The sequence below is a fragment of the Mauremys reevesii genome, linkage group 20, assembly GCF_016161935.1.
Source record: "Mauremys reevesii isolate NIE-2019 linkage group 20, ASM1616193v1, whole genome shotgun sequence".
Lineage (NCBI taxonomy): Eukaryota > Metazoa > Chordata > Testudines > Geoemydidae > Mauremys > Mauremys reevesii.
In genome coordinates, this window is record NC_052642.1 from 849,371 (window position 1) to 991,346 (window position 141,976).

Consider the following 141,976-nt stretch of genomic DNA (forward strand, 5'->3'; position numbering starts at 1 on the left):
AAGGAAAATTTAACCATCCCCCCTCCTTTCCCCCACCAATTCCTGGTGAGTCAAGATCCAATCCCCCAAGGAAAAAAATCAATCAGGTTCTTAAAAATAAGACACTTAAAGAAAAGAAAGGTAAAGAAAACCCTCTGGGAGACAGTATACAAGCTGATCTCACAGACAGCTCAAAACACAGAGGATGTTCCCCTGGGCAAAACAGTTACACAAAAAATACCCAATTTGATTATTCCCTAATGCCCAAGACAAGTTACAAAGAAAATAAACATCAACCTATTTATTCCCTTCACTAGTCCTCACTACTTGATAATAAGAGGCTGATTTCTGGAGCTTTCCCACTCTGGTCAAAACTGAAACTTCCTTCCTTCCTTCTGAAACATCTTATCCCCCCACTAGTTCCTCTGATCAGGTGTCAGCTAGGCTAGGTGAACTTCTTAACCCTTTACAGGTAAGAGGCATTAACCCTTAACTGTCTGTTTATGACAAGTCCAGAAACTGTTTTCCGCAGAGCCCTGTCCTTAGCAAGACATAGAGATGTTTCAGTGGCAACTGTTCTTAGTCACCCAATAGCACTTGTGTCTATGGTCCTCCTCCATGCTGATGGAACAGTTAGAACAGACAAAGCTGAATTAGGGCATCAGCTAGAAGCTCAAGCTGAAAAGGGTCCATGAGCTAAGAGTAGGGTGACCAGATGTCTCGATTTTATAGGGACAGTCCCGATCTTTGGGTCTTTTTCTTATATAGGCTCTTATTACCCCCCCACCACAATCCTGATTTTTCACATTTGCTGTCTGGTCACCCTAGCTGACAACACCTCTCCTGCCCCTGCTCCTGAGGGCATGTTGCCTTCTGCTGGAAAGGAGCTAGTCTCAGCCCATCGCATACCTGGAAGCACCCTGCTTCCCTGTGTAACAGAGTCACAGGAATCTGCACCCACCTCAGTGGTTTCTGAGATCTCCTGCCCCTTCTCTGGGTTCTCCTCTGGGACACGTTGCTCCATGCTCCCTAGAGCTGGTTTTGCCTCTAGTTTAACTGCGACCTGCTGGCAGCTAACAACCTGGACAGTTCTCCTTTCCTGATGTGGTGTTGCCTCCAGCTGCAGTGCAGGAGTTGGTCTCAACCACCCTCCCACCTGGAAGCATGTGGCTTCCCCCCTGCTGCAGAAGAATCAAGGAGACTCTCTCCCATTCTCTCAGCTGTTCCTGAGACCTGACCCTTTCCCTCAGGGGTCCCAGCATAAAACTCCCTCCTGCTCCAGGCAAATACTTTAACCTGAGCTACATGGAAAAAATCATTACCAAGGAGCAGGTGGAATGGGAGGTGTTCCATTACCCCCCCCCCCAGTCAAAACACTTTCCAAACCTTTCCACACCACATGGATTCTAGCTAGTGGTACAAGGAATCGGCTTTCGCCCACCCCTATCGTCTCTGCCATTTGGCCAGGTAGCATATTGGCCTTTGGAACTACTCTGCTTAACCAGAGATCTGGGCACCTGTATCCCTCTGCCCCAAGTATTCCCTGCCATTAGTTTTGACAACCTTAACATTCTCCATATCTGGTTCTGCAAAGGCGAATCTCACAAAACCAGTATGACAGGTTTCAATTGCTTGGGGGGCGGGGGCAGGTTGTGTGTTGAGGACAGGAGAACTAACATGAGCTATTGTTTGCCTACTTCCTCCTAGCACAGGGCATTTATTCCTCAGGTGATCAATAGAACCTGTCAGGGTTCCCTCCCCACTCTGAGGTACAGATGTGGGGACACACATGAAAGACCCCTCTAAGCTTATTTTTACCAGCTCAGGTTAACACTTCTCCAAGGCACAAATCCTTTCCTTGTCCTTGGACGGTATTGCTGCCACCACCAAGTGATTTAGACAATTCAGGAAAAGGGTCACTTGGGAGTCCCTTGTTCTCCAAAATATTCTCCCAAGCCTCTTCACCTCCTTTCCTGGGGAGGCTTGAGACTAATGTGAGTACCGACCAGACCCTTTGTCTCTAGGACACTGAAAATCAAACAGGTTCTTAAAGGAAGAACTTTATTTAAAGGAAAAAAAGTAAACAAATCACACCTGCAAAATCAGGATGGAAGGTAATTTTACAGGGTAATAAGATTTAAAACACAGGATTCCCCTCTAGGCTCAACTTCAAAGTTACAAAACAGGACTAAACCTCCCTCTTGGCATAGGGAAAATTCACAAGCTCAAACAAGAGATAAACACATGTCCTTGCCCTTACTTACAAGGTCTGTAATTTTAGATGTATATTTAAGGTGTGTTTTTAAGAGATGTTTTACCTGCCTGGTCTCTCTCTCCATCCAGAGAGGGAACAACAAAGAGCACAAACAAAACCTCCTCCCTCCCCGCCGCCCCCCCCCCCAGATGTGAAAGTATCTTCTTTCCTTATTGGTCCTTTTGGTCAGGTGCCAACTAGGTTATTTGAATTTCTTAACCCCCTCAGTACATCTGGCCAGGAGGGATTCCATGCTACTGCACACACAAAGGCTGTCACCCTTTAACAGCACCTTTGGGGCTCTTCTGCTTTTACAGGAGATTTGGGATGAGGGCTAGAGGAACATTTTTGGGTAAGAGAATGTTTAGGCTCCCAGCCCCTTTCCCAGGGGCAAAATGGGATCCTCCCTTCCCACCAGTTTTAAACCCCTCTTTCTGTGGCCTGCCCTCAACAGACGCCTGGTTCTGTTAAAAGGCATCAGCTAAAAAAAGCCACCTCATCCACAAACTTTACATCTTTGTCCCATAGACACTGCTGTACATCAGCCTTACATATGCTTGGGAAATGCTCTTGAGCAACAAGATCCAACATTCCCTTAAAAATTACCAACTCTTTATCCCTTACCCATTTTCCCAACAAATCTTTCATTTTGTTTACATATTCTCCATTACTCATACCAATATCCCTCTTAAGATTCCTAAATTTAACTCTATATGTTTCAAGGGGTAATCTGAAAACTTAGTGTCTTTAAATTTACCTTCAATAGGCATTCCATTGAATACTTTTCGAGCTTTACCAGTTAATTTTGCAATCAGGGTAGGAACTCTCTTGTCAGGGATTTCATGTATTACAGCCTTTCGAAGGTAGTCAGATATTCAGCAATATCATCGTCCTCACTGTATGCAGGACATAAAAGTGTTCCCACTTGTGGATTTTTGGAGTGATGGGAGTCGTTGGGGTCGGGGGTTCTGGTTCTGCTTCTCTAGCAGGTCCAATTGGTATTTTGCTCTCTTTTTCTTCTCTCTCCAGTTCCTTCAGTTGCAGTAATCTCTGGTGCTCCCGTTCCTTTTCTGCAATTTACAGCCTAAAAAGCTCCAACTTCACAATCACTTCACTGCTTTCATTCATTTTCCTACTTTTCTGTCCTGTAGACGGGTCGGACTCACCCCTGTGGCGCCTCCTGCTGGTGACTCCGGGAATTAGCTCTGTTCCAGCACAGAGCGCCCTCTGCAGGCTGGTGATCCGCCTGTCCTCTGGCCCCCGTGTCCCTCCCTGGACCCTGGTGCCCTCTTACATGGGGTGCTGCCCCTGGCAGTAACCCCTTTCTCTCTGGGTCTCCCCTCCTTGGGGAACCCCCACCCAATATCCCCACCTTGCCTCAGTATTGGCTACTGCCAGTCATTGTCTAGCCCCACACTCTGGGGCAGACTGCAGTATCAGCCCACTCATCACAGGCATGGAGGGTTTGGACCTGCTGCTTTGGCCTACCCGTGGGCTGCCCTCTGCAACCCCCAGTACCAGTTGGCCCTTCGCTAGGCCGCAGCCTGGGGCTTTCTAGGCTGGAGCTCCCCAGCCCTGCTTCACCCTAGGTACCTTGCCTATAGCCCCTGCAGCCAGGCCCTTCTTCCTCTTCAGGCAGAGGAAGATTGTCTGCTTCTGGCTTCGCTGGCCTTTTATAGGGGCCAGCTGTCGCTCAGTTTGGGGCGTGGCCTCACCTGCAGCCACTTCCTCAATCAACCCAGCCTTGAAAGCAGCCGCTCTCAAGCCCTGCCAGGCTGCTTTTAAACCCCTCACAGCAGGAGCAGGGTTTCACCCTGCTACATGTCCCTACTTCCCTTTCCTGAAATAAGCAAACAGAAAATAAGAAAAACTATGACCTCCTCCTCCTGACTGTTCTTAGCCACTACACTTAAAACTCACTTAAAATCACAAATATCAGTGTTTAAAGTGTGAACTTCGCTTTGAGTAACAAGCTGTACGTACACCCTGCTCGCTGCACCACTGTGATGTTACCCTCTGGTGTTATCCGGACCGGTGAGCTGCTGGGTCACCCCAATCCTTGACTCTGGGAGCCAGCCTTACCCTGCGCTGCAGTGAGAACCCCCACTCCTGGGCTGTTCACGCACAGCCTCTGGCGTGTAAGCTGCTCCCAGTTACTTGCAAGTAAATGACACTAGCCAATATCTTTGGTCCCAGACACAACCCTAGGAACCTCCATCTTGCAGGGTCCAGTTATGCCCACTGGATGCTGCAAGCTTATGAGTTCGTCAATTTAACAAAGAAATTGATATGTACCAGGCTTCTTATCCCAAGGGGAGCCTCTGCCACACTTCAAACCAAACATACTGCTTCAGGTAGAACAAACAGATTTATTAACTATAAAGATGGATCTTAAGTGATTATAAGTCAAAGCCTAAGAAGTCTGAGTGGTTACCAAAGGAAAATAAAATATAAGCACAGTCTAAACTCTCAACCCTATTAGACTGGGAAGCAACTAGATTAAGCAGTTTTTCTCACCCCACTGGATATTGCAGTCCTTAATATACAGGTTTGTTCCTTAAACTTCGGCCAATCTCCTGTGTTGGAGCCTTGTCTTTTTTCTCAGTGTCCTGGTTGCTTGCAGTAGAAGTGGGGGCAGAAGGGCCTTGTATGTGTCCACTCTGTCTGTTTTATACCCTCAGTCCATGTGCTTGTAGAACATGAGTCCAGGCATGTCTGGGGGCACTGCTGAGTCCCCAGGCAAGGTTGAGCAATTCCTCTGGTGAGGCCTCATGCAGGTGAGTCATTGCATTGTAGCTCTCTTGCTGGACATGGCTGTAGTTGGGCTGTTTCACACCACGCCTGGGTATTGTTACTTTCCTTGCTGTTGCCTCTGGGGAGCTAATATCTGGCTGATTCCTCCAATTTACAGCATGTTTTAGTGATAACCATACAACACAATTCCCATAACTTAATATGCATTAAATGATACACATCTATGGATAGAGAAATGACTTTCAGCAGATTGTAACCTTTCCCCTGATACCTTAACAAGGCCTGCTTTATACGCAAGATCCCAATTATATGAAAATGAGGAATATGGGGGTTATAGCATTCTCCCCCCAAGGTACAGAATGTCAGTCACCCAACGCTATTACATTTCAATACCTGTACAAATTTATTATTCAATTTTGTTTGCCCTTTAAATTGCTTTTGTGATGCTTAGTGGTCACAAAGAAATCCAACAGAGTCATTAAACTAACAGAAACAAATGCAAATGTCTATCAAATGCAGCTCCTCTCCATTCCCTCTCCCCCAGGAGAAAGCTGTATGCATAGCATGTGCGTGTGTGAGTTAGTTAGTGAGCTGTGCGTTGTTCTTTGGGACGATGAAGTCGAAGAAATGGGTCTTGCATTTGAGCTGCATTGGAGCAACAGCTGTACACATTTCTAGGTCTTGTGAGAGTTCAACAGTCTGGGGCAATCCCCTAAGGCGGCCTGTCTCCTACATGGACAAGCTTCACCTCTGACAGACAGTTCCATTGCTCCTGAGGAGTGGCACTGATGAGCCCCTTCTAACTTCCTCACACAAAACCAATCCTCCATTTGGCACAAAATCTCTCTCACTGTGGCTCAAGCTTGAGGTGCAGTTTATTAGTAGTCTTCCTTCTCTCAGTTCTCCTCCCCAGGCAGCTAATTCGCAGCACGGAGCCCCACTAACCCCCCCACCCCCCGCAGACAAAGTAAAAGGCACCAGCCACTCAGCTCTGTAACTCTCCATTCAACTCTGTACAGAAACAACACAAGGCAACCACAAGGGGAGGTCAGGCTGTCAGTAAACTCTTTTATTACAACTCATTCAGTTATTAAAAACCCACCACACAGCATTAGGCTCCCTGACCTGGAGAAGTCTGCACATACCCAGTTCCCAGAGAAGTTTAATCCTTCTTGGCATAGATACTGTCCAGCGCATTCTGGGCATCTGTGATCTGCTGCTGCAGTCTCTCTCTAGTAGCCTCACTAGTAGTTTTTTTCAGCATGCCTTTCATTTCTTCCACAACAGCCCGATAACCTGCCGTGTTATGGAACACCCTGATGGCCCGGTCCCCACACGACACAAGGTAGCGACTGTTAATGTCAAAGGCCAAGTCCGTGATGTACTCTCCATGGACGTTGACAAAGTGCTCCTCCTTCTCCCCCCTCCGGGTGTTGTACACAGTGATGCTGGTGCTGCTAGAGACGGCCAGCACACGAGCATCAGGGGACAGGGCAATGCGACAAGGCTCCATCACTTCACATTTCCCTGTCAGGAGCAGATAAGGATCCTGTTGCTTCTTGTATTCTACATCTGTGTCCCACAGCTTCCATGTGCCATCCTTCGAAACGGTCACCATCCTATGGCAGGAGAGAGCACACACGTTACAGCTGCAAAGAGACTAAGCAGCACCATTTCTCTCTCCACCCTCACAAACCACAGCCCCTGTTATGGACCAGAAAGAAGGAACAACTCTCTTGAACAGTGCAGACTGCAAGTAGACAGCAGCTGACCCCATTATCTTGGGAGAGGGGAAGGTTAGTGCTCATAAAAAAAATTCCCTTAAAACATGAGCATATGGGCCTGTCACCAATTGGGTCAAAAATGAAGGAACAGGAAATCTCAAATGTTAAACGAGAGTCTTCATTCTCCATCCAAGTGGGGAAGAATGGCTATGTACAAGTATCAGAGGGGTAGCCGTGTTAGTCTGGATCTGTAAAAGCAGCAAAGAATCCTGTGGCACCTTATAGACTAACAGACGTTTTGCAGCATGAGCTTTCGTGGGTGAATACCCACTTCGTCGGATGCAAGTGGTGGAAATGTCCAGGGGCAGGTTTATATATGCAAGCAAGAAGCAAGCTAGAGATAACGAGGTTAGTTCAATCAGGGAGGATGAGGCCCTGTTCTAGCAGTTGAGTGAAAACCAAGGGAGGAGAAACTGGTTCTGTAATTGGCAAGCCATTCACAGTCTTTGTTTAATCCTGAGCTGATGGTGTCAAATTTGCAGATGAACTGGAGCTCAGCAGTTTCTCTTTGAAGTCTGGTCCTTAAGTTTTTTTGCTGCAGGATGGCCACCTTAAGATCTGCTATTGTGTGGCCACGGAGGTTGAAGTGTTCTCCTACAGGTTTTTGTATATTGCTATTCCTAATATCTGATTTGTGTCCATTTATCCTTTTCCTTAGAGACTGTCCAGTTTGGCCGATGTACATAGCAGAGGGGCATTGCTGGCATATGATGGCATATATTACATTGGTGGACGTGCAGGTGAATGAACCGGTGATGGTGTGGCTGATCTGGTTAGGTCCTGTGATGGTGTCGCTGGTGTCTACTTGCAGTGCCATATTCCTCATTTTCATATAATCATGATCTTGCATATGAAGGTTTGGCAACCTCGATGCCAACTCTGCCCACATATCTACACCAGCGACACCATCACAGGACCTAACCAGATCAGCCACACCATCACCGGTTCATTCACCTGCACGTCCACCAATGTAATATATGCCATCATATGCCAGCAATGCCCCTCTGCTATGTACATCGGCCAAACTGGACAGTCTCTAAGGAAACGGATAAATGGACACAAATCAGATATTAGGAATGGCAATATACAAAAACCTGTAGGAGAACACTTCAACCTCCCTGGCCACACAATAGCAGATCTTAAGGTGGCCATCCTGCAGCAAAAAAACTTCAGGACCAGACTTCAAAGAGAAACTGCTGAGCTCCAGTTCATCTGCAAATTTGACACCATCAGCTCAGGATTAAACAAAGACTGTGAATGGCTTGCCAACTACAGAACCAGTTTCTCCTCTCTTGGTTTTCACTCAACTGCTAGAACAGGGCCTCATCCTCCCTGATTGAACTAACCTCGTTATCTCTAGTTTGCTTCTTGCTTGCATATATAAACCTGCCCCTGGAAATTTCCACCACTTGCATCTGAAGAAGTGGGTATTCACCCACGAAAGCTCATGCTGCAAAACGTCTGTTAGTCTATAAAGTGCCACAGGATTCTTTGCTGTATGTACAAAGGTTAGCGCAATCTGTCTGGAGTGGGAGAGGAAGAAGTGGGACCCTGCCTGGCACAGTCTCCATGCTGGCTCAGAGATTTGCTGCTATGGATTCCTTTTCCCAAGCTTCCTGTTGGTCAGGATGGACACTTTTGGGGCACCCTGCTGGGAAAGGGGAGTCCATACAGGCTTACTGCTCCTATACATTAGAAGGGGCCAGCTAACAAGCCACAAAGGCATGGGATACTGATATTTTTCAGGGTAGCTCCTTACCGTCTGGAGTCATTGGAGAAGGAGAAGGAGTACACGCCAGCAGAATGGCCCTTCAGCTCAAAGGCCCTGGTCACCTCCCGGAAGTCTCCTCCCTTGCCAAAGCACACCTCCCATACCTTCACATCAGGGGTGAAACCACACGATGCTACAAATCTGGGGAGGAGGGAGGGAGAGAATGTGTGTTCATCAGTTATGCCAGCCCAGTCACTAAGCATCTCCCAGGCCTGTGACAGCACCAGCATGATTCCATTTTTGGATCCCTCCTAAACAAACTGAAGGAATAAAACGCAACCAGCTGGGGGTGCCAAAAAATGAGTGTGTATAAGAAAGCATTCAGGGTGCTGGCTGATCCTGTGTGGAGATGTGAATCACAGCTTGGGTCACACGGAAAACTATTTCACCTGCCACCAAGAAGTCACTGCAGTGACAGGTGAATGGCAATCCCAAGGGGTCAGTATGGGACAGGACGATGCAGAGTGACCACTCCAAATAAAGGAAATCCTGGCATTGCATGTTTTTAGCCCAGCGAAAGGGGAGCCCAAACACCTGCCCTCAGGGGTCAGATCCTCTAGTGCCTAAGCTTGGAGCCTGATGAGCTCATGGTCTCAGTGGTGAGAGATCATTACAGAGTGATCTTGGTTAATGGACAATGTCCACTATGAAAATCACATTTCCATCAGAAGATTTAGTAAAAGTAACCCCTACAATTTTCTTAAACTTGGAAAAAAACAGCAACACTTCTGCACCTCTGACAGCATAAGTCTAGTCAGTCGCAGATCTGATGACGTACGCTCTTTCCCAGACTTCAAGAGTGCGGTTAGCAGTAACAGCAGCAGCAATGCTGAAAGGGAACAGGCAGCAAGCAGGTGTAGAAAGGGAAGGAGAGATGAGCCAGAACATGCCTGGTGGTACCACTTTTAGACCTGCCCAAAGGCCCTTCTAAACAAGCAGGGGAACATAACCGTCCATAACTTCTCAAAGGTTTTTAGGGGTAGCATGTACTGTTTAAAAGTGGATCTACTGAAAATTTAAAAATCAATCAACTGCAAACAATTCAAGTTGATGATGCCCCTTTGGGGAAGGAGTGAGGCTCCTAGCCTGTTATATTTCTTGTGTCCCTCACGCTCCCCGATCGGAGCAGATGGCATCCTGATCCCCCATCCCATTGGCAGCAGTCTTGTGTTCCTCACCGCCCACAAGGAGATACAGCTGCAAAGGCGTTGTTCATCTGGTTAGTATTGATGTTGGCCAGGACTTCACCTTTCAGGTCCCAGATCAGGATGGTTGTGTCGCTGGAAGCTGTCATGATGAACTTCCCTAGGGAATGAAGGACAAAGATTAGTAGTCTCCCAAGTCTAGTGTTAAGTCTAGCCACACAGAAGAACATGCTAGCAGCCAAGCAGTCTTATCACTCAAGCTTCCTATGGGCTGTCCCACCCACCACCAGGAGAGGAATGTCTAGTCTAGAAAGCGATCCATTCCCAGACATCAGGGAGGGGAAGGAAAAAGCAAAAGAACTCCCCAATTCTGAGAGCTGTGGGGTAGGGGAGAGATCCACTCTGAGCTCCCCTCTTCCTGGATGCAATGGCAGAGAGAGGCACAAGGCTGGCAAATGCTCACTGAGAGCAGTTTCAGCTGCCCTTGGACCCAAACTCTCCCCTCTGAGCAGGATCCCCGTACTTGACTGGCTTAACATTTTTTGGAGGCGGGGCAGGAGTTGTAAAGAACAGGGCAGGAACTAAAGGTCCCAAATACTTCTGTCCCTGGGCATGCTCCTTTTTGTAACTAAGCAGACCATGGGCTTTCTGCGTTCAGCCAGACAAAGCTTTCCCATAGTGCACAGAATATGCCAACCAGATTCTACACGCTTCAGTGACATAAGGCTTTAAGTGTGTCCGCGAAGATCACTTGCAAGAAGGCTCAGTCCCTGAGTCTGCACTGATGCCGAGTCCCTTTAGTTTCCACAGGGTGCACCAGGCTAGAAAGGATTGACTTTGAAATAAGACAGTTACCTTTTTCCATAACTAGTGTTCTTAGAGATGTGTTGCTCATGTCCATTCAACTTAGGTGTGTGTGCTCACCATATGCACCGGTGCCGCAAGTTTTTCCCTCGGCAATATCCGTGGGGGACTGGTTCTGGCGCCCCCTGGAATGACGCGCACATGTCACAGTATATAGGGCGCCACCAGCCCACTCCACCTTCAGTTCCTTCTTGCTGGAAGCTGACAGTGGGGAAGGACGGCGGGTCATTGAATGGACATGAGCAACACATCTCGAAGAACACCAGTTATGGAAAAAGGTAACTTTTCTTCTTTGAGTGATTGCTGTTAGGATACAGATATTCAGGCCTGTCTGCAAAGGCCTATACTTTAAGAATTTAGGTATATTCTTATCACTTAGCTAGTTATAGAGGTATAAAAGAAAGAATCAAAAAAATCACTGTGTCTGTGTGATGGCCTTCTCTTACTGTGACAGTCTGAGGCCTGGTTCTTCAGCTAAGCAGCAGAGGCCAGCCATAAACTGGGAAATGTATGGTCACATCCTCATATTCCAAACTAGTCGCATTGAAATAAGGCGCTATTGGGCTGTTAGGAATACAACCCTGTCCTGATATTCCTGTCACCTCCAGAGAAAGGGAAGAGCCTAGAAGACGTAAAAGGAAACTCAGTTTGATAGCATCCTGTCTGGCAAGAACTCACTTATCAATAGCTGGGGATGTGAAATCCTCATTTGTGTTGTTCTATCACTGTAGTCTCCACTTCCCTATTGTTTGTCTGTATAATCTCTGTCTGGTTCTGTAATTGTTTCTGTCTGCTGTATAATTAATTCTGTTGGGTGTAAACCTATTAAGGTGGTGGGATATAATTGGTTAAATAACCATGTTACAATATGTTAGGATTGGTTAGTTAAATTTCAGTAAAATGATTGGTTAAAGTATAGCTAAGCAGAACTCAAGTTTTACTATATAGTCTGCAATCAGTCAGGAAGTAAGGGGGGGAAAATGGGAACAGGGACTGGGGATGGGGGAATTGGGATCATGTTTTGCTAAAGGGGGGAATGGGAACGGGGGATGGGAACAGGAACAGGGACACAGGCAAGGCTCTGTGGTGTCAGAGCTGGGAAGGAAACTGGAATCATGCTTGCTGGAAGTTCACCCCAATAAACATCAAATTGTTTTCACCTTCGGACTTTGGGTATTGTTGCTCTCTGTTCATGCGAGAAGGACCAGGGAAGTGAGAGGGTGAAGGAATAAGCCTCCTAACAATTGCTCACATCCATTCAACTTAGGTGACTCCAAGCAGTATCCCTGGAGGCGGGTAAGGAGTTCACAGACATGTAGATTGCAACACAGCTCTGCCAAACCCAGCATCACTATTGGCCTGCTGCGTGATGGCACAGTGGGCCATGAACATGTGTACCAGGGACCACATCACGGCTTTACAGATGTCCTGGATTGGAACATGTGCCAGGAAGACCACTGAGGATGCCTGTGCTGTAGTCGAGTGGGCTCTGAATATCGGCAGCAGCAGAGCCCCTGCCAGCTCGTAACAAGTCCTTATGCAAGAGGTAATCCAGGTAGAAATCCTCTGAATGGACACTGGGAGGCCCTTCATCCTATCAGCTGTAGAGATGAAAAGCTGAGTCAACCTACGGAAACGCTTTGTCCGATCTAGGTAGGAAGTCAGGGCCCTTCTTATGTCCAAAGCACTGAAGCGCCTATCTTCACTAGTATCATGGGGCTTAGGGCAGAAGGTCGGAAGGAAGATGTCCTGGCACATGTGGAGAGAAAACACTACCCTGGGAAGGAAGGCTGGGTGGGGCCAGAGTTGGAGCTTGTCCTTACAGAAGGCCACATACGGCAGTTCTGAGGTCAGGGCATGCAGCTCAGAAACTGACCTCGCCGACGTCACCAGGAAAGCTATCTTCCACGATAGGTGAGACAAGGGAGCACAAGGCCACCCTCAGCAAATTTGCAGATTACACTAAACTGGGAGGAGTGGTAGATACGCTGGAGGGTAGGGATAGGATACAGAGGTGCCTAGACAAATTAGAGGATTGGGCCAAAAGAAATCTGATGAGGTTCAACAATGACAAGTGCAGAGTCCTGCACTTAGGACAGAAGAATCCCATGCACTGCTACAGACTAGGGATTGAATGGCTGGGCAGCAGTTCTGCAGAAAAGGACATAGGGGTTACGGTGGACGAGAAGCTGGATATGAGTCAACAGTGTGCCCTTGTTGCCAAGAAGGCTAACGGCATTTTGAGCTGTATAAGTAGATTGAGGAATGTGATCGTTCCCCTCTGTTCAACATTGGTGAGGCCTCATCTGCAGTACCGTGTCCAGTTTTGGGCCCCACACTACAAGAAGGATGTGGAAAAATTGGAGAGAGTCCAGCGGAGGGCAACAAAAATGATTAGGGGGCTGGAGCACATGATTTATGAGGAGAGGCTCAGGGAACTGGGATTGTTTAGTCTGCAGAAGAGAAGGATGAGGGGGGATTTGATAGCTGCTTTCAACTACCTGAAAGGGGGTTCCAAAGAGGATGGATCTAGACTGTTCTCAGTGGTAGCAGATGACAGAACAAGAAGCAATGGTCTCAAGTTGCAGTGGGGGAGGTTTAGGTTGGATATTAGGAAAAACTTTTTCACTCAGAGTGGTGAAGCACTGGAATGGGTTCCCTAGGGAGGTGGTGGAATCTCCTTCCTTAGAGGTTTTTAAGGTTAGGCTTGACAAAGCCCTGGCTGGGATGATTTAGTTGGGTTTGGTCCTGCTTTGAGCAGGGGGTTGGACTAGATACCTCTTGAGGTCCCTTCCAGCCCTGAGATTCTATGATGTGAGGTCGGGGTGCAACTGTGGTCCTGTGACAGCAGGTCTGGTCGGTCCAGCAGGGGCCACAGGAGGACCGCTGCCAAGCTCAGTGTGCCAAACCAATGTTGGCATGACCACATTGGGGCAATCATAACTTGGGCCCTCTCTCTTGACTTTTGCCAGGACTCCGCTGACGAGTGGGATCGGAGGGAACGTGTACATCAGGCTTCCCACCCAGGATAGGAGGAAGGCATCAGAAAGGGAGATCCCCACCTCTGGAAGATCGCGCAGGCTCTCTCTGGGTGGAGCGCCCACTCGTGGTGAGAGGAGAAGTCCCTGCTTAGGTGATCCACTAACGTGTTCTTGACTCCCAGGAGGTGACACGCTTCTAGACGGATTCCGTGGTTGACGCAGAAGTCCCAAGGATGGAGTGCCTCTTGGCATAGGACAGAGGATCAAGCGTCCCCCGTGTGTTGATATAGAACATTGAGGCTGTGCTGCCTGTGAAGACTCTGACCAACAGGTGAGGAAGGAAGATTGTGCACGCCCTGCGGACCATCCTGAGCTCTTTGACATTTATGTGCAACGTCATCTGTTCTGGGGACCACATACCCTGAGTCTGGAGATCGCTAAGGTGTGCCCCCGAACCGAGATCCAAGGCATCCGAGACCAACTTGACCGAGTGGGGAGTGCTGTTGAAGGGGACTCCTTCCAGGACATTCCTGGGGTTGGACAACCATGGGACTGAGGTGAGTATCATTGCGGGAATGGTGACAAACTTTTCCAGGTGGTACCTGGACTGGGAGTAGACACTTGCCAGCCATTGCTGCAGGGGTCGCATCCAGAGCCTGGCATGGTGCACAACATATGTGCATGCCGCCATGTGACCAAGGAGGTGCAGGCAAACCCTGGCTGAAACGCAGAGACTTCTGTAATGAGGTACGCTAATGCCCTGAACCTCGCCAGCAGCAGGAACGCTCTGGGGGAGGCTGAGTCGAGTACTGCTCTGATGAACTGTATCCTCTGTACCAGAACTAATGTGGATTTTGTGTTGTTCACCAACAGCCGAGGCAATGGCATGTGCCCACAGCACCACAACGTCCCCTTGGACCTGGAGTTGCCCTTGAGAAGCCAGTTGTCAAGATGCATGGGAAACAAGCAGGGAGAACTGGAAGTCCTGGCACAGTCAAGGAACTATGATGTGACTGGAATAACAGAGACTTGGTGGGATAACTCACATGATTGGAGTACTGTCATGGATGGATATAAACTGTTCAGGAAGGACAGGCAGGGCAGAAAAGGTGGGGGAGTTGCATTGTATGTAAGAGAGCAGTATGACTGCTCAGAGCTCCGGTATGAAACTGCAGAAAAATCTGAGAGTCTCTGGATTAAGTTTAGAAGTGTGAGCAACAAGGGAGATGTCGTGGTGGGAGTCTGTTATACACCACCAGACCAGGGGGATGAAGTGGACGAGGCTTTCTTCCGGCAACTAGCAGAAGTTACTAGATCGTAGGCCCTGGTTCTCATGGGAGACTTTAATCACCCTGATTACACGGGGGAAGCTTGAGCCTCAGTCCTATGCCAAGAGGCACTCCATCCTTGGGACTTCTGCGTCAACCACGGAATCCGTCTAGAAGCGTGTCACCTGCTGGGAGTCAAGAACACATTAGTGGATCACCTAAGCAGGGACTTCTCCTCTCACCACGAGTGGGCGCTCCACCCAGAGAGAGCCTGCGCGATCTTCCAGAGGTGGGGATCTCCCTTTCCGATGCCTTCCTCCTATCCTGGGAGAGCAATACAACGGTGCACAGACAATCCAGGAAGTTTTTGGAAAGTGTAGGGGACAATTTCCTGGTCCAAGTTCTGAAGGAACCAACTAGGGGCAGAGCTCTTCTTGACCTGCTGCACAAACAGAGAAAAGTTAGTAGGGGAAACAAAAGTGGATGGGAACCTGGGAGGCAGTGACCATGAGATGGTCGAATTCAGGATCCTGACACAAGGAAGAAAGGAGAGCAGCAGAATACAGACCCTGGACTTCAGAAAAGCAGACTTCGACTCCCTCAGGGAGCTGATGGGCAGGATCCCCTGGGAGAACAACATGAGGGGGAAAGGAGTCCAGGAGAGCTGGCTGTATTTTAAAGAATCCTTATTGAGGTTGCAGGAAAAAAACATCCCAATGTGTAGGAAGAATAGTAAATATGGCAGGCGACCAGCTTGGCTTAACAGTGAAATCCTTACTGATCTTAAACGCAAAAGAGAAGCTTCCACTTCTTGTAAGATTGGACAAATGACCAGGGAGGAGTATAAAAATATTGCTCAGGCATGAAGGAGTGAAATCAGGAAGGCCAAATCACACTTGGAGTTGCAACTAGCAAGAGATGTTAAGAGTAACAAGAAGGGTTTCTTCAGGTATGTTAGCAACAAGAAGAAAGTCAAGAAAAGTGTGGGCCCCTTACTGAATGAGGGAGGCAACCTAGTGACAGAGGATATGGAAAAAGCTAATGTACTCAATGATTTTTTGGCCTCTGTCTTCACAAACAAGGTCAGCTCCCAGGCTGCTGTACTGGGCAGCGCAGTAGGGGGAGAAGGTGACCAGCCCTTTGTGGAGAAAGAAGTGGTTCGGGACTATTTAGAAAAACTGGACGAGCACAAGTCCACGGGGCTGGACGCGCTGCATCCAAGGGTGCTAAAGGAGTTGGCGGATGTGATTGCAGAGCCATTGGCCATTATCTTTGAAAATTCATGGCCAACGGGGGAGGTCCCGGATGACTGGAAAAAGGCTACTGTAGTGCCCATCTTTAAAAAAGGGAAGGAGGAGGATCCGGGGAACTACAGGCCAGTCAGCCTCACCTCAGTCCCTGGAAAAAGTCATGGAGTAGGTCAAGGAATCAATTCTGAAGCACTTAGAGGAGAGGAAAGTGATCAGGAACAGTCAGCATGGATTCACCAAGGGCAAGTCATGCCTGACTAACCTAGTTATCTCCTCATAGAAGGCAATTGAGTCTGTGGATAAGGGGAAAGCAGTGGATGTGTTATTCCTTGACTTTAGCAAAGCTTTTGATACAGTCTCCCACAGTATTCTTGCCAGCAAGTTAAAGAAGTATAGGCTGGATGATTGGACTATAAGGTGGATAGAAAGCTGGCTAGATCGGGCTCAACGGCTTGTGATCAACGGCTCCATGTCTAGTTGGCAGCCGGTTTCAAATGGAGTGCCCCAAGGGTCGGTGCTGGGGCCGGTTTTGTTCAATATCTTCATTAATGATTTGGAGGATGGTGTGGACTGCACCCTCAGCAAGTTTGCAGATGACACTAAACTTGGAGGAGTGGTAGATACGGTGGAGGGTAGGGATAGGATACAAAGGGACCTAGACAAATTAGAGGACTGGGCCAAAAGAAACCTGATGAGGTTCAGCAAGGACAAGTGCAGAGTCCTGCACTTAGGATGGAAGAATCCCATGCACTGCTACAGACTAGGGACCGAATGGGGTAGGAAGCAGTTCTGCAGAAAAGGACCTAGGGGTGACAGTGGACGAGAAACTGGATATGAGTCAACAGTGTGCCCTTGTTGCCAAGAAGTCTAACGGCATTTTGGGCTGTATAAGTAGGGGCATTGCCAGCAGATCGAGGGATGTGATCATTCCTCTCTATTCGACATTGGTGAGGCCTCATCTGGAGTACTGTGTCCAGTTTTGGGCCCCACACTACAAGAAGGATGTGGAAAACTTGGAAAGAGTCCAGCGGAGGGCAACAAAAATGATTAGGGGGCTGGAGCACATAATTTATGAGGAGAGGCTGAGGGAACAGGGATTGTTTAGTCTGCAGAAGAGAAGGATGAGGGGGGATTTGATAGCTGCTTTCAACTACCTGAAAGGGGGTTCCAAAGAGGATGGATCTAGACTGTTCTCAGTGGTACCTGATGACAGAACAAGGAGTAATGGTCTCAAGTTGCAGTGGGGGAGGCTTAGGTTGAATATTAGGAAAAACTTTTTCACTCAGAGAGTAGTGAAGCACTGGAATGGGTTACCAAGGGAGGTGGTGGAATCTCCTTCCTTAGAGGTTTTTAAGGTCAGGCTCGACAAAGCCCTGGCTGGGATGATTTAGTTGGGGACTGGGTCCTGCTCTGAGCAGGGGAGTGGACTAGATACCTCCTGAGGTCCCTTCCAACCCTGATATTCTATGATTCTATGTGGTTGATCTGGATACCCCAATGTCTGAGGTAAGCTGCCACCACTGGCATCACTTGGTAAATACCTGCGGTGCTGTCACTAGGCCAAACAGAAGGACCACGAACGGATAGTGGTTGGGATCTACCATGAACTGGAGAAAGTGTCTGTGTCCCTCGAAGATGGCGATATGGAAGTATGCATCTTTCAGATCGAGAGTGGCGTACCAGTCTCCCAGATCCAGGGATGGGGATGACGGAGGCCAGGGAGATCATGCGGAACTTCAGTTTTGCTAAGTAGTTGTTCAAGCCCCACAGGTCTAGTATGGGCCACAGACCACTCTTGGCCTTGGAGATTAAAAGGTATTTGGAATAGAACTCCTTGTTCCTGTACTCCACAGGAACTACCTCCACCACACCCAGCTGCAGTAGACCCTCTGCCTCCTGCGTGAGAAGACTCATGAGAAGGGTCCCTGAAGAGGGTCAGGGACGGAGGGTAACTGAAGGGTGCAACCCTGTGCCACCGTATTGAGGACCCATTGGTCCGATGTTATAGACATCCATGCAAGGAGGAAGGAAGAAAACAGAGGGGAGGAAGGATCTGGGGGAACAGGCCGGTAGGTCGTCCTCAGACATGCCCTCAAAATGGGCGCTTGCCCATCTGCTTACTGCAGGTCGAGCCTGACTGTGATGTAGACAAGGGTTGGTGGCCAGGGTGCCTCTTGTAACCCCTGGATTTTTTATGGGGAGGCTCCTGGCGAGGGTGGCTCTCCTGGCTCTGAGGCTGCTGCGGCTTAAACCGCTTGTGGGCAGGTCCAGGGACGTAAAGGCCCAGTGTTTTCAGGGTCGTGTGGGAATCTTTCCGGCCATGGAGTTTACTGTCTGTTCTGCGAACAGGGTGTGTCCATCAAAAGGGAGGTCTTGCATTGACTGCTAAGCCTCCGAGGAAAGACCAGAGAGGAGCAGCCAAGAAGCCCTGAACAATGAGATGGCCAATGCCATGGTACAGGTGGCGGTGTCCAATGCTGCTTGGAGAGTTGCTCTGGCCACAGTCAAGCCCTAATCCAGGATCACCCAGAACTTCTTCCTTGAGGCCTCAGGAAGGGCGCTCTTGAACTTGGTCATGGCCTGCCACATATTAAAATCATAGCGGCCTAGAGGGCCTGATGGATGGCCACCTGCAACTGTAAAACAAAAACTTTACGCCCAAACGAGTCTAGTCTCCTTGAGTCTTTATTCTTAGGGGTAGCCCCCGGTTGACTCTCTCTCTCCCTGTAGTTGACTGCCTCTGCCACTAAGGAATTGGGAGCAGGGTGGGTATAAAGGTGCTCGTGACCCCTGGTTGGCACAAAAGTACTTGTGCTCTGCCCTCTTGGAGATCGGAGGCAAGGAGGAGAGGGTTTGCCAGAGGGCATTTGTATTTTTTGCGACCCCTGGATGTAGGAGCGAAGCTTCCCTGGCCAGGGCTATGGAACAGAAAATATCAAAGAGGATGTCTGCAGGTTCCTCTAACTTCTCTGCCTGGAGGCTCAAGTTGGCGGCGACCCTCTTTAACAGCTCCTGATGCATCATAGCATCATCCTGGGGAACCACTGGAGGGGGCCCCACTATAGCCTCGTCTGACAACGATGAGGAGGAAGCCAGTACCAAGGGTCCTCCGCAACAAGAGGTGGTCCAGCAGCTTGCTCACCCACTTCCTCCTGTGCCTTTGGGGTGCCTGCAGCCGAGGCCTCTTGAACTAGAGGGGAACAGGGGACGGAGGTAGCCGGTCTCTCCAAAATTCTCGATACCAAGTGGGCAGCCTGGGGGGGCCGAGTGAACTCCCATGAGTTCCATGGATACCACTGTGCTGGCCACACAGTCGGAGGCCACAGGGCCGGCTGTGGTGCTGCCAATGTAGTCTGCACCGTAGGTATTGGAGCTTGTCCTGCAGCTAGGGAACCTTGCTCCAAACCTGAGCTAGAGCCCTGTTGGGAATATTTTGCTAGCTTGGCGGCTGGTAGTGTGGGAAGCTAAGATGTTTAGGTTTTCAGGAGGTAGTGTGGGAAGCCTGAGATGTTTAGGTTTTCAGGTTGGGTTAATTAGGTTGTGAGTTTTGTTATGAGAAGTTGGCCTTGGCTAGCTTCTCTCTAGCAGGCAATAATAGGATAATAAATTAGAAGGTTGTCTAGGATGGTTTTACCCTATGAAGTTATAGCAGTGCTTGTGTGTATTTTGTTAACCAATTAGCAACTGCTTGCTTGCCTGCTTCAAGAGTATAAAGATGTATGCTGGAGAGAAATAAATGACTCTGCTACCAATCAAACTGACTGTTGAGCTTTGTCCAGGTCCGTCTGCGATGCAACAGAGCCCGAGCGGTCGCACCCTGCAACCAAGATGGGGCTGAGAGGTACCAGCCATCCCTCCCGGAGTTGGATCTGGCTTACTTCGACGAGCGCCTGGATCGGAGCTTCGGCAACTGGCGGCACTCGGTGGATCCGCGATGGCCCTGGGCTGGCAATCTACGCCTCACGCTTGATGAGCAGTACCGGGAACCAGAGCGGGCTTGGCGTTGTCAAGATGCAGCTGCATGCTGTGATGCTGCCCTGGAGGATCGGTAACGCTCTGGAGAATGGTACCATCAGTCCCTCAACCTGTCCCTGGAGCAGTACCAGTGCTGCAGAGATTCTGGGCGCCGACTCAAACTCCTGCTGGTGGACGCATGCCTCCAGAGGTCTGCACTTGGTCATTGGCGAGCCGCCCCTTGAGTCTCTCCGCCCTCGTCCAAGGTCCAGAGGCCAGATGGGGCTGGAAGCTTCTGCCAATCATGGTCAGAAGCGTGTCGGCTGTGATAGGGTGACCGTTCGCGGGATGTCTCCTACGATGGGGAGTGTTGCTGTAGAGGTGGAGACTGTGGTGGTCCAAACGTGGGTTTACCCTGTGACTGGGACCCCACAGGGGCCAAAGTGGGCAGCACTGGGAGGGACAATCTCTTGCACCACTTGCAGGGCCTCTGGTGTGGATGGCACATGGAGCTGACAAGGACCTCCGTTGCTATCCAGGGTAGCCAGCGGGGAGCAGGCTGGGGTACACCGCTCGACCTGAGCTGGGGCCTGAGATCCCGAAAGAGGTAAAGAGGTGCCCGAGACAGGGCCTTGATCCACCCCGACTTGTCCTTTCCCTTGCGGGAAGCTGGAGACCTTCTTCGCTGGAGCCACATAAGGGGACTGGTGCTGGCTCACAGACGGTACTGGCGGGGCACTGCACACCGAGGTCACGGTGCTTGGTGCTGAATCAGAGCACTGCTCCAGCATCGGGGTAAGGGCAGACTCCATAAGGAGCGCTTTCAAGCGAACGTCATGCTCCTTCTTCATCCTGGGCTTGAAGGACTTGCAGATTCTGCATTTATCACTAATGTGACCTTTGCCCAAGGACCGTAAACAACTGTTATGTAGATCGCTAATGGGCATGGGCCTTTTACAGCGATCACAGGGCTTAAAGCCTGGGGAACGGGGCATGCCCCATCCCGAGGCGAAGTCCCGTTCGGGACCTACTAAGTCTCTAACTAACAAATAGGGAAACTAAAACTAGAGGGTAACTACATACAATAATGTACAAGAGGTAAATGGGTTCGAACAAACGAGAAGCAACAGCGCTAGCTGAAGCAGCAACAGTTCTATGCACCGTCACTGGCAGCAAGAAGGAACTGAGAGTGGAGGGGGCTGGCGGCGCCCTATATGCTGTGGCATATGTGCGCCACTCCAGGGGGTGCCAGAGCCAGTCCCCTACAGATACAGGCAAGTCTCATCTTACGCGGGGGTTCCGTTAGGGCATAAAGCGAAAACTGCGTATACTCAAAATTACATCCCCAAGCCCTTTAAATCCCGCCTGCAGCTCTGGCGGCCGGGCCAGGGCAGCATTTAAAGGCCTTCTCTGGAGCTGCGGGCAGGAGCTGGGAGCCCCCTGGGTGATTTAAAAGCCTTGAGACTCCCAGCCACAGCTGGTGCCCCAGGACCTTTAAATCTTGAGGCCACGCCCCACCCCACCTCCGGCCCTACAGCGTGAAGCTGAAATTGTGCACGTTAAATGTGCGTAAGTTGCGACAGACCTGTACTGCTGAGGGAAAAATTTACGGCACCTGTGCATGTGGCGAGCACACACACCTAAGTTGAATGGACATGAGCAATCACTCGAAGAAGCAGCCAATGTACAGGATGCCAGTCTGAATTCTGAGCACTGCCTGGGACGTCACAGCTTCTTGGGCCTGGCACTTCTCAGAATCCATTGTCAGAGTTGGAGTCTACAGAGGTGGCAGGATAACGATGCAGTTAAAAGACCTGACTCCCCACAAGAAACTCACTCTGACAGGTGCAAGTAATAAAATTGAAGGGACGCTGCCCACTTAAAAGTCATGGATAAAGAAACTGATTTGGTTACAACCCATGCTACTAATGCACTGCAGATTGCTGCTGATGCCATTTACTTTGTATATTTCTTTCAGCTTGGACACAATGAATGTTTCCCATTTGTTCAGAGACAAAAGGTGGGTGACGTAATCGCTTTTATTGGACCAACTTCTGTTGGTGAGAGAAATAAACCTTTGAGTTTACACATAGCTCGTCTTCAGGTCTGGGAAACTTACTTAGGCCGGGTCTACACTTAGAACGCTGCATCAGCGCAGCTGCACCACTGTAGCACTTAAGATGCTCCTACACCATAGTTAAACCACCTCCCCGAGAGGAGGTAGCAGCTCTCCCATTGACATAGCACTTTCTACATGGAGGGTTAAGGTCAGTGTAACTATGTTGCTCGGGGTGTGGATTTTTCACACCCCCCCCCCGAACAACTTAGTTATACTGACATAGCTCTGTAGTGTAGACCTGGCCTCAGAGTGTGTCAGATAAATACATGGTGGAACAAATTGTTTAGGGTTAAGTAGGTATTTAACCCAAGGGACCATTCAAGGTGAAGTGGCCCATTCCCACCCTTCCTTTCCTCCCTGTGATTGGAGGGGTGTTAAGAGCAGTTGGGGGTGGGGGGAAAGGTTTGTTAGTGGGTTGGTTATAGATTGTTATAAGCAGCCATAAATCCAGTCTCTATTCAGTCCATGATTCCTAGTGTCTAGCAGAGTTATGATTTTAAGCTCACATTTTGAAAGTGTTGTGTTGGTTTCCTTTGAGGATGAGGACTGATAGGTGAGACAGAGTGACTGCTTTGTGAAAAGTGTTCACCCATTGGTGAGAGGGTGTTTTTGTCTGTTACCATTTTCCCATGTGAGTTTATTCGAGAGCACATTGATAGTCTACTTTCACTCACATAGTTGCTATTGGGGCACTTAGTGCACGGGGTGAGGTACACCATGCGTTGTGGTAGGCATGTATAGGACCATGGATCTTGAAAGGTGTGTTGTGGAGGGTTGTTGATTGCTGTAGCAGTGGAGATAGGTCTGCAGGTTTTGCATCTATTGTTCTGGCAGGGTCTGGTGCTGCTCTGTGTTGGGAGTCCCCTGGGCTGTGGGGAGCTTGCATCTGCTGATGAGCTTGGAGATAGGTTATCTGAAGGCTAGAGGAGTGAGTTCAGGAAAGATTTCTTTCAGGATGGGGTCCCCATCGAGTATGGGTTGTAGTTGTTTGAGAATACCCCACACGGATTCCAGTTTGGGGTGGTAGATGACAACTAGGGGTATGTGGTCAGAAGGGGGTTTATTTCTGTATTGAAGCAGGTTCTCTCAGAGTATTTGGGTGGCCTGTTCCATGATGCAATCTATTTCAATGGTGGAGTGTCCTTGTTTGGTGAAGGCAGTTTTGTCTGTGTTAAGGTGTTGGGAGCATTTTCTGTAGTATCTGAGTACCTGGCTGTAGATAACAGACAACTTCACCTTGAATGGTCCCTTGAAATATATGCTAACTACTTATGCTATTGTATTTAGCTCAGACACTCTGGGTATGGCTACACAGCAATGTAAGCCTAAGCCCCCTTGCATCCGCACACCAATTGTTAATCTACAGCTCAAACCTAGGGTCCCAGGACCCTACAGGTCTAGAGGGTCTCTGAGCCTTATTGCTTTCCTGTGTGTACATGGCCCCAGAGGTCCTCCGGATATAGCCCAGAGTTCCTTGGGGCAACTTCCTTAGTCCTCTTCATGCCATTGCACTCTATTCCAGCAGAAGCCACACCTGCCTCTGCAACTCAGATCAGTGTTAACCCATTGTCTGCTGAACAAGCACACTATCAGAGCACCTGCAGGGTTTTCAATGCAAAGAAGCTTTTTGCAAAGAAAGCTGTTCCCTGGTGTCAAACAAACAGATCAGGGTTAAGGTCTCTTTTACCTGGAAAGGGTTAACAAGCTCAGTAACCTGAGAAACACCTGACCAGAGGACCAATCAAGGGACAGGATAATTTCAAATCTCTGTGGAGGGAAGCCTTTGTCTGTGTTCCTTGTTTGCTCTGTGTTCTCTCTTTGGATCTAAGAGAGGCCAGACATGTCTCCAAGTTCTCCTGGAGTAGTTCCTACTATCCAATAGTGAGTATTAATTAGAAAGGCAAATTAATCTTATAATTTGATTTCTACATTTGCAATTGTGTGTTTGCTGAAGGAAATTCTTTATTTCTGTTTGCTGTTACTCTGATTATTCTGAGGAGGAGGGAGGGGAAGTCTCTTCAGTTTTTATAAGTTAGACCCTGTATTTTGCATCCTGGTAATACAGAAATAGTGTACTTTTTTTCTTTCTTTAATAAAATCTTTTCTTTTTTTAAAACTTAACTAATTTCTTCCCTTGTTTGGATTTTCAGGGGAGGGGGGAAAAGTAAATCCCTCTTTGTTTGATTCAAGAAGTTTGAATCAAGGTATCTCTCTCCAGGACTAGGGAAGGGGAGGGGAGCAGGCTGGAGAGAGGAAGGAGGGGGGAGGGGAACTGGCTGTTTCTCTCTCTCTCTGGTGAGATTCAAGGGGTTTGAATCTGGGTTCCCCAGGGGAAGCTTGGGGGACAGGCAGTGTGTCAGACACTTAGAAAACTGACTGGTGGCAGCGAGAACCAGATCTAAACTAGAATTTTAGTTTAGAGGAGTCCATGCAGGTCCCCATCTTGTGAACCCAAAAGCTCCAAGTGGGGGAGAAACCTATGACACCTGGTCAGAAGAACACAGCCAGATTTTGATGCATGCTCCCCAGGCGCCCTGCATACATACCCGCCCCCCCTGGGGGGGGGGGGGGAAAGCAGAGAGCGAAGCAGGGACTAAGCAGCTGCCCAGCAGTGACTGGATGCAGCAGGGCTCCCGGCTCAGCGGGAGTGGGGGGAAGAGACCCCAACACCCTGGCTCACTGTGCATGTGGTGAATAGGAGCCAGCCCAAAAACCTCCCTGCAGCCTCCTGTGGCGGTGGCTCCAGCTTCTCTTTGCCGCTGCACAGAGCTTGCTCGGATCAGGGAGCAAAGCTGACCAGTGGGAGATGCCGCCCAGCTGCCAAGGTATTGGGGGTCATCCCTCCCCCAGCATGCTCCCCCTTCCTGCAGGGCAGCTGCTTCGTTCTGCCTTGCTCCTGGGTCCCCCTACCCTCCCTGGGGCTGTGTCCAAGGGCACCCCGGCAGTGTACCCTGTGAGGGCGGTGAGTGGGAGCCAGTCCCAACACTTCTCCACAGCCTCCCAGGAATCCCTTATCCCTACCTCCTGGGGTGTGGCAGGGATAAGGGAACCCCATGGGGTGCTGGAGCACACTGCACCCCAAACCTTGGGGAAGCTCTTCACCTCTCTGGCAGCAGAGAGGTGAAACCTACATTTTATGTCAAACTTGAAGACAGACAAAAATAAATAAAAAGCCAACCAACCAAAAACAATTTCACTAGAGATCCCATTTTAAAAATTAAGAATAGCAACGTTTCATTTTAATAGTTTGACAGCCCTGGAGATTGATGTGCTAATTATCCTCAGACAGGTGCACACGGGCATTTTCCTGCCAATGTGACTCAACCTAGAGCTGGAGAGCCCAGTTCTCAGGTTAGATAGTAGCTCAGTATAAAGCCTTCTCGAACTGCAGTCATTCTACTGAGACAGCCACCAAAGGAGCTAATTATGCAGTTATGTGCTCCTTATGGCACCAGAGTCCCATCAATAGCACCTCACAGTTAGGAAACAGGATGGACAGTAGAGTTTTCCCACAGTGAAACATTCATAGGGCTAGAGTGACGCTAGCCACTCTGGGATAGGGTTACTTTGACTTGGGTCTGTGCACTGCACAGCCCTCGGTTTGAACGTAGGACAGAAAATCCCTAGTTTAGGGTTAAAATGCAGTGTAGATGCTCAATCCCAGAGTTCTCTGATACAGGTCAGCTGACTCACGTCCCACTAACTCTAGGCTTACATTGCTGTGTAGACATACCCTCTAAGCGTCCCAGATTTGAAGCAGAACTCTGTATAGGCTTGAAAGCGTGTCTCTCTCACCAACAGAAATTGGCCAATGAAAGATATTACCTCACCCACCCTGTCTCTCTAATATCCTGGGACTGACACAGCTACAACATCCCATTTGTTCAGTCAGGTTTGTCCTCAGGTTCTCAGCTGCAATATTTGGGATTCCAACATCACAGCCAAGTGTGTTAAAAACTAACATTTCTCCACAACTCTTAAAAAAATAAATCCAATGAAAATACTCATTTCACTTCGGAGTCACACACAGGTCAACAGTGTCCCTTGAAATGCTAGGGCTCCTACAAACAATGTGACCTCTCTTGCAGCCACAACTCTGAGCAGGGTCACAGGACATTCAGAGGTAAATCTTAATCCATCAGGACCTGTGTGTATACAGTACAGCAGCTGAGGTCCCACCATTGGGAACAATGTTTTGTTACATGGATCCCAGAAGCTCTCGGTGAGCACCCCCTTCCTCATCCTATCAACCTGCACTTGGAGAGATTCTTACCAGTTAAAAACACGTGTGTGTCAGAACACAGCGTGTACAGTGTTAGAGACCAGACCTCTTTGCAAGCAGAATCTCTGAAGAGTCAAGAAGGGAGAACATATGCACTGGGAAGTGAATTTGAATGTTCCCGGCACTTACAGGAAGAATATATCTACTTAACACATGAGACGTGGAGACAAGTGTTAACTGACTTCTCCAAGGTCACTCAGTCAGTTACTGAGTTGGAATTGGATCCGAAGTGTAACCAATACTCAAACCAGCAGCTGTTGCTCTTCAGAAAGTACAAGGCAGATGGCTCACAAGCCCAGACGAAAGGGGGCAGCCCTGTCTCTGTACCTGTCTCGGCAATTCCGATGTTGATGATGGGGGCTTTGTGCTTCTTTGGGAAGTCCTCAGGGGCTGCAGTGAAAGTGAAGTTGCCATCCTCCTTCTTGGTCATTTTAAAGACACGAATGGTCTCTCCGTTTGCCAGCCAGGTGATGAAGGCTCTGAAGGAAGGAAGGACAGTCATTTCCTGTAGCCAACATAATGAACAAACCACTGCAGAATGTCACAGACCACATGTAGGTGTACTCATCTCACACTAAGCTTATTTTTGTGCACCTAGCTAGATTGCAAGGGATAAAGCTGGGTGACTAGAGGCAACCAATCCAGGAATGTGATTAGAGCTTTCCTAGCCTGTCTCCCATTTGCAATGGTCTGAGTGTAGCTCTTTGTATGGAATTTAGTGCTGGTGAGAAGTTCCAGATGGCAGCTCTGATGACTGAATCCTCCATTTGTCCCCAGAGTAGGTAGAACATGGGCAGCAGCAGGGCAAGCTTCCCCATCACAACAGCTCTGACCCAGAGATGCCTCCTCTCAGACACAGTCAAATAGGCTCCATAGCTCCTACTCCCTTTGTGAGAATGCCAAGTGTGACACCTAATGCCCATTTTGATGGTGTTTTTTGGTGATGCAGGCACCTGCCCACTAGGTATTACACCAAGACTCCCAGCTCATTCCATACAGGTCAGAGTCAGAGGTAAACTTGTGATCCCTACAATCTGGGCTGGATTCAAACCAATAAGGCAGAGGGTTACAGCTACATGTAATCAGGCACAACCTAGGAGAGATGGCTGGGATCATTACTGCAGTTAAGGGGTTTGGCCAGTTTTTATATTTAAAGACCACAGCTTATCATGCAGACCAATATTCTCTGTTTCCTTGGGAAGAGAGATGGGAATACATCTCATGTCTATTGTCTCGCACTTTGATTGTAAACCCCTTGAGGCAGAGACTGTCTTTTTGTGGTTTGTACTGCGCCCAGCACAATGGGGGCTGGGTCCATGGCTGGGGCTCCTAGGAGCTACATTAATACAAGTCATAAAACAAAGACTCCAGGATCATTTGCACTTTGCGTGATGTAAACCTGCTGAGAAACAGCTGCAGCTCTGCTCACAGCACTGGCCTGAAAGCCTGGGAAGTGCTGCAGCTCGACGGCCCGCACAGTTAACCTCCCACCTCAAATCCATTTTTCTGTTGCCAGACCCAGATAGTCGGGAGAGGGAGAAAGAAGCTGAAGTTAGAGCCTAGCTCCTGGGACATTGGGAGCCTGCAGGAGTAGGAACAGGCCAATTCTGAACTCACTAAACCTTGTGAAAAGAGGAACTAATTTTCAGGTGAGGGAATTTACTTGTTCAGATCAGCAAGGATCTAATAAATCTTCAGGGGCAGAGTGTGCTGGACAAGATCCTGCTCCCCCACTTAGGCCTTTGTAATAAGAAGGGCTATCCTGTCAAGCTAGGAAAAGAAAATCCTTCCTTTGTAAGTCTCCTGCTTTGATTTCCCAGCCCCACCCACAGCAGTCACTTCTCACCTGGAATCTGGGCTGAAGCAGACCAGTGTGGCATGGTCCAGTTCCACATTGGCTCGCATGCAGCGGTGCTCACGCTCCAGGAAGTCTTTGGTGCTCCAGATCCGGACAGTGCGGTCATCAGCGCAGGACACCAAGTACTTGCCATTGCTACTGAAGTCGAGGCAGGTTACGCTCCCACTGTGACCCTGCAGAAAACCAACATGATCAGCACCAGCTTTCTGTGTGATGAATGGAACAGGTAATCTGCCTGTTCCATCCCAGGGCTCCAAGGCCTGCTGAAGGGACTACTGCCCACAGCTGAGACACAGAGAGAAAAACCATGTACATGAATCCCATCTGCTTCAAGAGCAAAAACTCACAGGACAAAGACCCCCTTCCCATCCAAACATAGCAATGACCATCCCTAGGTCCTCACACCCATTCTCCTTCCCCCTGCTCTTCTGCTGTTCCAGGGCAAACCTTTCACAGCTGATTCTCCAGGGCACTGGGCAAGTAAATCAAAGGGAATGGACACAGGATTATGTGTGAAGAATGAGGTGGGCTACAATAGGAAGAATTATAATAATTCCTAGCACTTACACAACGCTAGATCTCAGAGCACTTCCAAAAGGAGTTCGGGCTAATTATCCCCATTTTACAGATGGGGAAACTTAGGCACAAGGAAGTCAAAGGTCACTAAGCAGGCCAGTGTCAGAGCTGGAAACTGAACCCAGGTCTCCTGAGTCCCAATCCAGTGCCCTCTCAACTAGGCTATATTGCCTCCCCAAAATACCACCAAGCTACTATATAGCATTTTTTCATATCATGTCATGCTACCCCTTGCCTGTGTGACTGCCTACAGCACCTTCCTGCAGCTTGATTTCAGGAGGCAGCTACTGACAAAAGGAGAGACATACCCATCATTAAGGAACTCTCAGCATTTCAGTGGGGACCGAAGCAGCAGAGAAAAGCCCAGCAGAGGAATGCAGAGGCACTGAGCTCTGTGAGGAGCTGCAGCAATCACAGACTGGGATGGGGACAGGGACGTGACAAGAAGTGTTCGTTTTCCAAGTTCCAAGGAGCTGCTCAGGGGTCGCAGACATTAAACGAAGCAGTCCCAAAGAGGGCACATCCAGGAACGGGCAGGGAACTTGTGCCTCATGCTTGAATGGCAGATCTCTCAGCAGGTGTGTGCAGATGCATGGAAGTCTGTTGGTACCTGTCCCCATGCATAACAGTAGGTCAATGTCCGTTGCCAGGCAAAAAAACAGGTGCTGATGCTCACCAACTGATATGCCAGTTACCTTGAGAGCAGCAGCTAGGAGTGGATGTGTGAAGTTGTGTTGCTGGGGCTTATCCTTGCGGCTTCGTTGGTGCTGCTTCTGTCTCTTTAGTCCCGACGTCTGTCTTACTGCTTCCCCATTTACTTTCTGGTCTAGAAAAAAACAGGAGGAGGGAGAGGCATCAAGGTGATTTCCTGACATCTGTCTCTCATTAGGAAACAAAGAGACAGACAAATTGCGTAAACCAGAGCCCCCATGCACAGTGGGACACATGAATGAGTTATGAAGCACCTCAGATGCTAAGGCATTCCCTAGAACAGGGGTCTCCAAACTACGGCCCGCAGGCCGGATCTGGCCTCGGGCTTCCATTTGTCCAGCCCTCCAACCAACAGGGGAGAAGAGAACAGCTGAGTAGGCACCCCAAGCAGGCAGGGGGAGGGGCTGCCGGCAGCAGCTCACGCAGGGTGGCAGCACAGCTGAGCTGTGCAGAGGGTTGAGTGCCTCTGGGAGCCAGTGCCCTCCCAAAAGGGGAGACAACTTAGGGGTGAGCCATTGCTGCAGCCGAGCAGGTGCAAGGAGAAGCAAATAGGCAGGCGGCTGCTGCTGAGTAGGCACCCTGAGCAGGCAGGGGGAGGGACTGCCGGCAGCAGCTCGGGGGGAGGGGGAGGTAGCTCAGCTGAGCTGTGCAGAGGGGTGAGTGCCCCCAGGAGCCAGTGTCATAAGAACATAAGAACATAACATAAGAACATAAGAAAGGCCGTACCGGGTCAGACCAAAGGTCCATCAGTGAACCTAACAGGCAATGATCAAATGATCTCTCTCCTGCCATCCATCTCCATCCTCTGACGAACAGAGGCTAGGCCATTTATGGACTTAGCCACCATGAATTTATCTTTAAACATTGTTATAGTCATTTGTTTTAAACCTGCTGCCTATTAATTTAGTTCTTGTATTATGAATAAGTAAATAACTTTTCCTTATCCACTTTCTCAACATCACTCATGATTTTATATACCTCCAAACTGAAGAGTCCTAGCCTCTTTAATCTTTCCTCATATGGGACCTTCTCTAAACCCCTAATCATTTTAGTTGCTCTTTTCTGAACCTTTTCTAGTGCTAGAATATCTTTTAATATATTCTCAGTCTTATTCTCTATCCCCTTTTAATGATTCCTAACATCCTGTTTGCTTTTAGCCCCCATCATGTTGTATGTATAGTTGGGGTTATTTTTTCCAATGTGCATCCAATGTGTCCCCCCAGAAGGGGAGCCAACTTAGGGCAGAGTTGCTGCTGCAGTCGAGCAGGCACGGACTCCTGCCTTAGAGTAAAAATACAAGCCAGATGCTTAATTACATCTCCAATAAATGGAGTAATGAAGATGGAAATTAACAATTTCATAATGGTTAAATTTTAACTACAACACTAATACAAATACTGTTTGGTTTTATGATACAAATGTGAGTTTTTAGAAATAAAAGAAAGTGAAATGATTTTTAATGTATTGACAAATATTTTGTGTGATTTCACAGTACCTGCATCGATTAACTTTTATACCTGATTTAAAATTTAATACAACACTTTAATATAACACTTACACAGTAGAGTAGTGGGGTTTTTTTAAAACGATTTTGCATATATTTGCATATATTTAATTTCTTTCACAGTCGCTTCAGCCCATGAAACCCCTTCAAAAAACTAATATGGCCCTCGTCTCAAAGTTCGGAGACCCCTGCCCTAGAGAGCCTGCTCCCTCCTCTTTGCTAAAAGATTCCCACCTGACAGATAGACAGCCCCTAAAAAGATTGTGGAAGCCAATTAATAATTAACAAGGATTTGAAGGGATCTTAAATGTATGTTAGTTAAGTTAGCATGAGTTGGCTAGCTGTGACCCTAATGATGTAAGATTTGTAGAAGCAAGAGAATGTAAGACAGAGTGAACTGTGTGAAAGTTATTACGACCTTGCAATGTGCAGTCTTGTTTTTTTCTAGTAGTAAGACAAATAAGATAGCAAAGAAGCTTATGTATAAACAAATGCAAATGTTTTCTTTTTACTGTCTCCAGGATTGCTAGCTATTGTCTGTAACAAAGGTATAAATGCTTGTAGTGATTGTTTACTAATTGAGAGAGACCTGTCCGGGACAAGGGGCAACCCTGTTTCCTAGGACACTCTCTCCCTCTATTGTAATTACTAGAGAAAGAATAAAGTATTTGATTTTGCTACACCCAAACAGAAAGCGAGAACTGAGTTTTCTTCGACAAGATATTCTCATGGTAAAGCAAAATAAATCAGTTGTTCCTGGGAAGGGTGTGGGAAATTAATTGCCCCCTTAACTTTCCCTGACTTGTCTAGGTATGAAAGCTTGTACATAACATAAGGAGCAATTGCTTGCACCACTTATTGTTAGAAACATAAAACTGAAAATTATTCTCACTAATTAACATACCATGCTATGATATGCTGGAGTTAGGGTTGAGAGTTTTTACCAGTAATTTACAGGTGCAAAGTTGTAGAAAAACACTGTAGTTTAATGACAAAAATCACCACTAGGAACTCAGCCTAGATTCCCCTTCCCATGCTGACAGTATTCCACTAGTCATCTGCACTCATATCCCTGTCCTTCTCCACATGTGGTATGGAAAAAAAAGGCTCTTGGATTTCTACTTGAAGCAAAAATATGACTAAACGAGTCTACTGGTCTCTTTTTATCCTGGACACTAAGGCAGACCAGCTCTTGCCCTAAGCAACAAGAGCAGAGTGTATTTACTGAAGAAAAGAACACAAAACAGGATTATAATGATGTTAGCAAATTAAACATACACCACTATTCCTAAGAGTTCCTATTCCTAAATTCCTAAGAAATGATTTAACTCAGGTTTGCCTGGTACATTATCCTGCTCCACAAGCAGTGACTGAAGCTACATCAAGGTGACATACTGCATTCCCGATTATGAGGACTGACATTAATATTCAATAGCTTCTGGGGCCCAGACCCCAGAAACAGATAGAAGGCTTCTCTCCAGAAGGAAGAAAGCACTCACACCCAGGCCAGCAAATCTGGATCTTCCTACAGGCGGGTCATGACACTCAGGCCCAGCCACCATCAGTTCCTGGCAAACGTTTACTCTTTTAAGCAAAAGAATTTGGCTAGCACCAGCAAAACTACAGATTCCCACCAGAGCAAGAATGCATTTTTAGGGACCCCAGGAAAGGTAGTGTCCTATATTAAGAGTGCAATCAGGAGAGGGCAGAGCTACAGTGTAAGGTGGTGTCTCAGAGGACTAAAACCTCTGCATGTGATGCCCTTTTGCTATGAGGCTTGTTAATTTAGTGGGTTTTGGCCTTCTCTACACTTAGAAGTTTTGCTGTTTTAACTATAGGCAAAGCAGCAAACCCCGTAATGTGGATGCAGCTACACTGGCAGTTAGTGGTATAACTCATTCAGGTTTGGCAAAGCACAATATACCAATATATCGGCATCTACACTAGCGCTTTTATCAGCATAACTACACTGGTTAAAAAACTCACAAAACAGCATGCTTTGGTCTGAATGCTGCTGTTACCAATCAGGTGGACAACAGAAAGTGATTTTTGAGTTCTGTTCATCAAAATCTGCTGTCCATTGTAGAACAGTGGTTTTCAAACTGTGGGTCACGACCCAGTACTAGGTCAGAGCAGCTCTGATCAGCACTGCCGACCAGGCTGTTAAAAGTCCTGCGGCAGTGCTGCCTGGCTAAGGCAGGCTAGTCTCTAACTGTTCCGATGCTGTGCTGCGCACAAACGGCCAGCGGGCCTGGCTCCTAGGCGGGGAGGACACAGGGCTCTGCATGCTGCCCCCACCCTCAGCACCAGCTCTGCACTCCCACTGGCCGGGAGCTGGGGGCGCAGTGCCTGCAGAACAGAGCCACGAGGGACCATTTGTATGCCTCTGCTTGTGAGCCAGACCTGCTGCTGGATGCTTATGGAGCATAGTGAGGTCCGCAGTGCCAGAATAGGGGGGATGCTGCTGACTGGGAGCTGCCGGAGGTAAGCCTGTGCCCCAACCCCCTGCCCCAGCCCAGAGCCCTCATCAAACCCAGAGCCCCTCCCTGCACCCCAAGGCCAAAGCCCACACCCCCAGCCGAGCCTGACCTGCTCCCACACCCCAACCCCCTGCCCCAGCACAGAGCCCCCTCCCACATCCTGAGCCTTCATTCCCAGCCCCACGCCACAGCCCTCAAAACAACCCTCTGCCCCAGCCCTAAGCCTCTCCCACACCCCAAACCACTCATCCTCAGCTCTGTTGGGTCACAGGCCTCAACAATTTTCTTAACTGGGTCGCCAAAAAAAGAGTTTGACCAACAGGGGTGTTCTAGAGAGCTTGCCTGAGCTGGAGCCCAGGCTCGTTTCACAGAGGAGGGTGATTTCGGGACTAGGGGTACGCAGGCAGGCAGAACCTGGGGAGAAGGAAGGCACTGGGGCTGAGGCACAGAATTAGGGGGTCGGAAGCTCTAGTGTCCCAATCCTGGATGACCAGAAGAGCCCGTGTCCCTGGCTCGCCCTGCCGGATGTCTGGGAGGCGCTGAGAGGAGCTAGCGCCCTGGCTTTAATCCCTGCGGCTCCCAGGCGGCCTTCGCCTCGCCGCCCCCCTCTGGCTCTGCTCCGGAGCCGGGCGATCCCAGTCACGTTTCCCGGGCCGGTGCTGAGCAAACCGGGCCCGCACCCACCCGGGGTCGCCCGGGTCCGCTGGCTCCCTCGGCAGCGCCTGGTGCGGGCCGCTCTCGCAGGACGGACCCAGCCTGGCTGGGCATGGAGCCGCGCGCGGGCTCCCGGCCTCGCCGCCCGCTGAGGGGCCGCGTCCCGCGGGGCCCGATCGAGGGCGGCCCCGGCCCCGCTTACCGGCCGGCTCCCCGGTGCCCGGCTCCCGCGGCGAGCCCCGCCCCAGCCCCGCCAGCAGCAGCAGGACCAGGGCGCCCAGGAACAGCGAGACCCCGATCAGCGCCGCCGCCTCCATCTCACCGCCGCCGCCACGTCAGCGCGCGGGGCCGAGCACGGCGCCGCAGTCACGCGCACGCTGAGACCACGCCGGCGGTATTACGAGTCAATGACCAGGAAGCGACCCGCGCACGCGCACTACTCGCATAGTCCTGGAAGAGGCGTGTCATCATCAGGAATCGTCTTTACGCATGCGCAGAAAGGCTTCTCTTGGATGAGCCGCCCATCCTGACAAGTCCTTGCAAAGCGACCCCTGCACAATCCCCTGTGCGCATGCGCTCTGGAGGCAATGAGTAGACGCTTGTGCGGGACGAAGTTTGGAGACGTGGATTCGGATCCCAGCTCCGCCGCAGACTTCTGTGTGACCCTGGTTGGGCCTGTCCCCTATCTGCACCGACGGGGAAGGATGTCGCGTGGTTCTTGGCAGCAGTGCCCTGCGCCCTTCGCTCCCCCTCCTGCACAGCACCCTCCCCCGGAGGCTGGTTCCATTAGCCTTGTTTAGCAGATGGGGAAACTGAGGCACAAAATGATGACATGACTAGCCACCAAGCCAGGAACAGAACCCAGCACCCCTGTGTGCCAGACCAGTGTCACCGTGGGCCACCAGAGCCACTCTACTGCCTGCTGTTTTCTAGTTTCATGCCCTTCCCTCTGCACACAGAGACAGTGGTAAAAACTGCAGCCCCACTGTGACATTGCACTCCTCCATATGTTTTATGGAAATATGTTTATAAATGTGAATATCATGTAACTGGAATATGCTTTATGCAAAAGGTCTCTTGTAAGGTATCATTACAAAGCTTATAATCTACTGAGTGTGATCATTCTATTTGTATGAAGGTATCATTCTTGTATCTAAAACTAGAAATATGAAGTATTACTCTGTAGTCCTATTGTAAGTATGCAAAGTGTGGGCCATTAATGTGGCTTAGGATCTTGATGGCTCCCATTGACTAGGACAATTGGTTGTGAATGGGTTTATTTACCTGCAAGCCTTCCTGTGTACTTGACATGAATAATGAAGAATGGGGTCTTAGTGACATGTGACTGTTGCATGATACTGGAATCCATCTTAAACCTGGTACTTTTCCATTTAGAAGGAGGGGTGGGGACCCAGAGAGACCAAGGATCCCCACCTTGCATAGGTGCCGACTCAGTGGGATGGAGAATCCGTGGAGAAAAATTAGTGGGTGCTCTGCACCCACCAGCAGCCAAGCACCCCACCCCTCCTCACCTCCTCCTCCGGCTCTTCCCCTGAGCACGCCGCATCCCTGCTCCTCCACCGCCCTCCCAGTGCTTGCCGCTGCCAAACAGCTGTAGCAAGCTCTGGGAGGGAGAGGGAGGAGTGGGAACGCGGCGCACTCAGGGGAGGAGGTGGGGCCGGGGCAGGAATTTGAGGGAGTCGGAATAGGGGCAGGGAGGGGGTGGAGTTGGGGCAGAGACTTTGGGGAAGGGGTTGGAATGGGGGTGGGAGGAGGCAGGGTAGGGGTGGAGGCAGGGTCTATGCCGCCTTATGCCAAAGCTATAAAAGGGGTGGAGCAGGACAAAGCGGTCCCAGTCATGAAAAAGCCCCTGCTTTTCACCTAAGATGCCTGCTGGAACTAGCAAGGAATTACCAGGGGAAAGGATTGGGCCCAGACTAGGAAGGAGACTAGTCTGTGAAAGAAGCTTATTGGAATATCTCTGAGGGTGAGATGTACCTGTATTCAGTGTCTTAATATATTAGGCTTAGATTTGTATAGTTTTGCTTTATTTTGCTTGGTGACTTACTTTTTTTTGTCTGTTATCACTTGAAACCACTTAAATCCTACTTTTACACTTAATAAATAACTTTTGTTTATTAACAAACCCAGTGTATTTGATTAACACCTGGGGAAGCAAACAATTGTGAATTTCGCTCTATCAGTGTTATAGAGGGCAGACAATTCATGGGTTTACCCTGTATAAGCTTTATACAGAGTAAAATAGATTTGGGCTTTGGATCCCATTGGGAACTGGGTGTCTGGGTGCTGAAGATACGTAACCTGCTGAGTGGTTTTCAATTAAAGCCTTTAGCTTTGGGGGCATGGTTCAGACCTGGGTCTGTGTTGCAGCAGGCTAGTGTGTCTGGCTCAACAAAGCAGGGTTCTGGAGTCCCAAGCCATCAGGGAAAACGGGCTCAGAGGTAATTTCAGCATGTCAGGTAACAGTCCCAAGGGGGTCTCTGTGACTGAGCCCGTCACACCCACCCCGGACTGTTCCCAGGAGACACCAACCCTGTAGGCAGCAGTGCCAAGCAAGGGGAGCTCTGGGGGCTCCAGCAGGGAGGTGGTGAGTGTGGGAATGAGGCACAGTCCAGGAGGAAGGGTGCAGGAGTGCGTCACTACTGGCAGAGATGGCTCTGCTCTGGTGAGTGGCTTCCCCATCCTACTGCCCCACGTGTGGCCTGCGTCCATGGCTCCTCCCCTCCCAGAACTACTACTATTATTCTTCCCTGTAGTTGGACTGTCTCCTTTTTTTGTGATTCCTTCACACCTTACATAATACAGGAGCATTTCCACCGCTTCTTACACAGATTGTGGCTCCAGCTCTTGGATCAGCAGGTCGTAAGCAGGCACAGCAGCTGGAGACACCTGCATAGTCATAAGCACCTGAAATCTGCCTGGGGCTGGTACAGGTTACTATGCACTGCTCCTTTGCAAACCATCTATTCACAGTATGTTCCGCTTGGAGTATTACAGAGCCCAGGGAAAGGAGGAATCCTTTGGTGTGGGCTTTTGGCAGCAGGAGCCCCTGTTGCTCAGTTCTGTGTATTTTTCCAGAGGCAGCAACAGGGTGAGAAATGCTGAAAAACTTAAATACACCATCAAAATGGGAAGGAACAAAGTCTCTTTATCACAAAGGATCTGCCATTGCTTACAGAGCCAGGTCATGCAGCATGGGATTTAGGAACAGGACATTCCTTTGGCAACATGACATCAAACAACATTCATGGGAAAACTTCTGCATTCTAGAACATCCTAAAACTAAAAGACAGAGAACATTTGCTTGGGAAACACTCATAAAGAGGAAATCCAGCAGCTGCCTTTGAGCTACTATTCCAAACATGAGAGACAAGAAGCTACGTTGCTCACATTACAGAAAAAGGAGCAAAAGGGCAACAAAATGCAGCAGGAGACAACTGAGCAGCCCAATTATTCAGCTGAGCACAGCAACAATATGAACAGGAGATTTCTGTTGATTTGTACCATATTCTCCACTCCAGAAGCCAGCTTCTGAGTTCAAATTTGACCGAAAGGGAGGTGGGGATTCCACCAGAGATGTGACCAGAACAACCACTGCTTAGAATTTAACACCCACCAGCCAGAGTAACCACTCAGACCTAGTGTGGACATGGGAGCTATTAACAATGGGCTGGAGACTAAAGCAAACACACAAAGAGTGGATAGAGTTGGTTATCCAGAGTCTAGGCCCTCGCATACTGAACGGAAGCAGCCATATTTGTGAAGATAAGGCTTGGGCAGTGAGAGATGCTGACCTTCTCATGGGGCATCTTCCATGGAACCACAAAGCGCTTCATGCACTAGCCTCATTGTTTGCAACTCTCCAGGGGCACTTCCATCCCTAGGACAGGTGGGGGATTAGGCACTAGCATCTTGTTGCTGAGATGGGCTTTTCTGCAGCTCTTGTGGTCTCCCTGTCCCTTGGTCTCTGGGGATGCAGTACCAGGTTCCATTGCTTGCTTCAGAAGATAAGGCTTTAGGGAGACTGAAGGCCCAAATCCTTCTCCTCAGGAGCAGCTGAGTGATTCCCTCCCCTGGTCAGTGGCTGCTGCCTCTAGAGCTGAGCAGTGAGTTGGGGAGGGCGCTCTCCTCTCAGTGGGCACCCTGGACTCCTCTGAGCCCCTTGGGGCCATGCTCTCACTGATCATCATCATAACTTGTCCCTCCAAAACTGCAGCCAAGACCTGGTGTTCTCACTGATCTCAATAATTCCTTGGGAGTACAGGATGATTGCCAGGGCACTGCATCAGCCAATGTTCACCTAAGCTCTCCATGTTCACATTTAGGGTCATCTCTCAGCTTCCACTTAGAATAGAATAATAGAATATCAGGATTGGAAGGGACCTCAGGAGCTCATCTAGTCCCACCCCCTGCTTAAAGCAGGACCAATCCCCAGACAGATTACTGCCCCAGATCCCTAAATGGCCCCCTCAACAACCCTGGATTTAGCAGGCCAATGCTCAAACCACTGAGCTATCCCTCCCTCCTAAAGTCACCAACCTTTGCCACTCTGCCTCTTGTTCAAGTTAGAGTATACCAGTGTTTTAATTTGAGGTCAGCACCTGGAGGGAGTCCTTGTGAAGAAACCAGGTTCTCCAAGACCGTCGGCATTTCCCACCATTGTGTTACTCTGTAGCCTTGCACGATGCTATTTTCAGGTAAGGAATTTTCTGAGGCAAAGCTCTTCTGGACATCAGCAACTTGAACGTGTCCATGCAGCAGGTGTCCTGGATCATGCACTGATTTTGTCTCTCCTTTTGCTGACGGCCTCCTACCGCATGGATAGGGGAGGCAGTATGGTGACAGCGGGACTGAGACTGCAATAGGAGACTCTTGCTGGTGAAGGTGAGTGGTTGTTTTGCAGAAATGGAGCATCTTACCAGGTGTGACGGGCCCCTCCCTTGTAACTAGGAGGAATTGTTGCTGGGGTCTGTCCCCATCACTGCCTGGGTGGCCTGCTCGGGTACACATGCTGGGTCGGTCAGAATAGAGGTGGAAGTGCTCAGCTGGCGGAGAGAGCTCAGGACAGCTGGGGAGACAAAACCAAATGAAATGAGTCGGTGTCCTCTGCTGATAGGCTCTGAGCTGCTTCAGGCAGCCTGTCAGCTTAGGCTGGCATAGGGCATAGGGACCGCCGTGCCCAGCCATCTAACCCATACCCCAGCTCTCACACTGGCCTGGGCCAGCTGTTGCACAGGAAGATCCCTGTTAATAGGCAGCTATGGCATAACCCTCCCCAGGGGAGGTGTTCTCCTAACCCCTGGCAGGACTTAAATCCTGTCCCATGTACCCATGGCTCTTCTCATTATCTGCACCTTTGTCCAATCCCCTATTGAATCCTGCTAAGTTTCGCCTTGGGGAGCTCATGTGGACGGGACTTTCACAGGCTAATTGTGTGATGTGAAAAGCACTGCTCCTCCCTCTGGGTTTGCAATGTGCAGCCTTTCCCTTTGCCCACAGTATGAGACTGGGAAACCATCAATGTCTCTTGCTGCAGCTGCAGACCAGGAGACTGTACATCCAACAAGCCAGTCCTCCCCTCCCCATCCTTCCAGTCCTGACCTTGCTCCTGGAATCACATCCCAGTTTAGTGGGTCCCTGCCCCTGAACCTCATCTAGTGTAGAGATTGGACCTCCCTCTGGCCAAGCTCAGGAGCAGGAGAACCAGGGCCGAATGGAGCTAGGAAGCGAATCCCTTGCTGACCCCAAGGCAGGGGGGAAGAGCATTGCCAGAGCAGCTTTGGGCAGCCCCAGAGCTGGCCCTGAGAGTGCTACTCCCCTGAGACAGCATCCCCCAATGTGAGCACAGCCCCCTCACATGCCCCCATCACAGTGCAGTTCTCCTGATCACGGCACTGAGACGAATATTCCCCCCACCCTTTTTTTTTTTCTTTTACAAATACCCTTGCTGAGTGCAGACATAGCAGAGGAATTGCCCCCATACTTTCCTGTGTTTTTGTTTTATAGGCAGGCCAGCTTTTAATGGCTTCTATATTTTAAGGGTTTAGGGGAAATTATTCCATTGTTTAGTTATTACATTTATGGGGTGGTGCACCTCAGCAATTAATTTCGCAACTGATCTTTGATTATCAGCAGGTAAGTATGCCCAGTGGTCTGTGATGGGATGGGATCTGAGTTACTACAGAGAATTCTTTCCTGGGTGCTGGCTGGTGAGTCTTGCCCATAAGCTCAGGGTTTAACTGATCACCATATTTAGGGTCGGGAAGGAATTTTCCTCCAGGGCAGATTGGCAGAGGCCCTGGAGGTTTTTCGCCTTCCTCTGCAGCATGGGGCACAGGTCACTTGCTGGAGGATTCTCTGCAGCTTGAGGTCTTCAAACCACAATTTGAGGACTTCAATAACTCAGACATAGGTTAGGGGTTTGTTATAGAAGTGGATGGGTGGGATTCTGTGGCCTGCGTTGTGCAGGAGGTCAGACTAGATGATCATAATGGTCCCTTCTGACCTTAAAGTCTGTGAGTCTATGAGACCTCCCACCCAGCTCAGGCGCGAACAGCAGGGGCTGCAAGCAAATGGCAGGCAGGGCCAGCCCCCGTCTTCTCCAGGGCAGGCAAGGGCTGAAGCGGGACTACGTACTAGGCCGAAGTGCTGGGAGGGAGCAATACTGGTCCAGCCAGGCTAGTGACGTCTCGCTGAGGCTGTCCATGCTGGCTGTGGAGACCATGCCATTGAAGGATTCAAACAGAGGCCGGATGATGATGCTGAACTGATGCGAACAGAGCAGTTAAGGACTCCCCATCACAAGGCAGAACTGATTGACCAGCCCCCATGTCCCTCCCTCTGCTGCTGCCCCTTTCCTGCTGGCTCCTGGCACTTGGGGAGCGACACAGCAGGCTGCAGAGTTAGTGCCACCCCGCGTGGTGCCAGACCAGGCCATGGCTCACCTGCGGGGCAGGAGCATGAGCTCTAAGCCCACAGCATCTTGCTGGGAACAAGAACAGGTGTCCTGAGGCCAACACTGGGTTTGGGGGGGGACTACAGGGGATGTGGCTACCAGGAGTGTGGGGGGTGTCAGGTGATACCCTGTACCCCATGTTCACCACTTTTGTTCTGATATATTTTGTACAAAGCATGCCTTACGAAGTATCATTTGAAAACTCATGATCTACTGAATATTGCTGTCCTGTTAACTGGTGTATCATTATTGTGTAGGGAGTCATGAGATTTTGCTATTTGTTTGTTACTGAAACATGATTTTGAGTCTGGGGAATGCCCATAGACTAGGTCCTTAGCAGGGGCGGCTCTAGACACCAGCGCGCCAAGCAGGCGCTTGGGGCGGCCGTTTCCCGGGGGGGCGGCATTTGGCTCCGGTTGAGCTCCCGCCGGCATGCCTGCGGCAGGTCCACCGGAGCCTGGGATGAGCGGACCTGCCGCAGGCATGACTGCGGCGGGTCCCGTCTTCCCGCGGCTCCGGTTGAGCTCCCGCAGGCATGGCTGCGGCGGGTCCCGTCTTCCCGCGGCTCCGGTTGAGCTCCCGCAGGCATGACTGCGGCGGGTCCCGTCTTCCCGCGGCTCCGGTTGAGCTCCCGCAGGCATGCCGGCGGGAGCTCAACCGAGCCGCTGGAGACGGGACCGGAAGACAGGAAGGAAGGCGCAGCGCTCCGCGCTGCTTGGGGCAGCTGGATTTCTAGAGCCGCCCCTGGTCCTTAGAAATAACAAAAGGACTGTAAACAAAGGCCTTGCATGTCATCCCTGAAGATGTTTCAAACATCAAGAACACAGATGGTGTCAGCAAGAAATGTAAAAAATTCACCTGAAAGGGGCTTTGAATCTCATGCACACCACAGAGTGATGGTCTGAACCGCAGCCGGGGGTGGGTGTGCCTCACAGAGAGGAGGGTATAAAGAGTATAAGAGACAATGGCTTCCCCGTTACCTTTCTTCTCCCACCTCCATACATGGAAGCAAGATGGTTTGAAAGACCGAGATGTATCATTGAACTGTGGGAGGGGTCATAGGTGCTGACTCCATGGGTGCTCTGGGGTAGGAGCAGCCATGGAAAAAAAAAAGATGGGTGCTGAGCACCCCCCGGCAGCCCCCCTACAAGAACCTCCCCACCCCACTACAGCTCAGCTGTTTTGTGGTGTCAGACTCAGGAGGTGCTGGGGGGAGGAGTGAGGTGCAGCAGGCTCAGGGGAGGGGGGGGAAATTGGGTGGGGCCTGGGCAGATTAGAAACTCAGCACCTATGGGAGGGGTTATATATGGCGAGAAACCTCTCATAGAGCTGGAAAGGACCCTGAAAGATCATTGAGTGCAGCCCCCTGCCTTCACGAGACAGGACCAAGTACTGATTTTTTACCCAGATCCCTAAGTGGCCCCCTCAAGAATTGAACTTATAACCCTGGGTGTAGCAGGCCAATGCTCAAACCACTGAGCGATCCCTCGCCACATCCCAGGCTGAGTAGACACAGCCTGTGAAATGTATTGCAATTTATGGTGAGACAACCGGTTTTGCTTTTAGAACTATTAGCAAGGCCAGGTTAATGCAGGGGCTTTAGGGGCTGCAGCACAGGGCCACGGGCTAAGGGGGGCCCTGCATGCCTGCAGGCTGGATGTGTCCTGATGCTTCTTTTCATCTGGCCAGCGGCAAGTCTCCGCACCGGCTGGAGCCGTGAGCACCAGCTTGTCAATATGCCCCTGTGGCCCCTAGGCGAGGGGCATTCAGGGAATCTCTGCTGTGCGTGCTGCCCCCGCCCCCAGCACCAGCTCCACAGCTCCCATTGACCTGGTACCGCAGCCAATGGGAGCTGCAGGGGCGGCACCTGTGGGCACGGGCAGTGTGCACTGTGCAGAGTGGCCTGGCCCCTCTGTCTAGGGGCTGGACATGCTGGCCACCTCGGGGAGCAGAGCAGCGCGGAGCCAGGGCAGGCAGGGATCCTGCCTTAGCCCTGCTGCGCCGCTGACCAGGAGCCACCTGAGGTAAGCACCTCCTGGCCGGAGCCTGCATCCCGCACCCCCTCCTGCAGCACAACCCCCTACCCCAGCCCAGAGCCCCTGCCTGCACCCAAACTCCCTCCCAGAACCTGCACCCTGAACCTCCTGCTGCACCCCAACCCCCTGTCCCATCCCTGGCCCCACTCCAGAGCCCCCCCCCCCGGAGCTACATCTCCTCCTGCATCCCAATCCCCTGCCCCAGGCCTGAGCCCACTCCCTCACTCTAAACCCCCAGGGGCCCCACAAAATCTAATAGCCCCAGCCGGGCCCACAGGAGAGTTAATCTGGCCCTGACTATTAGCCTTGGTAAAGTGTAGGAATTAGCTTGCGATTTTATCACTTTATTTCCTTTTGTAATCAATTCTGCTTTTATGCTTTTATCACTTAAAATCACTTACAATCTCTCTTTCCCTAGTTAATAAACTTATTTTAATATTTTGTCCAAGACAGTGTGTTTTGACTGAAGTGTCTGGGGAATCTCTACTCAGGTTAACAAAGGCTGTGGCATGATCATTTCCTTTGATGAAATGATGTACTAATTAATGAGCTTACACTAGTCAAGGGGGTCTTAAGCAGTGTGAGATGCACATTTCTGAGGTGCAAGGCTGGGGCTGGGGGATTTGCAGGTGTCACCCTGTATACAGTTAATGAGTGGCTGTGGGAGCATTCGTGTAACTTTGCTGAGTGTGCCTTCACATGCTATTGGCTGTGTGAGTAGACCCTGCAGGGGCTGCTTTTCACTAGCAGAGCAGTGTAAGAGACACCCTAGGCTGGAGCAGTAAGGGGACACTGCTGTTCAAAACTCAAGCTTGGACCCTGGTCCCTGAGGGCTGCAGAGGGGATCTGGAGACTAGCCTAGGGGAGCGGACTTCAAAGTCTTGAAAACTTCCAGCTGGCTCCAGGGAACAGGCTGATACCTGTGTGTGGGGTGCGTGAGCAGGGCATAGAAGCCATGGACTCAGAGCCATTTCCCAGCAGCCAGGCTCTAGCAGGCACGGGTGTCTCCCCTCGAGAGGTGACAGAAGAGGGGAGGGGCTGTGAGGTGTCTGCCTCCAGGAGGCTGTCACCATAGTAACATCTTTGACCCTCCTCAGCACCCCAAGAAGCTGCAGGGACCCCACATGTTTGGGCAGGGAACAATGGGGTGGGGCGCCCAGCTCCAAGGATACAACCCAGAACTTCCAGTTTTGCAGCGTGCAGGAGCGGACGTACTCGTCAAACATATCACGCATCTGGTCGAAGCGCTGGCGGGTGATGGGCACTCCTGTGGCGGGCAGCTGCTGCTGGCACAGGCTGCAGAGGCACAAGAAGATGGCATCTGCCTCGGTTGGCAGGCACACACACGGAGAGATTGGCACTGGGGAGAACAGTCAATGTCCCACCCTCAGGCCCAGCTCTCCAGCCGCCTTCACCCCCCAGCCTTGTCCAGGAGGGATGCTGCAGCAGGGAGTGATGGACTGGCACCATGCCCTAAGCATGGCCGAGCTGCTCACCAGCAATTAGCGATTCCATGGCTGATGGTCACCTGAGGAAAGCCTCACTTCTGAGACGAGTCAGCAAGAGATGGTGGTGGACAGCAACCCCATCCCTGGGGCCGCGAACAGCTCCTGCCCACCTCCCCATGCACTCTCTCCCGCTGAGGGCTGCCCCATACTAATGGCCATGCCAGGCTCTCTAAGAGGTGCCAGGCTCCTGGTGCCACCCTCCACCTCATGGGGGAGGAGACTGCCGGGGGCGGGCTATTGCTTGCATCCGGGTGAAGCTAGCTGGGGCCCACCCACTGCTCCCCATCCTGTAGCTGCCTGTGCACAGCGTTCTGCTCTCATCCTGCCCCTGGTACCTGGGGCCCACTGGGGCCCACAGGGTCCCTCAGGAGGGTGATCCTTCCCAAGACCCCTGTGTGTGGGCTCCAGGTTCTGCCCCGCTCTGGAGGGGCTGGCTCCCAGGGCTGTAGCAGAGGCAGCCCCAGCCTCCCAGCATGACTATGTGGGGCATTTACAATCGAACTGGAGCAACTGAATTGTGGAGAGAGGAGCTGGGGCTGTATGGGGAACTGTGCCCAGATGGGCTAATCCTCCCTCCCTCCCCCCGCCATTGGCACCATGGCAGTTTGGGCACTTCAGGGAAAGGGGCAGTGTGCCTCGGCTCCATTAATAATAACCCTGCATTGCTGGGCCACTCTCCATCTCCGGGTCCCAAAATGCATTATAATCATAGTGGGAAACCTCCTCCCACATGACTGATGTGCTGCCACTTCTGGGGTGGAACACAGCAGCTGCTGATAGCACACACTGCACAGCAACGCTGCACCGCCAGCCTCATGGGAAGGGCCCCCTTTTAGATGTGACGTCTCATTCAGCAGACAGCAGCCCAGTGCCCGTTTGCATCATGCTGGGGGATTAAGTTCAACACTGACAAGGGAAGAGTGCCCCCTACTGAGTGGTCACCCTTTGCAGCACATTCCCTGTCTTCTCCCCTCCTCTCCCTGCTTTTCCCCTCCCCAGCATGGCTCCCCACCCCTCTCCACCCTTCCCGTCCCCTGGCATGGCTCCCCTCCCCTCTCCCCCCATCCTACTTGATGGTTGCATTGAGCTTCTCGATCTGCTCCCGCAGCCGCTGCGCCTCGTCCTGCAGGGCGGCCCTCTCCTGCTGCAACTTGCAGATGTACTCTGCTGTCTTCTGCAGTGTGGTGGCCTTGCTGACCTGAGGGGCCAGATTTGGGGGCTGAGTGACGCTGATCTCCTGCGGCTGTCCCTCATCTCCCTCCCACCTCTCTTCCTCCCAGGAGGAAAGAGCTCCACAGCAGAGGGCTGGGCCTATCACGGTTTTTGGGAGACACGGCCTCCCCCAGGTGCCCCTACAGGGGCTCCAAGACATAGATGGTTGGTCAGCACAGAATGCCCCATTCCACAACAGGAGACCAAGGGACAGTCTGTAGCTGGCGAAGGGCTGAGGGGAGCGGTTGGCTGGGGGCCTAGAGCCACAGGGGCACCCAGGACTGATGCAGCCCAAACCTGGCACTCCCTCTCCTAGCTCTGGGGACTCTCTGGGGGGGCTGGGCACCACGGATAGGAGAGGTTTGGTACTTTGGGCACTGGGTGTCCCCTGGAGAGCTGCCAGTCCTGCCCTCAGAGCCTGCTTTGGGGTTCACTACCCTTTCACTCACCTTGATGCTGGGCTGGGCACTCAGAGTGCTCACCAGCCCGTGCAGAGTGTCAAAGCCCAGCTTGATGTTGAAGCGTCTCTTCTGCTCAGCGGAGATGTGTGTGATGCGGCGGCTCTCTGTCTGCAGGGCAGGGGCAGAGTCAGGCACCGCAAGGGGTGGGGGGGATACCCCCAGCATCCCCCGCCTGAACCAAGGCCGGGACAGACCCATCAACATTGCAACGGGGGGAGCAGGTGCAATGCAATGGGAACACAAAGGGAGGGAAGTGGGCAGTCTGGAGCCCTGGAGGGGCGGGGAGGAGAGGGGCTGTGCCTGTCGGTGGGCAGAGAGGAGACAGTCTCCCTGGGAGCCCTGGATTGTTCCGTACCTTGCTGGACTCCGGCCTACCCCGGCTGGGGGTGGAGTGATGCAGCGAGATCCCGGCAGTCAGCACCCCAACCGGCACCGGGGAGACCTGTCCAGGCTTCAGCCAGTCACTGGCTGGAAGATAAAACAAGACTCTTTGGGTGGGGCTGAGTGGGCAGCACCTACTGGTTCCAGGACCTGCCCCAGTGCAGGAGCTGGGACTGGGGGCATGACTGCCTAGGCTGGGTCCTGCGAGCCTCCCGCCCGGGCAGGCTCAGTCCTAATGGCTCAGGGTCCTGTCCCACTGCGCCACAGAGACAGAGGGACAGATGCCCTGGAGCAGACCAAGAGCCCCATTGATGCAGCAACCCAGAACTGACTGGCCAATGCCAGGGGCTTCAGGAAAAGGGGTTACCTCCCCATAATGCACCACACTGAGCAAGGTGGAACTGCGGCGGGGGGGGGGCAGCATTGCTTCCTGACCATGCAGTGATAGAGCAGCCTGTACCCTGAAGCAAGGGGATGATGGCCCTTGACACTGATCCCAGACATTGTCCCTGCCAATCCTAGCCTCACTCAGGTCACAGTCTAATCACTGCTGAATCTCACTAAGTTATGTGCCTCCATAATGTCCTGCAGCAGTGAGTCCCACAGATTATACACTGCATCCAAAGAACGGAGTCACTCTAGCTATTCTATGGTGCCTCCTGGGTTCACCACGAGTCCCTGTGTTCACATATTGGGGGTGTGTGTGTGAATTCATTCCTCTCTCCATACCTCTGTCAAAGCTCCCTGTGCTCCTTTCTGATCCCAACAGGCCTTGTCTTTGACATGCTAACAGCATCGTATCCGTCAGTAGTGCTTTCCATCAGAGGAACCACAATGCTTTTACCGACTCTTCTCAATCCCACCAGGAGGCAGGCATGAGCTATTCTCATTAGGCAGGTTAAGTGATTCGCCCAAGTTCACAGAGCAGGTCAGTAGCAGAGCCGGGAGAGACACTATAAGCTGACACTAACTAGTAGTGGTGACCCTAGTACTTTTCATTGCCCCTTTCTGTTCTCGCTGCAATGGGTGACCTGATGTGGGTACAGAATCCCAGTGGGAAGATCCCCACCAATTTCAGAGCTGCTCAAAAAATGCCAGTAATGTTCCCTGAGAAATTTTGAACTTTTTTAGGTGGGTTTTTTTTTTTCAAAAACTTCCAGCAAAAAATGTGGATTTTCAAAGAAAACCTGAAACAACCTGCTCCTGCCCTGAGGGGTTTAAAAGCAGCCCTGCAGAGGGCTGCAGATCTAAAAGCCTGGGCTGATTGGGGGAAAGTAGGCTCAGCTGGGGCCATGCCCCACTCAGGCCCAGCTGGCCCCTATAAGAGGTTGTGAGCCAGAGGCCCAGGCAGGCTCCCTCTGCCTGTAGAGAGAGAAGGGCCTGGCTGCAGGGAGCGAGACACAAGGTACCTGAGTGGAGCAGGGCTGGGGAAAGGCAGAGGAGCTGGGGAGCTCTAGCCGGGAAAGCCCCAGGCTGCCATCTAGCATTGGGCTAATAGGTACTGGGGGTTGCAGAGGGCAGCCCAGGGGTAGGCCAAGGCAGCAGGTCCAAACCCTCCTTGCCAGTGATGAGAGGCTGATACTGCAGTCTGCCCCAGGGCGCGGGGGCTAGATGATGACTGGCAGTAGCCTGATACTGAGGCAAGGTGGGGATAGTGTGTGGGGGTTTCCCAGGGAGGGGAGACCCTGAGAGAAAGGGGTTACTGCCAGGGGGCAGCATCCCAGCTAACAGGGGTCCTGGGAGAGACATGGGGGTCAGAGGACAGGTGGGTCACTGGCCTGCAGAGGGTGCTCTGGAGCTGGAATGAGCTAATTCCCAGAACAGACCAGCAGGAGGTGCTGCAGGGGTGAATCTGCATGTCTACACAACCCAAAAAGGCTTGTTTACCTGAATTTTTTAAAAAACAACAACACTTTTTTGGTTTTTGAAAACTAAACATTGAATTACTTTTTCCAAAAACCAAACATTTTAACCCAAGTTGATATTTTTACTGAAAGAATTGTGATTTCTTTTTTTTCCACTGTAAAAGCAGAACATTTCAAGCAGAATGAAGAGTTACTGCGAACATTTTCCATTTGGTAAAAGGCACATTTTTTGCAGAAAAAACATTGAGAAAAAGACTCCAACCAGCTGCCTTGGGTTGCCCTGTTGGCAACCAACCCTCCAACATTTGGCACCAGTTCCCCCGGAACTGCCCACTGTCCCTGCATGCAGCTGCCCATCAGGACCCTGGCAGCTAAGTCAAGCTGATTCAAGTTGTCTGCATCGTTCTGCCCACTCCAGGACAGCAGTGCGGCAGCAGGGCTGGCTCTGGTGTCGTGTCCCTGGTGTGGCTCCATGTCCTCGCTTTTCTGGATCTCTTTTCTCACCCGCCTGCCTAGCCTCTACTAACCCCAATCGCTCTGTATTGTCAACACCTACCCATCCATCTCTTGCATTAATAAACAGAACTGAGGGGTGGGGTGGATCTTCAAGAGGATCTCAGGGGGAAGCACCAGCAGCCTGCTCGGCTCTGGCGATATGGAGTGGGGGAGCCTTCTCCAGGTGGATTTCCCCCACTGAAAGGCTGTTGAGCCTGCATCACCTGCAGGGGTGTTTGTTCTCTCTGGTAATCAAAGAGGAGGTGTCAGAGACGCTGCCCCGCTCACCACAGGCCGATGGAGGGGAAAGCTGCTCCGTCTTGGGGACAAGCAGGGATCCCGGCTGTACCACAGCCAGTGTGATGGGGACAGACTGCGAAGGGCTGGAGCCAGGAGACAGCCCCGGACTCAGCTGGGCCATGCGGGGCAGGAAGCTAGAGGGGACTTCAGCAAGGCCCCCTGCCTGCAAAGAGAGAAGCCAGAGAGAAGGAGTTTGCACGTTAGGCTCCCCAGCTCAAAGTCTCAGACCCGTGACCCAAGAGGCCAAGGGCAAGAAGGGGCCAGGGCCTTTCCCCAGCCAGCACACAGGAGACAGTCACTGAAGTACCTACAGCAGTTTGACTCTAGTAGACGAGGAGAGCTGGTCACTGCCCGCGAGGCTCACAGTCAAACTACACCTAAGGGGACGGCAAGAAGGGAGGGCCCCCAATTCCTCACAAGGTTACAGCAACATGGCATGAGCCCTGGGGCTCCTAGAGACTGGACAGACCCTCTCATGTGAGACGGCCCCCCCTTGGCGGCCAAGGGACCGTTTGCCAGCCCTGAGCCAGGCATGGGGGGAAAAGGGATTTTCTTTAACCTCAGGAAATGCTCTCCACTTGGAAATACAGGGCATAAAATATCATCCTGACTGTCCCCCAAGCTCTGCTGATACCCCTTGCTCCTGCCCTGGTACACCCCCCTGTTTGTCCAGTCCCCAGTGCCCCCTTGCTCCTCCGATGCCCTTTGCTCCTGCCCTGATACACCCCCTGTTTGTCCGTCCCCAGTGCCCCCTTGCTCCTCCGATGCCCTTTGCTCCTGCCCTGGTACACCCCTGTTTGTCCAGTCCCCAGTGCCCCCTTGCTCCTCCGATGCCCTTTGCTCCTGCCCTGACCCATCCCCTGCTCATCCAGACCCAATTTCCCCACGCTCCACCAATGCCCCTCGCTCCTGCCCTGATGGTGTCACCAGGCACTTTGGTTTCCTCGACCATGGAATCCTGTTGCGAGAAGAAGGGCTGATGAGCAGAGATGGGATCCACCTGTCTTGGAAGGGGAAGAGTGTCTTCAGACACAGACTGGCTAAGCTAGTGAGGGGGCTTTAAACTAGGTCCAAAGGGGTAGCAGACAAAAGCCCACAGGTAAGTCTAGAACAGGGGTTGGCAACCTTTCAGAAGCAGTGTGCTGAGTCTTCATTTATTCACTCTAATTTAAGGTTTCATGTGCCAGTAATTCATTTTAACGTTTTTAGAAGGTCTCTGACTATAAATCTATAATATATAACTAAACTATTGTTGTATGTAAAGTAAATAAGGTTTTTTTAATGTTTAAGAAGCTTCATTTAAAATTAAATTAAAATGCAGAGCCCCCTGGACCGGTGGCCAGGACCCGGGCAGTGTGAGTGCCACTGAAAATCAGCTCGCGTGCCGCAGGTTGCCTACCCCTGGTCTAGAATACGGAGACTTGGGTGAAGGATCTGAATCTGGGGGGAACATGGAAAATCACAGCATGGACAAAGGAGAAACCAGAGGAATATAGAGGAGAAATGTAATAAATATCTCCGATGTCTGTATACTAATGCAAGAAGTATGGGGAATAAATAGGAAGAACTAGAAATACCAGTGAATAATCATAAATAGAACAGAACTGGCATCACAGAAACTTGGTGGGATCGTTCGCATGACTGGAATACTGGTACAGAAAGGTACAGCTTGTTCAGGAAGGCCAGGCAGGGGAGGAGGAGTTGCCTTGTATGTCAAAGATATCTACACTTGCACTGAGACAACAGTGGGAGGCAGACCTGTTGAAAGTCCCTGATAAAGGGTAAAAAACAAGGGTGATGTCATGGTAGGGGGTCTATTATGGAGCACCTCACCTGGAAGAAGAGGTGGATGAGAATGTTTGTTTGTTTTTTACACAACTAACAAAATCCAAAGCACAGAACTTGGTGATGATGGGGGACTTCAACTACTCAGACATCTGTTGGAAAAATAACACAGCAGAGCACAGATTATCCAACAAGTTCTTGGGATGCATTGGAGACAACTTTTTATTACAGAAGGTGGAGAAAGCGACTAGGGGAGAGGCTCTTCTGGATTTGATTCTGACAAACAGGGAGGAACTAGCTGAGAATCTGAAGGTGGAAGGCAGCTTGGGTGAAGGTGACCATGAAATGACGGAGTTTGTGGTTCTAAGGAATGGGAAGAGGGAAAACCACAGAATAAAGACCATGGACTTTGTGAAGGCAGAGACTTTACCAGACTCAGAGAACTGGTAGGTTAGATCCCATGGGAAGCCAGTTTAAGGAAAAAAAGAGTTCAGGAGAGTTGGCAATTTTTCAAAAGGACATCATTAAGGGCACAAGAGCCAACTATTCCACTGCGTAGGAAAGGTAGGAAATATAAGAGGCCACCCTGGCTTAACCAGGAGATCTTCAATGACCTGAAACTCAAAATAGTGTCATACAAGAAGTGGAAACTAGGTAAAATTACAAAGGATGAATATAAACAAACACCACAAGCATGTAGGGACAAAATTAGAAAGGTAAACGTACAAAATAAGATTAAACTAGCTAGGGATATAAAGGGTAACAGGAAAGTATTTTACAAACACATGAGAAGCAAGAGGAAGACCAGATGAAGGGTAGGCCCATTATTAAATCAGGAGGGAAAGACAATAACAGAAAATGCAGCATTGGCTGAAGTGTTAAATGCCTTTTTTATTTCAGTTTTCACCAAAAAAGTTAGCAATGATTGGACAACTAACATAGAGAACATTAGTGTAAATGGGGCAGCATCTGAGGCTAAAATAGGAAAAGAACAAGTTAAGAATTACTCAGACAAGTTAGAGGTCTTCAAACTTGATGAAATACATCCTAGAATACTCAAAGAACTGACTGAAGAGATCTTTGAGCCATTAACAATTATATTTGAGAACTCATGGAGGATGGGAGAGATCCCAGAGGACAGGAAAGGGCAAATATAGTATGTCTATAAAAAGGGGAATAAACTGACTGATCTGTGATTTCCTTAACTTCTGTACCCGGATAGATAATGGAGTAATACTCAAACAATCAATTTGTTAAGCACCTAGAAGATAATAAGATGATAAGCAACAGTCAACATGGATTTGTCAAGAACAAATCGTGTCAAACCAATATAATATCCTTCTTTGACATGGTAACAAGACTTGTGGATGAGGGAAACAATAGATGTGGTATATCTTGACTTTAGTAAGGCTTCTGATACTGTCTTACATGACCTCATAAATAAACTAGGGAATTACAACCTAGATGAATCTACTATATGGTGGGTGCACAACTGGCTCCAAAACTGCACACAGAGAGTGGTTATCAATGGCTCACAATCGAGCTGGAAAGGCATATCGAGTGGGGTCCCGCAAGGATCTGTCCTGGTTCCAATTCTATTCAATATCTTCACAAATGATTTAAATAATGGCATAGAGAGTACACTTATAAAGTTTGCAAATGATACTAAGCTGGGAGGGATTGCAAGTGCTTTGGAGGGTAGGATTATAATTCAAAATGATCTGGACAAACTGGAGAAATGGTCTAAAGTAAAGAGGAGGAAATTCAGTAAGGACAAATGCAAAGTGCTCCACTTAGGAAGGAATAAACAACTGCACAAATACAAAATGGGAAATGACTGCCTAGGAAGGAGTTCTCAGAAAAGGATCTGGAGGTTATCGTGGATCACAAACTGAATGTGGGTCAACGATGTAACACTGTTGCAAAAAAAGCGAACATTCAGTTGTGCTGTATTAACTGGAGTGTTGTAAGCAAGATACAAGAAATAATTTTTTCACTCTACTCTGCATTGATTAGTCCTCAACTGAAGTATTGTTCCAGTTCTGAGCACCATACTTTAGAAAAGATGTAGACAAACTGGAGAAAGCCCAGAGAAGAGCAACAAAAATGAATAAAGGTCTAGAAAACATGACCTATGAGGGAAGATTGAAAAAACTGGGTCTGTTTAGTATGGAGAAGAGAAGACTGGGGGGGATATGATGAAACAAGGTGGGTGAGGTAATATCTGTTATGGGACCAACTTCTGTTGGTGAGAGAGACAAGCTTTTGAGCCACACAGAGCTCTTCTTCAGGTCTGGGAATGGGGGACATGATAACAGTCTTCAGGTACATAAAAGGTTGTTATAAGCTGGAGGCTTAAGTTGTTCTCCTTAGCCACTGAAGAAAGGACAAGAAGCAATAGGATTAAATTGCAGCAAGTGAGGTTTAGGTTGGACACTAGGAAAAACTTCCTGACTGTCAGTGGTTAAGCACTGGAACAAATTACCTAGGGAGGTTGTGGAATCTCCATTGCTGGAGCTTTTAAGAGCAGGTTAGACAAACACCTGTCAGGGATGGTCTAGACAACCCCCCTCAGTGCAGGGGACAGACTAGACGATGTCTCAGGGTGCCTTCATGCCCTACATTTCTGTGATCTATGATCTGATGTACCCTGTTAGTCCAGCCCCAATGCCCCCAAGCTCCACCAATGCTCCTTGCTTGTGCCCTGACCCACCCACTGCTTGTCCAGCCCCAATGCCCCCCAGCTCCACCAGTACTCCTCATTCCTGCCCTGAGACACCCCCTTCTTGTCCAGCCCCAATGGCCCCCAGCTGCACCAGTTCCCCTCGCTCCTGCCCTGAGAAACCCCCTGCGTGTCCAGCCCCAATGCCCCCCAGCTTCACCAGTGCCCCTCGCTCCTGCCCTGAGACACCCCCTGCTGGTCCAGCTCTGCCTGTTGTTAGGACTGAGGCACCCACAGAAGCGACCGGTGATCTCACTGCCATGCCCTGCCCACTGCTGCTTGCCAGAGCCCATGTCTGAACCCAGCATGCGGCGGTGAAAGGTCGATGCCCTCGGCTGCCCTGCAGAGGGTGTTGCTCTTACCGGGGAGGCTGGCGACGTGGGGATGAGAGTGGTACTGGGAGTGGACGGAGGGTCCAGGGCCAGCTCTGGTTTAGCTGCAAGACAGAAGGCAGCAGAAGGTGAGGACACAGCATGAGAGGAGAGTCAGACTGGGGCTCCACAACATCCCCTCCCACCACAGTGAGTGGCCAGCACAGGGAAGCCTTGCAGGCAGATGCGGACTTACTACTGCTGCCGCCTCCTGGTTCTCAGGGCAGAGGGTCCAGGCCCAACAGCCCCAGGGAGGTGCTGCAGGGGCTGGCCAAGCCTGGGGACTAGGGTGGGGCTAGAATGAAGGTTCCAGCCTTTGTTTCTTTGCAAATCAAGCCAAACAGGGACTGGACAGGGGGCTGAGTGCTGACACTCCACAGCTGATCTGGACTGTGCTGACCTACTCACAGGGACTCCTGGGACCAGGGTACCTGGTGTTACAGAGACAGAGATACAGGCCAGGAAACCGCAGCGTTTGTCAGTAGGATGAGGCACAGCATCCAGGCAGGGCCAGCTTTAGGCCTATTCCACCAATTCCCCCAAATCGGGCCCCGCGCCCAGTGAGAATCCCTTCCCTGGCTAGAGGCGCCTTTTTAATTTTTACTCACCTGGCGGCGCTTCAGGTCTTCGGTGGCACTTTGGCGGCGGGTCCTTCGCTTGCTCTGGGTCTTCGGCGGCACTTCGGCGGCAGGTCCTTCAGTGCCGCCGAAGACCTGGAGCAAGTGAAGGACCCGCTGCCAAAGTCTCGAAGTACTGCCCGGTGAGTACAAGCCCCACGTGTTTTTTTACATGTGTTTTTTTTTTTTAAGTCATCCCTGCCAGGGCCCCATCAAAACTGTTCTAATTGGGCCCCGTACTTCCTAAAGCCGGTCCTGCATCCAGGCAAAGCAGGGCTGGCGAGAGGTTTGACGTGATCACCAAATGTTGCATTGTGTGATCCCTCCCCATGCTGGCACAGAGCTTGTCATGTGCTCACATTGACACTGGCTGCAGACCCCAAGGCTCAGCATGGAGCTGGTAGCAGCTTTAAAAAAAACAAAAGGAAGTATTTCTTCACACAGATTACCAGTGCGTGGAACTCTTTGCCAGAGGATGTTGTGAAGGTCAAAACTATAACAGGGTTCAAAAAAGAACTAGATCAGTTCATGGAGGAACAGGACTGCTAGCAGGGACTTTCACAAAGGAGTTTGGAAGGGGAGTGGGAAGGGGGCAAAGTTCACTTGCCGTTCTTTAAAACCTGTAAACTAAACTATATTCAAAACGCCTTGATTTAAACAAAACCCTTTCATTAACTTAGGTAGCTGCAGGAGACAATGCAGGCAGAAGCCCAGCAGCAGGGTGGGGGCTATCCAGTTTATTGCGCTGAGTGCAGCATGTATGATTACCTGCCCTGTGGGCGGGTGGCGTATGTGTGCAGTCGGTGCAAGGAGCTCCTGGCCCTCAGGGACCGCGTACGGGCTTTGGAGGCCAGGGTGGCGGAACTGGAGGAGCTAAGGAAGGCAGAGAAGTATGTTGATGAGGCTTTCCGGGACACTGTAGAATTGTCCCACCTCCAGTCAGACAGCCCCTGTGCTGTTGAGGAAGATGAAAGGCCCAGGGAAGGAGAGCAGTCAATGGGAGCAGAAGGAAACCTTCCCATAGTTGGGACCCTCCTTCCAGATGGTGTTAGGGCAGGGGTTGGCAACCTTTCAGAAGTGCTGTGCTGAGTCTTCATTTATTCACTCTAATTTAAGGTTTCGAGTGCCGGTGATACATTTTAATGTTTTTAGGTCTCTTTCTAGAAGTCTATATTATATAACTAAACTATTGTAAGTAAAGTAAACAAGATTTTCAAAATGTTTAAGAAGTGTCATTTAAAATTAAATTAAAATGCTGATCTTACGCCGCCAGCCTGCTCAGCTCGCTGCCAGCCTGGGGTTCTGTTCACCTAGGCTGGCAGTGGGCTGAGCAGGGCCTGCGGCCAGGACCCCAGACCTGGGGGCAGGGGCGGTTTCAGGGGGCAGGGCAGAGGACTGGGGAGGGGTTCAGGGCAGAAGGCTGGGGTGGGGGTTCAGGGATCAGGGCAGAGGGCTGGGACGTGTGGGGGATGTACGGCAGACGGCTGGGTGGGTGGTGACACGGGTCCGGGCCGCGGGCTGGGGGTGTGGGGGGGTGCAGGGCAGAAGTCTGTGGGGGTTCAAGGGTCAGGGCAGAGGGCTGGGAGTGTGGGAGGTGCAGGTCAGAAGGCTGAGTGTGTGGGGTCAGGGCAGAGGGCTGGGGCTGTGGGGTGCAGGGCAGAGGGCTGGGTGTGTGTTGGGGTGGGGTTCAGGGCTGGGGTGGGGGGATGCAGGGCAGAAGGCTGTGGGGTTCAAGGGTCAGAGCAGAGGGCTGGGGGTATGGGGGCTGCAGGGCAGAAGGCTGAGTGTGTGTGTGGGGGGTTCAGGGCAGAGGGCTGGCGGGTGTGGGGGTGCAGGGCAGAAGTCTGTGGGGGGGTTCAAGGGTCAGGGCAGAGGGCTGGGAGTGTGGGAGGGTGCAGGTCAGAAGGCTGAGTGTGTGGGGGGGTCAGGGCAGAGGGCTGGGGCTGTGGGGGTGCAGGGCAGAGGGCTGGGTGTGTGTTTGGGTGGGGTTCAGGGCTGGGGGTGGGGATGCAGGGCAGAAGGCTGTGTGGGGGGTTCAAGGGTCAGAGCAGAGGGCTGGGGGTATGGGAGGTGCAGGGCAGAAGGCTGAGTGTGTGGGGGGGTTCAGGGCAGAGGGCTGGTGGATGTGGGGGGTGCAGGGCAGAAGGCTGAGTGTGTGTGGGGGGGGTTCAGGGCAGAGGGCTGGCGGGTGTGGGGGGTGCAGGGCAGAAGGCTGAGTGTGGGGGTTCAAGGTTCAGGGCAAAGGGCTGGGGGTATGGGAGGTGCAGGGCAGAAGGCTGAGTGTGTGGGAGGGTTCAAGGGTCAGGGCAGAGGGCTGAGTGTGTGGGGGGGTCAGGGCAGAGGGCTGGGGGTATGGGGGGTGCAGGGCAGAATGTTGAGTGTGTGGGGTGGGGGGGTCAGGGCAGGGGGCTGGAAGGGATATGCCTGTTCCACCCCCTTCCCCAAGGCCCCGTCCCTGCCTCTCTCTGTCTCCTCTACGGAGCTGTGTACACGCTGCCACTCTTCCCCTTCCCTCTCCCTCTCACTAGGGCCATCAGCTGATCGGCGCAGGGAAGAAGAGGGGGCGGGGCAGGAAAGCACCACACTGGGGGAAGAAGCGGGGGAGGGGGAAGCTTGGCTGCTGCAGAACCAAGCTTCTGCCTCCTGCCCCGCCAAAAGAGAGCGGTGGCCAGGGGGGCTGAGTGGGGCTGGGGGCCGGGACCGCAGCAGGCAGCTGCATGCCGCTCAAAATCGGCTCGCATGCCGTAGGTTGCCGACCCCTGTGTTAGGGTATCCTCTCACACTGAGGTTACCTCTCCGAGGGAGGGAACTCCAGTCACTAGGAAAAGGCAGGTGTTAGTAATGGGAGCGTCAATCATTAGAAACATAGATAGCTGGGTTTGTGATGACCGGGAGAACCGTATGGTGACTTGCCTGCTTGGTGCGAAGGTTGCGGATCTCTTGAGGTATCTAAATAGACTTATGTGTAGTGCTGGGGAGAAGCCAGTGGTCATGATACAGGTAGGTACCAATGACATAGGGAAGGGTAGGAGAGATGTCCTGGAAGCCAAATTTAGGCTGCTAGGGAAGAGACTGAAATCCAGGACCTCTATGGTGGCATTCTCAGAAATGTTCCCAGTTCCACGCGCAGGGCCAGGTAGGCAGGCAGAGCTTCAGAGTCTCAATGCGTGGATGAGATGATGGTGTAGAGAGGAGGGGTTTAGATTCATTAGGAACCAGGGAAACTTTTGGGATGGGGGGAGCCTATACAGGAGAGATGGGCTCCACCTAAACCAAAGTAGCAAAGAATCCTGTGGCACCCTATAGACTAACACACGTTTTGGAGCATGAGCTTTCGTGGGTGAATACCCACTTCGTCGGATGCAAGTAGTGGAAATTTCCAGGGGCAGGTATATATATGCAAGCAAGAAGCAGGCTAGAGATAACGAGGTTAGTTCAATCAGGGAGGATGAGGTCCTGTTCTAGCAGTTGAGGTGTGAAAACCAAGGGAGGAGAAACTGGTTCTGTAGTGGGCAAGCCATTCACAGTCTTTGTTTAATCCTGAGCTGATGGTGTCAAATTTGCAGATGAACTGAAGCTCAGCAGTTTCTGCAAATTTGACACCATCAGCTCAGGATTAAACAAAGACTGTGAATGGCTTGCCAACTACAGAACCAGTTTCTCCTCCCTTGGTTTTCACACCTCAACTACTAGAACAGGGCCTCATCCTCCCTGATTGAACTAACCTCGTTATCTCTAGCTTGCTTCTTGCTTGCATATATATACACCTGCCCCTGGAAATTTCCACTACTTGCATCCGACGAAGTGGGTATTCACCCATGAAAGCTCATGCTCCAAAATGTCTGTTAGTCTATAAGGTGCCACAGGATTCTTTGCTGCCTTTACAGATCCAGACTAACAAGGCTACCCTTCTGATACTAAACCAAAGTGGAACCAGACTGCTGGCACTTAACATTAAAAAGGTTGCAGAGCAGTTTTTAAACTAGGACATGGGGGAAAGCCGACTGCTGCAGAGGAGCACATGGATCGGACAGAGACTTCTCTTAGAGGAGAGTCTATTGATCGAGATTCTCTAGGTTTTAGTCAGGAGGAGAGGATGGAAGAGGATAATGTAAGGGCCAGATCAGACAAGAAACATTCAAATAAAAAAGAATCGGACACATCAGAAAAGGGCAGACAAATAAACAGTGACAAGTTTTTAAAGTACTTGTACATAAATGCTAGAAATCTAAATAATAAGATGGGTGAACTAGAGTGCCTCATGTTAAAGGAGGATATTGACATAATAGGCATCACAGAAACCTGGTGGACTGAGGACAATCAGTGGGACACAATCATTCCGGGGTACAAAATATATTGGAAGGACAGAACAGGTCGTGCGGGGGGAAGTGGCACTATCTGTGAAAGAAAATGTAGAATCAAATGAAGTAAAAATCTTAAGTGAATCTACATGTTCCATAGAATCTCTATGGATAGTAATTTCATGCTTTAATAAAAATATAACATTAGGGATCTATTATCGACCACCTGACCAGGACAGTGATACTGATGATGAAATGCTAAGGGAAATTAGAGAGGCTATCAAAATTAAGAACTCAATAATAGTGAGGGATTTCAATTATCCCCATATTGACTGGGAACATGTCACCTCAGGACGAAATGCAGAGACAAAATTTCTCGATACTTTAAAAGACTGCTTCTTGGAGCAGCTGGTACAGGAACCCACAAGCGGAGAGGCAACTCTCGATTTAGTCCTGAGTGGAGCGCAGGATCTGGTCCAAGAGGTAACTATAACAGGACCGCTTGGAAATAGTGACCATATTATAATAACATTTAATATCCCTGTGGTGGGAAGAACATCTCAACAGCCCAATACTGTGGCATTTAATTTCAGAAAGGGGAACTATGCAAAAATGAGGGGGTTAGTTAAACAGAAATTAAAAGGTACAGTGACTAAAGTGAAATCCCTGCAAGCTGCATGGGCGCTTCTCAAAGACACCATAATAGAGGCCCAACTTAAATATATACCCCAAATTAAAAAACACAGTAAAAGAACTAAAAAAGAGCCACTGTGGCTTAACAACAATGTAAAAGAAGCAGTGAGAGATAAAAAGGCATCTTTTAAAAAGTGGAAGTCAGATCCTAGTGAGGTAAATAGAAAGGAGCATAAACACTGCCAATTAAATGTAAAAATGTAATAAGAAAAGCCAAAGAGGAGTTTGAAGAACGGCTATCCAAAAACTCCAAAGGTAATAACAAAATGTTTTTTAGGTACATCAGAAGCAGGAAGCCTGCTAAACAACCAGTGGGGCCCCTGGACGATCGAGATACAAAAGGAGCACTTAAAGATGATAAAGTCATTGCGGAGAAACTAAATGGATTCTTTGCTTCAGCCTTCATGGCTGAGGATGTTAGGGAGATTCCCAAACCTGAGCTGGCTTTTGTAGGTGACAAATCTGAGGAATTGTCACAGATTGAGGTGTCACTAGAGGAGGTTTTGGAATTAATTGATAAACTTAACAGTAACAAGTCACCGGGACCAGATGGCATTCACCCAAGAGTTCTGAGAGCTCAAATGTGAAGCTGAGGAACTATTAACTATGGTTTGTAACCTGTCCTTTAAATCGGCTTCTGTACCCAATGATTGGAAGATAGTGAATGTAACTCCAATATTTAAAAAAGGCTTTAGAGGTGATCCTGGCAATTACAGATCGGTAAATCTAATGTCAGTTACGGGCTAATTAGTTGAAACAATAGTAAGGAATAAAATTGTCAGACACATAGAAGAACATAAATTGCTGGGCAAAAGTCAACATGGTTTCTGTGAAGGGAAATCGTGTCTTACTAATCTGAGTTCTTTGAAGAGGTCAACAAACATGTGGAAAAGGGGGATCCAGTGGACATAGTGTACTTAGATTTCCAGAAAGCTTTTGACAAGGTCCCTCACCAAAGTCTCTTATGTAAATTAAGTTGTCATGGGATAAAAGGGAAGGTCCTTTCATGAATTGAGAACTGGTTAAAAGACAGGGAACAAAGGGTAGGAATAAATGATAAATTCTCAGAATGGAGAGGGGTAACTAGTGGTGTTCCCCAAGGGTCAGTCCTAGGACCAATCCTATTCAACTTATTCATAAATGATCTGGAGAAAGGGGTAAATAGTGAGGTGGCAAAGTTTGCAGACAATACTAAACTGCTCAAGATAGTTAAGACCAAAGCAGACTGTGAAGAACTTCAAAAAGATCTCACAAAACTAAGTGATTGGGCAACAAAATGGCAAATGAAATTTAATGTGGATAAATGTAAAGTAATGCACATTGGAAAAAAATAACCCCAACTATACATACAATATGATGGGGACTAATTTAGCTACAACGAATCAGGAAAAAGATCTTAGTGTCATCATGGATAGTTCTCTGAAGACGTGCACGCAGTGTGCAGAGGCGGTCAAAAAAGCAAACAAGATGTTAGGAATCATTAAAAAGGGGATAGAGAATAAGATGGAGAATATCTTATTGCCCTTATATAAATCCATGGTACGCCCACATCTTGAATACTGTGTACAGATGTGGTCTCCTCATCTCAAAAAAGATACACTGGCATTAGAAAAGGTTCAGAGAAGGGCAACTAAAATGATTAGGGGTTTGGAACGGGTCCCATATGAGGAGAGATTAAAGAGGCTAGGACTTTTCAGCTTGGAAAAGAGGAGACTAAAGGGGGATATGATAGAGGTATATAAAATCATGAGTGATGTGGAGAAAGTAAGTAAGGAAAAGTTATTTACTTGTTCCCATAATACATGAACTAGGGGCCACCAAATGAAATTAATGGGCAGCAGGTTTAAAACAAATAAAAGGAAGTTCTTCTTCACACAGCGCACAGTCAACTTGTGGAACTCCTTACCTGAGGAGGTTGTGAAGGCTAGGACTATAACAGCGTTTAAAAGAGAACTGGATAAATTCATGGAGGTTAAGTCTCTTAATGGCTATTAGCCAGGATGGGTAAGGAATGGTGTCCCTAGCCTCTGTTTGTCAGAGGGTGGAGATGGATGGCAGGAGAGAGATCACTTGATCATTGCCTGTTAGGTTCACTCCCTCTGGGGCACCTGACATTGGCCACTGTCGGTAGACAGGATACTGGGCTAGATAGACCTTTGGTCTGACCCAGTATGGCCATTCTTATGTTCTTATGTCCATCAATGGCTACTAGCCAGGATGGGCAGAGATGGTGTCTCTAGCCTCTGTTTGCCAGAAGCTGGCAATGGGCGACGGGATGCATCACTTGATGGTGACCTGTTCTGTTCATTCCCTCTGGGGCACCTGGCATTGGCCACTGTTGGAAGACAGGACACTGGGCTATATGGAGCTTTGGTCTGACCCAGTATGGTCACTCTTATGTTCTTATGAATGTCTGGCCCAGACTGTGCCTGCTGAGGTACTGCAGCCATTGAGTTCCTCCTCTCTTCCAGGTACCCGGCCTGGGGCAGGGCAGCTCCTCCCATACTGCTCAGCATGCAGGTCCCCTGGCTCTCCCAAGAGGGCGGTCACTATCATGGGCTCTGGGGGCAGGGCACTGCACTGGGAGGTGAACGATCCCAGGGGGTAAAACAGCAGCGCTAATCAATCTCCCAATCTGTGTGACTAGCATTGGCCCCAGGGTTCAGATCCTGCCCCACAGCCGGGCACTCACAGCACCCTGTGGACAACTGCACCCATCCTGCCCTCACCAGGGTCGCCAACGGCCTCCTCCCAGCCGAGGCGGAGTCACCACGGCCCTTTGCCCTTCTGGGGCTCCCTGCAGCCTCAGATACAGGTGCTGTGATCACCTGGCCTCTCCTGCCTGCTGAGACACCGCTGCCCTGTTAGCACCTTGCGCCCTTGGCCAGCGGTTCAAGGCTCTCACTCCCAGTGCCTCCTGCAGGCAGCGATTCCCAAACTCAAGCTCCCACGTGACTCCTCCTACAGCTCGGCCACCATCTCAGACTCATTTCTCTGCACTCCTCCTCCTCCGCCAGGCCTCCTGTTCCCACCTCCCCACCAGCTCTCTCCTGCTCTAGATGCTTCTTCCGCATCATGGCAGCCTGTGGATCAGCAGGCGAGGGAAAGAGCATCGCTGGCATGAAGAGAGGAGGCTAGGTGCCTGCAGCAACGCAGTGCTATGGAGCATAGCGTGGCAGGAGAGTGGCATTGAATGAGATGAGTATTGATCCTAAAGAGGGGGCACTACCAGCCCATGCCCAGATATCAGCTCCCTTTCCCCTCTCTAGAACGCAGTCAGCCCATCTGCCACCATCCTCCGGCCCAACAGCCTGGTACCAGCTTCCCGCTCCAGCTGAATGAACTCAGCTGAATGAAGTCAGCTGAAGTCAGCGGAGGAGGAGGGGGCAGTCAGATGCCCTCAGCCAATGGCAAACAGCAACCCCCCCCAAAGCAATTCCCCACCCTGTTACCTGCAGTCAGGAGCTGTGTCAGGCAGGGGTTGGGCACAGCCACGCGAGGGGGCACAGGGAGTCCCATGGGTCTCTTTGTCTTGGGGCTGGCTGGCTTCACCATTGGGCTGCTGCCCCCAGACGGCAACTGCTCTTTGGGGGTGGCAAACCTGGGGCCGCTCAGCATCACTGGGGGCAGGGGCTGGGCACTGGACAGAGCAGGGTATGCTGTTGGCAGAAGGTCCGTGCTGTAGCTCAAGCCTGGTGCATGCTGGGTAAAGCATGGCGTGGAGAGTGAAGAGCCACTAATGGAGCTGGAGTAATGGAATTTGGATCTCGGTGCTGAAGCCGGTGGGTACAGGGGGTCCTGGCCCAGCAGGAAGGCTCCTCGGGGGGCTGCTGGGGTGCAGTAGGAAGGGCCGAAGGGCTCCATGCTGAGACTCTTGCTGGGGAGCCCATAATGGAGCGGGGGCTTGTGCTTGAGGTCAGAGCACAGACCGCTGCGGGGGTCCACGGGCCGCGGGGCTGGCTGGAAATCAGGGCGGAGGAAGGAGCCAGGCAGGCTGAGCCGGGAGGAGCAGTTGCTGCTAGACTGAAAGAGACAGAGGCAGATTACAGAGCGTTTGCCCCTGGACTGCTGGATTGGACCAGGACTGAGAGGGTCAGGGATAACAGACAGCAGGGGAGACGGGGACAGAGCCCGCTGCGCAGCAGCACAGGGGCCTGGCACCATTGCCTCGGTGAAGCAAACACAGAGGGCAGAGCAATCGCAGGGCCAGAGAGAAGCAGACCAGGACGTGATCCCTGCCTGGAGACCTGCTCACCTGTAGGTGGCCATTGGGTGGGATTGAGGCATCAACGTAGCTGGCAGGCAGGGCTCTGGAGGCCATCAGTGGGTCTGCGTGGCTGGCAGGTGGGGCACTGCTGCTGCTATATAGGGTGTCAGCCATGGGCGTGAAGCAGGGCTGCTCTTGGTAGCTCAGATGCATTTGTGAAGGCAGTGGGCGGTGGCCAGTGAAGAGATCTGCAAGGCAAAGCAGAGACATGGTGACCCCCAGCTCCCGAGGCAGCCCAAGCTCATGCTAGCCAGCCCCCTGGGCAGGTACAGGATTTGCCCTCACAGCACAGTCCCAGCCAGAGTACTGGGCCACCCGGGCTGACAGCCTGCCTCCCGCAGCAGCCCACCCTGGTGCAGAGAAAATGTACCATGAGCCTAGGCAGTGCCCCCTGCAGGGCAGTTCACCCCTGCACCCCAGCAAGGGGCCACAGGAGGGCCCCGCCCTGCTGCAGGCGGTGGCTCCCCTGTGGCGTGGGAGGGACTCTTGTGTCAGAGCCCAGCTCCGCTCATTTAAAGCCATGCAGGCCTCCAGCCCACCTTAACCCAGCTACAGTATTGTACTCCCCAGGCTCCTGCCTGCCGGGGACCAGCCCCCTTCACCTCTCCTGCCCGGGAGTGGCCCCTGGTGCTGGGGGGTGGTCTCAGGGGGAGGGCTGCTTGGCTCACTCTCCCCTTCCCAGCACCATCCCTCCATCAGTCCCACAAAGTGCCTCCCTCCCAGGCTGCATTGGCCAGGGCTTTCCACCCTCTCCTGGCCCAGCACAGTGGGATGGGGTGTTACTTTCCCATGGAGGGGCGGTGGGACTCTCTGTGGGGATGCTGGGAACGGGGAAGACACTCCTTAAAGCAAGGGGTGAGGCTGGCATGCTGGGCCAGGTCCTGCCAGATACAACCCGGCTTGTGGCAGGGCTCCATGCCCAGCTCCCAACCACACAGTCCAGGCCAGTCAGAGACAGCTGCTGCCCCACATAACCAGACTGGATGAGCAGTATGCCCACCTGCCCCATGCTCAGACAGGCACAGCAGGTTGCTCCTACAGCTGCCTGTGCCCTGGCATTCCAAGCCTCCAATAACCAGGAGCTGTAACACCTGGCCCCAGACACCCTGGGCTTTTCTGCCCATAGTGCCCCCACTGGGAGCAAGGACCAGCTGCCCTGCTTCTCACTCACCCCACAGAACTTTCTTTCCCAAATTCAGAAGCAGCCTCGCCCTTCCCTCCCCACTAACCCCCTGGCCCATGTGGACAGGCCCATTGCAGGCATTTCAGCATCTCCTCAGGGCTGGGGGACGCTGATGATGGTGGAGGTGGGGGCCTTCCAGAATATCCTGGGGAGACAGGGTTTTGCTCACCAATTTTTCTGCCTCTAGCTGAGGTGAAGGGGTGTCAGCATCCCCTGGCTCTCCCTTGTGGGTTCTGGGGGCTCGGGGCAGTGGGGTGGGGCTAAGGGAGTTCCTAGCTCCCCATGATCTATGTGGCAGCAGCAATTGTGAAATGCTGGAGTTTCTGGTGCAAAGAGGAAAGAGGCAGCTCCGTGCAGCCCCTATACCGGGGCCCAGCCGTGCTGCACACAGGGAGAGGGACACAGGAAAACCCTCCCACGCCACAGGGGAGCCACCGCCTGCAGCAGGGCGGGACCCTCCTTCCCTCGCCCATCCGTCCAGCCACGGCAAGCATGGTCCTCGGGGCGAGGCCAGCCTGCAGCACGGCTGAGCCCCTCCAGGCTCCATCCTGCACCAGCCTGAGTAGAGTGGGAAGCCCCTGGAGAACAGAAGGGAGACATCACCCAGCTCTGCAGCCCCAGCTGCAGCCTCCAATTCCACAGGCTGGTGGGGTCAGCAGGTGCGCTGCTGAGTAGGGTGTAACCAGCTCAGCCAGCCCTGGGTTCCACCTGTGTCCCCTCCCTCATCCGTGGGTCCCAGGCGTGTCCCCTCCCCCAGCTCAGCCAGCCCTGAGTCCAACACGTATAATCTCCCCCAGGCCTGGGTCCCATGTGTGTCCACATGTCATCTCCCCCAGCCCTGGGTCCCACGTGTCCCCTTCCCCAGCTTGGCCAGCACTGAGTCCAACACGTATAATCTCCCCCAGGCCTGGGTCCTACATGTGTCCCCTTCCTCAGCTTGGGGTCTTCCTGCAGCTCGGCCAATCCGGGTCCCTTGTGTGCTGGGTGCCATGTTAACTCCTGCAGACATTCCGCATCACCACGGTGAGCTTTATCCCAATGAGGCTCCTGGCCTCAGAGCGGTGCTGGGGGATCGGGCCCTGCCTAGCATGGCAGTGCCAGGCTAACACCCCGCCGGCGGTCTGGGTGGAGGTTTATTTTCATTGTAGGCTCTGAGTCCCTCATGCCCGTGCTCTAACCTTGCATGTGGCCTGTGGCTAACCACATCCTGCAGCCTTCCCGAAACCAGGCCCCATGACCCTGATGCGACTCCGCTCTCCCTTCCTTTCCCCATCTCCAACCCCGCTCCTTCCGCAAGCTCAGACAGGCACAGCACAAAGTGCTGGGCAGGCAGTTTTGGGCCTGCCACCTCCATGCGGGGAATGACCTTCGCCCTGTAACCGCCCCCTCTCTTCTGGGGCAGTGCCAGGCACACAGGACTCCTGGGCTTCTAATGGACCTGGCTGAGCACCTAGCCCCAGCCACTGATCATGCTAGTGCCTCGTGCCCCTTGGGAAGGGGCTCTGTGCCACACGCTGCCCTCTGGGGCCCTGTTAGAGGCAGATCAGAGGAAGGAGGGCCAGGGCGGAGTTGGCCTAGGTTGTGCACTGTGCATACCAGTGTGCTGAGGACATGTGCTCAGGTCTCCGGCAGGAGTCAGGGCACTGCAACCCCAACAACAGGTTTGCTGGAGAGGACGCAGCCTTGTGCTCCGTGTGAGGGCAGGCGCGCGAGGGCAGCTGGCTGCCCAGGAGGGGTTGTGCCCAGGCACAGGGCCATGTCTGACACAAGCCCCCAGCAGTGGGTCTCACTGAGCTCAGCCTCTCCAGAAAAGGAGGGATTTGGGCTCCACCAGGACTGTATCTCGGTCCTACAGCCAAGTCGCTGTCCCCCTGGGAGCTGCCCACCCAGCCTGGCAGAGACACCCCTCCCCCAGATTTCCTCAGCCCCATCACACGTACACCTGCAGCTCTCCAGCACCGGGCGCCCCTGGGCAGGCTGTTGGGTGTCTGCTGCTTTCCTGCTTCTCCTTCCACTGCCCCAGGGGTGCTGTTTCTGGCACAGCACTGCCTAGCATGATCCCTTGGCCGGGAGCCCAGCCCCCGACCTCATGTGGGTGCCGGTCCCCAGGAGCCTGTGGCAGGGTGTTCGCCATGTGCTGGAGCCAGGGATGCCATAGGCCCCGTCACAACCCAAGCCCCAGATCTCAGCACTGCCCTGGCTGGGGAGAACTGATTGGTTCTCTCTAGGGTTCATCTACACTGGGGCTGGAGGTGCAATTCCCAGCTCAGGTAGATGTACATGAGCTAGCTCTGATGGAGCTGGTGCGCTGAGAACAGCAGCACAGCTGTGGCAGTGCAGGCCGGCTGCCTGATGACAACCCCATCTCAGGTCCCAGGTACATGCTCAGGTGGCTAGTGACACCGCTGCTGCTACTCTGCTAGTTGTCTCATGTTAGCTCGGTCAAAGCACCAGTGCATGTATGTCTGTCTGAGATGGGACTTACACCGCTCCCTGCAGCGAAGCCGTACCCCAGAGACCAGAGACATTGTGTCTAGCAGGGAATTCACTAAGGAATGGGGATCCCAGTAGAGCCAAGAGCTTGTTTTGACATGAGCCACCCTGGGGGAGCCCCGGCATTAACCAGCCACAGGTCAACCCCACCACTAACTGACCCACTCAGCCTCGTGTCTATTGCAAACTCATCAGTGCAGCAGGGTCCTAGTCTCTAGGGCTCAGCTCCCAGCAGCTGCGCAGATAATTCTGGATGGGACTCCCTGGGCTCTGATGTTTCCTCAGGCTGAGGGGGGAGGGATAGCTCAGTGGTTTGAGCATTGGCCTGCTAAACCCAGGGTTGTGAGTTCAATCCTTGAGGGGGCCATTTAGGGATCTGGGGCAGAAATCTGTCTGGGGTTGGTCCTGCTTTGAGCAGGGGGTTGGACTAGATACCTCCTGAGGTCCTTTCCAACCCTGAGATTCTGTGATCTGGGGAGCAAGCCCTATGCTGGTGCCTTGGAAAACACTTCTCTTCTCTACAGAGCTGGTAACCCCAGAGGCCCCACTTTCACCTTTGTAAAGTTGCCTCCTTTAGGGGCCCAGAGAGGAGGGAACCAGCTCTGCTCTGCCTGCAGTGGGTGTTCAAGGCAGCCATTCTGCACCCACTTTGCACAGGAGTAAGTAACTCACTGCAGGGCAGAGTCAGGAGCCCAGCCCCTACCTGTGCCACTCAGCCATGGCCGTGGAGCCGTGCGGGAGGTGTTGGGGTCATGGGGTGGGCATCTTGGGTTACTCGATGCAGTATCCCAGGAGCTCAGCCATACGAAGTGCAAAGCCCCACAATCATCCACAGAGATAGCAAAGCCTGGTCTTCCTTGGCAAAGGGAATGAGCCGCTGGCACAGCAGAGGGTTGTGTGTATTTTAGGCATTTCCCTGGTGCTCAATTCAATTCCTCGGGGAATCTCTCCAAGCACACAACAGAGACAGGTGGCAAGCCCTGCCCAACTGCTTCTCAGTGCAGGGACTGTATGTGCCCCTATCCCCCAGGACAGTCCAATGCTCTCCCCAGACCCCTCTGTCCCAGTCAGGCCTCCCCTCCTCCCCTAGCACATGGTCCTGGGCACTGGCTGCTGCCTCCCACTGAGCCTGGGCTGGTGACGGTAACCATGGTGGGCTGGAGTTCTAGCTTAGAGCAGGAGCTCATGCTGACAGCCCAATACCTGAGCTCCCAAACCCTTTGCCCCAGTGGCAAGAGTACTGGGGCTGTCCTCAGTAGACTCCTGGGGGGCGGTACAGCTCCTTCTTATGTCTTTTCCACCTTCCCCAGCTTCCAAATCAAAGCCCCTTTAGTGCCATCTCTGGGCTTTAACACCCCCCCCCCGCCCCCAGTCCGTGGAGAAGGGAGGGGCTGTCCTTTGGGAGAGCTGGGGTAGCCCAGCCCCACTGCAGACCCAAGAGCAAAGAGCAGGGTCCTACCTGAAGCAGGATGCAGGCAGCTGTCAGACACCAGGCCCAGCTGCTCCCCTGGCTCTGCCATCAGGACTTCTCCATCTGACTCAGACCCCTCTCCCACACACCCTAAGGGCACGGGGTGGTTCCTCATTCCGGACTGGCTTCTGCTCCTTGACTGACAGGCACACGGCACCGTGACAGGGCCCAGGCTTATCCTCAGCTCAGGCTTGTGTCTCCCTCTTGGGCTTTGCTTGTTTTATTCCACTGTGAGGTACTGACCTACCTGACGCTAGTGATGGGGCCAGCAACCCCCCAGGCCCACCTCACGCTCCCAGGGTCAGTGCAAGGATGTTTTGCGCCCTAGGCAAAACTTCCACCTTGCGCCTCCCCCGCCCCCGCCCTGAGGCCACCCCCGCCCCCGTGGCAGCTCCCCCCCTCCACCCTGAGGCACCCCCCGCCCGTGGCAGCTCCCCCTCCACCCTGAAGTGCCCCCCTTGCGGCAGCACCCCACCCCCCACCTCTGCCCTGAGGCACCCCAGCTCACTCCTACTCCGCGCACGAGCACAAGCACCCCGAGCACGCCGTGGCCGCTTCACTTCTCCCGCCTCCCAAGCTTGCAGCGCCTAAGCTGATTGGCGCCGCAAGCCTGGGAGGCGGGAGAAGTGAAGCGGCCATGGCGTGCTCGGGGAGGAGGCGGAGCAGGGGTGAGCTGGGGCGGGGAGTTCCCCTCGTGCCGCCCCCCTCCCCTTACTTGCTGCAGGCGGCCCTCCCCGCGCTCCCCTGCCCCAGCTCCCTCCACCTAAATGCCGGCAGCGACCGGGGCGGCCAAAGACCCAGCCGCCACAGTCACTGCCAAAGAAAATGCCACCCCCCAAATCCCAGCTCCTTAGGCGACCGCCTAAATGGTTGCTCTGGCCCTGCACTCTCCCACACTCTACGCATTTCTGTCTCCCAGCACTGGGAGAGGCATCTCTCAGGAAACCCAGGGCCAGACTTCCAGAGCAGCTCAGCTCCCACTCAGTCCACTCAGCCAAGTGGCCAGATTGTCAAAAGCAGTGGGCACCAGCAGCTCCTGTTGAGAACAGCACTGAGCACCTGGAAGTCTGGCTCCAGCAGCCTTCCTGGCAATGGGGGTGTTGCGATGTCCCCTACCCAACACACACCTCTACGCACCCCACCACACACACACTCACATTTCAGGTTTTTCCAGGGGCTGTGATCCTGGATTATAACCTTTTTGGGGAAAGAGATGTGTCATTCCCTTGCACTGGGTAGAGTCCTGGCTCTGAATAATTCTCTTCCTATTTGCATGCAGCGAGCTCCCGCACTACACCTTTGCCTCTCCCTCCATCCCAGGCCTAGGAGCACTGGCCAGGTAGGCACTGGGCCTTTGGTGCCCACTAGAAATATGGCCTAAGCCAGCCAGCCCCTCCCAGCAGGAGGGTATTTTCCTCTCTGGCTGTGCTGATCAGAAATGCTATGACTTCCTACAGCCTCCGTGCAAAAGCAGCAGCAGCAGCACAGGCCCAGAGAGAGTAAGCATGGAGGGGCCAAACTGAACTGCTGCTTCAGCTCAGAGCCCTTGCTGGGCTGAGTGGTCACTCCACCCGTCCAGCATGCCAGGCTGTCCCCAGGAAAGACAAGAAAGGAAACATCTTGGAGAATATCAGAGGGGTAGCCATGTTAATCTGGATCTGTAAAAAGCAACAAAGAGCCCTGTGGCACCTTATAGACTAACAGATGTATTGGAGCATGAGCTTTCGTGGGTGAATACTCACTTCGTCAGACGCATGTAGTGGAAATTTCCAGAGGCAGGTATAAATACATTTCCACTACATGCGTCTGACGAAGTGGGTATTCACCCATGAAAGCTCATGCTCCAATACGTCTATTAGTCTATAAAGTGCCAAAGGATTCTTTGTCGCATCTTGGAGAGTGTTCTGTAGAGTTGCCCCTTCCCACTCATCACTGCCCCTCAATCACATAACCTGTGCAGGGCAGCTGCAGAGAACAGGAAAGGGAGCTTGTGCTTCCATTCATGCATTTTAGCAGCTGGCAATAAGAACCACCACGTTCCCAATCTGCCCTCCACAGAGCCCTAGCCACATGCTCCATGGACCACAGACTAGGAATGGCTGATGTAGGCCACGGTTCAGGAGTGCTGGTTGTGGGGAGCTCCCAGCAGAGCGAGTTGGAAAATAGGGAAGGGGGGGGTCATGGAAAATTTTGAGTTTTCAGCCAAATATTTTGGCTAAAAACTGAAATATTTTTATTCAAACTAGTGCCATGGTGTCTTATGGGAGCTGTAGTTTGGGTGCCTTATGTTAGCCTATTTAGCTACCTCTCCCATGAAGCACCCTTTCTCCCTCTTGGTAGGGCTGTCAAGGAAAAGGCAGAAGAAGTGCTTAATATATATTGCTGCTCTGTATTTGGGAAAAAACACAGCCAGTGTAGTCATGTCAGAGATGGTGAAATACTTTCCATTCCCATAGCAACATAAAAGTATGTTAAACAGCAACTACTAAAGTCAGATATTTTTAAATCATCAGGATGGGATAACATAATCCAAGAGTTTTAAAGGAGCAGGCCAAGAAACTTGCTGGACCATTAATGTTGATTTTCAATAACTCTAGGAGCCTTGGAGGAAGTTCTAGAGGACAGGAAGAAAGCTAATGTTGGGCCAATATTTCAAAAGGATAATCGGGATGATCTAGGTAATTACAGGCCTGTCAGCCTGACATCAATTCTGGGCAACATAATAGAATAGCTGATCTGGGACTCGATTAATATACAAGTAAATGAGGGTGATATAATTAATGCCAATCAGCACGGGTTTATGGAAAATAGCTCCCATCAAACTAATGATATATCCATCCTCTTTGGAACCCCCTTTCAGGTAGTTGAAAGCAGCTATCAAATCCCCCCTCATCCTTCTCTTCTGCAGACTAAACAATCCCAGTTCCTTCAGCTTCTCCTCATAAATCATGTGCTCCAGCTCCTTAATCATTTTTGTTGCCCTCCGCTGGACTCTTTCCAATTTTTCCACATCCTTCTTGTAGTGTGGGGCCCAAAACTGGACACAGTACTCCAGATGAGGCCTCACCAATGTCGAATAGAGGGGAATGATCACATCCCTCGATCTGCTGGCAATGCCCCCACTTATACAGCCCAAAATGCCATTAGCCTTCTTGGCAACAAGGGCACACTGCTGACTCATATCCAGCTTCTTGTCCACTGTAACCCCTAGGTCCTTTTCTGCACAACTGCTGCCTAGCCACTCGGTCCCCAGCCTGTAGCAGTGCATGGGATTCTTCCATCCTAAGTGCAGGACTCTGCACTTGTCCTTGTTGAACCTCATCAGATTTCTTTTGGCCCAATGCTCTAATTTGTCTAGGTCCCTCTGTATCCTATCCCTATCTTCCAGGGTAGCTACCACTCCTCCCAATTTAGTGTCATCTGCAAACTTGCTGAGAGTGCAGTCCACGCCATCCTCCAGATCATTAATGAAGATACTGAACAAAATCGGCCCCGTACCAACCCTTGGGGCACTCCGCTTGATGTAATATCCTTAGGCTCCTGTAAGGTGTTTGACTTGGAACTGCAAAGCATTTTGATTAAAAAATCAGAATATACAAAATTAACATGGCACACAATAAATGGATTAAAAACTGGCTAACTGATAGGGCTCAAAATGTAAATGTAAATAGGAAATCACCATCGAGCAGGTGTGTTTCCAGTGGGGTCCCGCAGGGACTGATTCTTGGCCCTACACTATTTAACAGTTTTGTCAGCGACATGGAAGAAAACAAAATAATCCCTGATGAAGTTTGCAGACAACACAAAGATAGAGGGGAGGACAGGCCACTGATACACAGTGATTTGGATCACTTGGTAAGCTGAATGCAGCAAACAATATGCAATTTAACATGGCCAAATGTAAAGTCACACCTCGATCTAGGACCCCAGAATGTAGGCCATGCTTTACAGGACAAGAGACTCTGAGAAGCAGGGACTCAGAAAAAGATGTGGGGGTCATGGTGGATAATCAGCTGAAGATGAGCTCCCAGTGCGCTGTGGCCAAAAGGGCTAATGTGATCCTGGGATGTACAAACAGGGGAATCTCAAGTATGAATAGAGAGGTTATTTTACCTCTGCATTTGGCAGTGGTGGAATACTTTGTCCAGTTCTGACATTTCCCACTCAAGAAGGATGTTGATAATTTGGAGAGGGTTCAGAGAAGAGCCATGAAAATGATTAAAGGTTTGGAAAACCTGCCTTCTAGTAACACAGTCAAGGAGTTCAATCTATCCATCATAGTTTTTAGGTTCTTCTACGGGGAATAAAACTTTACTAGTGAGTTCTTCAATCTAGCAGACAAAGGCAGAACAAGATAAAATGACTGGAGGTGGAAGCTAGACAAATTCAGTCTAGACATAAAGTGCAAATGTTTAATAGTGAGGGTAATTAACCTTTGGAACAATTTACCAGGAGTCATGGTGGATTCTGGAGCATTCACAATCTGGGATGTTTTTCTAAAAGCTCTGCTCTAGTTCAACCAGGATTTAATTCAGGGCAGGTCTATGGCCTGTGTTATACAGGTCATAACCCAGGGATCCCTTCTGGCCTTCTAATCTAGGAATCTCAGGTTCCCTGCCCATGGTGCAGCATGAGCAATGGAGTCAGACACCACGGCCCACGGAGGAGAATGGGAGTGTGAGGCATGCACACGACAATTCCCACGAGGTACCATGGTGCCAAATGTAACAGAGGTAGTTCTGTTTCTCAGTGATGTGGGAATTTTCCATGGAAAGCAGACAGACTTCAGGAGCATTCTGCTGAAAACCCGATTTTTCATCGAAAAACAAGTTCAGCAGAAAATTTCCCACCAGCCCTAGCTCCGGGCTGCAGGAGCACTGGCCGTGGGGAGCTTCCAGCTGCTCCAGTCCTGGCCTTTCCCCTCAGGGGGTGCTGTAGGAAACGAATTAGGGGATGCTGGCCAGAAGTGGGGCATCCCCAGTGTCTCCAACAAGCGGGGCCGCAGGAAGTGGTGTAAGAGTGCAGAATCTGCATTCACTTCCTCCGTGTCTGGCTCGTCCACAGGGCGCCCCAGGAATGCACCTACAGGCTACACTAATGTCTGCCGTACCAGCCTCAGCTTTCTGCCAGCGTCTGGTCTTGCATCAGCCATCAGCCAAATGATGCAAGGTCACTTGTTTCCTCCCAAGGAGGAAAGTGGGAAGTGGATACTGGCAGTAGAGCTCCAGGAGGCCCAGGCCAACCAGCCTCCGCAAAGGTCAGCCCTGAGCCCACATGAAGCTACAGGCACAAGAGCTGTGCCGATGCCCCCCACTAGGACAGCCACCCCTGGTTTGCGAGATATGGTGCAGCCAAAGTGACTGGCCCTCTACATAGCTTCTTACTGACCTCTACTGAGCTCAGCAGGTTGTGCTGGCCGGGCGCTTTCCACGTTCACACCTAGGGCACTCCCCCTAGCTGAAGCCCAAAGCTGCAGGTTGGTTTGGGGACAGATTGGGCCCATCAAAGGCAAGGGGCCATGCTGGAGCCTTGGGGTGGGGCTGCCCCACAGTCAAAAAAAGGTGCAGAGGGGCCTGAGCTGTATCTCTCATTTGTGTTCCTCCCCCAGCTCCCTGCCCCTCTCCTCAGTGCCGCTCAGCATCTCGCTCTAGTCCGGTTTGCAGTGCTGTGAGCAGGTGTCTCTGCTCTCCCTCACCAGTCTCTAGAGCTGGGTTTCCTTTAGCCCAACTTTCATGGTTTATCTCTGTCCCGATTCCCCCTGCAAACTCTTTCCTGCATATTCTCACCCCCCATGCTCTCTTAGCCTCCTCTGCAGCCTCTCTCCTCCCAGCCCCACTCCAGCAGGGGAGGCAGAGGCCCCCAGATGCTCACATTCCTGCCCCCCCACCCGGATGGGGCACCCCATGACTCCTACCCCCTAGAAGCCCTTGCACCCCTGCTCTCAGGTTGGGCTGTTCCCCTTTGCAAAGCTGGTGGCGCGAGCATCATGGGGCAGGGTCCACCATTAACTATTGCCCCATAGCCCAGTGGCCCAGTCTGGCCTTACTGTCCCTCCCTCTGGGGCTGATTTGGGGGCTGAGCTGCTGGAGCGCGATGGAGAAGCCCAGCACCTAGTGGATGCGCCCCCTCCCCTTCCTTCTCCCTCCCTTGCACAGGTGGCCCATGACCCGCCTGCAAGCCCAACCCCCAGATGAGGAGGCTGGTTCCATGAGCAGCACTGGGAGGACGGCATTGCCCAGGGGATGCAGGAACAGCCCCCTGCAGGGTCAGCCACCATATGCATTAAGTCACTGCCCTCCCCTGGCAGCAAATCACTGCCCAGCCCCATCAGGACCTGATACCCTGGGGGCCACCATCAGGATCCCACTTCCTTTCCTCTCAGCTGCAAGGGGCAGCTATCACAGGGCTGCACCTCTGTCTGGGCCCTGAGCCATGCACGGTGACCTAGAGTTCCCTGAGGGTCCTGCTGGGGGGACCCAGCCCCCATGCAGCCAGACGTAGGCTGTCTCAATGGCCCAGGGGTGCAGGGGCAGACAGGGGAGTTCCAGGGGCAATGAGGGGACCCCTCCGAAAGCTCCCTCCCGTCCCCCCCAGGCTCCTTCCCCCATCCCGCTCCCCAGCCCTGGCAGCATAGCAGAAAGCTGCTCGCCCCCTAGAGATTTCCTCTTTCTTGTGGGGAGAGTTTTCCTTCCTCTGTCTGCAGCCAAACCCCCTTGTGGTTTCACATTCCTGTAAAGAGAGCTACATTTGGAGAAATTCATTTCCGCAGGACCTGGCCTCCTGCCCTCCTGCCCCAGCGCAGCTTGGCTCCCCAGGACCGGCTATATACTCTGTCCTTGTTCTGTTTGCAACTCCCCCCACCTTAGTACCATTGGGTTGTTTCACCGCAGTGCCACTGCTTCCCCTCCTTCGGCTCATTGGTGTGAAATCCCAGGGGCCCCGCAGATCCCTGTTCAGCTCTACCCACTGCCATCTGTCAGCCCCCTCTGTTGCCAGGCCAGGGGACAGCACTCAGTTCCAGCCCACTGTGGCTAAACTTTCTGAGGCAGTGGGGAGATGGGCCATGTGTCCCCATCCCCGCTGCACAAATCCAGCTTCCACAAACAGACGGTCTTCTGCCAGGGCTGGCTCCTACCTGAGATTTCCATAAAATCATCGAGATTTGGCTGCAGTGGGGTCAGGCCTGGCTGGATCATGTCGGCGTTCCCAGTGTAGGCTGCAAAAGGGCAGAACCAGCCCATCAGTTCCCCTTTCCCTGGTCCCCGATTCCTGCTCCCCATAGTCCTCCACTTGTGCCCCACATTCCCTGGCTCACTGTTGCCAGCTTGTTAGCCCTCAAGGAGCCTCCTGCCCTGCCTCTCTGCCCCTGCCCCATTATCGGGCTCTTCTGGGAGACCGTTCGCCTCATGGCCTCACAGAGAATGTATCTGTGCCACTAGACAGTAGAAGGGGGGCAGCTGAGAACTCATCTGCTCCAGCACTAATGCTGGGCAGCCCCTCCCCTTCCCCATGGCCTGAAGCCCCCCAGAATCCTCTGCTGTTCCACCCATGGCCTGAAGCCTCCACCCCCGCCCCCCCCCAAGAATCCCCTGCTGTTCCCCCCATAGCCTGAAGCAGGGGTGGCTCTAGAAATCGGGCTGCCCCAAGCAGCGCGGAGCGCTGCGCCGCCCTTCCCCGGTCCCGCGGCGTGTCCCCTCTTCCCGCGGCTCCGGTTGAGCTCCCGCAGGCATGACTGCGGCAGGTCCCCTCTTCCCGCGGCTCCGGTTGAGCTCCTGCCGGCATGCCTGCGGCAGGTCCACCTGAGCCCGGGACGAGCGGACCTGCCGCAGTCATGCCTGCGGGAGCTCAACCGGAGCCGCGGGAAGACGGGACCCGCCACAGTCATGCCTGCGGCAGGTCCGGGCTCCGGTGGACCTGCCGCAGGCATGCCGGCGGGAGCTCCACCGGAGCCAAATGCCGCCCCCCCGGGAAACGGCCGCCCCAAGCGCCTGCTTGGCGCGCTGGTGTCTAGAGCCGCCCCTGGCCTGAAGCCTCCATCATCTGCACAAGGGATGGGAGGCATTTCCCAGCCCTGGGGACTGGATCCCCTCTTCCTGCTGGTTGGGGGAGACAGAAGCCCAGGAGGGGGGGCTGCATTCTGGTGGGAGATTCTCCTTCCCTCAGGCAGGAGGGGAGGGTTGAGATGGCAGGGTCCCTGGAGCAGGAGGGAGAGGACCTGCCCTGCAAAGGCCAGGGAGGGCTCAGCCAGGCAGAAGGATGTGGCGGGGACAACTGCCCTGGAAGGGGAGATATTAACAATAAACTCCAGCCCCTATCCTGCACCTTTCAGCCACGGGTCTCAGCACATTTGAAAAGGAGGCCAGTGTCATTATACACATTTTATAGTTGGGGAAACTGAGGCACGAGAAGGGATGTGACTTGCCCAAGGTCACCCAGCGGCAGAGAATAGCACCCAGGGCTCCTGTCATAACTATAAAGGGAAGGGAACAGCCCTCCTGTGTACAATACTATAAAATCCCTCCTGGCCAGAGACACCAAAATCCTTTTACCTGTAAAGGGTTAAGAAGCTCAGGTAACCTGGCTGACACCTGACCCAAAGGACCAATGAGGGGACAAATCTTGGTGGGGGGAGGCTTTTGTTTGTGTGCTCTTTGTTTTGGTGGTGTTCGCTCTTGGGACTAAGAGGGACCAGGCATCAATCCATGTTCTCCAAATCTTTCTGAACCAGTCGCTCATATTTCAAACTTGTAAGTAACAGCCAGGCAAGGCGTGTTAGGTTTATCTTTGTTTTCTCAACTTGTAAATGTTCCTTTTGCTAAAGGGTTTACCTCTGTTTGCTGTAACTTTGAACCTAAGGCTAGAGGGGGTTCCTCTGGGCTCTATGAATCTGATTACCCTGTAAAGTTATTTTCCATCCTGATTTTACAGAGATGATTTTTTACCTTTCTTTCTTTAATTAAAAGCCTTCTTTTTAAGAACCTGATTGATTTTTCCTTGTTTTAAGATCCAAGGGGGTTGGATCTCGACTCACCAGGAATTGTTGGGGGGGGGGGGGAAGAGGGGGAATGGTTAATTTCTCCTTATTTTAAGATCCAAGGGTTTGGATCGGTGTTCACCAGGAACTTGGTGGAGAAGTCTCTCAAGGCTACTCAGGGAAGGGTTATAGCACTTGAGAGGAAAATATTCTGCAGGGGAGGTAGACAGAGTTTCCCAAATAACTCAGAAATAATTTGGGTGGTGGCAGCAAAACCAGATCTAAGCTGGTAGTTAAGCTTAGAGGTTCTCATGCAGGTCCCCACATCTGTACCCTAGAGTTCAGAGTGGGGAAGGAACCTTGACAGCTCCTGAGTCCCAGCCTAGTGTGCCAGCCTTTAGGCCACAGTGCCTCCCTGCAGGGCCAGTAGTGACTTTGCTCCCTCCATTGTAAAGCACTGGCAGCTTGAAGCCCTCCCTGGAACTCTGCCCCACTGGGGCTCTTACAGCAGCTGCTAGGGAACACTCCTGTCTCGGCCCCACCTCTCCCACTGACCTCCTGAGACACGTCCATGGCCCTGGTCACTGGGGGAGAAGGGGGCTACCAAAGAGGCTACCAATCAGCATGTTAGCCTGCTCCCACTCCATGCTTTACACTGCGCCCACTTTCAGCAGGGCATGGCATTCTCCGCCTGCCATTCCAGCTTGCTGTGCAGTGGTACACAATGGCCACATTCCACCCCAGAGGGGGCTGCATGTCCATGGTGGCTGAGTGGAGCCCTGAGGTCCCCTGGCAGGAAGGCACTCTGGAAGTGTATGTTGTTATTATTAGCGCTGGGCCATTGCTCCTGGGACTAGCACCCTGTATCGTTTGCTCTGCTGCAAGCATGGGAAGTGCTGCCCCTGCCCGCCTGAATGGCTCGTGGGTTGCCAGGTGGGGGCAGGGCGCTGGAGGAAAGGGCGCGGGCACTGTCTGTGGCACCTCGTTAACCTGACCTGGCTGCTTTGGGAGGAGCCATGCTGGGGCGATTGCTCCGGAGACCGGGCCTGGCTAACGCAGGGCAGGACCAGAGTGCCTCGTTTGGGGGGGGGAGGGTGCTAAGAAAACGTGAAGAAGCTAATGTAACTAGGGCAGGACCCGCCGCAGAACCCCTCAGCCACACACCCCGCCCGGTGAGGTTCATGGTTGAGAATGTGGTCTGAGGGACGTACCGTTTTCTGGGAGCATCTGGTGGGAGCAGGGGGGCTGCGTCATGGTGAAGAGTGTGTCTGAGATGTCCGAGAGGAAGCTGTCCAAGTCAAAGAGCTGCCGCCCTCCGGCCTCCTCATTCTCATCCCCCAGAAGCATGGGCACCACGCTGGAGAACAGCTGGTTGCACCATTTCTCCGATGGCTTCCACACACCCTCATCCTGCACGAGACAGTTCATCAAAGGAGCCCCCCCAGATACCTCTCCCTGGGCACCTCTCCCCAGGCACCCGCCCAACCTCTCTCCCCTGGCAGCCTCCTGGCCCCTTCCCCTGGCAGCCCCCAGCTTCCCCCGGCCCCTATCCCCGGGCACCCACCCAGCCCCTCTCCCCTGGCAGCCCCCAGCCTCCCCTGGTCCCTCTCCACCTGGCTGGTGCTGGTTCCAGGTCCTCTGCCCTCGCAGCCATTGCAGTCCTCAGGGAGCCTTTAATCCGGGGGGTGGGAGGCTGTTAACCTCCCTGCCCTGGCCACACACAAACTCTGGCAAGGATCTTCTGCCGCGCTCCATCCCATCCCCCTGCAGTTTGATCTGACATCCGTCCTTTGCTGCCTGCCCAAGAGTGCTGGGATGTAGCTATGCAGGGGAACAGTTGCCCTCGCCTAGCCCAGGAATGGCTGCATGTTGCCATGGGAAATGACTCTTGTACTAGAGCCTTCCCCAGCAGGCGGGGCTGCCACAGCTCCTGTACCCCAGACCCCTCTCTGAAGAAAGTTTTCCTGGTTCATTCAAGATCACATCCCCTGTCTAAACCCAGAGAGTCTGGGATAGTCAGAGCAAAATGCATCCAGCTGGAATTCTGGGGCATTGGGGGAATCCCACCATTTCCCCTCCCTTGCCTTAGTGGAGCCATCCAAAATGTGGGGCTGGTCAGCCACTGCCCTCCTGGAGGCAGCTGGGCTGCAGGGTGGGATGGGACAATCTGGACCTGCAGAGCTGGCTGCAGCGCCATCCGGACCCAGAGGAATCAGTGCTGGAGTGAGGGTCACTCGACATTCGCCTGACTCCAGACACAGAAGGGCCCAAACTCAAACCACAGAGCCAAGTCCAGGAGACCTTGCAGCTCAGGCCCAGCTCTCATCCAACCATGGCAGCAAATGGAACAATATCACCCCTCCACCCGCCCCCAGCCTTTTGATTACCCACAAACATACAGTCTGTCCGGCCCCCTCCCGACCACATTTACAGACAAGGAGCAGCCCCCTCTGACCCACAGCCAGCCAGTCTGGGGAGCATAATTAGCCCATGTGTAGGGCTCTACGTCTGCATTTACCAACACAAGTCTCCTTTCATTCTTACAGCCCCACTTACAATGGGGACGTGGCAGCCCAGAAAGGACACTGGTTGAATGCCACTGTGTCTCCCAGTCACACACTCAGGCCTCAAGCTCTCTCTGACCCTGGCCTGAATCCCCTCTTTTGGGGGACACGATGGGTGTCTGCCATAGTTCTACTACTTCTCTCTCCGGCTCCCAGACCTGGCAGGTTTGTACAGCCAGCTGAGGCATGTCTCTTCCCTGCTTTTGGTGGCAAGGATGCCATGCTCAGAGAGGCAGGGTGGGGCCAGGGGCAGGATGGCTGGAGTCTGAACTGGACTCTTCTCTCCATTTCACGTCCCATTTCTTGGAGCTGAATTCAGCCCAGGCGGTGACGCAGTGCTCCAGCTGGGTCCCGGGGGGCATGCTGGCCCCTGGGCGCTGGCCAGGCTTCAAACCATTCCCAAAGGCAGCTCTGAAGCTGCAGAAATGCTTCCCCTGCCAGTACCCCTGTGCTGTGTAGGGGGCTTAGCCAATCAAGCCAGCTCAGTGGTTTTAACCAAATGAATATTTACCTGCACAGGACTTTATTTAACCCCTCATTGCCAGGACATTGCGCCTGTTAATTTCATACATTCCAACTGTGAAGATGAGGCTCCAGCATCTCCAGCCCCACGAACTCCAAAGAGTTGGGTCCCAAAAAGTCATGAGATTGGCTTAAAAGCCAGGAGCCCTTTAGAAAAGACCACTGCATTCGGGGAGTGTGGTACCTACCTTCTGGGATCTGAGCCTTCTGGAGGCACTTTCTGGCGTTTTCACAGAGCCATGAGGGCTAGAAACTTACTTTTTAAAAGACACCAAAGCTGAGATGCTAGTGTAATCACCAGACTCCAGCAGCTGGGGCTTTAAGAAAACACCAAGTACCACGAGACCACGAGATCAAACCACGGGAGCTGGCAATGCTGGGGATCTGGAGCAAGCGCCACTCCTCCCACCACTTCCTCCTGCAGAGGGCCGCCCCTCACCCCTGTAGGGCACTCACCTGCTTCGGGCTGGAGATCTCACCCTCCCGGCTGGACTTTCGAAGCTGCACGGAAAACATGGCCTGTCAGCCCCTCCTCCTGATGGGGGAGCCAGGCCAGGGCGAGGTTGGCAGTGCACCCCATGCAGCCAACAAAGGAGGTGGACAAGGGCACCATGGCTCTTCCCTTTGGGCAGGGCTGACGAGACTGCAGTGGTCTTCAGCCCAGAGGTGGGGTGGGTGCCCTGGGAGAGGGCAGTCCTGTAGGGTGGCATCTGTACCCTGGCACCCCAAAGTAGACACTCTGGCCACCCTCAGCATGGATAACCCCCCATTATTGGCCAGGACCATGACCCCATGCACTGGCCAAGTGACAGTGGCATTTTTATTTGTATTTATTTTATAAAGGCTCTGATCCTTCCCTTCACCAAACCCCAGCAGGATCAAGCGAGGGCTGCCCAGGGAATAGAGGGGATATCATTCACAGATGGCTGTCAGCATCCTCCCCTTGCCTTACTGGAACGCTGGCTCCAGTAGGTAAGCAGCAGGGAATGAGAGATCCTTCCCCCGGGGGAGCAGCTGCTCTCCCTGGCTTACGCAGCCAGCCACTGCAGCACTTCAAAATGGGAGACTCTGGAGACAACCAGTAGGTGGCATCATCGCCCTGCCTGGTGCCTGCAGATTACTGCAGCACCCTTTGGTTGCTGATTTTCCCTCTTTCACTCTGTCCCAGGTCACCTGCTCCTGGGGTGGCTGATGGGGCCCATCAGCGCCCAACGAAGCGCAGCCCCGGGGATCCTGCTGCGGGGTCTGGGGAGTGAGTTGTGCCAGGCTGCTGAGACCTGAGGCCTGCCCTCTATCAGAGACAAGGGGGCAGCTGCAATCCGCCCTACACAGCGACAGGTGCAGCCCTCAGCCTCCCAACAAGCTGCCACCACTGTCTGTCAGGGGCCAGCTCAGGATCTGTGCATGTCAAGCATGCCCAGTGCTGTAGTGTCTGGGCCCCGCCACCCACGAGTCTCCCGCTCTGGCCTCACAGCCCCAAAGCAATGAGCACCGTGGGGAAGGGAGATGCTGACCCGCTTCTTGTAGTAAATCCTCCACTTGTGATACTCCTTCATCACCACCTCGATCCGTCGCTTCCAGTAGTTCCCCTCCAGCACGACAGCCTAGCAAGGACACAGCCAGCACATAGGTCATGGGCATCCTCAGCCAGCACCTGGGTGTTAGCTCCCGCCACAACCAGAGCTCCTCCCCACAGCGTCCCCTGCTGGGGGAGGCTGGGCTGGCGTTGCCGGGAGCTCCCCCCGCAGCCAGCGCTCCTGCCCCCTCCCCACAGCAACCCCTGCTGGGAGAGGCCTGACACACACATATCCCCTTCCCCAGCTGTGGGAGTGCAATGTGGCTCCCATCTGGGCGCTTGGCCTCAGGGCTGGTTTTCCTCAGCCAAAAGAGAAGCCATTGTATACTGGACCCTGGGAACTGCAGAAACAACCCCCACCGCCCCATCACTGCCCCCAGCCTGTCAGAGCCAGACCAGTAGAGACCCTCAGCCCAGACCCCAGCAAGTGGCTCCGAATCTATTTCCCTGCCCCCCCCCCAATGTGGCTGGGAAGAGCCCTTGTGTACGTACCTCGGGTTTCCGGTGCTCCTCCGCCTCGGAGCCCTCCAGGGGGGTCACAAACCCACACACGGGGCTCTTCCTCCGCTCCACATCTGCCCACAAGAGGCTAGAGTCAGGGTCTAGTCGCCCCTCCCCATGCCATCCAGGGACAGGCCTTTTCCCTTCCCTCACCTCGTCCAGGGACAGGATTTGCCCTTTTCACTCAGTCACCCACTCCCTCTGAGTCCCTCCTCAGGGTGAATATGTGCCCCGCCCCTACCGTAGGCACTCCCCAGAGTCCCAGAGTCATTCTTCCAGGACCCCCAGACGAGGGCCAGGCTCTCGGAGTCATAGGTCCGCCCACATGGGGAGGATTCAGGGCCCGGCCCCAGGGCAGCTGGGCTGTGTACTCACATTGGATGTACCAGGCTCTCCAGATAGCGTTGTTGAGGCGGATTTTATCCCGGCAAAGCAGCCTCAGACCCTTGAAATTCTTCCACTTTGGAGACACCAGCTTCCCACTGAAACATGCACAGGAGAGGGATGGGGTGAGATTGGTTTAGTTGGGGATTGGTCCTGCTTTGAGCAGGGGGTTGGACTAGATACCTCCTGAGGTCCCTTCTAACCCTGAGATTCTGTGATTCTATTATGGGAGATGGCTGGTCCTAGCAACACTGTCCATCAGAGGAGTTTCCAGGGCTCTATAAACCAGCAGTAATGGTGCCTCACAAACCCTGGGTTTGTGGGTACATAGCCAAAGGAAACTACAGGGCAGCCGGAGATTGCATACTGCTCTGGGGCTGAACACAGTACTGGGCTGTGTCACATTCAGCGCTGCCAAGGTCTGTGCAGCTCCATTGGTGGTGATCTATGGCCATTACTTGAAGATCTGCAGATAGGATTTTTCAAAAGCTCCCCCTCATCTCCACCTCCCCTGGGTCTAGGCCTGCTCTCTGCCTCCCTTCCCTTCCCCTCCCTGCTTCCAGGGCCTGGCCTGCACCCTCTCTCCCCGTATCCAGGCTCCCAGAGGCAGCCGTGTTTGTTTTACAGCTTGTTGTGGTGGCTGTGTGCCCCTAATGGGCCTACGGTGCTGGAAGCCTCATTACACTAATCCATGCACCCGGGCTCAGGAGAGCACATCTACTTCCAGCCCAGAGAGCAGCTGGGCAGCCGCAACACTGGGAGACCATGTCTGGTAGCAGAGTTCAGGGTGGTCACCCCAAGTGTAACTTCAGTCAGAGGCTTCCAGGCTGCTTGTGCACAGCAAGAGTGTGCCAAGGCCCAGGGAGGGGCAGGGAGGGGCAGGCTCTGGGGCTGGGGCCTGAGGTATGGGACAGCCGGGTCTGGGGCAGGGCAGGCTTCCGGGCTGGGGTATGGGACAGCCGGGTCTGGGGCAGGGCAGCGAGCTGAAGTAAGCATGTGATGCCAGGGATCTGAACTGGAGTTCTTTTAGCTTCTGGATGTCATTCAGGATTCTGGGGACAAGCCCAGGGAAGGTCCCTTGCAAGCAGGAGAGGCTATGTTTTGTCTGGCGTTGCAGCAGGAATTCTACAGCCATCCTTTGGGGGTGGAGCTCAGTTTCTCCAGAGACTTCCCCCATGCACAGGATGTAGAAGCAGGAGGCGTGGATCCTCTCTTTATACGGAGCAGTGGGAGCAACACACCCTGCTGTTCCCAGCATCCCACTAGCTTTCTAGAGTTGCAGTGTCCTGACCGAGCCTGAGAAGGCACCATCCTGGTGTGTCTCTATGGGAATGTCATGGGAGCAAAGTCTGTCCCGCCAGACACACTAAGATGGGAGCCCTGAGACAGGCTGCTCCTGCAGCTCTCTCCTTTGTATATTCAAATCTACAAAACGCTCTTCCTGCATGATCTCCCCTGAAATCTATTTTCTGTGACCTAGGCTCCAGGAGCCGAGTTTCAGAAGAGCTCAGCATCCAGCGTGCACCCGCCATGCCGTGTCCTTCTGAACACCTGGCTTTTGGTGTCTATGGTCAGTTCTGCATAGTGTCCCCAGGGCCATCGGCTGTGTCATTGACAGAGGGCACGACAGGATCCTGCAAGAACCATATGCATCTAGAACCCCTTCCTGGAGGGAGGCCAGGAGACCCCTGGGATTTCTGAGGCCCCAGCATATGGAGCTCCTGGCAGTGCACCCTTGCTGGAAGGCTGGGTACACTAGAGCTACTCAGTCTCCGCTGGCTGCATGGTGGGGCTGCTTCCTGTGATTTCCCCCTCCTCAGAGGTGCTGCCCAGTCCTGGCACAGTGAGGTGTCTGCCTGTGAGCCCTTAGGAGGGTCTCTCACCATCACCCCTGCTATGGGGAGAGGGAGTTTATAATGTACAGTTGGGACCCCCCACACACACTCTCTATGAACACACTAGGGAAGGGGTGGTGGGGTCTCTCCATGTTCCATGCTGCTCCTTCCCACACAAGAACAAAAGACAGTGAGAAAGCAAACAGCTTATGGCCGCCCCCAGCTCTGTCTGGGCCTTTTCTAGCCCAGGGTGTGATAAGCCCGGGCCCTGGTTGAGAAAAGGCAGGTGCACTGGGGAGGAGCAAATGGCCAGTGGCAATGCAAAGCCGGTGGGACCCGTGCAGTGGGGTTACACTTCGGGGTAGCTCCTGTGCCGATGGTGTGAGTGCCACCTGCTCACCGGAGTGCCCATCAAGGGCTGTGGAGTTGTGGGTGGGGGGGATCAGGCGGAAAGGAGAGAGGTGCACAGAGAGGTGCAACTGCTATCACCAGGGAATTTGAACTTTCCCCAGAGCTACAAAGCAAACACCTTGCCAGTGCCAAGCGGGCGAGCCAATTGAGTTGCAGAATTTCCTGGGTGCTTGGCCAGTGCCAGCCGGCCAAGGTTACCCAGGCTCAGTCACTGCCAAAAGTGCTGAACTTTGACCCCTTAAAGAGACAGCAACTCACCCTTACACAAAAGGCTTTAAAGAATCCCCTATGCCCACAATGGACATGGTGCCAGCCTCTTTCCCTGTGGCAGGACACGGAGCCCCCCCCCTTTAGAAGCATGGACAGAAGAGGGAGATAGATTTAGGGCTTAATTATCCTTATGTTGTTTCCCAACATTAATTATCACGTAATCATTTGTCAAGTTCATCAGGCTGATCTTTGCTCCCTGATCCACCCTTGAAGACGGCCCTACCCCTTCAGAAACAACTCCTGGAGGAGAGCGCGGCTGAGCTGGGGAGCGGGACTTGAAGAGACAGATGAGCCACTTGACCAGCCACCTGAAACTCAGAAAGGGAAGCCTCAGCTCCTGATCACACGCATGTCATGGAGGGCCAGAGGCAGCTTCCCCTTCATGGCCTGGGCCTGAGATGGGAAATGGTTGGGATTCTTTTCAAGCCAGACAGTCAGTTCCCCATGGTGTCATTACCTTGCACTGAGAGTCAGTTCAGCCAGGCTGGGAAATGTATCTAGGTGCCTAGGAAGTGCCAGCCCCCAGGGAATAGGCACAACAATAAGGTCATAATGTAAAAGGGAAGGAACTGGAACACAGGACTCCGGGTTTCTATCCCTAGCTTTGCCATCGACTCACTGTGTGATTTAGGGCAAGTCACTTAACTTCTGTGCCTCAGTTTCCCACCTGTAAAATGGGGACCAACGTACTTACAGAGGTGGGGAGCTTTGGGGTGAGGGGGATCTACGGTCAAAAAGTGCCAAGCCTGAGGATTATTCCTGAGTACAGCTCAGTGAAGGAGGGTCCTGGGTGGAGTTTGCAGCAATGTCACTGAGACCTAACACAGCACTAACTTCAGCTGTGCCTGGATCGATCCCACCCTCCAAAATACGCCCAACCGCACAAGCACAACAGCCCCCTGCCCACACCACAGCCCTTTCCCAGGCACACTCAGAGAATGTTGGTGCAGACTGCACAGCATGGGAGGCAGGAGCAACAGAGGGACCAGAAACAGGGCCAGGAAACAGAATGAGATCCATTGTGACAAACACGAGTGACTCCCCCAGTGCAAGGCTGTAACCAGAGGGAGAGAGACCCTGGCCTGAGACTACAGGGTGAGAGCAGGTAGTGATTAGAGGAAATGTAAGCGTGACCAGCCCAGGGAAAGGCCTGGAGACATCACGTCACAGACCAGGTAGGGGACAGGTCGGTGGTTCTCTGTGGCTCTGGTTCAACTGCCACTGGAATATCGCATTCAAATCGGGATGTCCCAAAACTAGATAAATACAGACAACTGGGAAGGAGCTCTGAGAAGAAGCAACAAAAATGGAGGGACTGCAGGAAGAGTGAAAAACTAGATTTGCAGAGCTTGGCTAAATGACTTCACATGGGGTGGGGAATGTGATCTGTGCACATGTGATGGGGATAAATACCAGGGGGGCAGGTTAGGGCTCAGGGCTGGACCAAGGAGAAGTGGGATGAAATGAAGAAAGGGAACATTTAGGCTGAATATCAGGAAAATCTTCCTTCCTGTCAGAGAGATCCAGGGGCCTGGGGAACAATCCCCCAAGGGAAGCGGGAGCCCCAGGACTTGAGCCATTTAAATTAGACCAGACAAAGCACCCAGCAATGCACAGTAGAGACCATCCTGCTCTTGGGTCTCTGGGAGAATGGACAAGGTGGAGTTGCACAAGACTCCTCCAGGCCCCCCTGACTGCTTTCCTGGGATAAAACGCCACTTCAATTAAACATGATGCCAGCCACACACGCAGCCACCCCAGCCTGGCCTGGCTGTCAGGCCACATGATAAATCCTTGGCCTCAGAATTCAGCCTTCCACAGGCCTGTTCAACTGCTGAGCCTGATCCTTCACCTGAATCCTGTATTTGTTGCTCCTGAACCAAACACCCCACTAGTGCGTAACAAACGGGCACCCCTTCCATTAATACCTCATTTCCCCTTGCAGAGAGCTCTCGCCATGTCCAGGGCTCACATCCTGGCAAACACTCCTCAAGGTGCATTGGGAGACCCAGAATGCTAATGGTTGTCCTCCTCATGCACCCCTGAGAGCACAGGCTCCATGGTGCATTTAGAACCCTGAAATATCCTGGAACTGTCAGTAAACTGTTTACGTTCCTCATCGGGTCTATGCTGGTGGTTCTCTGAGCTGCCTCTGCAGACCTGTCCCAGATCCTCGTCTTGTCCTCTTTCCCTGCCATATCCTCCAGCTAAGATAAACACAGCCACAACCCTGCTTTGTATTGTTTCCCCAAAAACTCTCTATTCGCCATTGTCATGGCAGACACCATCCTTGCTGGTTCTCAGGCTCATAACCTTGGATTCATCTTCAAACCCCTCTCCTCACTTACACACATCCCCACTGCATTTCCCTCCATAGTGTAGCAAAAATCCATCCCTTTCTTCCTGTCCACACAGCTACAACACATGTCCATGCCCTAGTTATCTTCTGTTGTGACTACTGGCCCCTCCTCCTTGGCCTCCTCAATGCTCATATTTAGTATCCTACATAGAGAGGAAGTGTGGGCCAGTGTTAAATTTGCTGCACTGCCACAGACTTCCTGGGTTACTCTGGACAAGTTAATCAGGCCTGGTCTACACTTATAATTTAGTTTGCTGAAATCCATACCCCAAGTGCTGTAACTATGCCAACATAAACCCCAGTGTAGATGCAGCTAGACTGACAGAAGAATTGGTCAAACTAGCTACAGTCACTTGGGGAGGTGAAGCTCCAAAAATGATGGAAAAACCCCTTCCCTGTCTACACTATGGGTTTACAGAGGCATAGCTACAGCAGTGTAGCTATACTGCTATAGTGCCCCAGTGTATCATAGAAGATTAGGGCTCAAAGCAGGATCAACCCCAACTAAATCATCCCAGCCAGGGCTTAAAAATGTCTGAGGATGGAGATTCCACCACCTCCCTAGGAAACCCATTTCTACTTTTTCACAGAACATCAGAATTGGAAGGGACCTCAGAAGGTCATCTAGCCCAACCTGCTTCTTAAAGCAGGACCAATCTCCTGACAGATTTTTGCCCCAGATCCCTAAATGGCCCCCTCAAGGATTGAACTCACAACGCTAGGTTTAACCAGCTGATGCTCAAACCACTGAGCTATCCCTGTCCCCACCCCCAAGCAATGTACCAAAGCCTGGGATTGAACCAGGGACTTCTAGATCTTCAGTCTAATGCACGCCTGACTGAGCTATTTTGGCAACTAATAGCCAATTATCCTATTCTTAATATCCAACCTAGACCTCCTGCACTGCAGCTTGAGACCATTGCTCCTTGTTCTGCCATCTGCTACCACTGAGAACAGCCTAGCTCCATCCTCTTTGGAATCCCCCTTCAGGTAGTTGAAGGCTGCTATCAAATCCCCCCTTACTCTTCTCCTCTGCAGACTAAATAACCCAAGTTCCCTAGCCTCTCCTCATAAGTCATGTGCCCCAGCCCCCTGATCATTTTCATTGCCCTCCGCTGGACTCTCTCCAATTTGTCCACATCCTTTCTGTAGTGGGGGGCCCAAAACTGGATGCAATACTGCAGATGTGGCCTCATCAGTACCAAATAGAGGGGAATAATCACTTCCCTCGATCTGCTGGCAATGCTCCTACTAATGCAGCCCAATATGCCGTTAGCCTTCTTAGCAACAAGGGCACACTGCTGACTCATATCCAGCTTCTCGTCCACTGTAACCCCTAGGTCCTCTTCTGCAGAACTGCTTCCTAGCCATTCGGTCCCTAGTCTGTAACAGTGAATGGGATTCTTCTGTCCTAAGTGCAGGACTCTGCACTTGCCCTTATTGAACCTCATCAGATTTCTTTTGGCCCAATCCTCCAATTTGTTTAGGTCACTCTGGACCCTATCCCTACCCTCCAGCGTATCTACCTCTCCCCACGCCTTAGTGTCATCGCAAACTTGCTGAGGGTGCAATCCATCATCCAGATCATTAATGAATTAATGTAGACATGGCCTTAGTCTTTCTCTGCCTCCACGCCCCATCCGTTCTTCCTACCCTGCTCTGTGTCTGTGTTAAAGATGGAGGGGTGCACAGAAACTACAGTAATGGGGCCCAAATAAGAACCTATGTATGCCGGAGCTTTCCCTCTCCCTCTGTGTTGTACACATAGAGCAGTATGTTGTGTAAATATAGTTGGCCAAGCGAAGTGAGGCCTCACTCTCAATTCGATGGCATTTCTCTGACTGAAATGTGATAACATGTGACAACTGCATCCAATACATTCCAACATTTCAGGGACTGTTCAACACATCTAAGAGCAGAGCCCTAGTGATTGTGGTGAAAATCAGAAAACTAGAAGAGGGAGTGGGGGGACACATAGAATCCCTGGTGTCCCAGTTTCAGGATAAGTGCACCTGTATTCCCATATGGTGGGTGGCATAGATGCCAAATTATTTCCTCGCTTTAGGAGTGGGATGACATGGGTGTGTTTCTAAATGCTTTGGAAATGGGGTGTGAATAGAACAAGGTGGGGCAGAAGAACATGGTCTGGTATCTGGCTTCACTGATGTCAGGGACAATGGTCTTAGACATTTTCACCCTTTTGGATAGAGAGGACTATATAGATTATGAGCAATGTAAACAAGCTCTGTTGCAAAAGTTTAAACTGACCCCTGAAACATACAGGAAAAGATTTGGGGAGTTTAGAAAAACGGGGACATGACCTATGCTGAGGTTTCAGCTCAAATTAGGGGTTATGTAAGAAAATGGGGAACTGGGTAAGGGGTTACCAGAGTCAATGAGGCCGGTGAACTAATAGGTTTAGAACAGTTCTATCGATTCTACCCCTCTGGCCTGAAATCATGGTTAATAGACCAAGATACTAGAGATACGACCATAGCTGGGAAATGGAACAACAAATACGCAGATTGCAGGCCTGGATCTGAGAGGAAAATCAAGGGAGATAGCCACAAAGTGGACCCCAATCCGGCCCTCCCAAAGGGGGACATCCCGGGAAGGGAGAACGGGCTAGATCCAGACCTGGATGGGAGGCAAACCCAAAAAGGGAACCCAGGGAGCTAAAGTGTTTTTATTGCCATAAGTCTGGCCATAAGGCGACACACTGCCCGGTGCTAGTGATAACCCACAATGGGTCCAGGTAGCAGTGACCTCACCACTGATGGAACCAGCCCCAATGGTCCCAGCAGAAACCTGACCTTGTCAGATCCCAAAGGGGAATCAGCTTCCCTGTGGTGGTGGATGGGGAAAGGCCCAGGGATGGAGGGATGCTGAAGACCAGGTAACTCTGGCTCACGAAAGGGTGCTGGCCCTTTGAGCATCATCCCGGATAGATTCCTGACCAGTGGGCCCCCCTTTCCTTGGTGGCTCAAATCCATCTGAAATGGGGTGACTGTAAAGGGCCTAAGGATGTTGGGTTACACTCCCAACTGCCGGGAGAGGTCTTGCTGGGAAATGACAAACCGTCCTGGGCCCAGGTCACTTGTGTGGTCTCCTGGAGCCAAAATGCCAACAGCTGCAGCCCTAGGCTGTGACCTTGAGCTGCATGCTGGCAGCTGAGGAGAGGCCCTGAGTGGCTGTCTGATAGTGCAAGTGTGTGGCCACGGCCATGTAGAGTCCTGCTGATATGCTGACCTGAGAGGGACTGGGGATGGGCCCCAGTGACCAGGCTGAGCAGAGAATCCCAGCTCCCGGTTTGGAATGGATTGCAATTGATTGACCCCTAGCTAGAAAAACCGAGGGCTTCAACAGACTCCCTTGGCAGCCCCTGACAAGAGAGCCCTTGGAAACGTTTTCTGGGTCTCAGGGGCTGCTCCATAGAGAGTGACTGCCCCCTGGGAAAGCTGAGCCATGTGGAATACGGAGACAACTGGTGGTACCACAAAAGTACTGCCTTAGATTTCTTAGCCTGGCCCATGATATACCCTTCTCAGGGCACATGCATAGTGCGCCAAGCAGCACTTACTACATGTTTCACACTGGCCTGGGGATTGTGAGGCAGTGCAAAAATAGTGTAAGTCCTGTAACCCCTGCCAGAAGGTGGCGAAGGGCCAGGATACGGGCAAGGCTGCCCTGAGCCTCCTGCCCATAATAGTGGAACCCATTCAGAGGGTCATTGTGGGGCCCCTTAGCAAAGTTAACCGGAAGGGGGAAAAGGCTATTCTGGTGGTAGTAGGTTACATCACCCACTATCCACAGGCAGCAGCTCCATCCTCCACAGAGGCAGAAAAGTTGGTGGACACTTTGCTGGCGCTATTCAGCTGGGTGGAATTTCTGCAGGAGGTTTTGACTGACCAGGAGGCAAACTTTATGTCTGCCCTGCATGTTGGTCTATTGGAGAAACATGGAGTTCAGCACTTACCATCACCTCCCTATCAACCCCAAGATAATGAGCTGCTTGAAAGATTTAATAGGACCCTTAAAATGATGCTGAAAATTTTTGTGGACCAACTCCCTGTTGGCTGGGATAAATGTGCCTTTACCAGCTGTTTCCCTATTGGGAGGTTCCCCAGGAATCCATAGGATTCTCCGCTTTTGAACTGCTCTATGGGAGGAGAGTATGGGGGCCCCTGAACCTAATGAGGGCAGAGTGGGAAGGTACAGCCTCTCCCAAGGGGAGTCCTTGCTGCAGTACGTGCTGGCCTTCTGGGAGTACTCACTGAACCACTGGGTTTTGCCCAGGAGAATCCAGTGAGTGCTCAGGAGAAACAGACAGCTTGGTCTGACCACAACACGTGCCTGGAATGAGTGCTGGTTCTCATCCCACTGTGGTGGAATAAACTCCAGGCTGCCTGGGAAGGGCCCTTTAAAACCATGAAACAACTCAATGAGGTGACCTGTGTGGTGGAGCCGCTAACCTCTCCCACCTCCACCGAAAGTAGCATGGGAACGTGATGAACCCCTGTTCTGACCGAGGACTCCAGCGCTGGCCGGGTGCGAGCACTAGGAGGAGGAGGGAGAGGATCCTCTAAGAGATCTGGGGGCAGAAACAGAGGCCTGCCCCTCCCCTGACTCCACAGCCCTCTGTGATCACTGAACCCTGCACAGCAAGCAGAGATCAGGGGTGTGCTGCAGGGTTAGCACCAGGTATTTTCCAGTAAGCCTGGACATGCATCACTTTGCTGTCCACCAGGTGGAGATTAAAAGTCCACCCTTTGGGGTTACTGGGAAAACAGAGCAGAGCCTGGAGGAGGAAATCACTGACATTCTGGAATTAGGGGTGATCCAACAGTCAGACACTCCGTGGGTATCCCCCTGTGCGCTGGTGCTAGTTGGATGCTGTGGGATTGTAGACAGGTCCACTGTGGTGGATGCATACCCCATGCCTAGAATCATCTGGTGTCCTACCAGACGAGGTGGGAAGGGCCAATTCCTGACCACAAGTGACCTCACCCAGATGCCTTTGGATTCAGGTGCCAGGCTCAAATTGGCATTTGCCACCCCAACACAGCTCTTTAAGTTCCTGGTGCTTCCTTTTGGCGTCAAGGGGGCCCTGATTCCCTTCCAGCAGCTGGTGGATCAGTGACTGGATAGGCTGTGGGAGTTTGGCCTGGCATATATCAAGGATGTTTGTGCTCAAAGCAGGACCAATTCCCAACTAAATCATCCCAGCCAGGGCTCTGTCAAGCCTGACCTTAAAAACCTTTAAGTAAGGAGATTCCACCACCTCCCTAGGGAACCCAGTCCAGTGCTTCACCACCCTCCTAGTTAAAAAGTTTTTCCTAATATCCAGCCTAAACCTCCCCCACTGCAACTTGAGACCATTACTCCTTGTTCTGTCATTTGCTGCAACTGAGAACAGTCTAGATCCATCTTCTTTGGAACCCCCTTTCAGGTAGTTGAAAGCAGCTATCAAATCCCCCCTCATTCTTCTCTTCTGCAGGCTAAATAATCCCAGTTCCCTCAGCCTCTCCTCATAAATCATGTGCTCCAGCCCCCTAATTATTTTTGTTGCCCTCCGCTAGACTCTTTCCAATTTTTCCACATCCTTCTTGTAGTGTGGGGCCCAAAACCAGACGCAGTACTCCAGATGAGGCCTCACCATAGGGTTGAGGTCTGTTATTTCTCACCTCAATATATTATTTATTTGTTTATTTAAAAACATTTTTGCTGATAACAAGCATGTTATCTCTAAACACACAAATCCACTTTGAGAACTGCAAAACTAAGCATCTCTGATGGTATCTTCTAGACGTAGCACTGAGTCCCATTGGGTAGATAGAAAGATTAACCTAAATAATCGATACAGAAGCCGCTGGAACCCCATAAGATTAATGTTCTGGAGGATGGCGTGGATTGCACCCTCAGCAAGTTTGCAGATGACACTAAACTGGGAGGAGTGGTAGATATGCTGGAGGGTAGGGATAGGATACAGATAGAGGATTGGGCCAAAAGAAATCTGATGAGGTTCAACAAGGACAAGTGCAGAGTCCTGCACTTAGGAAGGAAGAATCCCAGGCACTGCTACAGACTAGGGACCAAGTGGCTAGGCAGCAGTTCTGCAGAAAAGAACGTAGGGGTTACAGTGGATGAGAAGCTGGATATTGTATTAAGCGTACATATTATTGTGGGCCGGGGTTGTGTGTAACCTTTCTAGGGTGACAAATATAAGATCTGAGAGTTCAAAAGGTTATAGTGAAAATGTGCCAGACCAGAATGGAGTTTTGGGACAATAAGTGTGAAGTGGATTTCCTGGGGAATCCCGTGGCTGAGGTAATGCAAAAACCCAGCCCTCTGAAGCTATGCTCTGAGGAGTGGGTCTTTGTCTGCTGATTACCTGTTACAGAAGAAAAGTAGCAAAGGCCCAAGCTGCCTAAAGAAATGGCTGCTCTGCCCAGTTGTTGATTTGGTTCTGGGTCTAAGACAGATATGAACTTGTAACCAGGGGGAAAACCCAGTTGCGGTTTTGAAGGATTGACTGCCCCAGGCTGGATTTGGGGTGAGCTCTGGTGAGCTTTTTAGCATGCGTGTAGGTTCTTCTATTGTTTTAAAAGGTTTTCTCTGTAATGCTTTTATCTTAAGACTACACAGGCTTGCTTAGAAAGAGCTGGGTGGTAACTTCAGCTGTAGGCAATACCCAGGTCACCACCCTAGGAGAGAAAGCAAAGAGCAGGCACTGGCCTGTTTAGGCAGCCTGGCCTGCTGGGGATAGCACAGTGTAAATCCAGGGAGCTCTGCAGCCTTGCAACCCCTGATCAGGACAGAGCGAGACATGGGTCTCTGCCCAAGAAAGGTGATGGCTTTTTGCCTTTTTTTTTTTTTTTTTTTTTTACATAAAAATTAAAAAGAAAAATGTTGGATTTCAAAATTTTAAAAAAAAGTATTAAAAATGTGAACCTGAACATTAAAAATTTCTTCATTTCTTCATTTCTGGCTTTTCATCCCAAACTTGGAAAGCGTCTACCAAAGTGCAGCTTGTCAGTGCAAAGCCTCGTCCTGGGGAACAGAACAGGCTTCTCTTAAAAACTTGTTTTGATGAAAAGTGCCGACCGTGACCCAGTGCTGTGCTGTTTACCGAGTCCTTTCCTGGAAGTCACAGAGCTGAACTCTGGCAGCCTCGTTAGCAGAAGATGCTAAACATGTTTCTAGGTGAGCCGTGTGCCTGTGCTGATGGGACGTAAAGGCATTAACGAAATGCATGTGAGAGATTAGGGAAACTCCATGGAAAGGGTTACACACAAAGGCCTGGCTCTCCAGTGCACAGCATGTTGTGCTGTCCTCACACCAGTGCAAAGGAAGGATAAATGCTACCAGATGAGACTGGGAGCCCTTTACAGCCTGTGCTGGGCTTTTTACCTCACACACCCTGTGAAAGAGTTAATATGGACCTGAACAGCCACTTAACCTGTCTTCCTGTGTCTGGAAGGTGGGCCAGGCCTCATTAGAAGTACAGCCCAGCTGGGGAGAGATGGCTCCCCCCATAAACAGCTGGAGAGCCCAGCAGTAGGGAGGAGACCCAGAAGAGGTGAAGTAGATTGTTCCTCGGAGGTTCTCTGGGAGGCAGCCTGAAACATGGCTGAGAAGAGCACACAGGCAGGCTGGCTCCTTCACCGTGAGTGAGGAGAGGGGCCCTGTGGAGCTGGAGCTGCCTGAACCCCTGAGTGAGGGGAAGGTGTGCCAGCCCCAGGATGGGCATTGATTTAGGCATAGAAGTCTGTGGTCACACAGGTGGAGAGCCTAGAGCAGCGGAGGTGCACCCACCATGAGGTGGCTACCAGCCGAGCAGAAGGTTTGGTTTCTATGCATTTCTGTCAGGCTTTGGTAAGAGACTCTGAAGCCCCAGCAGGGGCAAGCGTCTGTAACGTGGTCTGGCCAGAGTGCCAGGTTATTCCTGCCCTGGAGTCGGCATAGAAAGGTGGGTAAAACGGAGGCAAAAAATGCTGCAATGCCACATCCAGCCAGGAGGGGGTGTGTTGGGGGTAAATTTATCCCCCCACCCCTCCCCCTTGCACATGTGCACATCAGCACTCTAGGTGTAGGGCAACAGTGAATTGGGCCCGATGAGTCCAGGCTGAGTTTGCCCCAGGGGGTGGCTGCCACAGTCACAGCGCGGTGTGCACTGAAGAATGGATTACGCTCGCTTCTCTGGCTGGGGGCTAGCTGAGGAGTGTAGTAGTGAAAGCAAGGTGCTCAGGAGCAGGCTTGGTGCCCGGGCCCACTTGAACTAGCCCACGCAGAGCGTTGTGACCATGACTTCATAGCACCTAGGAAACATGTCCAGGGCACCGGCAGAAAAGAGGAGAAGACAGTGTGTTCTTAAAGCAAAAGGACCAAGACAAAGGATGAGGGAAGGGGACTGCGTCTTGGCAACAGGAGCAAAGACTCAGTGAGTCCATAGCTGGGCTTTCTGCAAGTTCAATTGCCTGGGTGCAGTTCTGGCCCCCTATGAAGGGAAACAGGATTCGGGGCAGTTGTGTAAACAGAAAATCACACCAGGAATTGCCAAGTCTGCATCACCAGTTTCTCTTTTAATAAGAAACGGATCCACTGCAAAGCCACAGAATCTGCTACCATTCTGCTGGGAGGAGGGGGGGTGGGGGCTATGAGATCAGATTAGTACCCAATGAGCATGTGATCATGGAGTTAAGGCCCACCCCACAAGGACACAAGAGGGGGGCAGTGTTAACATGCAAAAGTTTCTCCCTGCCAATTTCAGCCTCAGCATGTTCAGTCGTAGGGCTCTTCTGAAAGGAAAACAAACAGGCTGCTGGAGCTCTTTGCTAACAGGAAAAGTGACTGCGGGATGAACCATGGCCACAAGCACCTGTACTAGTTGTCTATTTTGATCTGTATCCGAAATGCAATAGATGTGCTTGACTCCTAAGATGTAGGCCAGGTTTACACAGATTTTGCACAGGTATAACTATTTTGGTTAGGGGGGTGATTTTTTTTAATTACCAAAATAGTTATAGCAGTACAACTGCTGGTGTGGCTGCAGCTATACCAGTATAAGGACGCTGTACATTGGTATAGGTCTTCCTGTAGAGAATAAGCGGAATTAGCTATACTGCTATAAGGCACTCTGACACTGTATCAGTGTGTCTGCACGAAGGGGTTGTATCACTTTAACTCTAGGGATGTAAATAAAGCAATGCAGGTTTTGTGTGTAGACGAGGCCTGAGAGATGCACAGACAAGTGTGGGGAGAAGAACAAGAGGACATGCTGTGAATGGTCACCAGCATGGGTTACAGAAGCATCTGGGCTTGATAGGAGAACAGGAGTTGTTTCTAGTCTCCTCCTGTAATCAAAGAGAAAAGCTGATCTCTGGGGTGGGGAAGTGTAGGAGTAAATATGTGTGTCACCTGTTTGCTTTTATCATCTTTTTTCTCTAATGCTTTGTTCCAGTTACTAACTAAAAATAATTGAAGAGGGCTGGTGATCAGTGTTACTGACTGCAGGTGTCCAAAATGCAGTGGGACCTGCAGGATAGTAATGGTTGGTAGACACAGGGCAGGGTAGTCGCGTCCCAGTCTAAGAGTGGAAGGATTGCAAGATTCTGCCAAGCTGTAGCAACCCCTGCCATGCAGTATGTGGGCCCTGAGACAGGTAGGGGCAGGAATCCTAAGATGTGAGGTGCGTGCACTGTGAGGGACAGAGGCACAGCTAGCCCTGGAAAGGTGACAGTACTGGCTTCCCACTCTGCTTCTCATATGCAGACAACTGGCTCCTCCTCAAATGATCCAAGGGGAACAACCCCCCTGGGTCAGAGACCAGGCCTGGAAGTGCAGAAGGACTGTAAAGGGGTTAAAATAGGAGCCGGGCTGCAGCTTGAATAAGGAAAACACAAAACAAGACCAAACTCTCCTCTGTCCCACTAGCCAGTGTGGGAAAGGGAGTGGGGGGGATTGGGAAAAGGGTAATGCCTGTTTGGTGTGGGTTTGTGGGGTGCCCAGCTGGCTGAGGGCAGAGACGGGGAGGGGGAAAAGACTCAGTCCTAGGGCTTTCTTTCCCCTGCCCCTCTGCCCCATGCCCAGACTCCGGCTGCACTAGCAGGAGTCTCAGGAGCCCAGTGTGAATGCTGGCTGAATTCAGCACTGTGCAGAGTGCAGGGCTGAAGCTTGCACCACTCTATCCCAGAGCCACCAGGGCTCCGTTCAGCCTCCTGCCCCAGGCACAGCTGAGGGCAGCCCTGAAATCTGCCCTACTCTGTACCTGGCTTTCCAAGGGTCCCTATGGAATTAGTGGCAGCCAGGATGTAGTTGTCACAGCCATACCCCTTTCTGCCTCTGGAACCCTCCTCACGCACCTAGAATGTGCCCTGCACCAGGGAGCGCTTGGGGGAAGGGAGGGTCCAGAGCTAGCAGCGCCAGCTCTGCACTGGGAAGGGGTGACCCTACTGTCCCAGGAGCATTCCCCAAGGGTTTCTGCGGCTGCTTTGCAGCTCCTTAGCACCAGTGTGTGCCCTGTAAAGGGCTGCAGGGTGACGGGGAATCTGGTCAGCCAAATGGGGCTCCGTGGGCCTTTGCTGCTTCCTTTCTTGGTTAAGACGGAGAAGGCTGGTTGGTTGGTTGGTTGGGGAAATTCCTAAGCAGACTCCCCAGTCTGTCCCCCCTCCTCCTCAGCCCATGAGTCCTGGGCCAGGAGGCTTATCCCGGGGAAGGGGATCACTGATCCCAGGGGAGAGGGAAGCCAGGGGTCCTGGGCAAAAGGATCCTCAGACTCACCTGTAGGCCAGGCTCATGCACTCGAAGAGCCGAGTGAGGGTCAGGTCGATGGTGTGGGGATCAGCTGGCTCTGGCTCAGTACCATGGTGGCGCCGGCGGGGCACCGAGTCGCTGTGCGGCGAGGAGACCATGAAGTGGCCGCTGTGGATGACCTGCGAGTGCGGCAGGGAGGCTGAGCCTGGTCCAGCACTGCCCGCGCCCAGACCCTCTGAGTCTGAATCAGAATCCGAGTCTGGACCTGACCTGACCTGCGGGTCCAGGAATGGTCCGTGCAGCCCCACCTGCGTTCCAGCCATTGTGCCCGGTGTTGGTAGCAAGTAGCCGCCTGCCAGTAACCCTCTCTGTCTGTCTGGGAACCTAAACAGCCCACATCACAGCAGCCCCCCACAGGCCCATTAGCATAATGAGTGAGTGTGCACCATGCCCCCTGGTCAGCATGTTGCTTCCACACCCTTTGCCTCCCACACCCTGTCCCTTGCTTGCTTGCTCTGTCTCCTCTAAGACTCCCTGCTACGCTTGCAGTTTCCCTGCTGTCTCCCCGTGAGTCCTATTTATAGGGTGTAATCCCGCCCCTGCCTCAGCCCTCAGCCTAGCTTCTTCACCCCAGCCATGCCCTTGGGTGGGGCTAGGGGTGGGCACAGGAGTCGAGCAGGGAGTTAACTCCTTGTCTGCTGGATCCGTGGAAAAGGTGGGACCTCTGGGTCACACTAGATTTTATTTCCATAACAAGCCGCCTAAATTTAAAGGAGAAGCTGTGCCAGCTTCCTCCTGTTCCCAACCCCCCTAGCTGGGAAGCCAGAGACAGGACTCACAAGCAGCAGGTCCTCACTCTGCTGCTAGAGAGCTCAGTCAGCTTTGTTTACCTTGGCTCGGTGGCTGCTCTGCCTGCGTGTGGGAGAAAAATACATGGTATTTACCTAGTGCCTCTGTACTAATGTATCCCCCAACACTTCCCGGGGAACAAATATAGATTAAGGGACAAAAACAGAGGAGATTATAGCAACCAGGGTCCAGCTCAGCACAAAGCAGGGAGCAACTCACTGAGCCATGCCCCAGGGCCCTGGAAACAGACGGGGTGAGAACCTGCTTTAAACGGGCGTCTCCAGGGTCTTCCTCTGTGTCAGGGAGAGGACGGAGGCAAAGATACAGACAGTGTCTCCCTGGGGACCTCCGAGGAGGCAAGGACTCAGAGAAAGATTGGCAGACCTAGTCCATTCACGGCCTGAAAAGTTCAAACAAAAGTCTTAGGGGGAGATTTTCAAAGATGGATCCCTTGGTACCTGCCTCTGACTTTCAGCGGGAGTCAGGCAGCCAGCTCCATGGGTGTCGTTGAGAATCTCTCCCTTAGACCCAGGAGCTGTCTACAGCCAATGAAGGTAGCAGTGGGCAGGCAGGACCCTCTGCCCAAGTCTCCATGCTCTGTGTTGGTTGTGGATGATGGTCTGCGTAGGGGGAAGTCTAAAGGATGATGCGGTGCTGTAGCCAGACCTCAATTGAATAATAATATTAATGAAAATAATTGCTCTGGCATCACAGCACTGCAAACAGAAGCAGCTAACAGGAGTTTGGAGGAGTTTAGAGAGAGAGAGTGGGAGAGGTTTTCCTTCCAGGTTCAGCATCACATGTGATATCAAGCTGTCCAGCGATGGAATGGATGTGCCTGCCATGCTTTCTTTCCTGTGCATGAAATGCAAGTTGGTGGCTGTGCTGGAGGAAAAGGTTTTTGGATTGGAGAGGCGAGCAGAGATGCTGCTGAGAAGCAGAGAAGCTGAGATGTTCCTAGACTGTCGGGTCTGGGAAACACCAGTAGCTCAGGTTCAAAGAAGAATGGAGCTAGCCACCTAGGAATTGCAGAGAGAGGAAGACAGAGAGAAGGCCCAGCAGTTCATAACCACCAGAGACAAGAGGTCAACGGCAGCATTCTGCACAGATGGAGACATAGGAACTAGGCAGGCTGTGGCCACCAGAGAGAAGGACCAAGAGGAATTCCACACAGCTAGAAGTTTCCAATCGACACCAGGGCCTCCATGTGGAAACTTTGGAAGGTGCCTGTCAAGATTCTGCCGGGGCAAGGGGAGGGAGAGATGTACGGGACACACCTGGGGATGGCAGCTTAGCCCAACTTGTAAAAAAAGCAAGCTTGCCCACAAAGAGGTCTCCAAGCATCCAAGGAAGACAGACAATTCTTGTTCGAGATTCAATACTCAGAAGAATCAAAAGAAGATTCTGCAAGGGAGAGGCAGACCACAGGTTGGCCGAAACATGAGACATTGCTCTCCAATTGGCTAGGCTTCTGAAGTCAGTGGGCAATGGCTCATATTGGCAATGGTTCATATCAGCACTAATGACTCTGTGTTGTGGGCTATTTTACAGATAGTAGATGACTTCAGGGAATTTGGAAGCATGTTGAAGCATAAGAGTGTCCAAATGATCTTCTCTGAGATCCTTCCAGTCCCACAAGCCACAAGTGGGTGGGTGAGGTTCTGTGACCTGCAATGTGCAGGAGGTCAGACTAGATGGTCATGATGGTCCCATCTTACCTTAAAGTCTATGAGTCTATGCCAAGGAAGACAGAAGGCAGGAGATTCTGGAAGTGAAGCGCTGGGTGAGTAAACGGTGTAGGGTAGAGGATTTTGTGGAACATTGGTCTATCCTCTGTGTGGAGAGGGGGATGTATAGTTTGGATGGCCACCTCAGTAGAAGGGGGACCAACCTCCTCAGGGACAGGCTGGCTAGACTAGACAGGAGGGTGTTAAACTGATAGCAAAAGGGGAGAGAAGATATAAACAGCACAAAATTGAGATGTTGAGAACAAAATTAATCAAGGAATCAAAGGACGTGAAGAGAAGGAATGATTGAATTGCCTACACACCAGAGCTAGGAGACTGGGTTACAAACAAGAGGACTTGTTCATTTAGGAGCCTACATTTGCTCTAGTTGGTACTATACATGCCCGTTTATCCGGAACCCTGTTATCTGAACTTCTGCACTATCCGAGTCCCTTCCTTGTCCCCCAGCTGGAGACAGATGCTGCAGAGGGTGTGGATCTCATGCTGGGGGACAAGGAAGAGATTTGGACGACGCAGAAGCTCAGATAATACAGCAGAGACCCCGATCAGGGCTGTGAGGAGGAGGATGGGCCCCCGCTGAGGGGAGGCCACCCTGCAGCTGAATGGTTCCTGTGGCAGCGCAGGGAGCCCTCTCCACCCCTGCTGTCATGGGAGAGAGAGAGCAGGCTGAGCAGAGACACCCCCCCGGGCAGGGCTGAGAGGAGGGGGTGGCCCTGGCCAAGGGGAGGCCACCCTGCTGCTGAATGGCTCAATGGCTCCTGCCCTCTCGATTATCCGAATAAAATCCATGTCCCCCAGGTCATTCGGATCATCGGGAGCATGCTGTATCGCTGACACCTGGTGGGATGATTTCCACAATTGGAATGTTGAAATCAATGGTTGTAACCTATGTAGAAAGGATCAAAAAGTCAAAAGGGGAGGGCAAGTGGCACTCTGTCAAAAATGTCATGACTTGTTTCCAAGTCACTGATAACTCGGAAGAAAATGATCTGGAATGCGTATGGAGCAATGTCCTAACAGATAAAGCACAGGCCAATACGGGGTATTCGTTGGTGTGTGCTACAGACCACCAAATGACACTAGGTGCCTCCTTACACACCTATCCATAATGTGTAGGGGAAAAGCTATGTGATCATGGGGGATTTCAATCTGAGTGACACATGCTGGAGGTCTCATGCTGCCAGCACTAAAACATCCTTGGAATTTCAAACATTAGAAATGAGAATTTCCTAACTCAGAAAGAACAGGAGTACTTGTGGCACCTTAAAGACTAACAAATTTATTTTAGCATGAGCTTTCGTGAGCTACAGCTCACTTCTTCGGATGCATCCGAAGAAGTGGGCTGTAGCTCACAAAAGCTCATGCTAAAATAAATTTGTTAGTCTTTAAGGTGCCACAAGTACTCCTGTTCTTTTTGCGGATACAGACTAACACGGCTGCTACTCTGAAACCTAACTCAGAAAGTCTTGTAACCAACATGGGGGAATTCTCTATTAGACCTTGTCCTAACAGATAAAGAGAGATCACAGAACTAAAAATTAATGGCAGCCTGCAAAAGAACTGGTGTAGCTGTCCAATTTTTTTGAATATTAACATTTGACAGACATGTCTGATCTGATAAACATACATAAGGGGAGCAGTGGGGGCAAAAGACATATCTGGCTTCAAGACTAAGCTTAATACGTTTATGGAGGGGATGGTATGATGGGATAGCCTAATTTTGGCTATTAATTGGTCTTTGATTATTAGCAGTAAATATGCCCAATGGCCTGTGATGGGATGTTAGATGGGTGAGATTTGAGTTACTACAGAGAATTCTTTCCTGGATGCTGGCGGGTGAGTCTTGCCCACATGCTCAGGGTTTAGCTGATCTCCATATTTGGGGTCGGGAAGGAATTTTCCTCCAGGGCAGATTGGCAGAGGCCCTGGGGTTTTTTCTCTCTGCAGCATGGGGCACGGGTCTCTTGCTGGAGGATTCTCTGCACCTTGAATTCTTTAAACCATGATTTGAGGACTTCAACAGCTCAGACATAGGTTAGGGGTTTATTACAGGAGTGGGTGGGTGAGATTCTGTGGCCTGCGTTGTGCAGGAGGTCAGACTAGACGATCATGATGGTTCTTTCTGACCTTAAAGTCTATGACTCTATGACTCTATTTCACTCATTTTTCAATAAACTCACTAGAAATAACATAGGTGTTGAAATGGTGCACACACTGTAATATGGTAACATCCTGTTAAATAGAAAGATCTGATGACTATATTCCTGTATAACGTCTCTTTAAACAAAAACTAATTGTTGTACTGATTGTTTTGTTTCTGATATTTACATGTCAAGGATTTGTAAACTTGTTAAAACTTCCTAAATAAATAGTTTAAAAAAATTAATGATAGCTTAAGTACAAGTGATCATGACTTGATCACATTTGTAATGTTCAAGCAGAATAAACTCCAGACCAGTAATATATATCCTTGGTACTTTAACAGCACCAGTTTCACAAAGCCAATAACAATTATGAGCCAAATCAGCTAGGAGGAAGAATTTAAGCAGAAAAATATGAAGGATAATTGGGAATTGTTTAAGAACACCTTCTAGACACACAAAAAGCCACAATCCCACAACTGAGAAAGAAAGCTGTACTGGTTAAAAAAAACAACCTGATTTAGAGGGGAAGTGAAAGCAGCTGTCAAAAATAAAAAAATAATATATAACAAATGGAAGAAAAGAGAAATTGATAGTAATGAATATAAATCAGAAGTTATGAACTGTAGAAGATTAATAAGGGACACAAGGAGAAATCTATGGCCAACAAAACAAAGGACAATAGGAAGGAGTTTTTAAAATATATTAGGAACAAAAAGAATTCTGACAATATAAAATGAACATGGCACACATTAAATGGACTAAAAACTGGCTTACGGATAGGTCTCAGCAGGTAATTTATATATGGGGAATCATTACCAAGCAGGTGTGTTTCTGGTGGGGTAGTTCTTGGCCCTAGGCTATTTAACATTTTTATCAATGACCTGGAAGGAAACATAAAACCATCAGTGATAATAATTGCAGATGACACAAAGATTGGAGGAGTGGTAAATGAATAAGAGGACAGGTCCCTGATTCAGAGTGATCTGGATCACTTGGTAAATTGGGCACAAGCAAACAATATGAATTTTAATACAGCTAAATATAAATGTATACATTTAGGAACAAAGAATGTCGGCCACACTTACACAATGAGGGACTTTATCCTGAGAAGCAGTGACTCTGTAAAAGATCTGGGGGTCATGGTGAACATGAGCTCCCAGTGTGATGCTGTGGCCAAAAACAGATAATGTAATCCTGGGATGTTTAAACCAGAAATCCTGAGCTGGAACAGAGAGGTTATTTTATCTCTGTATTTGGCACTAGTGCGACTGCTGCTGGAATCCTGTGTCCAGTTCTGGTGCCTACAATTCAAGAAGGATGTTGCTAAATTGCAGAGGGATCAGAGAAGATCCACAAGAGTGATTAAAAAATTAGAAAACCTGCCTGATAGTGATAGACTCAAGGAGATCGATCTACTTAGCTTACCAAAGAGAAGGTTAAGGGTGACTTTATTACAGTCTATAAGTATATACAGGGGGAGCTAATATTTAATAATGAGCTCTTCAGTCTAGCAGAGAAAGGTCTAACAATCCAATGGCTCAAAGATGAAGCTCAACAAATTCAGACTGGAAAAAAGGTATACATTTTAACAGTGAGGGTAATTAACCATTGGAACAATTTACCAAGGGTTGTGATGTATTCTCCATCACTGGCCATTTAAAAATCAATATTGGCTGTTTTTCTATAAGATCTGCTCTAGGAATTATTTAGGGTCAGGTCTCCAGCCTGTGCTATACAGGAGGTCATACTAGATGATCACAGTGGTCCCTGCTGCGCTTGGAATCTATGAATCTATTAATTTTCCTGGTGCCATGCAGACTTGAACGAATGTCACTATGGCCTCATAAGAACATAAGAATGGCCATACTGGGTCAGACCAAAGGTCCATCTAGCCCAGTATCCTGTCTTCTGACAGTGGCCAATGCCAGGTGCTTCAGAGGGAATGAACAGAACAGTATCAGAGGGGTAGCCGTGTTAGTCTGGTTCTGTAGAAGCAGCAAAGAATCCTGTGGCACCTTATAGACTAACAGACGTTTTGCAGCATGAGCTTTCGTGGGTGAATACTTCGGACTTGCATCCGAAGAAGTGGGTATTCACCCACGAAAGCTCATGCTGCAAAATGTCTGTTAGTCTATAAGGTGCCACAGGATTCTTTGCTGCTTGAACAGAACAGGTAATCATCAAATGATCCATCCCCTGTCGCCCATTCCCAGCTTTTGGCAAACAGAGGCTAAGGACACTCAGAGCATGGTTTTGAATCCCTGCCCATCCTGGCTAATAGTCATTGGTGGACCCATCCTCCATAAACTTATCTAGTTCGTTTTTGAACCCTTTTAGTGTCTTGGCCTTCACAACATTCTCTGGCAAAGAGTTCCATAGGTTGACTGTGCATTGTGTGAAGAAATACTTCCTTTTGTTTGCTTTAAACCTGCTGCCTATCAATTTCATTTGGTGACCCCTAGTTCTTGTGATACGAGAAGGAGTAAATAACACTTCCTTATTTTCTTCTCTACACCATTCATGATTTTATAGACCTCTATCATCAGGGGCGGCTCTACAAAGTAGGCTGCCCCAAGCAGCGCGGAGCGCTGCGCCGCCCTTCCCCAGTCCCGCGGCGGGTCCCCTCTTCCCGCGGCTCCGGCATCCTGGGGAGGGCGGCATTTGCTCGGTGGAGCTCCCGCCGGCATGCCTGCGGCAGGTCCACTGGAGCCCGGACGAGCGGACCTGCCGCAGTCATGCCCACGGGAGCTCAACCGGAGCCGCGGGAAGACGGGACCCGCCGCAGGCATGACTGCGGCAGGTCCGCTCGTCCCGGGCTCCGGTGGACCTGCTGCCGGCATGCCGGCGGGAGCTCCAGCGGACCCAAATGACGCCCTCCCCAGGATGCCGCCCCAAGCGGGCGCTTGGCCCGCTGGTGCCTAGAGCCGCCCCTGTCTATCATATCCCCCTTTAGTCGTCTCTTTTCCAAGCTGAAAAGTCCCAGTCCTATTAATCTCTCCTCATATGGAAGCTGTTCCATACCCCTAATCATTTTTGTTGCCCTTTTCTGAATCTTTTCCAATTCCAATATATCTTTTTAGATGGGGCAACCAGATCTGCATGCAATGTTCGAGATGTGGGCATACCATGGATCTATATAGAGGCAACATGATATTTTCTGTCTTATTATCTATTCCTTTCCTAATGATTCCGAACATTCTGTTCCCTTTTTTGACTGCCACTGCACATTGAGTGGATGATTTCAAAGAACTATCCACAATGACTCCAAGATCTCTTTCTTGAGTGCTAACGGCTAAGTTAGACCTCATCATTTTATATGTATAGTTGGGATTATGTTTTCCAGTGTGCATTACTTTGCATTTATCAACATTGAATTTCATCTGCCATTTTGTTGGCCAGTCACCCAGTTTTGCCTCTACACTGGCACTAGATCAGCAGGGGGGTGAATTGGTCAGAGATTCTTATTTTAATCATTTCCCCCCCAATTTCTTAATAATAAATATACAAGAGCAACATGGATCAGCCCCAGCACAGGCATATGGAAGTGTCCAGCTCAGCTACTCTTGGCATAGCCCCCTGATTATAATCAGGGCGAACAGTGGCATAAAGCTGGGATCAGTCTCATAGGGCCTGATTTCCAAACAGAGGGCCAGATCCTGTGAGGTGTTGAGTGGCCTCAACTATCACTGAGAGATCAACCCTGCAAATCTGCACTCAGATGAGTAATCCCTGCTCCAGTGAGTAGTCTCCATGACATTCACTATGGAGATCATTGTTGAGAGCTGGGTGAATAACATGTACATAGAGTTTACTTGACTGACTTTTCTGTAGATTGGCACAAGCATCATTCAGGAATCATTTTTTTATTCTCCAACCCACTCTTCATTTGCTCACAATTCAGAGAAAAACAAGCCTGGACCTCACCACTGTACCCCGCGGATTCATTATAACACTAGCCGCTGAGAAGTTAAAGGGAATTTTTTAAAAAAAAATCCCATCTGGAGACATTTTAAAGCCATGGTGAGCAGGCTTGGTGCCCTTCAGGGTCAGTGCAAGGATGTTTCGCGCCCTAGGCGAAATTCCCACCTTGCGCCCCCCACGCCCCTACCCTGAGGCACCACCCTCCCGCGGCAGCTCCCCTCCTCCACCCTGAGGCACCCCCCGCCCACGGCAGCTCCCCCCCTCTGCCCTGAAGCGCCCCCCTTGCGACAGCTCCCCATCCCCCACCCTCCGCCCTGAGGCGCCCCCCTTGCGGCAGCACCCCACCCCCCACCCTCCGCCCTGAGGCACCCCAGCTCACCCCTGCTCCACGCACGAGCACAAGCACCCCGAGCACGCCGTGGCTGCTTCACTTCTCCCGCCTCCCAAGCTTGCGGCGCCTAAGCTGATTGGCACCGCAAGCCTGGGAGGCGGGAGAAGTGAAGCGGCCATGGCGTGCTCGGGGAGGAGGCGGAGCAGGGGTGAGCTGGGGCGGGGAGTTCCCCTGCGTGCCGCCCCACCCTTACTTGCTGCAGGCGACCCTCCCCGTGCTCCCCTGCCCCAGCTCCCTCTGCCTAAATGCCGGCGGCGACCGGGGCAGCCGAAGATCTGGCCGCCGCAGTCGCTGCCGAAGAAAATGGCGCCCCCCAAATGCCAGCGCCCTAGGCAGCCGCCTAGGTTGCCTAAATGGTTGCACCGGCCCTGGTGCCCTTGTAGACTGGGGATTAGCCACTTACCAGAGGAAAAAGGAAATGGAAGAGATGTACTGTGACTGAGTGTCTGGAGGGGCTACATGGAGAATACCACACTCAGGGCAGACTGCAAGGAATAGGGCAGACAATCTCCCTAATTGGTAGTTTATTCTTAAAAAAAATTAATTAGATTCACCAAGCCAGTAACAAAACAGCTTCTGAAATACCAGACTGGTTAACAAGAAGTAAAATACAGTCCCTTTAAGCATTCCAGCTCTTGATCCCCATCTAGACAGCCAAGTCTAATATAGTGAGTGGTTACTGAAAATCGGATTCCCCAGATGTTCGATCCACTAGTCCTAAAGAACCAGATGCTGATCCCCAGCTCAGTATGAGTCTCAGATCTTACCCAATAATCAAACGTGTCAACCCTTTAGTAACTAAAACTAAACATTTTAATAATAGAAAGAAACAAAAAGAAGAGAGTTGCAGTGGTCAATAGATCAATTTACATACAGGTATGGGAAAAGCCCTTAGGTCAGTTTCACAGTGGAGATGGCAAGGCTACTGATTTATAAAATCTCTCTGGACTCAATTTAAAAGATTATACTCCAATGGGCAGTCCAAGTGTAGAGTTTGTTCAAATTTTTTCATGAGAACCCCAGGGTAAATCCAGAGTAAACCTGGAGACCTCAGTCTTGTGGCTTAGACCATCCCTGTCAAAGTTTAAGCAGACCTGAGATAAAAAGGATCAGATCCGGGGCTTTTTCTGTGTAGTGTTCTAGCAAGCTGATAAGCCTCTTGACAGCAATTGTCACAGCAGGATTTTCCTGGATGAAGAATAGGCAGCACATATTGCTGCTTAGAAGCTAAACTTTTATTTCCTATGCATATACAGGTAAACTAGTGGCATTCATTTACATAAGGCAATTAGCCATTCAAACTATCAAGACAGTTGATTATAGCCTAGATAATTAAGATGAAGACAAAGATTCTTACATCTTTGATCTTAAGGTTAACTGAACCATCCGCATGCATAATATAATGCTATTAAGACATTAAAGGGAATTAGCATCTACAAGCTAATCTGGTTACCTTGTTAAACTTCCAAGAAGATACAGGTAAACACAGAGAAATACACTTAGTATCTACCCTGGATTTCTACCACTACAAATAAATGGGGTTAATGATTTCTGATTTAGTACACCTCTTTGAAATTCACATACAAGTAGATTGTCTTGATTACATTTCAATGCCTGTTAAGTTGTGTGATGGAGCAAGGCCGGATGGCTACAGGAAAGTACTCAGGAACAGGTATGTTAGCCCCAGGCTAAGCAAATCCCTAGGACCATGGGAACCAAAATGGCAGTTGCTCCAGGATAATTAAGGCACCTGGGGCCAATTAAGAACTTTCTAGAAGACACCGGAGAGAGCTACATTGATTGGAGCACCTGCAGCCAATCAGGGCAGGCTAATCAGGGCACCTGGGGCCAATTAAGAACTTTCTAGAAGGCACCGGAGAGAGCTACATTGATTGGAGCACCTGCAGCCAATCAGGGCAGGCTAATCAGGGCACCTGGTATAAAAAGGAGAGCTTACTCCAGTCAAGGAGGAGGAGCCAGAGGAAGGAATGGCGTATGAGGAGCTGGGAGCCAGAGACACAAGGAACTAAGAACTGAGAGGGTGTACTACTGGAGGATTGAGGAAATACCATACAATCAAGCAATATCAGACACAAGGAGGATCCTATGGTGAGGATAAGAAAGGTGTTTGAAGGAGGCTATGGGGAAGTAGCCCAGGGAGCTGTAGCGGTCAAGCAGCGGTTACAAGTAGCACTATAGAGACTGCTGCCATTCACAGGGCCCTGGGCTGGAACCCGGAGTAGAGGGCGGGCCCGGGTTCCCCCCAAGCCTCGCTACTCCTAATCAGACATAGGAGGAGGTGATCCAGACTGTGGATTTCATCCAAGGGGAAGACCACTGAGGGGAGGAAATCCGCCAATAAGCGCAGGACCTACTAGAGGAGAGGAGGAACTTTGCCACAGTTGTGTAACCCCTCTGCCAGGCTGAAACGATAGCAGCAAGGGCCAGGTTCAATACCTAGGGGTCCCTTCCCCACAACGTAATGCAGACCAGCTCGAGCCCCCACCCAGTGACCTGGGAAAATCTTACACACACCCCTGGGCGCCTCAAGGAGGCAATACTTCCCCTCTCGCAAGCACAGACTCTTGGTGTAGCAGAAAAGGTTTAATTACATAAGATAAACAACAACAAGCATGAAATTTGGAAAATACCTCAACTGGAGTTCATAGGTCAAACCGTGAGCAAAGACCCACCCCAGCAACTTGGGCCGTGTCCTTCTCTCTGGGCCCTTGAGTCCAGCAACCCCCCTAAATCACCCACAGTCCCAAAAGTCCCACAATTCAAAAGTCTCTGTCCCAGGTCAGGCGGCCCAGAGTTCAAGAGTCTCTTTGCAGAGGTCCCCCTCCCCAGCCTAGGTAGAAAGGGGCACCTTACGTGGTTCGGGGCCAGCTGCCCTGCCTCTTCGTGGGGTTCTGCTTCCACTAGTCGTCCCCGCAAACAGCTCAGCTCCGCTTACTCTGTGGGCTGCTCCACTCTGCCAGCTGCTCTGGTCCACCAGCCGTCCTCACGAGCTGCTCAGCTCCACTCACCCAGTGGCTGCACAAACTGCTCCACTCTGCTCTGCCAGTATTGCTTCAGGCTCCCCCACTCATTAGCACAGTGCTCTCAGCTCAGCAAGTCCAGCTCTTCAATGATTTCAGCTCCACTCATTAGCACAGTGCTCTCAGCTCAGCAAGTCTAGCTCTTCAGTGATTTCAGCTCATAGTAGGGGAGCCCCAGTACCAGTGAATTCAGCTCAGTAACCTGCATTTAGATTCTTAAGGGAATCAAAAGTTAACTCTGACATTCCACAGTGGAGAGAGGCACAGGTAGAACTGGTGCTTCTGGCTCACACAAGGAGCCTGCACCACCAAGTACAGATACTGGCCCCCAGCCTCTCTCCTTTCAATGGGTTTTGGAACCCATGTGCCCCATCTAGCAAGCGCTATCCAGCTGACAATGAAACCCCCCATCACAAGACAATTTTGTAGTTCCCCATTTATCCAATCAGGGTGACAACATTTCATTCCTCCTGCCCCAATAACAACGAGATTGGGGCTCCCACAGCTGTGAAAATAACCATCCCATGCTGCTTTGCGGTATGCTAAGTGGGGTGGGAGTGCCCATGCAAATAACCGAAATACCAATGCAACACTTTCCACACTCCCCATAATTTACCACCAGATGTCAGGGTGGGGCTCATCCTGACTCTGCTTACAGTTGTTATTGGTCATATCCAGTTGACTAGTCTGTCAGTGTCACACATACCAACTTTGAGACAGTCCTTCCTGCAATCAATACAATAGGACTCTTCTAGAACTGGGCTTGTCTAGTTCTTTCCTCCTAGGGCACTTACAGCGAGCAGCTCCCTCCCAACCCTCCCCCCATGCGAGCAGCTACCTTCCAACCCGCACTGCATGGTTTTCAAAGTGTTTCAATCTGCAAAGAATCAGGAAAGGCTCCATGGACCATAGTCTGGGAGCTGCGGCAGTAGAAGACTACTTATAAGTGCAATACCCCACTAGGAAAAACAGTTACTTACCCAATAGTAACTGTTGTTCTTGGAGATGTTTTGTTCATGTGGCTCCCACCTAGGGAGTAGTAGTGTCCCTTTCCCAGGAGTTTGGGAGTTCAAACAGCAGTTCATATCCTTGCATCCCACCTCACAGGCATAAGGGGGCAGCGTGACCCTTCACCCTCAGTTCCTTTGCTGTCCACAGTTTCCAGAGGAATCTCTGAGCTGCAAGGATGGAAGATGGGTTGTGGGATCCATGAACACAGAACATCTCAAAGAGCAACAGTTTATATTGTATAAGGTAAGTCATTGTTTCTTTCTCTTCCAGTTCCTGCCCGTGTGCATGGGTGGTGGGTATAACAGGCCAGGGGAGGCTCTGCCTGCCCAGTGCTGCTGCGGTGGCCAGACCCCCCAGTTGCAGGGTTTTGGGGGAAGGGAATTTTTTGTTTTATTATTCCCCATGCAGGTTCTGGGGTGGCTGGGGAGGCAGTATGTGCTATTCAGCTTCCTGGGTTCATCAGTAACTTCCCCGGACTCCAGAGAGATTACTGAGGAACCCAGGAAGCTGAGTAGCAAATACCGCCTCCTCAGCCGCCCTGGAACCTGCATGGGACATAGCAAAAGCATCTGTGTGAGAGTGAGACGCTTTTCCCCAGGACAGGTTGGGGTCTGGGAAGGGGAGGCGTGGCACAGCTGTGGTTGGCTTGGGGTTCCTTCAGGCAGGTGGGGAGGGCGGGGTCTTGGGGCTTCAGCCAGCAGGGTGTGGGGGGGTCTTGGTACTCCGGCCGTGGGTGAAAGGGGTGGAGCCAGGGGCTAGCCTCCCTGAAGGGGGGGGGGCTCCACCTGCCACCCATGTCTACGTGTCACCCATTTATGGAGATTTACCAGTGGTGGGAGCTGTGAGCCCATCTGCACATGGATTGCAGAAGCTGAGTATCCACTCTAAATGATGATACTGAAGAGTAAGGTTGTGTGGTATTTACTGAGGACCATGTTGCTGCTCTACAGATTTAGATGATTGGAAGTCTACTGAAGCCTGCTGCTGAGGTAACTTGGGCCTGGTAGAATGAGCAATTGCTTGATCTGGTAGCTGGAACAAATGTTGAAAGAGAAAGTGGTTAAGGACATAGACGTAAATGGTAATTGGGTAAACGGTAAAATACAACAGGGTTTTACAAAAGGTAGATCATGCCAGACCAACCTGATCTCCTTCTTTGAGAAGATAACCAATTTTTTTTGACAAAGGAAATGCAGTAGATCTAATCTACCTCAATTCCAATAAGGCGCAGTTTGACCCAGTTCCGCATGGAAAATTATTAGTTACATTGGAGAAGATGGGGATTAACATGAGAACTGAAAGGAGGATAAGGGACTGGTTAAAGGAAGACTACAACAGGTCATACTGAAAGGTGAACTGTCAGGCTGGAGGGAGGTTACTAGGGGAGTTCCTCAGGGATACAGCTTGGGACCAATCTTATTTAACATTTTCATTCATGACCTTGGCATAGAAAGTGGGATTGCACTAATAAAATTTGGGAATGACACAAAGTTGGACAGTATTGCCAATACGGAGGGGAACCGGAATATCGTACAAGAAGATCTGGATGACCTTGAAAACTGGAATAATAGAAATGGGATGAAATTTAATAGTGCAAAGTGCAAGATCATACATAGGGACTAACAACAATAATTTTTTGCTGCAAACTGGGGACATATCAGTTGAAAGTGACAGTGGAGGAGAAAGACCTGCGTGTATTGGTCACGCACAGGATGACTATGAGCTGCCAATGTGATGCGGCCATGAAAAAGGCTAATGCAGTCCAAGGATGCATCAGGCGAGGTAATTCCAGTAGAGACAGGGAAGTATTAGTACCATTATACAAGACACTGGTGAGATCTCATCTGGAATACTGTGTGCAATTTTGTTCTCCCAAGAAAGATGAATTCAAACTGGGACAGGTGCAGAGAAAGGCTCATAGGATGATCTGAGGAATGGAAAACCTACCTTATGGGAAGACATTCAACGAGCCTGACTGGTTTAGCCTAACCAAACTAAGGCTAAGGGGAGATATGATTGCTCTCTATAAATACATTCAAGTATTAATGTCATGGATGGAGAAGAGTTAAGTGCCAATGTGGACACAAAAAAAATGGTTATAAACTGGCCATCAACAAATTTAGGCTTGAAATTAGGCAAATATTTCTAACCAGCGGAGGAGTGAAGTTCTGGAACAGCCTTCCAAGCGGGTAGTGGGGGTAAAAAACCTAACTGGCTTCAAGTCTGAGTTTGATAATTTTATGGCAGGGCTCGTAAGATGAGACTGCCTACAATGACATGTGGCCCATCTGCGACTGCTAGCAGCAAATATCTCCAGTGGCTTGTGATGGTGATGGGACACTGGATGGGGAGGGCTCCGAGTTATTACTTTCCCAGGTTTCTGGCTAGTGGATCTTGCCCACATGCTCAAGGTCCTACTGATCACCATATTTGGTGTTCAGGAAGGAATTTTCCCCCAGGTCAAATTGACAGAGACCTTGGTGGTTTTTTGCCTTCCTTTGCAGCCTGGGGCATGGGTCACTTGCAGGTTTAAATTAGTGTAACTGGTGGATTCTCCGTAACTTAAAGTCTTTAAATCATAAATTGAGGACTTCAGTAACTCGCCCAGAGGTTAGGGGGTCTATCACAGGAGGGGTGAGTGAGGTTCTATGGCCTGCAATGTTCACAATGATCCCTTCTGGCCTTAAAGTCTTAAAATCTATGAGTTGTAATTTATTAATGATGTTAGAAATCTTGATGCAATCCACAAACCATGTAGATAAATTTTGAGAGCAGGTTGGTTTACCTTTTAATGCACTGACATACGCTGCAAAGAGTCTAGGAGATTTTCTAACTGCTCTTATTCTAGAGTGAATAACCTTGTCTCATCCAGGGACAGGTGAGGCCTTGGACAAAATACCAGTAAGTGTATGTATTGATTAATATGAAAGTTTGAGACAATCTTAGGGATAAACCAAGGGTGAGGTTACATAGTTACTCTGCAAGGAATACTGCATATGGAGGAGCAGGCATAAATGCCTGGATCTCACTGTACATGCCAAAACAATTGCCATGACAAATGCCACTTTAATTGATAAATGACAATAAGAACGGTGGTCCAGAGCTTCCAAAGGGAGCTCCACAAGTGAAGGGAGAACTAAGTTTAAGTCCCAAGAAGGTGGCATTTCTATTATTAGCAGATACATGAGCAATAAGTCCATAAGGAATCCTATGACTGGTGCCTGAGAAAAATCCAAGGAACCTTGACTAGGAGGATAAAAGACCAAAATCTCAGGTAGGTGCACTCATCAAATTAAGTAAAAGTCCTGACTGGTTTAGTAACAGAAGCTGGTCCAGGATTGGTGGAATAGATGATTGAAGAGGAGCAGAATGCATCCATAGGGAAAAACTCTTCAGTTTAGCCAAATCTGCTCCATAGTCAAAGGTTTTCTACTTTCCATGATAATGCTCTGTATGTCATAAGAACAGCCTTTACCCAGTGATAATAATCAGAGGGTTCCCAGGCCCAGCGGTGAACAGGGTTGCACCCTGCACGGTTAAGTCTGGCAGAGGTGGAAGAGTTACAAATTGATGATTGGAGAGACGCAGTAGGTCTGGAGAGCAGAAGTGATAAGGCCACGCTGGGGCCACCAGGATCAGCTGAGCCCTCTCTGACCTCTTTGTCTGTAGCATCCTGGGAACTGGAGACATGGGTGAAATGTCAGCCCTGAGGCCTGAACCTACCAGAGGAGGGAGGTGAGCTCTCTGAAGGCACCCATGGGAGAGCAAGGGGAATTAAATGAGTGAGGCAGCATCTCATTTAAATATCAGCTGTGTTCTCTAGTGCCATCTATTGGAGAGCACGGGGAGTGGACTGAGAGAGGCAGTATCTTATTTGCCTATTACTGTAACTGCGGGTAGTTTGGGGACATTGGGTATAATTGCACCAAGTTTTGTGTTTGGGGCCCATATTTTCGAGATGATCCTGTTGGGAACCCACCTGGGCAAAGCCTGGCCAATGATTGGGTGTGACGTCACCCTAACAATCGCTGATGTTTGCCGAGGGGGTGGGTGGTAAGAGGTCCTGGACAAAACTAGAGGGCAAAGAGCAGGAATTTGCGTCATTCTTGGGTGGTTGCTGGGAACACCTCTCCAGGGGGTTACAGGGACTCTGATAGGTACCCAAGGCCACTGATCCCCCGTTATCTGAAAAAGCTGAGCCATGAGCTGTCTGTGCTGTATGCAGGCAGAGCTCACCAGAGGGGCCAGTTGTCTAGCCAGCGGGGTAGAGGCCAGACCCCAGCAGCAGTTCTGTTCACCTGAGCAGCAGGCAGAGCCAGGCAGCCCTTGGGCCCAACCACAGCCCCCAGAAGGCAGCACAAAGTGCAGTTGGATTCAGCCACAGGCCACAGCCTCCAGCAGACGGCACATCAGAGTGAGAGCAGTTGGGTGCACTCCAATGGGAGCAGAGGACTCCATAGCAACTGTCTACATCAGCCTAGTGACTCTGGTGAGGCCTCCCTGTCCTAGCTGCTGACATCATTATAGCAGGGCAGGAGGTAGAGCCCCAGCTGTCTACCAAACCGGGCCCTTGATTTTGCTGGACTCTTGGAACCACAGACTGTGAGTGAGGAAGTTGGGGTACCCACAAACTGAGAGTGGGAGTCCGAAAACTGCACCAGCCATTCAGGGTCCAACTGGTTTATCTGCCAGAACCTTCGAGTCCTTGGGAGATGGCTCACTATGGGATATATGTGGTGACTGACGCGCCATTCCCAGAGTAGAATGGCTTCTTGACAGAGGGGGTCTGATCTGGCTCCTCCCTGTCTCTTTATACAATATATTGCTGAGGCATTGTCTGTTTAATATCGTCACTGCTTGGTTTCTCAACAGTGGTAGGAATGATTTGCAGGCGTAACAAATCACCCTCAGCTCCAATACTGCGAGCTGATGGATCTTCAGAGGTCCACAGGCTGTGACTGTGGAATTGAGCCAGATATGCACCCAAGCTGCTTGTGGATGCATTGGTGACTAGTGTCTGGGTGGGAGAGATCAGACAGCTATTCCTTGACAAATGTAGCCCTAATCTAACCACCAACAAAGGGACAAAAGAATCAACTGGGGAATCCCGATACATTGGTTAAGGCTCAGATGTTATCCAGAACTGAATAGATCTGTCCCAATCTGGCAAAAAGGGTCACCTGAGTGGAAGAGGCCATGCAAGCTAGTAACCTCAAACCAGTTCTTAGCAGTGTTTGTGGGTGTGAGAGGTGAGAGATGAACCCTTGCCAGCCTGGAATCCAGGAGCGCCTATAAACTCTGTGGATTAGGATGGGCTCAAATGTGATTTCTTTAGGTTGATGGGAGGGAGAGAGAATGACATGACATTGTCGGGCACACCTCTATTGAATGACCTGCAAGTCCCAAGGATCTGAGGTTCTTGCAGTTCAGGCCTCCCTGAAGAGAAGGGGGAACCAAACGGGGGTGGGGTGGGATGGGGGAGAAAGGTGCAGATCCACATAGGCTGGCTTGGGATCCTCAACTGAAGCCTCAAATTTGTTGTTTCTGCTATTGGGATGCTTGAGAAGTGAATGGAGACCTTGGTTTCCACATTAAGAACCTCTGTCACTTCCTGAGCCGAACTGGTTGTTTTGATGATACCAGGAGGAAGACGAATGAGATTGCTGTCAAGCAGTATACTGAGGTTTATACTGTTTATTTTAAAGTTGGAAGGACAAAGGTGCCCCAGAGAGAATGAACAGAACAGGGAATCATCAAGTGATCCATCCCCTGTCGCCCATTACCTGCTTCTGGCAAACAGAGGTAGGGACACCATCCCTGCCCATCCTGTCTAATAGTCATTGATGGACCTAACCTCCGTGAACTTACCTAGTTCTTTTTTGAACCCTGTTATAGTTTTGGCATACAGCCACCTCTGTAATTAAGCTGCTGTTGCATGTCCACACTAGCTCCTTGTGTTGACTGAGCACTTCCACAGTAGCAGCTCTTGCATGGACACAGAGAGCAGAACACTATGGGTAGCTATCCCACCATGGAACTGGCTGCAGGATGTTTTTGGGAAGGCTTTGCAATGCCTCATGGGGGTAGCGTCACATGATGCAGGTTTCTCAATCCCATTGTTCCATGGGTTTCCTACTAGGTTTCCAGCTGCTTTTCAACTGCTCTGTTAACCTGTGAGCCAGCCATCAGTCTCAGAAAGCATGGATCCTGCACTGCTCTTCAGTCATGTGCTGTGTGTTATGAACACAAGGCGATAGGAGGAGCTCCATGGGGGCACATTCACCGCCATCCTGACCCCAGCCCGCTCCTCATAGAAGCAGCACGTCTGCGGCTCCGCCCCAGAGTGACTATTTGCCTCCCTTGCCTCCTGCTATGCTTGCCGCAGCTCTCTGAGTTTTACACAGCACTGCTGCGTGTCCCTATCATAGCCCTTCCCCTCCATGCCCTAAGCAAGTCCCTGCGGCTGGAGTGGAGCTGTGCCTGCAAAGCTTCCTCTCCCCACAGACCCAGAAGATTCACCACCACCTCCCGTGTACTCCAGGCAGGAGCACGTTTGCTGCACGGAGCCCAGGCTCAGCTGGGCAGTTGCTATGTGAGCTCTCTACACCAAGCAAACAGGAAGAGCAAGTTCTAAACTTCCTGGGGCTTAACAGGGAAGGGGCATTCATCTGTGTACCTGGCTTCTGGGCAGCGGAGCTTGAACTGGTGACCAGAGCAGTCATGGAGTGCATTGTGGGATACCTCCTGAAGGCCATTTACATCGACATAAATAAAGCAGGGTCTATGCTGACACTGTGTCGCTCTAACTACGTCACCCTAGGCTCTCTGCCGCTCGTCGAGGTGGTTTTACAATGTCAGCGTAGCAGGAGGAGCACTGCAGTGTGTACAAGCTGCTTTATGTCAACAAAACTGTGTAGTGTGGACACGGACTACAGCTGCTTGAAGAGAGGTTCTGGCAGTGAGCTGACCTGAGCAAATTTAATTCAACTCATCCAACTGCTGCTGTGTCCCACTGACTGTAACTATATTTGGTCACCATGCGGCTCGCAATTCTAACCAGAAAAGAAGCTGAAGGATACACCTTATGACCCGAACATCTAATACAGAGGTCTCAAACTCAATTAACCTTAGGGCCAGTGCCAGTCCTCAAATCCTCCCAGTGGGCCAATAATGTCATTGAAGATGGTGTTCATGCCACCTCCCAGCCCATTTTCCACCCTTTTCCCTCGCTCCCTTGGCCTCATGCCACCCCAGCTGACTCTGCCCTCACAGAGACAGGTGCTAAATACTATGAGGAGTTTTCCCAGCTGTCCAAAGGCAGATCCATGAACTGGGATGTCTTCATCTGTCCTTTATCCGGCTACATGGGGCACAGACTACACCCACCATGCTCACAGCTTCAGGACACGTGAAGAATCACACATATTCATTTCAGACACAGTAGAAGAAACTAGCAAGAAACCCTTGGGAAACCCATCCTGTCTCTTCTTTTCTGTACCCTGTTCTAACTGTGACACCTTCTCCTTCATTTGCACTCACATTCCCCTGTCCCAGGGTTTACAGAGTGCCTGGAGTGCAATCCTGACAGTCCTGAGCTCTGGAGGAGACCACAAGGAGGCTGTCCCTTCCCGTGGATGGGTAGAGCTGAAGCAAGAACCAGTGCCAGGCTCAGGAGAGCTGTGGTGTGCCGCTGCAACTGTGCCTTCCCTCCTACTTCCCTTTCCGCCTGTTGAGGAGAAGCAGCTGTTCACAGAGACAGCACCAGATTTAACCAGCTGGGGAGCCGGGGCAAGAGCCAGGCTTCCCCCTCACCCATGTGGAGGAGGTGCTGCCCCCCACATGCCTGGGCTCCGTGGGGAGGGCTGCCAGCTGTCACACACCTTGCGTGACAGTTACACACTTGGCAGGGCAGTCTTGTGTAAGCAGAGTCAGGATGAGCTCTACCCTGACATCTGGTGGTGAATTATGGCGAGTGTGGAAAAGAATTTCAGGGGCTGATCTTGTTTGCATAGGCACACCCACCCCACCTAGCATGGCAGCCCAAAATGGTCACTTTGGCTGCTGTGGGATCCCCAATTTCTCTGTTATTGAGGCAGGAGGAATAAAGTGTTGTTACCCTGATTATGTGAATGAGGGACTATGAAGCTGTTTTATGACAGAGGGTCTCACCATCAACTAAGTAGCACTCGCTAGACAAGGGACATGGGTGCCAAAACCCAGTGAATTGAGAGAGGTCGGGGATAGATATGTGTACTTGATGGTCTGCCCCCCCCCGCCCTTTCACTTTGAGGGCCTGGAATGCCAATTGCACTTCCTCCTCCTCTCTCCACTGTTGAATAGCAGAGCTATTTTTGATTTCATGAGGAGTCTAGCTAGAGGCTGCTGAGTGGAATTCACATTGGGCCAATGGTGCACCAGCACTGGGGCTCCCCTACTACAAGCTGAAATCAATAAGAGCTGAAACCACTAAAAGAGCTAAAATTACTGAGCTGAGATCACTAAGTGCTGTGTTAACTGAGGGGGGAGCCTGAAGATATATTGCTAAGTGGCTGGCAGAGCGGAGCAGTTTGCAGGACAGTTGGAGCAGCCCAGAGAACAGCGAGCAGAGCAAAGCGGAGCAGTTTGCAGGGATGGCTGGAGCGGCTCATGGGACGGCTGGAAGAGTGGAGCGGAGCGGCTGGTGGAGTGGGGCCATTCGTGGTGAAGACTGCAGCAGAACTCCACAGAGAGGCGAGGCAGTCAGCCTCAGACCATGTAAGGTGCCCCTTAACACCCTGTGTGCCCCTCTTCCCCATTTCCACCCAGGCTGGGGGCAGGGGTAAAACTCTGCAGATAAACTTTTGAACTCTGGGGTGGCACTGACCAGGGACAGAGACTTTTGAGTTGTTGGACTTTGGGGTGATTGGACTTAAGACCCTAAGAGGAAAAGGACACTGCCAAAACTTACTTGGTGGGTCTTTTGCTCATGGTTTATGTTATGAATCCTGTTTGCGGTGTTTCCCCAACATGATGCCACGTTGTTTCCCTCCTTTATTAAAAGGGTTTTGCTACACTCGGACTCCGTGCTTGCGAGAGGGGAAGTATTACCTCCTAGAGGTGCCCGGGGGGTGGTATGTAATTGTCCCAGGTCACTGGGTGGGGGCTCGAGCCGGTTTTACATTGCACTATTGAAACGGAACCCCTGGATACTGAACCCGGCCCTTGTTGCTGCCAACTCAGGGGGGCAGAAGAGTTACACTTGCCAACCTGCTGCTCAGCCACCATTTCACTGCAGCATCCAGCTGCACTGGGACAGGACCTAGAGGCTGCAGAGCCTGGCTTCGAACTGTCAGGACTCAGACGACCTGCTCGGTTGTCCTCTGGCTGCGTTACCTGCTAGGCTCAAGCAGGGAAGAAGCAGTCGAGAGAGGGCAGGAGGTAGCCACAGTGGCTAGCTGATTGGAAGGGAGGCCGATGAGGTGAGAGGGCTCAGTACTAGCAGAGGGCTCCCCAGTCAGCTCCCACTGTGACCCCTGCTCCCTCAGTCTCCAGTGAGCTCCCTGCTTTCAGACAGACCACAAACCTACCCACCCTTAGTCAGCCCCCTAGCTAGACCCCAGACCCCTGCTTCCCAACCAGATTCCCAGAGAGAACCTAGCCAGACCCCAAACCTCTACCACACAGAGACCCAGAGACATCCTAGTCCCCTGCCCTCAGAAATGACCCCAGCGGCCCCCCCCCCACTTCATATACTCCAGCACCCACCCCAGCTAATACTGGCAGCATGCCAAGGCCTACACCCTCCCAGCTACCCCAGACACCTTCTGCCACCCCCCTCCAAGCCAGGCACTCCAGAACCACCCTACCTAACCAAATGCAGTGATCCCAGGCACTCACCAGCACCCTTGACACCATCCCATCTTCCTGCCCGCCCAAACGTCAGAGCTGCCCTACCCCCACCACTGCTAGGGAAAGGATGTATTGAACATTGCCTGAAGTTTATGGTCATATGCAACTGATCTGAAAATATGCATATTAACACATTGCATAATATACATAAAGTGTCACATGTGAGGCCAGGGGCGGCTCTAGACACCAGCAAAGCAAGCACCTGCTTGGGGCAGCCCATTTGCAGGGGCGGCAGGAACCAACAGGGGGCTCTGGGAGCTGTAGTTCCTTGGTTAGCTCCCTGCCTATAGAGCCAGCCCTGGAGCAGGGAAAGAACTACATTTCCCTGCATTCCCTTGGCCACTACCAACTAGAAAGGAAGGAGGGGGACCTCATGCGGCAGCGTGCTGTGAGTGCTGTGGGAGACCATATTTTAACATTCAAAAAACAGGACACTCCACCCTGCCACCATCCACTCCCTCCGACTGCCCCCCACAGAAACCCCAACCCATCCAACCCCCCCCCCCGCTCCCTGTCCCCGATCACCCCCTCCCGCGACCCCTGCCCCTAACTGCCCCTTGGGACCCAACCCCTATCTGAGCCTCCCTCCTCCTTGTCCCCAACTGCCCCCTCCTGAGACCCCCCCAACTACCCCCCTAGGAGCCCACCCCCTACCTGTCCCCTGACAAACCCCTGGGACTCCCATGCCTGTCCAACTGCTGCCTGTCCCCTGACTGCCCCCTGACCCATCTAACCCCCCCTTCTCCCTGCCCCTGACAGCCCCTGAACCTCCTCCCCATCCAACACCCCGCTCCTGTCCCTTGACTGCCCCCAGAATCCCCTACCCCTTCTCCAACCCCCCAGTCCCCTTACCGTGCCACTCAGACCAGCGTGTCTGGCTCTGCGCAGCGCCAGACACGCTGCTGCATACATGCTGCCATGCTCCCCCACGGCGCCCACAGCCCCGCCCCCCCCCCCGCCCCAGCCGTACAGATTTGAACACCTCAAAATTCAGGACTGCTCAAGCTCAGTTTGGGCAGCTGTTACTTCATTTCTGCCAAATCAAATATACTGATCCACTGTAACTTGCTGTAGAAAAAGTAGGATAAAATTGAGCAAGAAATGCTCCCCAGTGGTTATTAGGACTGGAATTGCTATTTTCAACAGCCATTGCCTTTTTTTTTTTTGCTTGTTTGTTTAAAAGGAAGACAGTGATACTGCATTGGCAAATTCCCCATAGAAAGACAGAGTGGAACAAAAGAATAATAAAGGCACCTCAACTTTTCCTCATTTATGGAGGACAGTCTTATAATATGCATCCAGATATCCTCCAATTACACCAGCTGAAAATTGTTCCACTTTACTGCAGCTCTGTAACCCTATGGGAACCAATCCTGTCAGTGTTTTGTGCACATCCAAAATTCCTGCTGAATGACCTGCCCTAGGAGCGAGTTACCAGTGACCCAGGGCTGTGGCGGAAGGAGGGTGCAGGTGATGGGGGTAGCCCAGGGCTGGGGCGGCAGGGGGGTGGTGGGAGAGCACTGGTGGGGAAGGGGGAAGCCCAGCGCGGGGGGCGGCAGGGGTGGGTGAGGGGGGGTAGATCCCAGAGCTGGGGCAGCAGTGGGGTGCGGGGGGGAGCCCAGGGCTGGGACGGGGGGCAGCCAAATTTTTTTTTGCTTGGGGCGGCAAAAAACCTAGAATTGGCCCGGCCCCCCACCCGTCGCTACTCCGGCCGGCCTACAGGTTTGTTTGTCCCCCCCCCCTTCGCTGCTCCAGCCGGCCCGCAGGTGTTTTTTTGCTTGGGGTGGCAAAAAAGCCAGAGCCGGCCCTGCGTGAGGCTGCACAAAACGTAGCATCTAGGAGAGTGTGGGGGAACTAGAGGACACCTGCCAGCCATCTCCTGATTCGGGAGAGGGAGTCTGGTGGGTTGGGTCAGAGGAGATCTGGGGGAAGAAAGAGGCTGGGAGGAAAGAAAGAGGTGGAGAAGACAAAGGTTTTGCTGGGGATAGGTAGAGGAGCCCTTGGGGTGGGAAGGTGGAAAAAGGCAGAGCAGAGAAGGCCAAGTATCACTTTCTGGGCAGGGATGGGGGCATCCCCAAATAGGTCATTCCTTTGAAAGAGGTTACAAAACGGTTGGGAGAGTCTGGTCTAGCAGGAGGAGATGATACTACACCCTCCCGGTAGGGATGTTTCCAGTATCTAGACTCATATCTCTTCCTTGCCTCTTTGACATCTCTCTTCTAAGCCTTGGCCCATAATGTCCAGGCCTGAGTCACTTTTCCATGAACCCTCCCAGGAGGCAGTAGCAGGCCTGCTTTGCATCCTCCTGGTGAAGGGGGTATTGACATTGTTTGAGGGACTTGGGGGGATACCTCAGCAGGGAAGGGGAGTGTTGGGACGAACAGAAAGAAGCCAATAGCCAGCTCGCCTATCATGACTCCAGAGCAGTGGGAGCTACAACCCTTTTGTATATTTCTCCTGGGATGGGCTCTTTCCCAATTAGCCGATGGAAACTGTCCCCCCAGGGCAGTGACATCGTCTGCTCCATGCAGAGGAGGGGACATGTGGTGAGCGTGCTAAGGAAACATGAATTGACATTTTAGGCAGCACCTGTAGAACCCTGACCTAAAGGACAACACTCCCCTCTAGCACATTCATGAGCAGGGTGAGGGGTCCGGGTTAGCTCCCGCAGTACCGGTTCATTTCACAACCAAATGCTGTTTGATCAATCCTGGGACAAGATTGCCATCTAGAGGCCATTACCAATGTAACCAACATCAATCATATTTACAGACACAAGTTCCTGTGACGGGTTGGGTCACAGAAACCCCCTTGGGACTGCCACCTGATATGCTGGGACTACCTCTGAGCCCGTTTTCCCTGCCAGCTTGGGACTTCAGTGCCTTGTCTTGTTTGAACCAGACACGCTTGCCTGCTGCAAACACAGATCCAAGTCTGAACCATGTCCCTGACAAGTGCAGGCTAAACTGAAAACAGTTTAAGAAGTGCTCCTGTCTCCAGCACTCAGATACCCAGCTCCCAAACCCCAAATAAATCTGTTTTACCCCGTAGAAAGCTTATACAGGGTAAACTCATAAATTGTTCACCCTCTATAACACTGAAAGAGAGAGATGCACAGCTGTTTGCCCCCCGACCCCACTCTTCCCCTCCCCTCCCAGGTATTAATACTTACTCTGGGTTAATTAATAAGTAAAAAGTGATTTTATTAAATATAAAAAGTAGGATTTAAGTGGTTCCAAGTAAAGACAGTAAATTACCAGGCAAAATAAAACAAAAACAAGAAGTCTAAGCCTAATATAATAGGAAACTAAATGCAAGTAAATCTCACTCTCAGAGATGTTCCAATAAGCTTCTTTGACAGATTAGCCTCCTTCTAGTCTGGATCCAGCAATCCCTCACAGCCATGTACATATTGTCCTTTGTTCCAGGTTGTTTCAGGCATCTCTTTGGGGGCAGAGATGGCTCAATGGTTTGAGCATTGGCCTTGTTAAACCCAGGGTTGTGAGTTCAATCCTTGAAGGGGCCACTTAGAGAGCTGGTGTAAAAATCAGTATTTGGTCCTGCTAGTGAAGGCAGGGGGCTGGACTCAATGACCTTTCAAGGTCCCTTCCAGCTCTAGGATATAGGTATATCTCTTGAGCCAGCTGAAGACAAAACAGAGGGATTTCCCAGGGCTTCAATAGACTTTCTCTTGTGGGTGCTCCTCTCCTATGCAGTATCTAGCACCAATATGCAGTTTTGGAGTCACATGGGCAAGTCACATTTCCATGAGTGACTCAGTTCTTTACAGGACGTTCCCAGGAAAGCTCAGATGTGGATTGGCATCTATCAAGGTGCATTGTTAGCCAAGTACTCCCAATTACTTGAATAACCCCTTGTCAGGGTTCCCTTCCCACTCTGAACTCTGGGGTACAGATGTGGGGACCCGCATATTCCACCAGCTTAGGTTAAAAACTTCCCCAAGGCACAAATTCCTTTCCTTGTCCTTGGATGATATTGCTGTCACCACCAAGTGATTTAAACAAACATTCAGGGAGGGGCCACTTGGAGCCCTATCCCCCCAAAATATCTCCCCAAGCCCCTTCACCCCTTTCCTGGGGAGGCTTGAGAATAATATACCAACCAAATAGGTTAACAAGGTGAGCACAGACCAGACCCTTGGGTTTTTAGGACACTAAAAACCAATCAGGTTCTTAAAAGAAGCACCTCTGTAAAATCAGGATGGAAGGTAATTTTACAGGGTAATAAAAAGATTTAAAACACAGAGGATTCTAGGCTCAGCTTCAAAATTACAAAACAGGAATGAACCTCCCTCTTGGCATAGGGAAAATTCACAAGCTAAAACAAAAGATAATCTAACGCATTTCCTTGCTGTTACTTACAATTTCTGTAATTTTAGATGTATCATTTCTGTAGGAGCTGCATTACCTGCTTGAGTATCAGAGGGGTAGCCGTGTTAGTCTGGATCTGTAAAAGCAGCAAAGAATCCTGTGGCACCTTATAGACTAACAGACTTGCATCCGACGAAGTGGGTATTCACCCACGAAAGCTCATGCTGCAAAACGTCTGTTAGTCTATAAGGTGCCACAGGATTCTTTGCTGCTATTACCTGCTTGGTCTCTCTCTTTGTCTCAAGAGGAACACGCACAAAAGAGCACAAACAAAACCTTCCCCCCAGATTTGAAAGTATCTTCTTTTTCCATTGGTCCTTCTGGTCAGGTGCCAACTAGGTTAATTGAATTGATTAACCCCTTACAGCTAAGTGATTCTGTACCTCTGTCCAAGAGGGATTTTATATTACTGCATACATAAAGGTTATTACCCTTCCCTTTATATTTATGACACACACACCCCAATCACAGAGAAAACAGAGTTAAAAAGACACATGCACCTTTAGATATACTACTGATTATATAAAAACTAACAATATTTCCCACATTTAAAGGACGATTTTAACCAGTTGATTCTGGGAAACTTTCATGGGAAAGTGCATCAGCCACTTTGTTAGAAGCTCCTGAAATGTATTGGATTTCAAAATCTAACTCTTGGAGAGCTAAACTCCACTGAAGAAGTTTTTTATTATTTACCTTGATTGTGTGAAGCCACTTCAGCACAGCATGGTTGGTTTGTAGTTGGAAATGCTGTCCTCAAACATATGGACGTAGCTTTTCCAGAGCGTACACAATGGCATAACTTCCTTTTCACTGATTGACTAGTGGCTTTCCCTCTCAGACAGTTTTTTTTGCTGAGAAACATGACAGAATGGAACTCTTTATCCTTTATCCTTCCTGTATTAAAACTGCTCCCACTCCATGCTCGGATGCATCTGTGGTTACTAGGAAAGGTTTGTCAAAGTCTGGGGCCCTTAGCACACAATGACATGAGTGTCATTTTTAAGCTGGTTAAAGGCCTTCTGACACTCTTCAGTCCACTGAACTGCATTTGGCTGTTTCTTTTTGGTCAGGTCTGTCAGTGGGGAGGCGATTTGGCTGTAGTGCGGTACAAATCGCCTGTAATATCCGGCCAAGCCTAAGAAGGATTGGACCTGTTTCTTTGACTTTGGGACAGGCCACTTTTGGATAGCATTCACTTTGGCCTGTAGGGGTTGATAGTTCCTTGACCCCCGCCCCCCGGTGTCCAAGGTAAGTCACTCTGTTTAGGCCTAATTGACACTTTTTAGCCTTAACTGTTAGTCCTGCCTCCCTTATGCACTCAAAGACTTTTTGTAGATGCTCCAGGTGTTCTGCCCATGAATCACTTGGCCAAGTGTTTGCCGTTGCTTTCATGGAGGAGGGCCTGACGACATGTACCCCAAACCACCCGCAACAATGTTTTTTCCCCATCAGGCATTGGGAGATCAACCCAGAATTCAAATGGGTATTTTCAGCAAAGGAAGCTTTTCTATCTAAGCAGGAAGGAGCTCTCCTGAGATACAGAGACACACATGTTCACGCTGAGCCTTCCGGCCCCAATGAGGATGTGAGTGGTGAGGAGATGCCTGTTCTTCCAGTTAGTCAGAGTGCAGGTGAACTGGTAGCTACTGCAGCATCCATATCTCCATCTCAAATGGATGTAACTATTCACATTCCTGAAGAAAAGTGTAGATCAGAGAAGAGTGTGGTGGAGGCACAAGAAACAGCTGCTGCTGAGTTTAGTTCCTTAAATCTAGATGATCCAGGACTGTGGACCCACTTGAGCAATAGCCTGAAGGACTTCCTTGTACTGCATGGGCCACAGCAGGTGAAAAACTTCACGTTCCCCAAAGACAATGAAAATAGAAGTTTCCATCCAACACATTCCTGGTGTGAAATCCCCAATGGTGACAAAGTGGAGAGGCCATGGCTTAGGTACTCAAAACCCCAGAATGCTGCATACTGGTTTTGTTGCAAACTCCTCCAGTCTAATGTTCCAGCCACATTGTGTTCTACAGGAACAAAGGACTGGAAAAATCTGGCTAGAAATGTGGCATGCCATGAGAGGGCAGCAAATCACCAGAGAGCATTCCATAGGTGGAAAGAACTTGAGAGGAGCCTAAGATTAAAGGCCACCATAGATGATCAGCATGAAGAGAAGATTGCATCAGAGTTCTGAAAAGGCTCTTTGCCATTGTGAGAGGGCTTGCTACGCAAAACCTAGCACTGCGTGGCACTTCAGATCAGCTGCATGTGCCAAACAATGGAAACTTCTGCATAGAACCTCCTCACCGCACAAGTTCCCCAATCCACAACCCTTTCTTTAATCATAATCATAATTCATAATAAACAAATGACTATTCATCAAAAGAAAGAAAGAACGTCCTAGTTCTTACATCTCCTGCTTTCTTTGTATGTGTCAGTCTTCCTTAGATCAGAGGGGCTTTGTATCAGGGCGTGTCCTTACTGTCTTGTAAAGCGCACACTATTGACACTGACCGGATAAATAATGGAGACATTACCAAAAAAAAAACCCAACCCTTTGTCCTAAAGACTGTTCTCCTCAGTAAAGCAAGCTATAAACATTAGGAAATGCACAGAGGACTAAAAGGCTGCAAAGTGAAGCACTCTCAAGTTAGGAAATACCAGAATGAGCATTGCCTGTGCAACATTAACTCGGCAAGAAATGAGGCAGGGACCCTACAGGCAACAGACTCCTTCAATACACAGCCCCAGAGCAGAAAACCCTGTGCACTGAATGAGGAAGGGGTCCCGTGGAGAAAAAATACTATGAGATCATTTCATAAAAGTCTGCATCATCCTGCAAATGCACAAGAGGACTGAATTGAGGGTGCCAGGGCAACACTTCTTTGGACATTTGCTAACCTGAGAATGCTTCACTTTGTAACCTTTCCATCCTGTTTAGAAACCTTGACTTTGTATTTCCTAATGATTTTATTGATGAAAGCAAACGTAAGTAAGGTTAAATGAAGGGTTTTTGTTTGTTAATTTCCTTTGGGGTTTTTGTAATAGAAAGAAAATCTTTTATCTCTGTGCTGCGTAACGGGGTGACCCCCCGTGCCAGCCTGGAAGGGGTTGGAAAAGCCCTGCAGAGGGCTGGGGCTGGGCAAGGTAAAACCCTGGCTGATTGGACTAAGTGGCTGCAGCTGGGGCCAGAAACAGTATCCAAGAAAAAGAGCTGGAATTTTTCATCTTGTTTTCACCTAGGCCTTACAGAGGACTTTAAGACAGCCCCTGTTCCTGATCTGAGGCCTGAATGCCATAGGGATATCCCACTCGAGAGCATTGAGGGGTGTGAAGAGGTTAGCGTAACTGAAAAGACAGTGGTCATGGCTGTGCTGCAAAGTCACTGGCAGGTATTATCAAGCACGCCAGGCCTGACTCACAAAAGTTGCCTAAGATGAACAGTGTGGGATCACAACCTGCACCCAGCAAAGCATCCCATGCCCCAAACTGAGCAACAGGGCCTTCTAAGAAGGCCAGGGAAGCCAGAAGGATCAGTCTCTCTCTGTTTGTAGCGGGAGATGGGCCTGGCTGCAGGGAGCTAGAGACAGGGTACCTGATTGGAGCAGGGCCTAGCAGAAGGCCAAGAGGTCCTGGGAGTTGCAGAGGGCAGCCCAGGGGTAGGCCAAGGCAGCAGGTCCAAACCCTCCTTGCCAGTGCTGAATGGCTGATACTGCAGTCTGCCCCAGGGCGCGGGCGTGAGATGATGACTGGCAGTAGCCGTATACTGAGGTGAGGTGGGGATAGTGGGTGGGGGGTTCCCTGGGCAGGGTAGACCCTGAGAGAAAGGGGTTACTGCTAGGGGGCAGCACCTCAGCTAAAGGGGCACCGGGTCCAGGGAGGGGCACGGGGGCCAGGGGCCAGGCAGATCACCGGCCTGCAAAGGGCGCTCCGGAGCTGGAACGAGCTGATTCCCAGAAGTCACCAGCAGGAGGTGCCGTGGGGGTGAGTCCGCACCTCTACAAGCTGTTAAACAGTGAAGCTCTTACTCATGCGTTGGTTCAGTCTATATTTTATTGACATGGTTATCTTCGTGAAAACCCCACTTTTACCACTCAGGGCTGTGCTGATCAGAGAATTGAAAGTAATGAAATTAAACTGTATTAAGACAAAACTCATTTTATGCAAGTTCAGGATCACTGAAAGTTCTCAGCTTTAACCCTGAATGTGCAAGAAGCAGAGAAACAATATCCAAGAAAAAGACCTGGAATTTTTCATCTTGTTTTCACCTAGGCCTTACTGAGGAAAGTAGCAAACACCTGCCCTTTGCGAAGGAACACAGCACCGTACCGCAGCACAAACCCCACTGAGCACAGCAGGGGCTGTCCTGGTTATCCAGCTCTGGCCCTGTTTCATTACAAACTTCCTTTCGGTGATGATGTTCTGGTAACAAGGGGGCAATCAGCTGTCAAAGGTAGCTGTTGTCATGGCAGCCAGGGTGCTAGTCATTCTCCCCAAGTATGAAAATGAACCGGAGGGAGGGAGTGCTGAGTGGTGGGTTATCTCTGATGTCACAAGGCTACTGCTCAGGCAGCACCAGTGGGCAGCAAATGTGTGGTGTGTATGTGTGTTTGGGGGTGGGGGGCAGGCTTTTCCAGTGCTCCCGTTTCCCCAGATTTCCTAAAGAAGCCAACAACATAACTACACAGAATACACATTAATGGTGATTCCACCCACATGATGATTAGTCGCTGAAATTTGATTCAAATCCTGCATGGCATGTTTAGAAACAAGGGTTCCAAAAAAGGAGAGACCTTGTAAAACAGAAAATGTTGATGCTCTGGTGCATTTGTGGTTGTGTTAAAATTGAATACTGTGACTTTAAATGTTGGGCAGGGTTCCTGGGCGTGCTTGCATGCTAGGGAGCTCAGTAGGGCAGCACACAATAGGGGCGTAGCAGCAGCCAGTCAGCAGGTACCCAGGGCTGGTCTACACTAAGGGGAAAAATCGATATAAGATACGCAACTTCAGCTACGTGAATAACGTAGCTGAAGTCGAAGTATCTTATATCGATAACTTACCCGTCCTCACGGCGCGGGATCGATGTCCGGGGCTCTCCATATCGACGCCGCCACCGCCGTTCGGGGCGGTGGAGTTCCGGAATCGATAGAAGCGCGTTCGGGGATCGATATATCGCGTCTAGATGAGACGCGATATATCGATCCCTGAAAAATCGATCGCTACCCGCCGATACGGCGGGTAGTGTAGACGTAGCCCCAGTGAGTTGTGCCTCTCTGTTATAGGCAGTAGCCTACGTTCTCTCCCTCTGATTTTTGGGTTCTTACGTGTGGTTGTTCTGGCTCCTAAGAAACAAATTAGCGAGACTTTGCGAACTTCCAGCAAGAGTAGTTTATATTTTCTCTAACTTGTCTGCTTCTGTGCCACAAAACATGAAAGGCACAATCTCATCCAAAATGAAATAAACTTATGAAGCCAAATGTCCTTTTGAACTCAAAAAATGGAACCATTTCATTCTGGTAATGTTGATCTTACTGAAGCACTTCACTTTTCCTTCCCCTTTCACAGGGAGCAGCCTAAATTAGGTTTCCCTAAATCCATGATTGGAATAGCGACGCAAAGCCTCACTAGAAGCCAAGCAGCTCAGAAAGAATGGGATGATCACAATGCAGTAGAAGCCTGTTTATCTAACCCTCTATTATCTGGTTCTCCGTATTAACCCAACAACCAGCGCACACAGGTCCAGAAGTGGGCAATCTCTCCTATGGTCACTAGATGGTGATGCAGCCTGGCACTTTCCCATTTATGCGATGATCCGACGTTTTGGTTAACCAATCTGGCCCTGGTCCCAATTCGATGGGATAAAGGGGGTTCCGCTCTCCTTGTGAGCGATCGTTTGATGCAGAGGATCTGCTGCTGGAGTTATTCCTTGTGGAAAAGTACAAATTGCAAAACTGATGGGAGGGGCCTTCTGAGGTGGTAGGGAGGGGCCACGCTGTTACCTGCAATGTACACAGGCCCCGCAGCAGGGACGCACCTCGGACTGTGCATAGAAACAGGTTAAAAGTGCATCACAACAGTGAAGCCGTTGTCAAGATGCTATTCTGTGCAGAGGACTGTAAGACAGCTCCTGTTCCTGATCTGAGGCCTGAATGCCATAGGGATATCCCACTCGAGAGCATTGAGGTGTGTGAAGAGGTTACCGTAACTGAAAAGACAGTGGTCATGGCTGTGCTGCAAAGTCACTGGCAGGTATTATCAAGCACGCCAGGCCTGACTCACAAAAGTTGCCTAAGATGAACAGTGTGGGATCACAACCTGCACCCAGCAAAGCATCCCACAGAACTGGTCCATTGCGGCAGCAAGTTCATAAGGAGATGACAAGCCTGCTGGACAGGGAATAATGAAAGAGTCAAACAGTCCCTGGGGTGAGGAGGTTGTTTTGCTGATGTTTACAGGGAGCTCCTCCCGAGTGTGGGGGGCAGAAAGCACGAAGGGGCTTGTTTGAAGATTTAACCAGGGAGTGATGGTGGTTAGCATCATGGACCATGTAACTGCAAACACTGTGTGCCCTTAGCCCAGGGGTGGGCAAATTGCCCCATCTGCAGGCACTGCCTCTGAAGCTCCCATTGGCTGTGGTTCCCAGCCAATGGGAGCTGCAGGGGCGGTGCTTGGGGCAAGGAGAGCGTGTGGAGCCTCCTTGCTTTCCCTATGAATAGAAGGCAGATAGGGGATGTGCTGCTGCTTCTGTGAGCCACATGGAGACACGGCACTCGCGTTTTTGTCGCTCTTATCTGGACTCTCTGCAATTGGTCCACATCTTTCCTGAAAAGTGGTGCCCAGAACTGTACACTAGACTCCAGCTGAGGCCTAATCAGCACGGAGTAGGGCAGACGAATCACTTCTTGTCTCTTGCTTACAACACTCCTTCTCTTACCTCCATATCTTTGACATGACAAGATACGTTCCAAAGCATTAGCAGTTCAGCCTAATGGCTTCTGAAGCATTAGTCCTTGTGAAATTCAGCCCTAGGACAGATCAGGAACAAAATTCTCTTTTTTGTCTTACTAACGAACCCATCGCTTAAAAACCATTACCAGTGCATCCAGATGGGGTTTGCGGCATGAGTCCTTGATAAATTTGTCAATAGCAAATAAGCAAATAGCAAATAAGCAAATAGCAAATAAGGAACAATTGAAGCCATCACTGAAGTGAAGGAGGGAGATGATTTTCTGACAGGGAGGGACGGCTCCTCTTAAAGGTGTTTGGCAGGCAGCCTCCTTCCCAGGTCTGTCCCGACAACACCCAGTTGAAAAGGGACTCTCCCCAGCCCTCCTCAGCCCGGTGAAAACGAGCGAGTGAGCGTGGGGGAGAGCGAGCGACAGAGGGAGATGGATTGAGCGGGCCGGGACCTCTGCGAAGGGGCGGGATGAGGGTGTTCAGTTTTGTTGGGTCAGAAAGTTGGTGCGCTCACAGAGCGGAGGGTTCCCCAGAGTCCTGACTGGCCTTGTATGGAGAATTTCCAGAACATAACCTGAGGACTCCGTGATTTGGGGACTCTGTGACAGTCAGCTCCGATAATATGGTGATGCGCACCTTCTGAGAACAAAAATAAAGTATCCCAGACGTTACTTAGGGTGCAATTATAAGTAGGTGAGGGACATTTCCCTATTTTAAGGTGACCACAGCTCCCCCCCCCACAAATTTGAGCCTGTAAAGTGGGCAATCCCAGGCCCAAAATTAGCAACTGAGCCCTACCTCATCCCCTCATTGGCTGTGGGGCCCTGATTAGCAGAGGTAAGAGCTCTGCTCCCCAGTTGACATGCCAAGGTAGTAGCACTAGGCTCTGCCCGCCAGGGGAGCCAGAGGAAGGGGGACATCCCCCTCTTGTCATCACAGCTAGCCAGAGGCCAGGAAGGCCACATGAGAGGATGATCCTAAACTGGTCATCAAGGGGTTATCCAGAATATTATGGCCTGGTGACATGCTTCACCCCATCCTGTTTAGTCAATGGGGATTTTATTCCTGCCCCCTGTTGTAACTTGTGATGCGGTTGAAGGAAGCAGCAAGCTCCCAGCCTGCGGGGCGGGGACTAGGCTGGTTTCTGTTGCACAGAGCAGTCCTTTTATAGAAGGGCACCAGCCAGCTCCCTGTCCTGTGTGCGTTGGGGGAGGATGGGGACAGGTTAGGCTGGACCCAAAAGTGAGACAGAACATGCCTGGGACACACAGTGTGTTCCGGTAAGGAACACCCAGACCAAGCAGGACGGGGGGACACAAGCACTAAAGGAGACATAGTGCTGGGGAGGTACACAGACATTTATCTATCTTCCACCAGCCATGGTGGGCCCTGTGGCACCATGGGAGTGGCAGTGTCGCCTGTCTCCATTTCCTGTCAGCCACTGCCAAGCCCAGCTGGACTTCCCATTTCCGGTGCGAGTCTAAAAGCAGAAGTTGCCATGAGGTGGTGCCGTGAAGGATGGTGCCTTTGTCAGGCGAAAGCAGGAGGAGTAGGTGGGATCCGTGCTACCATGGGGAGGTGCCACCCTTGCTGTAAAAGGGCCCCGGCATTATGGGAGATGTCATCTCCCTGCCATGCCATGCTCTGCACCGGACCCAGCCTGTGGAGCTGAAGTAGGGAACTCCATACCCCAACATGTCAGGCACCCTCCCCCCCCCATTCTCAATTCCCCTTGTCCCTGCCGCCACCCCACCCCATCAGTTATAGAACGGGAGGAAACTTTATTTCTGCTCACCGTTCCTGGTTGGACTCTAATCCAGCGAGTACTAGAGCATCTTAACTTCCATTCACTGTTCCGGTTCGTCTCTAAAAGAATCTTAACTTCCAAATTGGGAAAGAGAGTGTTTTTCCAGTGGCGATTTACCAGCAAGTGTATGTGATGGAGGCGTTACAGAGTAGGCAGCTACTTCACTGCCTCACCCTGTTTGCTTTTCTTTTTCAATAGCTTTAACCCTAACTATAACCCTAAACCTAACTCTAAGGCAAAGCTCACAAATGCTCCATAAGGACAAACATTGCTTGTTTCATAGTAAATAAATAAATATGTGGCTGAAAATCCTCATTATTCAGAATAATGAGGAAACTTAACACTCAATGGGTTCTAAACACCAAAAATATCCATTTTACCCTGTCTAAAGCTTATACAGGGTGAAATCATAAATTGTTCACCTGCTATAACACTGATAGAGAGATATGCACAGCTGTTTGCCCCCCGACATACTCTGGGTTAATTAATAAGTAAAAAGTGATTTTATTAAATACAGCTAGTAGGATTTAAGTGGTTCCAAGTAGGAGCAGACAGAACAAAGCCATCCAGAGTCCAAACCACCATTAATGGCCCAAATTTTGAATCAATTTAATAGGCCCTCAGAGTTATATTTCATATTTCTAGTTACAGCGACAAGACTGGTACATTTATACAAATAGGGTGAACAAACTCAGAAGATTATAAGCTTTGTAATGATACTTTACAAGAGATCTTTTCCATGAAACAGCTTCCAGTTACATTTTATTTATTACATTATTATTAACTCATCAGTATATTTTCATAAAGTCATCTAGAGTACAATGTCACAAGCGGTAAGTGGGGTAGGATGAGAAGGGAAAGCTGTGCTCTGGATGTGTATGACCGTGGTCGGAAGCGGGAGGGAGAGCACAGTTGTGGGGGTTGACTAGGGCAGGACGCTGGAGGTACAGCTGTTCTCGCAAGCTCGGGATGTGTGTGTGTGAGAGTGGGGCAGGACGCTGGAGGTACAGCTGTTCTCCCAGGGTTGGATTGTGTGTGACTGGGGCAGGATGTGGGAGGGAGACCCGTGCTCCAGGAGCGAAGAACAAAGGAACCTGGAAAGGGGGTCTCGGAAGTGACCTGGCCACATGCCTTGCTCTGCAAATGTTTTGCACTTCAGGTTCCTCCCCCGAGTGCAGCCCACCGGTACCTCTCTCTGACTGAGCTGGGCAGTTCCTGAGTGCTGCTCCAGCAGCAGCTGCTCTTCCTGCCCGATTGTGGAAGGTTACTCGGCACTACTGAGCGGACCCTGCAGGTGCCGTTTTCCAGCGGAGATCTGGCAGCCCTACGCCAGCAGCGGTGCAGACCTGAGCCCGAGCAAGGGGCTGGGGTGCCAAGAGAAGACCACAGGTCAGGTCTCCACACATTGAGATTCACTGCCCAGGTCAGGTAGAAGGTCCAAGTCTCCTCACAGCAACCCCGACTGACCCACTCTGGCCCCTGCTCCCCAACGGCTCTGCAGCTCCTAAGGGCTGCAAGCAGTCGAAGGGCGGCCGCATGCTGAGGAGACCACAGCGCTGCAGCCACCCGCCCCGTGGCACCAGCTGCCGCCGACTGCCCGGCTAGAGAAAAATGTCACACGGTATGATCGTCCGAAAGAATTTCAGATTCCCTCGTGGTGACTCTCGACAGGAAACAAGCCAAAGGGCGAATTTTGAAATCGACTTCACTGGAGCCATGATTTCACACAGAAGGAGAGGTTAGTGCTCTCTATCCCTTAGCCTCAGCGGCGTCCTTCGACACGCTAGCTGTATTACGGGACATTTAGCCTTGGCAATGAAAGCCTGAAAACAAGACAAGCTGCTCAAACACATGTAATGCCATGATAAGGAAAATGCCAGGAGACGCACAGGATTTGTTTTTAAAGGAAGACTGACCGACAAAAACAGAAAATTACTTTTCAGAAGGTTAACGCTCTTTCAGAGAAAAGGGGCTTTCATTTTTCCTCTTTCTCACAAACAAATCTCTTAGAAGTCAATAGGACTGCATCCAACTGGTTATAAAAGGAACATTCCTAGAGACGGTGATCACAGCTCACCAATGAATTTCTCGTCTGAGCTCATGAACAGACCTCTTCCAAACCATAAGCAGTGCATCCTCGTGGCTTTTGATTCGTGATTCCTTGAGACATTTGTGCCTTCCTCAGATCAGGAAGAAAATTCTCTTTTTCGTCTTTCTCACGAAAATCTAAAAAAATTAAATAAAAAAATCTTAGTAAATCCTAATGGCTTTTAGATGATGGTTACTTGAGACATTTAGCACTAGGAGAATAGCCTTTTTTTCGCTTTGTCATGAACATTTCACTTCCAAATCAGCAGCAGTGCTTGCTAGTGGCCTTTCAAGTATGTCCCTGAGAAATTTGTCAGTAGCACAGCTCAGTGCATCCTAACGTTTTTAAAAGGCAGCTACCTAGAGAAGCTTATAATGAATTTCTCTTCTGAACAGCTCTCTTCCAAACCGTTAGCTATGCAGCCTAAAGGCTTTTAAAGCATGATTGCTTGAGCAATTTATCCCTAGCACAGCTCAGAAATAATGAACTCCTCTTTTGTCTTTCTCACCATCCCGTCTCTTAGTAAACACTCGCAATGCATCTTACAGGTTTCTAGACGAGAGTTCCTTGAGAAATTTGTCCGTAGCAAAAAATCAGGAATAACTTTCTCATTTGTCCTATTTCTCTCGAACCGGTCTCTTCCAAACCATTAGCAGTGCAGACTCACAGCTTTTGAACCGTTATTCTGTGAGACGTTTGTCCCTGTCTCAGTTCAGGAACAAAAGCAGCTTTTTCGTCTGTGTCCCGAACAGAGCTCTTCCAAACTTGGAGAAGTAAATCGTAATTGCTTTTAGTTTTCTTGAGCTATTGATCACTAGCAAAGCTCACGAATTAATTGTTCATTTGTCCGCTGTGTCCTGAATAGCTCAGTTCCAAACCATTAGCAGTTCAGCCGAACGGCTTTTTTGAAGCATTATTCCTTGCGAAACTCAGCCCTAGGACAGATCAGGAACAAAATTCTCTTTTTTTGTCTTCCTAACGAACCCCTCGCTTACATACCATTAGCAGTGCATCCAAATGGTGTTTGCGGCATGATTCCTTGATAAATTTGTCAATAGCATAGCAGGAATTAATGTCTCGTTTTTCAATCTGTCTCGCAAACAAACCTCTACAAAGCCATTAGCCGTGCAGCCGATTGCTTTTCAAAGGACGATTCCCCAGAGAAGTTTTCCCCTAGCACAGCTCATTCATTAACCGCTCATTTTTTTTCATGAACATATCTCTTCCAAATCGTTAGCACTGCATGCTCATGGCTTTTCAAGCATGCTTCCTTTACAAGTTTGTCAGTAGCACAGCTCAGGAATGAATTTCTCATTTTTCCTCTTTCTCACAATCAGACCTCTCGAAAGCCATTAGCAGTGCATCCCTAATATAGTAAAAAGGAAGATTCCTAGAGAAGTGTATCTCTAGCACAGCTCACCGATCAAGTTCTCTTTTGATCTCACGAACAGATCTCGTCCAAACCATTAGCCTTGGAGCTAATGGCTTTTAAAGCACGCGTCATTTAGAAATTTATCCCTAGAATAGCTCAGAAATAATGAAATAGAAACACTAGCAGTGCATCTTCTAAGCTTTTAGACGAGGGTTCCTTGAGGAATTTTTCTGTAGCATAGCTCAAGAATGCGTGTCTCACTTTTCGTCTTTCTCTTGAACCGATCTCTTCTAAACCATTATCGGTGCATACTCGTGGCGTTTGTAGAATGATTCTATGAGTAATTTGTCCCTAGCACAGATCAGGAACAAACTTCTCTTTTTCGTCATTCTCACCAACAGATCTCTTCCAAAGCAAGAGAACTACATCGTAACGGCTTTTATATGATGTTTTCTTGAGCCATTTATTACTAACAGTGCTCACTAAAGAATGTCTCCTGGTGACTGGGTACAGAGTGGGTCCCCAAAAGCCAGAAAGAAATAAGCAAAAGGGCGAATGATGACATCGACTTCACTGGAGCCATGCTTTCACACAGAGGGATTAGTTTTCATCATCCTTTTAGCCTCATCGGTGTGCTTTGGTCTCTCTATCTGTATTATGGGACGTTTAGACGAGGTAGTGAAAGCATGAAACGAGACAAGCTGGATTATTTTTAAAAGCAGGATAACTGACCTACAAAGGCAGAAAATTACTTTTCAACAGGATAATGCTGTTTCAGAAAAAAAAGGCTTAAAGTTTTCTGTATGCAGTGCTGTTGGAACCGTGACTGTTCCAAGCTATTAGCGCGACACAGTGGGTGAATTCATAGGTTTCATTGCAGCCTATTCCAGGGGCTCCGCGAAGTAGGGCTGGCATTAGACTCACCATATCCACCAAGCTTCCTTCGAAAGCTGTTAGGCTTCTCCTCTCCTGGTTTGCTAGACATCAGGTCATGTAACCTGGTAAAAATGACCAGTCAATTGCTGTATAATGCTAGTGATAAACTTCTCATGGAATCAGGTTCTACAAGCTTTCCAGTTTCTCTCCTGGTAGTTGTGTAGCGCTCGGTTCGTGAAAAATACTCAAAATGAGCAGTGACAAAATTTTTCATGGCATGGTCCTTCGAAGCCATAAGTATTCGCCCCTGCTTCTTTGGTAAAGACTGGCTCACGAAAAAAACTAAACGTAAGAACGTCATTCCTGACCCGTGCTAGTGATGAACTTCTTGCAGCATGTTACTCTAGAAGCCTTTGGGATAAACTGCTGCTGGTTTGGTAGAGCTCGGGTCTGAAAAAATTACCAAATGAGAAATTCATTCCTCATCAGTGCTAGTGACAAATTACTCATGGAAGGTTTGCTGTAAAAGCCATGATCACTGTCTCCTGGTAGTTTGGTAGCGATCGCGTTGTGAAAATTAGCAAACTGAGAAAAGAGAGAATGAATCCTGGGACAGACGAGTAAACTTTCGGGGGTGACTACTCACGCCGTCAGACTTCGAAATTCATTCCTGATCAGGGCTAGAGACAAATTTCTCATGGTATGCTTTTGCGAAACTATTTCGGTTTCCCTCCTGGTGACTTGGTAGGGAGCGTTTCGACAAAAAGGAGAAGCCAGAAAATGTTGGGGGTAGGAAATAAGCAAAAGGACGGATTTTGCCATCGACTTCACTGGCGCCATGATTTCCTACAGAAGGGTTGGTTTTCATCATGCCTTTAGCGTCATTGTGTACTTAGGTCTCTCTATCTGTATTATGGAACGTTTAGACTAAGTAATGAAATGATTAAACCTCACACCTTGTTCTGAAAGTGTCTGAAATGGGCTATCGAGTATCGCTTCAAAAGCTTTCCCCCCTCCTACTAAGAAGAGCTCGTGTTCATGAGAGTGGGCAGGAAACCCCCTCCACCTTTTCATGCTCTATGTACGTCTATATCTCCTTACTATATGTTCCATTCTATGCATCCGATGTAGCCCACGGAAGCTTATGCGCAAATACATTTGTTCGACTCTAAGGTGCCACAAGTATTCCTGCTCTTTTATTAAAAAATTCAGTAGCGTCACTAGATGGCGATGCTGCATCACTGACCACCAAGTTCAATGAATAGAAATGCATGGGACAAAAAGAGCTCGAGGCTTTAACTCTCAGATCCGTGTCTGCGCTCCTCTGTTCTTGCTTCGCATGTTGGCACCAGTATCGTAGCCCAAATCTCTCATGTCAACTAGCACAATTCCCGTATCTTCCAGTTTCTTAAGAAGCATATTTGTCATATGCTCCTGTAGTAGCATCAATGGCAATAAAGTCCAGAAATGCTCTCTGACACTCACAGTTGCAGGGACATTTTTCACTAACTTCTGTAGCTGTTACAACACGCACCGTTAAAGCCGTTTGTTCGTTAGGGCTGATGTCAGGTGTGCAGTCCAGAATAAGAGCTTGCTGACTTCTGACTTCAGATCTGCCACAATCTTCTGTTTGACTTTTGTTGCCAGTAGCTTTATGATCTCATTTTGAGTAGTTATAGGGTGTGGCCATTTCTTGAGTGATGACTCTTCTTAGATGAGTCAAGGGTTTTCCAAAAATTCCTCTAACACGGTGTAGCCTCACCCCCTGCGGCGCCTCCTGCTGGTTTCGTCTGGAAATTAGCTCTCCAGCCTCCAGAGCACCCCTGCAGGCCGATGGCTCATTACCGCTTGGGCCCGTCCCCATGTCCCTCCCAGGACCCGGTGCCCCTTTATTTGGGGCACTCTGCAATCCCCAGTACCTAGTAGCCTTATGCTTAAAACAATGCATCTGTACGTCTCTGCATCACTGACGCCCCAGTTATGGGAGAGAAAGAGGTTAAAAATCCCCATAG

At 50.9% G+C, this 141,976-nt stretch overlaps 2 protein-coding genes and 1 long non-coding RNA gene across 5 annotated transcripts; 1 reads left to right on the forward strand and 2 right to left on the reverse strand.

Annotated features, from left to right (window-relative positions):
- Positions 1-6,034: 6,034 nt before the first annotated feature.
- On the reverse strand, positions 6,035-34,619 carry TBL2 (transducin beta like 2). Its single transcript, XM_039507465.1, has 7 exons — positions 34,391-34,619; positions 29,535-29,665; positions 28,252-28,436; positions 26,733-26,884; positions 9,721-9,847; positions 8,531-8,683; positions 6,035-6,606 (listed from the first exon to the last, which is right to left on the reverse strand). The coding sequence occupies exons 1-7, from the start codon at positions 34,503-34,505 to the stop codon at positions 6,150-6,152; spliced, it is 1,320 nt and encodes a 439-aa protein (XP_039363399.1). The 5' UTR covers positions 34,506-34,619; the 3' UTR covers positions 6,035-6,149.
- A 2,724-nt stretch (positions 34,620-37,343) lies between these two features.
- On the reverse strand, positions 37,344-100,020 carry MLXIPL (MLX interacting protein like). 3 transcript variants are annotated; one of them, XM_039508127.1, is made up of 17 exons: positions 99,501-100,020; positions 83,838-83,944; positions 83,454-83,536; positions 82,900-82,989; positions 81,842-81,886; positions 79,511-79,709; positions 76,461-76,541; positions 64,167-64,366; positions 63,364-63,934; positions 54,292-54,365; positions 49,411-49,585; positions 46,737-46,849; positions 46,370-46,489; positions 45,779-45,906; positions 44,373-44,496; positions 40,846-40,975; positions 37,344-39,277 (listed from the first exon to the last, which is right to left on the reverse strand). In XM_039508127.1, exons 1-17 carry the CDS (start codon positions 99,794-99,796, stop codon positions 39,156-39,158), a joined length of 2,658 nt encoding a protein of 885 aa, XP_039364061.1. In that variant the 5' UTR covers positions 99,797-100,020; the 3' UTR covers positions 37,344-39,155. The 3 variants fall into 3 exon arrangements, 1 of the variants encoding a protein (XP_039364061.1); XR_005590157.1 differs by lacking the exon at positions 37,344-39,277 and having other exon boundaries at positions 44,373-44,521; positions 99,501-99,922; XR_005590156.1 differs by lacking the exon at positions 37,344-39,277 and having other exon boundaries at positions 44,373-44,560; positions 99,501-99,922.
- A 10,463-nt stretch (positions 100,021-110,483) lies between these two features.
- Positions 110,484-120,061, forward strand: LOC120387451. The gene is made up of 3 exons (XR_005590167.1): positions 110,484-110,635; positions 112,675-112,821; positions 118,718-120,061. It is a non-coding gene; the product is annotated as an uncharacterized LOC120387451 (long non-coding RNA).
- Positions 120,062-141,976: the final 21,915 nt, after the last annotated feature.

Bases quoted from the DNA above. Each gene is read 5' to 3' on its own strand.
- MLXIPL (XM_039508127.1), bottom strand. From the start codon at position 99,796: ATGGCTGGAACGCAGGTGGGGCTGCACGGACCATTCCTGGACCCGCAG. The intron at 83,537-83,837 runs GTGAGTACACAG...TCTTGTGGGCAG, and splicing joins GAGAGCCTGGTACATCCAAT to ATGTGGAGCGGAGGAAGAGC. The intron at 39,278-40,845 runs GTACGTAGTCCC...TTGTCTCCCCAG, and splicing joins CCTCCCAGCACTTCGGCCTA to CTGTCCTGAGCTCTCTCCGC.
- TBL2 (XM_039507465.1), bottom strand. From the start codon at position 34,505: ATGGAGGCGGCGGCGCTGATCGGGGTCTCGCTGTTCCTGGGCGCCCTG. The intron at 29,666-34,390 runs GTAAGCGGGGCC...GTTTTTTTCTAG, and splicing joins GGGCACCGGGGAGCCGGCCG to ACCAGAAAGTAAATGGGGAA. The intron at 26,885-28,251 runs GTGAGAAGTGAC...TCCTTCCTTCAG, and splicing joins TGCTTCAGCCCAGATTCCAG to AGCCTTCATCACCTGGCTGG.